The sequence below is a fragment of the Anopheles maculipalpis genome, chromosome 2RL, assembly GCF_943734695.1.
Source record: "Anopheles maculipalpis chromosome 2RL, idAnoMacuDA_375_x, whole genome shotgun sequence".
NCBI classification, from domain to species: Eukaryota; Metazoa; Arthropoda; class Insecta; order Diptera; family Culicidae; genus Anopheles; species Anopheles maculipalpis.
Genome location: NC_064871.1, coordinates 30058783 through 30202961, shown reverse-complemented (window position 1 = coordinate 30202961; position 144179 = coordinate 30058783). Strand labels below are relative to the sequence as shown.

The 144179-nt window shown below is 42.4% G+C and overlaps 3 protein-coding genes across 3 annotated transcripts; all 3 read right to left on the bottom strand.

The window, feature by feature from the left end:
• Nucleotides 1–15401: 15401 nt before the first annotated feature.
• Nucleotides 15402–18959, bottom strand: LOC126566311 (uncharacterized). Its single transcript, XM_050223248.1, has 3 exons — nucleotides 18921–18959; nucleotides 17861–18599; nucleotides 15402–16509 (listed from the first exon to the last, which is right to left on the bottom strand). The coding sequence occupies exons 1-3, from the start codon at nucleotides 18957–18959 to the stop codon at nucleotides 15446–15448; spliced, it is 1842 nt and encodes a 613-aa protein (XP_050079205.1). The 3' UTR covers nucleotides 15402–15445.
• Nucleotides 18960–85835: 66876 nt separating this feature from the next.
• On the bottom strand, nucleotides 85836–124446 carry LOC126557823 (uncharacterized). The gene is made up of 6 exons (XM_050213719.1): nucleotides 123670–124446; nucleotides 109518–109599; nucleotides 101207–101386; nucleotides 88421–88683; nucleotides 88218–88310; nucleotides 85836–85946 (listed from the first exon to the last, which is right to left on the bottom strand). Exons 1-6 carry the CDS (start codon nucleotides 124444–124446, stop codon nucleotides 85836–85838), a joined length of 1506 nt encoding a protein of 501 aa, XP_050069676.1.
• Nucleotides 124447–134894: 10448 nt separating this feature from the next.
• On the bottom strand, nucleotides 134895–136726 carry LOC126557825 (uncharacterized). The gene is made up of 3 exons (XM_050213722.1): nucleotides 135407–136726; nucleotides 135237–135353; nucleotides 134895–135010 (listed from the first exon to the last, which is right to left on the bottom strand). The coding sequence occupies exons 1-3, from the start codon at nucleotides 136721–136723 to the stop codon at nucleotides 134939–134941; spliced, it is 1506 nt and encodes a 501-aa protein (XP_050069679.1). The 5' UTR covers nucleotides 136724–136726; the 3' UTR covers nucleotides 134895–134938.
• Between the last annotated feature and the right edge of the window lie 7453 nt (nucleotides 136727–144179).

Here is a 144179-nt window from a genome sequence, read left to right as displayed (position 1 = left end):
ACTTCACGTAATATCCATTAGCAAGTTCCTGGGAATGCTGCTTACCAGAGAATGTGTCCCCATTATGCAAAGCAAGAAAGATGACCTGGTAGCTCGCCAAAACCCGCACAACACAACAGCACGGCCCTGCTCAAGAACTTCAAACACAGGACAAACACGACGGCTCCCAGTCGTTTGTTTTAATGGCGCTCAAGGATTAAAGACACCCCGTCGTGCCCCGGTTCAGTGTGTCGGTCATTTGTATCGAATCTTGGAAGGAGACACTACGGTGGCAAACGATAGTCCTTAAAGGAGACAAATGGTGGTAAGCCTCTCGATAAGCTGGCCCCGTAGTAGCAGGATACCGACACATGCCGTTCCGAATGGCCGGTACCGCAGATAATCGTTGTTGATTGTTGCATTTAGCTGGGCTATTAGTTTGGGAGCAAATTTGACACCATCAGGGAAGGATTTCACGTCGTGGAATTGATATATTCGATAGGGAAGCCGGCTAAGAAGGGTCGGGCTGATGGATAAACGTGAATGGGGAGTTTCTTAATTGATCGTATTGTGATATCTTCGTTTTAATTGGATGATTTGATATGTTCTCGTGTGGCGCTCCTTCCAGCTTCAAATATAAATCTGTTTATGGGAAGATTGAGTTAATCGATAAAGTTATAATGAAATAACTTCACACAAACTCGTAACGATACTCCTAATAAGCTTTTGAAGGAGCAAAGATGGTATTTATTTCTAGGGATATGTATAAAGTGATGTTGCTGCTGTGCTATGTCCTTTGAACTTAATTAAAAAAACACTATCCGTGGGCCCTCTGTGGCATCTCAAATAAAAGTTGCTCTTGTGGACTCAAATAACGGCAAAATAATAATAGAAGAGGATTTTTCATGTTTATTCTTTACATATGGAGTAGAGAAAAGTATAATGAGTGGGTTTTCGCTTACTTAAAAGAGAGTTAAAATTACCTTTTAGATTTTTGGATTGTGGAGAGTTGGCTGAGAATATCCTAACATTGTTTTTGTAGTAACTTTTATTACTATTTTGATTATTCCCCAACAATGGTTTAACATAAAGTTTACTGATGAACTTGCTGGGTCACGCCAGCTCTCGAATGGTTTACTAGACTGCCGATACCACGTAGATGGGTAGTCAGTCTTCACTACGGGTGGACGATCCGGATGGGATTTGAATCGGGGTCTTACCTTGTGAAGATCGTTTGCAGTTGTCGCCTCCCTTCTGCGCCAACGACAAACATTTTTCCATTTGGTCACCTCCCCTACCATGCTCGTTGTTGCTTGGTATGGATATCAGAAAGGAAAGAAGACTGAGGACAAGTTTGAAAGTTAGAGGCAGTAAAAACACCGGTCTTCACACGGCAGGACCTTACAACTAATTCCGTCGAGACAGTCTCTACGTATGCAGAACCGGCTATCAAAAAACAGTCATTGAAGCCAGAAATGACATGCCTAGACCTGTCGAAATTGAAGTGCCGAGGAAGAAATCGGACAGTCCGAAAAAAAACTTAAGTTCTGAAGGATCTCTCACATTTCTTTTGGGTTAAAGCAAGACCGGTCTCCTAGTCCGTTTCTTCATTATGTTTGAAAGAGCAGGAAATACAAGACATCTTTAAATTGTTCACTTCATCTTGAACAGATGTTTCGTCTGCTCGTTCACATGAGAAACCTTGTTATATGAGGCATATTAGAAATATTATTTCTGTTTAAAAATTGTCTTACTTTTTTTTTTTTTTATATGTAAAACGCTATTTATTCAAAATACATTATTTCTTATATCTATCTTATTTCTAGTGCTTCCTTTCAGTTTATCATGTGTTCTAGTAGATTCTTATCAATGCTATCAGTTGTATCTTCTTCAGTGACTGTGATTATATAATTTATAAACATGGACATTATTTTATATCTGTGATTTTTTTTCAAAGTGCTTAGTTCCGGTTTGCTGAGTTCATTAAACGTTGGTACTTTAAGTCGTTTTTCGTAAGCTATTTCCGTAAACATATTCCATAAAGAATTAACCGTGTGACATTCTTTAAATTTGTGTTCCAAATTTTCTTTTTCTCCACATTTTTCGCAATTTGGGTTCGTTTTCATTCCGAATTTGTGTTTCAGCTCTTCTGTAAATATTTTTTCATTGACTATAAGGTAATAATAACTTCGTTGTTTTGAGTTCAAACTATTTTTGTTAATGTTTCTCCAAATTCTATTCCATTTTAGTGTTGGGATTTTTGTCTGTATATGAGGTGTTGGCAATGAATTTACTATTTGTTTGTATATTCCCTTTGCTGTGGGTTCATCTTTATTTTTGTTATCTAGATACGCTAATTCTGTTCTTATTGGTATTAAGCAAGGATAGTATGTTGGTAGGTCAGAAATGTTTGGAGGATTATCTTTTTGATTCAAGAAGTTGCTGGTAAATGGCATTGAATCTTTTTCACGAATGTGTCTATTCAGTAATAATGTTTTGAGCTTTAGTTGTGGTATTAATAAATTTAGCCCTCCTTTGGCTTTACTCAACGCTAATTGAAACATTTTGACACGAGGGCCACCGTTTGTCCACATGAAACTACCAAGTAGGAAAGTTATTTTTGCCAGATGAAACTTACTAATAGTCATAACTGAGCCTAGATACCACAGTTTTGATGTTAAAAACGTATTAGCTAGTATGACTTTCTGGTGGATGTTTAGTTCCCTCATTCTGTGTTGCCTCACTAATTGGGCAAATTTGTGGGTCGTGGCTTCCCAATTCAATTTCATGGTTAATCGGAAGGAATTTGTGAATAATATGCCCAATATTCTTATTTTGTTGTCGTCTTTTATCCAATCGGTTACAATCCTATTCCTGTTGTTTATTAAGCCAATATCCATTGCTACCGACTTGGACGTGTTCAGTTTGGATCCAGATGCTTTTTCAAATTCCTCAAATGCTTGTTTAATGATTCCTAATTTCTGAGCATCAGTTATTATGATTGAAATGTCGTCTGCGTAGCCATTTACTAAGTCATCAGGGCTGTTGCATATAGATTCTAGTTTGCACAATAATGGATGTAAGTAAATTGTAAACAAGTGCATGGCTAGTGGATCCCCTTGCCTAACAGATTTTTTAATTAGTATCGGGCCGTTCTGCAATGATCCATTCAAATATACTGTCGATGAAGAGCAGTTGTGTATTTTTTTAATTAGATCTATGAAATTTTCTTGAAATCCCATGGCTTCCATGGTTTTATATAGGTATTTGTGATTAACTCTATCAAATGCCTTTTCCAAATCAAAGGAGATGAGTTTACCTAATTTTTTTTTGTCCTTGAAGCTCATTATTCTATCTTTAATTGATAGTAAGGCCTGAAAAATATTTTTCTTCTTATTGCAACATTTCTGAGACGATGTAATTAACTTATGCTTTTCAATTATATTTTCAAGTCTGAATTTCAGAATTCTGCCAAAAATCTTATAATCTGCATTTAGCAGAGTTATAGGTCGCCAATTGCCGAGTTCATATGTATTATCGTTATTGCTGTGATTTTTCGGTACTAATACGATTATTCCTTCCACAAATTCGGGTGTAATACGATGGCTAAGTGCATCGTTTAGAATAAGGTTTAATTCTTTATGGATGATGTCAAAGAAAATTTCATAAAACTCGTATGGCAAACCATCTCTTCCTGGACTGCGGTTTTTTGTACTTGTGCGTAAAGCGTTGAAAATTTCCTCAGTTTCGATATCTTTTGTCAAATTTCTGTTAAGAACACATTGATTTGGTATTTTTGTGGATACTGAAGGCTTTGTGTTGTCGCAATTTTCATTCTCTGAGAAAAGTTGTTTGAAGTATTCATTTACTCTAGTGTGTATCTCGTTTTCATTGTCTATTACTTGATTGTCAACACGCAGCTTTTTAATGAACATACGATTTTTCCTTCGTTGGCATAAATGAAAAGTTGATATTGGCTCGCCTGCTATGTAATGGTTGCTTTCCTTAATATAATTTTGCGTATGTATTCTTTGTAAATTCAACATTTCCGCTTTTGTTCGATTAATAATGATTTTTTCGTTTGGATGAGTTATGAACTTTACATATGAATTGTTTAGTCTGTTCTGAAGCATTTCATATTTTTGATTATAATCTTGGTAATGAAGCTTGTTTTTCCAAAGGAAGAAGCTCTTGATTTTGTTTTTTGCTAATTGTGTCCACCATGTGATCCAATTGTTGTAATTCCTTTTCTGTTTAGTCCATTTTATCCAATTTTCTTTAAATTCGGTTTTAATTTCATGTGTTATAATGTGTTTTCTAAACGACCACAGTTTGTGTCTTGGTATGAAGAAATCATCCTCATTTGGTATCGCTATTCGCATTATATAAGCCCTATGGTCGCTAAAAGAAATACTTTGGATGTCAACTGATCGAAGATACTTTTTTAAGTTACGAGATACATATATCCTGTCAATTCGTGACGCGGAATTAGCAGTAACGTACGTAAATTCTTGGTGTCTTTTTATTAGATTCCATGTATCCACTATTTGCAAATGTCTAACTGCGTTACACAGAGCTGAACTGTAGTTTGAGTTCCCTGTCGCATCTTTTTTATCTATCACGCAATTAAAGTCGCCTGCTATGATTAAAGAATTAACAGGATGCCTTAGGTGGTGCGCTACATCATGTTGGAAAAATCTTTCTCTTCTAGTTCGATTTTGAGTGCCCGATGGTGCGTAAATATTTAAAAGTTTGGTTTGATCAAAACACAAGGATATGATTCTACCGTCCAAACTTTTTTCTACGTGTGAATACCTTATTTCCTGCCTCAAGGCAATTGCAGTTCCTCTTTGCCTTTCGTCTATATTTGTGATTATTTCATAACCGTGAATATGTTTGAGAGACGAATCGTTAACCTCTTGCATGCATATTATATCTAAATCTAGCTTCTGTATCGCAGATGCTAGTGCGTAGGTTGTAGTGTCATTTGAGATGTTGCAAATATTTATACTTCCTATGCGATACGTTTTATGCATGCCTTTTCTCTCTTCTTGAATAGTTCTTTTCCCTCTAGAAATCTAGTTTTCTTGTTTTTTCCCTTTTCGGTTATATATATAGGTAAAGTTATACAGATTTTTTCCTACCTTTTCCGTTTTCAGGCGTTGTAGTTTTTGTTGCATATCTTGTTCGACCGCGTTTCGATTCGACCGTGATAAAGTCTGTTAGTTTTTTATCCGCTTGTCTCTTGACGGATGATGATCGCGATCTTTGTTTGTTATTGATATTCTCTACCTGGTTTGGAGTGTGAGTGTCAACGAGGTTAACAGTAATTACATCTGTGTCTGCAATCACTTTGGTTTTGTTTGCAGGTTTGCATTGTAGTCCCGAAGTGCCTGGTTGAGGTTCTAGCTTCTCTTTCGATGTTGCAGTGTTGATCGTTTTGGGCACATTATCTACTGTGCTAAGATCAAGTCCATTTGTCGTAACGTCCGCATACGATTTTAGCCGATCATTCAGGTTGGATTTCTGTGTAGTTAGTTTTCTGCTGCTTACACAGGTCATCCCGTGATGTACGGGAAGATCACACTTTCTGCATGTGTGTTGCTGGCCTCTATGGGTAGCGAGTGTGGATTCACCGTTTATACGCATGTATGATGGTATTTGTTTGTGGATAATCATCCTGACGTAACGATATCCCATCGGAAGACCAGCACACGCATATGCGTCGCTCCAAACACCTTCGGTTACAGAGATAACCTCTCCGTATTTTTGCATGTGACATTTTATGACTGTGTTGGTAACACGCTCCGAAACGTCATGTATCTTCACTATCGTTGACCCGTCATCCATTGTTACTGGTATTGGATAGTTGGTTCCTTTACAGAGGATGCTGTGTTTCCCATCGTTTTTTTCGACGAGGTCCAAAGCGTAGCTTTGGTCTTTGAGGTCTACGTGACAGCATACTGACGAAGTCCGTAAGTGAATTCTTTTCACCTGGTCCATTACCAGGCCTAGCTTATTAACGGCGAATTCAATCACTTCATTCGTCGATGGCCTAACAGGAACGTTAGAAAAATCCAACTTGATGCTGGAACGTCCCGTTGCCGACATAGTGCCGGTCTTTTAGATGTGTTAGTATTCTTATCACTTGTTGATGGAGCAAACGGTCAACGCGTCCGTACTGCTCGAGATCTAGAACCGAACTAAAGGTGAAGATGCCAACGACACATGGTTTTCCCAAGTGGTCACCCACCTAAGTACTAGCCATGCCCGATGTTGCTTAACTTCGGTGATCGGAGGTCTTCACACGGCAGGACCTTACAACTAATTCCGTCGAGACAGTCTCTACGTATGCAGAACCGGCTATCAAAAAACAGTCATTGAAGCCAGAAATGACATGCCTAGACCTGTCGAAATTGAAGTGCCGAGGAAGAAATCGGACAGTCCGAAAAAAAAACTTAAGTTCTGAAGGATCTCTCACATTTCTTTTGGGTTAAAGCAAGACCGGTCTCCTAGTCCGTTTCTTCATTATGTTTGAAAGAGCAGGAAATACAAGACATCTTTAAATTGTTCACTTCATCTTGAACAGATGTTTCGTCTGCTCGTTCACATGAGAAACCTTGTTATATGAGGCATATTAGAAATATTATTTCTGTTTAAAAAATTGTCTTACTGGAAAGAGTATGGCTCGAAATATGTCATTTTATAATTGCACCGTATTATGATGATACAAAGCGCTCTCCAATAAGCACGTTAAAGATGTGTCTTATAAAAAAAAACCAGCAGTTCAAAGCATAAAACATTCTCATTATAATATGCAGTCACGGTATTCAAAACAAGCTTCACCAGCTGCAGAAGTCAACCAGATACACCACTGACTGCGAAATGAAAAGCTCTTTAGAATAGTATCTATTTCCATGCATTCCCACGGTACCCGAGTTGCAATTGCAAACACTTTCGACACCGATACGGGCTTCGTTTGAAGTCATAACGAACCGAACGAACACACCATTGCTCCTCAGCTACTCTAAAAACAACGAAAAAAAAAAAAAAAGAAACCATTGCACTTGCAGCCAGCTGGTAAAGTTTCAAAGCTTTTAATCTTTGCGTCGCAAACTCCCTCTTCTAGTGGACTCGACTTCCACCGACCGTCCACTTCATGCCGGAAAGTTGAAAGTTTTCTCGCTTCATTCGCGCGCGCAAACGTAACCGAACAAAACTTCTCGAGCGTTTTCTGCGGTCTGCGAACAGGAACTGGAGTGTGAAGGTACCGAGCGAGTGTCTCGGTAGGAAAGTGATAAAATCCCTTTCAGCGGAAGCCATTGCCCCGGGGGAAGCTTTTTGCCCGGGCTGCGGTTATGGAGTTGCTCGAGTGGTAGAATTTTAATTTTTATTAATCTTTCGTTCGCCTCTGGGCAGCGAGGGCTCTGCTTCAGGACGGTCGGTGTTGGTGAAGCATTTGGTGGAATGGGATATGATTGTTTTTTCTTTTTTTTTCTACCTCCACAAGACACTTGCCGATTTCAGCGCTTAACCAAAACCGAACGAAGCCAATGGGGCTGTTGGGACCGGAGACTGCAGGGAAATTAAAAACGATCCTAATGTATTCCCGTTTCCGTACGCTTAACAGCCACACGCTCGAGACTGAGGAAGAATGGAGGAGGCAGGGAGAAAGGAAGTAGAAGTTAAGGTTTGCTGTCGCCGGGCAAGTGTCTCATTATGGCCTCAGGTTTTCCTTCGTTAGGGTACAGCTTCGTGCATAGATGAGGACACGTTTCTTGTTAGTTGCCTTCAAAGAAGCATAGCCTCGCCGTAGTGAGTAAACAACTCTTGACCGTTCGGTCAGCCGGGTAAATGGGTGTGCTAGTTCTAGGAAACTACTCCTACACGAGCCTAGAGAAAATGAAATCCCGACCGTTGCTCCCATGTTTATGTCAGACGGCTAGCTTAAGTGTTGAGCGTGTGTCCTCTGTTTCCAAAGCATGTGAAATGGCCGAGCTTACGGATGATTAAAATTCAAGAAGGCACACCATACTTTTGGTCTCGTTCCTGAATGCTCCGTCAACGTCCTATGATCTACACGCTTCATAAATCAAGGGGCCTACTAATGCCATGAATAAATGCATTAGCACACTGTTCTGGCACATTCGCCCCAAGAAAACAGTTTCCAAAATGCGCTAAAAACCTTCAAGGAACATTCATTTATCATCTTTGAACCCTTTTTGATTTATTCTCAGTTAGTGTTTTTAGTTTTGATGGTGGTTTTAGGTTGATTTTGTGTAAAGCTATTGTAGTAACAAAACCACAATATTCGATGGGGTAGCATTTCAACACAATTTCGCCAGACAAAAACAAAGACTTGTTCACAATGGACAGTAGGTAGTACACAGATATAAGAATGTATATCAGATCAGATATGACTTGATAACAGAATTTTAGTGTTTTGTCGTTTTTGTGTAAATTTTTTTAAACATTTTGAAAAAAATTGTTTAATAATTGCATTTGAAGTATTTGACAATATATAATGAATAGATGCAGGATCTGAAAGATGAAATAGTAATGTCCCAAGAATTTTCTTAACTCTGCTGGTTGCTCTTTGCTTTGTATACTTTTTGATATCAGCATTTAAGAGTGTGGATGTTGACAAGAAATTTTGTAAAATTATTGTATTTACTCGAAGAATATTTTCGACTTACAAAAATTCCATTTCCAGGTCTTTCTCAGCTTCAACTCTTTTTAGTTTCTAAAATTATACTCATCCTACCGAATACCCGACGTGCAATGAAATGAATCATAACGCCCTACTAAGCAGTTTTCTGACTTATGGCAACGTAGGGCTTCAAGTCTTAAGCTCTCGAACGGTGAATAAACGTACAACTCCACACAGGGAACGTCAAATAATTCTAGGAATTAAATAAAACTTCCCAGCCGACGGGTTTTGTGTGTAACATCCAGTTCTAAAACTAAACTGACCACTCGAAGCAAGCAAAACCTAATCTGGCCCCACACTCCACCCCAGGATGCATCGTTCTTCTGCGTTGTGGTTTTCTAATCGCTCACAATGCGTAACGCTGGAATAGTTTTAAAGGATGAGACCGTTTCCATCGCTGTTCCTCGTTCGAGGAAGTTTCATTTCCTTCCCTTCGATTCATTTGTTGCCATCGTTTGGCTCTCATCGACACGGCACGGTGGTGTTGTCCATCCGCGGGGCCTGGAAACATGCGATACGAAATAAAACTGTTATAGCTACAGCAACTGTCGCCATCGGTTATGGGCAACGGTAGTCTGTATATAGTGTGGCGACCGCTCGAACACATGACACAATCTCCAGCGTCCAAAGCAAGCGACCACTGCTGCTCTGCAATATCCGCAGTGAAGCGTTTATATATTTTTTTTCCTTCAAGATGAGACCGACAAGATGGCTGCCATCGTTCGTTGGTGGGAGTTTGGGAGTGCGAATGGTGTCAGGGCTAAGAATACGCCCCAGTGAGTGAGATTAAACTTTTCACCAACTTTCTTTCTATTCCTCTTTTCGCCTTGTCGGTAAGGAAGACTGCGTGTATCATATCTTCCACATGGTGGTGCGTTCTTGTGCGTTCTTTGTGCAATCTCGCTGCCCAATCCCAAACCCGTAACATCCGTAGGTGGCTGTTGGTGTGAATCTCTGTTGCTGGTGTTAGTGATGAGGACTTTTTCCCACGACCCAAAGTTCGAACGATGTTCCCAGTTTTGTTGAAGGTTTATTTCATTTCTGGGGTTTTTTTTAAAGTTGTATCCTTTTCCGTTTTTCCCATTATTTCATGTCCGATTTGAACCCTCGTAGCACCGATATGCGTGTGTGCTTTCACAACTCAGGCTCAGAATAAAATCACAAGATAAGCCTACAGGTAGATAACGGCTACTGTCAGCATCATGGGCCAAATGGCAAGAACGAACGGGGTTTAAGGTAAATTGTACAGCTTGCCAAGTAGAGGAGTCACCTGCAAAGTGTGTGTGTGTGTGTGAGGGAATGTGTGGCGGGAGAGTAAAAGCGTTGATTGAAAATCGCATCGAAGCGAAACGTTTTGGGGAAGACAAAGATGGCGACCTTCAGCATATCTAGATTCAGTGCCAGTGTTCCCCGTGGATGTGATTGCTTGACGAAGCGCACTGCACCGGTTTGCTGAGAGGTTGGTCCCAAACAAAATATGTCTGCGGTTGATGGGTTGACGGTTCGGTTCACTGCCACCAAGTGCCAAAAGCTTCCAACTAGGATCGAAGTAGAACCCCCGTTTTGTGTAAAAGGATAGCTTAAACACACTTGCCGCGATAAGGATATGTCATAGGGTTGGGTCGTGGGAACAGCTGCTAGCACACATGAAACCCACAGGCATAGCTCAAAATTCCGGCACCATTTCTACTGGGGCGGATGGGAGACAGTTAACTTCAAACGTGAATGGAAACAGCTGGTTGGAAAATAAGCTTATCGGCACCCGTATGGCAATTAGAAGCAGTTGATAACAATACGCGCCACAAATCAGCATTCGTGCCACATAATTCAGGCTTAATTGCCGTGTAATTAGATGACTAATTGATGCGTTGAAAATATTCCAAACCTGCATGTGATATGACTGCGCGATCCACAGAAAAGTGGTTGAAGAAGCTGTGGAAACGTGAAACGTGGTATAATATGGTGAAACAGCTATCTGTGGACACGTTTATTTGCAGGTTAAGGCTATTAAATCACAACACTCTTCTCACTTATTTTGGCTTACCTTGGGCCTTTTAAATACTTGCCTCTTCTGCTCTTTGTTGAAGTTAAATATCTTCTGATAGCTTTGAAATAATATTTTTATCGTTCACCTGTGAAGATTTTGATCCTGAAGTAGCCGATGAGGTAATCGACAGTGCATAAAATTGATTGCATATATTTAGGCGTTCATCTTCGGTTTACTCTTAACAAGTTCTATGCTGAGGATAATAAATGCAAAAAAAAAATGAAATTGACGAGGTTAACAGTTGAAAACAAGTTGCTGAGAGCTTAAACTAACATATAGTAGGAAATATGAGGTAACTAAATCGATTCCGCAGACCTCAAGCTGTCCATCATACTCGTTCCGCTATGTCGACATTGGAGTCGACATAGATTATCTTCGTAGTTCCATTCACCTGCTTCTACAACACCTAAAATGCTTGAAGCGTGTCTTGTTGCCACTAGAAAAGCGGACCAGTTCAGTGCTGCAATAATGTATTAGAAATAATAAATACTTCACATCATCAACAAATTTCAGAGTTTTCTCACAAACAAACGAACACCGGCTAAACACTTGAAAGCAAGTTTTTCCATACTCCTTTATTTCTATCTTATTGTTCCTTTGCCATTTGTTGTTCTCTTAGATGTTTTGTTTTATTCTGTGTTTGTTTGTATGTATGTCTGTGTGTGTGTGTCCTTATCGGGGAATCGTTTTTTTATGTCTTTTGCATTTTCACCATGATTGGTTGTGAAAAGTATTTACTGTTCTCCCGTCAGATGACCTTTCTTGCAGGATTTTATTTTGTGCGCGGAAAGAGCTGTCTATGCTGCTGCTTAAATAAATGAAGCAATTGTGTTTGCAGAGTTTTTTTTAACAAAGAAATTCAAAATATCAAGCTGTTTTCGGTTCGGACTTTGTTTATTATTTCATTCGATATATTGTGCTAGGGAATGTGATCTGTAAGATATACGCAAAATTATATTTCCTTATGATATTTGCTTCAAAAACTTTTGTCAAAAAAGAAATTGAAGCCAATGTGTTCTTTGCAAAACTTAAAAGTAAAATTATTGAACCGTTTTTATATAGCGAGTGCCAGCACAGCATCGCACTATCGTGATCACTGCTTTTTATAGCAGAGACCTATTTTTCAGATATCATTCTTTCTTGGACACGTTTGTAGCGGCTTTACTCTGCTTGAGTATGTATGTATTTGTGTGTACGTGTACGTGTGTCCATGTAGATCCATCTTTCCATACTACTCGAAAGATCTATTTAAACTTCATCTTTTAAAGCATAGATTTAAGGGGGCTTTCCTTTTTTTCCTTAATTTGCGGAGCATAAACAATACAACAAGTCTACAGGATAGTATCGGATAGAACGCGTGCAAACCGTGCGGGGACGCTAGCCTGTCTGACCCGGTCCGGTCACCGGAGCGTTCTATCTAGCTGCCGATTGAGTGGTCGGAGAGAAACCATATCTGGTTGAAGGAAAACGAAACGCGTCGGCATGAATCATTTATCCTTTGCTTTGCGAGCTGCGACGACGCTGTAGCTTTTAGTTTGATAAGGACTTCCATTGCATCGCATTCTAGTATGCGAGTCGTTGAGGGCGTTGTACGAACCTACCCGGAGAAAGGTAAGAGTAAAAGTGTAAAAAATGTCTTACCTTTCTCCCAGGGTCTCAACAAGGTACGTACGCGCGGTACTTAAGAACCAACGTCAGACTCAACGTTTGTGTGTATGTATGTGTGTGTGTGTGTGCAATATTCTGATCGTGTATAAGATGTATGTGCATAAACCTAGCCTAATACTGTAAGCCGACAAGTGAACAAGTCTGCTAAACTATACAGTAAATGCATGCCAGCGACTCTTAAACGCAAAGGTGGAATAAAACGAAAATCTTACTTTCCCTAATTAACTCACATTTCGCCCTATCTCAGCTGTCACAGAGTTACAGATAGGACTTTGATTTATTCTGTACGTTAATAGCTTATTTTCTTATACACACACACACACACGCACACATACCTTATGGTTGGAAATGTTTGTCTTAAAATCTAGTTACTTTTGCTGGCCAACAGATGGCGTTTTTTTCCTTTCTTTAGCAGCAATAGTCTTTCCACTACTATTGTTAGTGTTTTTTGTTTTTCATCGGTCGGATTGTTCTGTCACTGTACACAGTCCCGACCTGTTCTTGGTAGTGGTTTTTCACAGCTTGTTTTCTGTCTTCTGTTTTGCTTGTAACTCACCACGATCTTCGATCCTTCTTCGTTACCGTTAGAAAATTGACTATAACTTGTTTCATGTTTATTTCTTCCCTCCTAACCTCCTTTTGGGTGGATGTTCTTCTCGGCCGCCATTTTTTGTTTTGCTCTCCTTTTGTTTTGTAGTTAGGTCTAAAGCCTACCGTTTTTTCATTGTTTACTTGTTGTATCTTTATGTGTAGTTTTGTGTGCGCCATGTGTGGTTTGAAGTGTGTTTTAAACAGTTGCTTATTTTTGTTTCATTGTTTCTTCCCTTCCCTTGTAGCTGTGGGGATTTAGCTCAACAAGTGCTCTTGCTCGTAGTGATTTTAGATTATGCTCATATACTTCTTTCATCTTATACGTTTAGCAACACTAGCAGCGCGCAGCAGACCAGTTGGCGATCGATGTATCCGTTCGGGTTTCCGACATCGAACAATGTTGACGGTTGTCGGCTTGAATTTTACCCAACCCCATGTCCGAAAAAACATTCCCCATTTTTAGTAAGACCGTGCTACTACTTGCTCTTTTTATCGCAATTTCTATAAAGCAAAAAAAATAAAATAAAAAGACCTACCATGAATCACAAATAATAATACACATCGGGTTCTACTTCGACGACGAAGACGCTACATCAAGCAGAAACTGGTAAAAAATGGTACAAAACAATAATGCTGGGAACAACTCCGGTGCGCCGTGTTTTTCTCTTCCGTACGTCGATGGCAGCATACGCCCTTCCCGTCCCTTTTGGCCTTCCGCCATATAAGATATTGTCATTTTCTATTGCTTATGTGTTTTCATAGAAAACTTACGTTAACATTTCACTGTGTTTGCGCATCGGAATTCCGTGTCCCCGGGGTTGATGGACCGGTCGACAATTTCTTACGATCGTTACAGAAAGCAAAGCAGGAAAAGAATAGGAATTGACTTTGCCTCGAAAAAAAAATGAGCTAATTAAGCAAACCCGTGTGTCAAGGATACAATACATAGCACAGCATTCAAATCTTTCACAGGACGTACGGTCTTCGCTACAAGGTGTCTTTTTTCGCTATTAAAAAACGTGTTTTAAAATGTTTATTATTGTCATGATTTTGTTTGTTTTTGTTTGTGCATTAAAGTTTTCTAAGACTACCGTGTTTGGGTGTTTGGTGCAAGTCGAACGTGCGTTCGGTGGGAGGGTTAAAATTCAAGCTTTCCAAGTTGCGTGAGGCCTCTCGGTCGACAACCGCGCCGATGGGTGAGTGAGTAGGTTTATATGTGCAAGATCGTAGTCTTTTGACGGCAAAATGGTTGATGAAGAATAATGAAACTTCCTCTCTGAACAGACGCCAGTCCATCAACGACTGCCATACAGCACGATCAAGTGAAACAGATTTATGACGACGTTCACCATCAGTTTGATATGTTGTTAGCATGTTTGTAGTGGTTGGTTGGGATGGGATTAAGCGGGTGATACTTTCTAAATGCTATGTAATACAGCCAATAATACTTTTAGCCCCTTACAGTCCTCAGGAAACATAGCCAACGTCGCCGGAACGGATAAGCCTAACGGTGCGCTGCTAAACGGTTGTGTTTTGTAATTATTTTGTCATTTGTCTTATCTGGTAACGAGTTGTCTCCTTTAGCAGTTTCCTTTTCGCTTCATTGTCCCAAAAATTTGTAGATTAGTTTTGGGAGTTGGTAATTGCATAGATGCGTATTTAACATTTTGTATTTATTTTTTGTTTCTTTTTTTTTTTGAATTTGTGTTATTTTGTTGTTGTTTTATTCTTTTTTGTTTTTTTTTTGCTCCTATCGTATTACAGTATCATTTTGCTCTTTGTTTTCTTTTCATCCCCAACATTCCCTACATGAGCATGTTCACAATCATCGCCTACATCTCTTCGGTAAATATATATATTGTCTTCGTCTTCTGCTTGTGTTCACAATACTTTGCTTTCTCTGCTTTTTTTGTTTTGTTTTTGGTTTTACATAAGTGTCTGCCACCACACACCACACACACACACACACCCACGATGACACGAGTGTGCGATGCCTAACTCGAACCCAGCGCGATCGCACTCGATCGATAGCAACTCATCGTCAGCCCTAGTCTTTGGCGAAAACGGAAACGGAGTTTGCCCAAAAACTGAACAGTAAAACTCCTGGTTGTGATCAAGCGTGAGGACGTGTTCTGAGCGTCCTGTCAGCGAAGTTGCTGCCAGTTAGAACCAAGTCTCGAAGGGCATTACCATTCGAATGCAAAGAGAGAGCGAGAGAGAGAGAGAGAGAGAGAGAGAGAAATAGCAGTGGAGCAAAAGGAAAAGAAAGTTTAAACTAATAAAAGATATCGGGATTCGAGACGGTTTCGATATGTCAAATATGTCGACGACGTCGACTTTATAAAGTTTAAGACGAAACACTAACGCAAGAAACCCATCCATCAAAGAAGGGTCATGTATAGAGTAAGCAGACTAGGTGAAGGGTAGACAGAGTTTGTAGTTCTCGATTCTTAAGGCATCGGCTGGTGATTCAGTAGATTGTTGTTGACGTGGTTGGGGCCACCGTTACTCGCGGGGCGACGTTTCGGTGGTGCACTGAGTCGCCGATCCGTAATCGCTACAAACGGTAAACGCTGCCGCTTCAAGCGTCCATACCCACCGACCGGTTGGGGTGACGCGACACGGTGATACACGAACTGGCCGGCCCGGGACGACAGCTTGTAGTTCGGATGGTGCCCGTCGGCCGGATGACCTCCGCTGGAAATGGTTGGCCGACCGTACAGTAGATGAGGGCCTGCACCACCACCACCACCACCACCGCCGTCGTCGAAATCGTCGTGGTCCGCCGCGTGCTTCTTGTCGTAAATGATGTGAATACCCTCGCCGGGCAGTGCGTTCGAGTGTATCGTCGAGGATTGGATCGTTTCCTGGATGTAGTTCCGCTGCAGGCCCTGGGCCTTCGCCTGGTTCGGTCGCTGCTCCTCGAACAGGTCCTCCTCCATCCAGTGGGGATTTTTCCTGCGATGGTACTTCCGCTCCCGGTGCTTGTGTGCAGTGTAGTCGGACAGGGGTGCGATCGTACCTTCGAGCAGATCGATCAGCTGCTTGTTGCGCCGGTTATACTTCTTGATGTACGGTGGGATGTTGTCCGGTTTGGTTTCCGTCTTGAGCGAAGTCATCACCTTGTCAAAGTTGGGCCATTTCTCTTGGCTGCTGTGCCCGTTCAGATGCGCCATTATGTCGTCGTTCGTTTCGAGCTTGTTCGAGTTTTCGTAGTAGTTGATCTGGCCCTGATAGTCGGGCTTTAGGTCCTGCATCTTTTTCCAGCGTTCACGCTCACGTTCCAGCATCTTGCGGCGATAGTAATCGTGGTGAAAGTTATGATACGGCTGGTGATACAAGCCTCCCCGGTGGTGGTGCGTGTGCTTGAAGTTCTTGTGCTTCTTGTACAGCTTCAAGCGGTACGATTTGGCCTTCTTTTCCATCTGCTCGAACAGTTCATTTTCACCTTCACCCTGGCCGGTGGCAACCGCTAAGCTTGACTGCGTTGGTTTTCGTGTTGAGATATTATTGTCTATAGAAGGGAAAGGAATTATAGAGGATGGTATAGTAAGGTGTATAAGCACTTGGAACTTTGATAGAAGACACTATAGATGTATGTTTTGCTGTACGATTTTACAATGAACTCAATGCCAAAACTATTCCTATTCTAAGCTAATAAGGCAGCTCTATCTGGGATAGGTGGCTCGGAAGAGAACAGTAGATGGGAACGATTATATGATAGAGATTATCATTAAAGAGCTGGGATGTGCGGTCAAATGTACGCATAGCACAAAGCAAAAGGCCATTACATCGTTGCGTACCAAGTACCAAGAGAACGAGAAAGATTAGGAAGGAACTAATGAGAGCAGCGATAATGCATCTTTACAAGGGAAAAGAAAAGAATGAAGGAGGTCTGGTTACTGGATTGTCGTGAACAAAGGAACTGCAGGCCGAGCTATCGACACCTGTCAACTTAACAGAGTAGTATAGGATTTGCCAGGCAGCATCTATCGATAGCCGAAGGCGTTCAAATCACTGAACAGCAGTCCCACGGCGACCTGACTAGGGAGTAGAATAGTATCTCAATAGTTGGTGAAGGTGAGACTAGCGTTCAGTCAAACACCAACCAACACCTTGACTCGGTTAACAGAGGTCTGAAGAATAAAGAGGCTCTAGAATCGCGGAGAGAAACCCGCCATTCGAGATTAAAGGATCGAAGGATCGAGATCCATTATATCGAATTTTACAATACTATTCTAATGAAAAACCAAAGGCTACCATTTTAACGAAGTAATTATGTTGACTTTATTTCATGAATTGCTGGGTTATGCCTATCATATGATGTCATACGGTTTCCCCGTTTATTTGATGAGGTCCATGTCCCTACCATTCTCGGCTTCTCTTTGATTCAGAGGTTTCTGTACAACAACTCGTTGACATCTCGGGACGGATAACTGTCTTACATCTTTACTCCTACGGATACTGTACTTGGATGTTTGAATGTATCTTTTAACCTAAAACTTTATGTTACTGGAGCAGTTGAACAGAATTGCTTTATTGCAGTAGAAATAATCAAAAGCAGTTTTAATGTTAACGATCGCTTTTTCGAGTAAACTAAAGATCATGTTAAAGAATGTCGAAAAATTAATACTTGTCACTCTCCTAACAGGAGCATCCAATAAAGCTTGTGAATGAGAAATTCGTTTTCCGAGAATGATTAATTTATTGCTCTGGAAAAGCAAGCCAATTTCTCTCGTAAACTCAGCACCAACCACAATCATGCTAAGAACATTAACTTTGGCATGTACCTTGCTGCAGAGCGTAACCTTTTTTTTCCAAGGAATCATAAATTACAATGATTAGTTTGATTTATCTTCACTCACCATTATCGTCCAGTATTTTCCTTGCAAGATCACCCCTTTTCTCGCCATCGTCCTGTCCGCCGTTCGCAGCGTTAGCCAGCAGGTACGCTCCATCGATCGAGTTCAAAAAGTCGATACTGTTGCTGAGCAGCGCTGCATCGGAATCGGTACGAGACGTACGGCCATCTTGCCCATCGTCGGTGGGCATATCCTTCGCCAGATAACGACTCCTCTCGATCGCATTATCATCCTCCGATTCTGTATCGACCTCACCACCGTTGCCACCGTCCTCTTCCTCCCCTGTCGGTTCCGCATCAAAGCGTCCTCGTAGCGTACCGATACGTCCTCCCACCGGATCACCGCCGTACCCATTCGCGTCACCGTCGTCGTCTAGCGTCAGCTCGGGCAGCTCCTTTTCACCCTTTGCCACTGACGCCAGCTGCTCAATGTCACCGGGCGTCTCCTGTCCCGGGGAACGGTCGCGTTGGCGTGGCGAATTGCGAAATTCATTAAATGGATTTGCCTCATTTACATTGGCGCTGCGCGTACCGCCAGCCCTGCCGGGCCCGTTCGCCATTGTCATGCTCATGATGTTGGAGAAGTTATAAATATCCGCTTCATCTGGTGCTAGTGCGATGAAATTTTCTTCACCCCCATCGTCAGCGGGCGCGGGACCGATGGGGCCGCCCAAGGACGATTCTTCACCGTATCCATCCTCCACACCGTTCTGTCGCCTGTGTCGATGTTTGGCCTGTTGATCCTGTTGTGTGTGTGCGTTGGACAGAGCAGAAAAAAGAGAGCGAAAGAAAACATTATGCACAAAAGTCATTGGGAAAGTGTTGGTACATGCGGCAATTAATTCCGGGTTGAGCCTCAACATACCCTCCCACCCCACCATCCCTCCATCCGGTGCAACTTGTTTGAATGAACGCTTGTTTGGCAAAAGTTTGAAATAAATTAAAAAGATTCCAAAAGGGCAGTGGAGCGCAGCAGAGCGACGGGATGGTACAGGCCGAAATCAATCACAGCATTGTTTTAAAACGCACTTCGCTTTACTGCTGGCTTCCGTTTCCCGATTTACCGACTGTTGTTCGTCGGTGAGGCTCGATCCGGGACCCATTATTCAAATATATCTAGAAGCTTGCTTGTGCCTCCCAAAAACTGCTTCTTCCCGAGGCTTGGTGGCTATTAATTTAGCTGTGGAGGCAAACGGTATCGCTAAAGTTAGTTTTAATTAATTGAATTTTTAGCCACGCTGCTGGCACTGAACGTTAGGGTTTGGGAGGTAGGGTATACTGGTGATGACGGATTTGCGCCCAATGTGCCCGGTAGTGTCGGTCGGAACCGCGAGTCAGCAAATTTAACCACAATTCGATTGATTAAGTTGATGTGCGTAGGTTTGGTTTTGACGTGAATGGTGGGTTTTTGCAGTCTGGCGTGCAAAACGGGGACGCTTGTCATTGACAATAGTGGGCTGAAGGTTTTGCAGGAGAGCAAAAATAAAAAATAAATTTAAGCGGTAGCTTTAGCGAATGTTACACAACGATGTCCGTTCACCTAATATTGTTTTTCTGAACAATTTTGGTTTGTAATGTAGGTCGAAAAGGTGATGAATATAGTTACAAAAACTGCTAACTGAACAAGCAATGGTTGAGTCAAAAATAAATATTAGTAATTACTTTAGCTTTTACCGTGCCTAGCAGATCAGCTTTCTACAGAATGATTGGATGAGGTCATTCCAAATAAGAATGTTCAAAATATTGGAGGTGTTTTATTAGTTTGCGATTCACCAGTTTTTTGCTCCGTAATTCTCCAAATTCTAGTTTAGAGAGTAAGTAATCATATTCTGAATAATCTCATATATGAATCTTTTCTCCAATTTCTATACTGAAACATTCAAAAGATTTTGCTTTGAATCAATCTTTTATTTCACTAATTAGTATGACGGTACGTCACTGTATTGTTTTTTTTTTCATTGTTGATTTCATCTATAATTGCTTTGAAATATTCCTTTCTAAATACCACTAAATATTTGTTTGTTATTAGGTTGCCGTAAAAATATTTTTCTTCATTTTGTTTTAAAAATATTACAGGGTGGCATCGTAGAAGTGATACACTTATTCGAGTGCCCCTTTATTGTGTTTTCTTTCACTGTATGTCAACCACATGGGTAAATTTTAACAGATTAACTTGTTTATGATTACATACACTTTGCGATTAATCCAGGTTTTTATTAATCTACAATGGATTCAAGCCGCAAACAAACACATTTTTGCATTTTGCAGCAATATTTGTCAAACTCTTATAGATTAAGCAGAAACTGTCGCATCTCAATTCGAGTCGATTATTCGTCTACCGGACCTTCAAGCACTACGAAGAGATAGGCGCGGTTGTTCCAATAAAAAAACGGGCAAAAAAACGTACTCCAGAGCTAATAAAAAGGTAAAGGAACTTATCCGGCTCGCTGGTTGAGATAGATGGCGCAATGGAAGTAGAAAATTCATGGCTTAACCAGCAACAGAGTTGTCGACAGGTTGACCAGACCCTCGCTTGCTGCTGAAGGCACACGCAGATCACAACATCATCTTTTTGGACGAAAAACAGTTCACTCTGGAGGTATCCTTAAATAAGCAGAATGATCGATAAAAGAGCAGTCGAGCGGTACTAAAATGCGTCTACGGTGATGGTATGAGGAGCTATCTCGACCAAAGGGAAGTTGCCGCTATTATTTATCGACAAAGGCGTGAAAATTAACAAGAAGTACTATTTAGAACACGTTCTGCAAATCCACTTGAAATCATGCGCTATAAAGCTTTTTTAGAAACGATAGCTTTTGCTTCCATTAGGATTCAGCTCCAGCCCATCCAGGCTTCGAACGTTCGGGAGTGGTACAAGAAGCATTTGCCATGTTTCATCAGCGCATCGGAATGGCTTGCTTCGTCTTCAGATTTGAATCCGTTGGACTTGACAATATGAGGATACATGCTCGGAATCTTGGGCGTCGTCAAATTTGGACGTCCTTAAGAGACGGTTGTTTAAGATATGGACCGAAATGGATGAAGTTGTGCGTGTGGCCTGCAACAATTTCGAAAGCGCCTATGGGTCGTTATTAAGAGTAATGGTTTAAAGAATTTAAATAAGTTAGGTGAAATGAAAGCTCATTACTAATTTATGGTATTTAATTCGATTCAGAAGAGATATCAAACCTGGTTTCGTTTTTATTACATAAACAAAATGTATTTCTCCCACGATGCAACCCTGTAGAGATAATTGGGACGGTAGGACCGGGATTCAAATCCCTTTCCCTCTTTAAAAGAGGATGGAGGACCCAACTTCGTGGTATCTAAAAGTCAACTGAGCCATTCGCCAGCCAGTGTGGCTTAGTAGATCGTTAAGCTTGGAAGAAGAGAAAAAGCAAAAGTCTCCATTTCTACCTGCAAATGTTCCACATCGTGCTGAACAGAGTTTAGAAATGGTTGACACATTCATTGCAATTCATCCCAAAACTACTGTAACAACAAGATATTATCGCAAAAGAGTTTGGATCAAGTATTCTAACCTTTTTTTCAACTAACTGCAACCAACTAATCTGAGCTTAATCATATCAACCATTATGACTAATTGCAGATAATAAAACGCAACAGAAATACTACAGCTGTCCGTAAGCGCTGATTGTGGCGCCTCTGGGTACAACAATAATGCTGCGTACTTTATGAAGCGAGTAAAAATCACGGCACCATTATGTGAAACACAATCCAGTAAATTCCTTCACCATCTCATCGCTAGCCATCGCATATTGATGCTCATGCCGAAGGAAGGTCGGCAGGGAACGTTATTTTCATTTCATTCCCACCTACAACATTCTCCCACACATTGACCACACAGTGTGGGCTCTCGAGACGCGCGCGCGAAGAAAACGAAAAAAAAAACTCACCTTGAGCGCTGGAGCGGTCCCAGCGTGGGAATACACATGAAATTCTTGCAACTCTCACCGACTACACACTTCGCAGCCCTAACGATCATCGATTTTTATTCGGCGCTCTTATCGAGATGGAAAATCTGCTTTCAATTTCCTTTATCATGCTGTGCGTTCCATCCGCTCGCTTTGGTTTGCCGATGAAAATTCTTCCAATGAGTATGTCCACCGCAGTATCATGATGCCAGCATCGTCCTCATCATCGCTACAGCTATCCTACTATTAAGTGTGCAAGTTATGTGCGTACAAATTCTGCTCATCCACACTTTCCGGCGCTTATTCTTTGAGCGGAGTTTCCAGTAGCGAATGGCAACTTAGCGCAAGCGGAAGACGGGCGCTGGTGGTGGTGGTTCGTATTGTCATCCATTGTTGGTGAAATACAATGGAACGGCTTCATAAAGTCTGTTTTACTTCTCAATTCCCACCACATAAAACGTAACCGCTTGTCAGGGGGTGTGTTTTATTTTTTCGTTTGCTTGTGAGAGCTTGTACTGAGTGGTGAGAAAATATAAGCCCTCACGAATTGAGTGATTCGCATTGCCAAAACAAACTTTACACTCGGGTTGGCAGTGATGGCACGTTTGTAAGTCCTAAAGGATGTCCATTTGTCTTTTGGTGGGTTTTTATTTTGTCGTGCAATCAATGATGAACTTGATTGTCTGGTTTAACTGTCTTTCTAATAAGCAAACAAAAAAGGAAAAAGTCAGTTTGAGGCTTGGTTGGTTGTTGTAGGGGATGGCAAGTCATTTTAGTTTCGGTATGCCGTACTTGAAAGATGGAAAATCTCAAAACGGTTGTAGATTTTCTTTTAATCACATTTAGACAATTGTTACGTACGTAACGGTCGGTTTGAAGATGATCAGAATTATTGTAACTTATCGCAGGAAATCGTCGTCATTGGTCAAAATAAACATATGATTTTGGAAACGACCCTACGTACGAAACTGTCGGTAAGATTATTTGGACAAGAAAAAACATGGAACGCGCTAAGAAATAGGACCAAAATAAACATTAACGCTAGCCCAAGAGCGATTTTACAACCTGCAGCGCATTAAAAGGGACAAAAGTAAATAGGATAAACTGCATGCGGACCAACGCAAAGTGAGTGCAATTAAACAAAAAAGATGTTGCACGGAACTAAAATAGGACCTACCACGAAATAGGAAAACACGTACAGTATGGGAACATAAACAAAACAACGTCAATGAAGCCCATGCAGAGATTAGATAAAAAAGGTTCTATCTCTCTCGTATATTTTGTTCCATTCTAGCATTAACGAAAATTGAAAGTCTGTTAGTGTATAAGAAACGTAACTTTGTGAATAAAGTTAGTATTAATCTGAAACTCAAACGAGAAACGTTACGCTTTTCATTGACACAGATTTCTACTCGGATTTCTTCCGAACCCATCCCCATCCGAACGTTGCTAGAAAAAAAGAAATTCCACTTCTGCTGCATAACTCCCGATGTACGGAGGAGAACTAGCGGGAAGTTCTGAAAATCTTAATTCGATAATACTTTTGGTAGGAAGTCTATTCTGGCTAGCGGTTGAACTTAGGAACAAGCAGGCCAAACCTTCGCGTGGCCTGGCCTGGTTCCGTCGCTAACAACAATAATAAAGTTGCATTAATCAAAAGCTTTAAATTTTTAATTTTTAAATGTGAATATTACCAAAGAAAAACCGAAAATGGGAAAATAAAATTCGTAGTACATAAAATAGCAGAATAAACTTTGCCGTTTGCCTCTTCGATAAAAACGGTTGACTGGAAGCGTATTGAATAATTTAACTTTCTCTCGCTCTTTTATTAATGCAAAACTGCAAAAGCTAACAGAGCATAAAGCAAACAATTTGTCAGAAATCAATAGCATATTTGGACCAATAACGCCAACACGCTCAGTAGCAGGGTAATACACATATTGGGGATTGCGAAAATATGATGGAGACGCCTGGTGTTTGGTGTAGTAGCACGTGAACCATCGCAACGCAGCGGTACAAAAATGGATGGATAGATAGCTGTTGTAGCGTAAAGTATAGCTTATACGTACTGAAATTCGTATTCAAGTGGGGAAAGATAAAGCGTTTTGCTTTTTTTTTCCTGTGTCCGCTGTCAGTCTTTGTTTGCTTGTTGCATTTACACACACACACATACACATTTTTAGCGATGCGTGTTTTTTGGGGGAAAAATGGTAAATCGTCGACCATCACTCATCCCCATTCACGAATTGTTGAATGCTGTTTTTTGAGGTTGTTTGGATGGAATAACAGCAGCATAAAACACACATACATATAAACACAAACACACAGCTAAATCCAGAAGCTCAACGTGAGGGGGAAAAAAAAACCGTTCCTATTTGTTGGTCTCTTGAGTGTGTGGTTCGGTAGGCAACAAGCGGAAAAGATGAACAGACGCACATTTATCTGTTCTCTGTCAACTGGCAGTTTCGAGAGACAATAGCTACACTAGCATTTCGATGCCACGAATTTTTTTTTCCTTCCCTTGTCGTCGCTCCGTTGGTGACGACCAACTGTGTGCAATTGAGTGTTCGATCGATTGAAATGAAGTGGAGAGATCGTAGACAGCAACAACGGCGACAAGGACATCGATGACATAGAAGGTCATAAATTTACAATCCACCCCTGCTAGCCCCGAGCATGCTGCTCCAATGCTGTCCAATTCCAACACACGCATGCTTGCGTCCGTAGCTTCGGGGAAACCCACCGAAACCCACCGAACGTGCCAGATTACTTCAGTGCAAGCAAATGGCACACACACACACACTAGGCATAGCACGTCACAGAAGTAAAAAGAAGCCAAGATAAACAAGATAGATGGGACCGGTTACGGTTCTCTTTTTGTCACTCGTTCCAGTCGACGGTTCCAGTTTCCAGCTCGATCGATTGATTTTGGAACCCGCGTCCGCGGTGCACGGGTACGGGATGGCAATTTATCAGACAACGGGTGGCCAAAAACCCGGCAGCAACATGATGGCTGTCACAGCACCCGTCAAACGGGACAGCCGCCCCAACGTACGATTTTGCTCCCGAGCCGGAATCTGGGGCGTGGGACGTGCGTGAGATAAATGGCAGAAGCCGAAGTGAATTAATTCGTGCCGCGTGTCGATGATGAGTACCGCAGCAAGCGAGTGCCTTAACATAATTTGTAATCATTGTACGCTGGCGTAAGGTGCTGTAGGCTGGGATGGTTTGAGTGTGTGTGTGATACGATCGATAGGATCACTCGACGAGATCCTTGCGGTACGGTTTCCGTTCTAATTAGTTTACATACACACACACATACATACTGGCACACGTTTGCGTTTAGTCAACATCCGCTTGTGCCAATGATTTGAACTCAATTGCTCCCATTTAGGCAAACTATTTAGGTTGGCTGACATTAGTCGACATGACGAGGTTTACTGACAAACATTAGCGATCATGCGTGCGATGTTGTCCGATGGGTTACGTTTGCAAACGATGGTGGGTAATCGATTTCGATTAAGGAATTGGGCGTGAGAAATCAAGCTCGTCTAGTTTGTGGTTCAATTTTCTGTGTTTCAACGATGTGCTTATTCTATTCGTGTGGGTTAGCATTGTTTTGTATTACTATCTTTTGTATCACAGACAATAAAAAGAATCATTTGAAACATTGCATGCTGCCTGTTGAAAACTGCTAGAAATATAATTATCTACCTGAGGATCGATGTCGTAAGATTATTCTTTCAATTCAGATCTAAATGCTCTGTACAATTATGTACGTTCGCAAAATAGATTTACGAGATTTTGAGAATTTTCAAATAATTGGGGCATCACCCCATAACAACATTAATTCTTCTTAGATGAGGAGCATATCGCTGTACTCCGAGTCAAATGTTAGTCGATCCTTGAAGCTTCAAGCTTCATGAGACTTGGACTAGTCCTCATAGTAACAGGAACCTAATCTGCCAAGAGACGTTTTGACCAAGTAGGCTTCGTTCTCCAAAGGAACTTATCGATCAAGATACCTTAAAGTCCATAAAGGTCATATCGTCCAAAGTTTCTTGTTGTATAATGAATCCTTATCATAAGGATAATTTTTAATTTTAATCCTTAAATTCTTATCCTTATCATAAGGATAAGGATCATAAGTTCTATGTAAGGTCCAATAAAGTCAGTCAAAGTGGTCGAATGCTAACTTATTTATTTTAAATTTCAGACAGGAAATATGAGAAATTCTTTGACGCACTAACAAGGTAGATGAAAAGGTAATTTTATGCAACAAAAAAAACTACTATTAACTAAACATAGCTTCTACCATGTAGTACGTGGCGAAAATTTTACTTTCTATAAAAATGTGGGTAGCAGTTTCGTAAAAGTTGTACATGTTCCTAGCGAATCATGCTTTAAAGGAAAGCATACCTTTTCAAAGACACAATGGACGTCGTTATGCAACACGACAAGAAGGCAAACGCAAGACCCAGACTATACCACCTTTCCGCAAAGGCAAACCTGTGCTTTCCATGCCCGTTTTTTGTATGCGAAAGTGAAACATGCGCTGCGTAGTACCAATGATATGCCAGGCTCGCCGTACCTGTGGAATGCACGTATCGAGCAGAAATGTTTCGAATTTTCGCTTCTCCGTCCATCACCGCACCGCTTACCACGCCGACCATCGTTGGACGGGGCAGTCTGACATTCGCTTCACTGTTGGATGGAAACTTGCAAGAAGCACGATTTCATTTTTTTCCACCACTAGTTTTCTATTCAGCCAAAATTTTACCCTTTCCCATCCGGAGGAATGTTGCCCATACATCAATCTAACAACGAAACGGATATGCTTTTACTTCAGCGCGTCAGCTAACAGCGTAACAATTCGTGCCATTTGTGCCAGGCAAACCGACCAACATGCCACAGCGGTAATGGTTGTACAGTGAAAGAGGTTAAGCTAGAGTGCCATACGCCATTGAACCTAACATTGGAAAGGAAAAGAATAAAAAATGAAACATGGTAAAAGCAAAACAAAAACGATTCTCAAACCTCAAAGAATTAGACCCATTAGGTAAACCAAAAACCTTTGCCCGGAAGCTGTGCTATCGATGGCATATTTGAAGTTGAATTTCCTTTTTGGGGCGTTGCTAGGCAACCGGAGGAAACCTGCTAACGTCCTACCTGGTTGCTTTGATTGCCTGGGTTTTGTTGTTGTTCTTTCTCTTCCGGCGAACTCTCTCCCACCCAGCAGAGATGTCCTTGCCCGATTTTTCGTTCCGAGTCGTCGAGCCTTGTTACGGTTATTTTCTTTAGTCATTGTGCGTGTGCCAAGACGCGTCACCCAACTTTCGCTACCCGTGTAGACCGGCAGGACAATCAATCCTAGCTCGGTGCGGGGTGGGGCATTTGTTGCATGCCACTTCACCCCGGCGTCTTCCTTCCCGGTGACCAGCCCTCTTTGATTGCGCTCGGAAGTGGAGAAAAAGGGTTTCCGAGAAAGATTTATCACCAAACGGTTAAGGTTGTCAGCGAACGGCGAACGGGATCGGGTTGGGAAACCGCATTGAGCGCTTTCCACATCACCTGCTAGCACGCGCGTGCAGAGGATAAAAAGTCGACATAAAAATAAAACTTTCTTTCTTGGTGGGACGTAAACTGATCCGTGTTTCCAGGGAGGACCACTGGGTAAGTACGCTGAAAAAGGAAGAGAGAAGCAACAAAAAAAAAACATACACATAAAAGGGATGAACTGAATTTGGGACCGAGGGAAAACGTAAATCAATTACGCTGCCAGCAGTCGTTCAATGAAAATTCAATTAGGTTCGATGTTGTTTCACCCCTCCCGGGCGAACGGTTTTCAAGCGTCCCCAGCTCGGACGGTGGATTGTTAGAGAGAGTGGTGGGCAGTACGCTACCTTGGCAACCGTTCTCGGGGGAATGATTACTCTCGCTCGATCGCGAACAGTCCCTGCCTTGGCCCAGCGCATCGGACGCCTCCCGAAACGATAAGTCGTCATTATGGTAATTTTATTGACTCCCGCTATAATCAGATTAACGGGGAAAATTAAGTCCATACATGGAACCTGCCGGCTAGATGGGTGGCACGTGGATAGTGATGGAATTTGCACTCACCGATGCAAACCTGGTACCTGGTGGGTGGTAGCCATTGGCGATGGCTGTTGAGAGTCGATTGCTTGGTCGATTGTCGATTGAGGTGCTTGAGTTAAATGTCCTCCGGTGGCGTTGATTGATACAGATGAGTTTAGCTTTGCTTACGCGATTAGCCACCGGTCCGGTGATGTTTATGAAAATTTCTCCCTGGGGTGAAATTTATAACGTGACCCGATTGTAAAGTAAAAAATCTGTTCGAGCTTTCGTTGCCTTTGCACGATGTTATGTCAGAGGACACACCATTTCCATTATTTAATAGAAAAGGTTGAAGTTGAAAAATTGTTTGAGGAATTAAATAGAAATGGAAAATACGGCCAAGAGCCGTCATACTGAAATGTAAAATAATTAAATAGAAAATCTTTAAGACATTCTCATGCGAGCTATGTCTCCTTTTTTTTTTTTTTTGTTCAACGACCATTAAATCGGTCGGCAACGACCTTTACATAAATAGCTCACGAGATTTATTGCTACCAAGTAGTTGAAAAATCAAATCCTCGGTACGGTGGACCGGTGAGGATGTCGCCTTAACCACTGGATCGCTCCACATCCGACTGAATTATATGAAGGACTTATCTCATTGTGATACTTTGGAAATGACACTTTGGAAGGCAATGCTAGTTAAATGTTCATACAAGTATTCCTCCAAAATCATAAAAATTGTTGTAAGCTTTTTATTTACTTATTTTTGGTTAGAAGACCAATTTTTGGATTAATTTATTGCTGGAAAAAGCTACCAATATGGCCAGGCCATTCTATTGGCTTGAATAAAAATTGAAAAAGCATGAATAAAGAAAATAACATACAAAAAGAACGCCAAAAGAAGGATCGATCGAGTAAATAAAAATTATTGTTAAAAAAAACAGTGTAGAAATGAGAAATAATCTATATTTCAGCGATGTATTTTAAGACTCAATTTCCAGACCCTAGAGTTACCTGAATAAAATTGGTGCTTTTGCTTAATGTTTTTTTTTTCTGCAGGGATGATTCATGACTTATTGGTTAGTAAACACACTAGGCCCATTAAAGTAAAGCAAGATCCCACACAAGAGCAAAGCCGATTTCATTAGGTCAGCTTGGATCATAAAAGTTTTACGGTCATTCCTTTCTCATGAAAGGGTAAGTTAAACCAAGCTATTAAGTCAAGAGATTATTCAAATTTTTATATTTGTTTCGTTAGTAAGTAGGGAGATTGTCACTTGAACTTGACTAAGCCTTTTAAATTACTCCATATAAATTATGGAGTAATCAAGAGGTACATTAAGAGGTACAAAATTCGAGATTTTAACTATCGCAAGGTGTTCTAGGACCGCAAGACAACTTTGAACTATTTTTGTTAGAGTTTTGCAATATGAAGAGTTGTAAATATTACTTTCGATGCCCCATGATAACATCTTTCCCATTGTGTTATGCCTGTTTTCACTCTCTACAATATGTTCAACCGATCAATGGATGAATTATTATTGCAGCGGATAGTTCCGAATGACAGCCTACCGCTTTCAGACGCATCACACAAGCTGACGGCATCACAAACGAGTGAAATCGTAGCAACAGAAACACGGAATAACGCTAGCACTACTACTTACGAGACCACAGAAAAACTTGACCAATAAACAAGCGGCAAGTACAATCCACTTGGTAGCATAAATCGTCGTTCCGCCGTAGGATAATATCAAACGTGACCAGCCAGTGAAACCCTTCTGTCAATCAGAGACACTTGATTGAGTGACATTTGTGAACGATAATTAGTGCAGCAAAAGTGCATACTGCGCTGATGTGAGGGGGAAGATGATTGATGACTGAAATTGATTGCGAGTCTGAAATTGAGGTTAATTATTTTCCTATTTAATGCACGGGTAGCACGGCAAAGTGCTTTTAATTGGATTTTTCTTTGAAATGTTGTTGTTTTCTTATTACTGTGAAGTTTTTGAATTTCTTGCAGGTTTTTGCAGTTAAATTTTTTTTTCAATAAGATTTTTTTATTTTTTATAAAATATTACAAATTCTTGATAAGCCAAAATGATATTTTACCACAGGCACATTTTATTCGTTATTTCAATTAATCTTACGGTTTTTAATGTTTAATAAGGAAAAGCAAAATCTTTCAATTTGTCCTGAAATCGCAACAGAATTCCTGTTGCATACCTTCCCCCGATCCTTTCTCTCATTTCACATAAAAAACGGCGGACACCCACAGAATGGTTGATAGAAAGCTTCACAAGAACACAGTCCACCTAATGAAAGCCTAATCGTACAAATTGGATCGATTGCCGTTAGCCGATAAGAATACGCCCGGGAATGGGCAAAGGTATCCTTTTCTGAGGGTTTTTTTTATTTGTTTCCCACCCTCACTGCATTCGTGTGTGACCCTTTTCCCCTCTTCTTGAAATCAAAACGCTTCGGTGTAATCATTGATTACAGCACTTTTATAACGTTTTCCAATTTTCGGACGTTTGCCTTTACCGTTTCCAGCAACCAAGAACATGAACCCAAACATTTTCCCACCGCTTTGCTAGTGTGAGAGAGAGAGAGAGAGAGAGAGAGAGAGAGAAAGAGAGAGTCTTTTTGAAAGTTGCTTTTTCGTCTAAATTCAATCAACTGGACAGTTGGGTGGTCGATCGCTTACGGTAAGATCAAAAATCTTTATCGGTTTCTCTTCCGCTTGACCGGGTTGGTTAACTTTTTTATTGTGTTGCAGTATTTGGGCGCTGAAGGGAAGGTTGATGGGAGAGGTTGTCTGCATTTTATATGTTTGTAACACAAGCAGCTCTAAGATTGGAAAGAATAGATTAGGATGTAGAAAATGATTTTTTGTAGTTAAACATTTTGTAAAGTATTAATCTTAAATTTGTTTTACTTCATCGTCTATTTCGATACATTCAGCTCTGCTATTAAATTATTGTATCATTCTTACTAGGTCGTATTTTTGAATATAATGAATGATACACTTTATTCTTTGTATACAACTCCTGTCTGTCTAAATAAGTTATTGTGTGTCTTTTTCTGCCTGAGGTCATGAACTTCTAGCCTGCATGCTGAAGCCTCAATAATTACACTAGTAGTGGTAAAATTAAATTTCACAAGAACAGTAGTAAGAACTATTCTCCCCAATAAATAACCGAGACTAAATGGGTCAACCTTTTTGGGGCTCGTACGATACAAAACATCTTACAAGCTCTTTATGTCAGGTGCACAAGACCTCTTCGATAACGCTGAGAAGCCTAGTAGGTAAGACCTATGATACTTCTTCGATCTTTGGGACTATGAGGCCTTCCGGAGACGAGATCTTTTGGTCAATAGGATCTCTTAGGCAACGAGAACTCCTCTGTTACGCAATAACGTGGTAAAAAAGGTTTGAATGACGAAGTCTCTACGTTTGCGATTTTTCTTTTGGATCCCAAGACCCTTTGGTCCTTTAACTGCCGTTTCCGCTTTCAGATGAGATTCCTTCATGTACGACATATCTTTATAACTGACGTCCGGTAATATACAAGATCCTGCTGAAATGAAAGCCACTTGCAAGGCAAGTTCCCATCGATGTGAATGTCTTTTCAGAGGTACAACGTACGTAGGTAAACTAGACCAAAACCCACCTGGCCACTTGATACTGCGATCGAGTTAATTTCTAGATCCATTGGATGACCATTTAGGAAAATGTTCTGAGCGAAGACATTATCTCTGCTGTGTTTAAGAATAACCAAATACTGAAGAATTAGCCAAAGTGAAGTAGCCGCTTATCCAAGCTCCATTGAAGGCATATTTCCATTGAACAGATAAATAAATGATAAAGCTAGCTTTGAAGAATGTCCAAACAAAAAGGAGAGTCAAAGTCATCTAAGCCTCATCTAAAGACATGCTGTAAAAGTCGTCGAAAGTCGACCAAACGTGAGATATCACCAGTAACACAAATGCTTGTTCGTTAAAGAAAATTAATGCTTTGGCCCTTTTTTACCGGTTATACCGTAGATTTCCAAAACCTTAAACCGTACCCTCAGAACCAGAAGAAATCAAACGTGTGTTTTTAGATCGTGCGGCAAACCGGTGATGGTTTTCCATCGAATTCCAACCAGTCTCCGGACTGGAAAAGATGCCTCTCTTAATGATGAAGTTCTTCGCGCCAAACAAACGAACACACTCACATACACCAAAGGACGTCGAAACCGGTTTGGAGGATGATGATGTAATCGGATTTGCGAACTCACAAACACACACACGGAGACGGTACATTACAGCCACCAGACCACACAATGCGCAGTAACCCCAGGTTACTCTAAGGCTCCCACTGTCGGCTGCATCCGAAGAATGCTTCCCGATTTTGCAACGGGCAGAATATGTGTGTTATGTCCGTTTATTTTTACCTATTTTCTGTGTCATAAAACCGTCGCTGGAATGGATGGAAACGACTTACCTTGGAATTGGGTTTTGCTTCCGTTGTGCTCGCTACGGAGGGTACAGAACCGGCTGCAAAATAAAAGAGAAGAACCAAAAATAACGATCAGATTAGATAGTCAGGGTTGTGGGTTGTGGGGGGGTACAAAAAAAAACATTGAAGGTTTAGCGAAAACGCAGAAGCCATAAGCCATACATGTGTGTATGTGTGTTGGCGCATCCGGCTGTGGTGCATTACCGTTGTAGGTTAATAGATAATCGATGGATGGAAATTTCGTCCTTCATAACGAACTTGTGTGCTACTCTCGGCGTACAGCTTACGGAAGGACGAGTCCCGCACGCAGGTGATGATTGATGTATGATTGCCAATCATGCCGCACCGGTTGGGGCCATCATTTTCCCTGTGTCTGTGGGCTGTGTTGTTTTATATGATTGGATCGAATGCAGTGAGCGCAATGTAGGTCAACCAGCAGTCGGCTGGCCGATTTCGATTTTCGCCCAAAATTTCGAACCCACAATAAGCCAGAAATGTTTTACTGGGTCATCGTCCAGATACGTTCCACAACGGGGGTTTGGGTTTACCGAGAACGATGATGAGTTTTTCAATTTCCATATCCCAATCTGCCGAAAGGATGTGTTTTCAGCCCACTAGCAACGGCCTGGACGAGGTTGAGCCGAAACTGGAAGCCCCGTAATCTGGACAGTGAAACGACAAGCACAGCACGTTGATAGCAGCATCCGATGGTTGCTGTTAATTAAGAAACTAATTTCAAATTTTCTTGTCCCACTTTATACGTGTGTGGGTGTGTGTTTTTCATTTCCGGAACATTCGCGTTCCGGAAAGGGTTGAAATTGGATGGGAAAAGTCAGGTACAACAAACAATCTGGACTGAACCTTGTGCCACAAAAAGGCATCCGTGTGGACTAGGGCAGGTTTGAAGAGGTTCTCCACTGTTGAAGGCGGGGAATCCCAAGTTGAGGTTTCCCTTACTAGCGAAAAACCCTTCAACAAAATTTTGTTGCTCCACCAGCGAAGCTGCACTTTGACAGGGATAAATTTCTCAACTAATGATCGACATACACACAGCCGCACATGCTGTGAATCTTGGTCAAAAAGGATCGAAAAATGCATCCTTCCACCAACCCCCCCCCCCCCCCCATAAAGGATCATTTTGTGCGATAATTTTACGGTCCACAATTCCATTTTTATTTGCAATCATCTGCTGATTATGGGGATTGCTTCATTGGTCTCCTCGCTGGAAACAGGGATGGAAATGGAAAAGAAAAATCGAAACAGAAGAAGAAGAAGAAAACCCCATTTTCCACCATGAGGTTTTCTTCCTGTTTTGTGAAATAAAATTCAGCTTCCAACGTTTCTTCAAGCCAGTCACCATACAAGCAAAAGATTCGTTTCTCACGTTTTTCTCCATCCAGACGGAAGGTAGTTTAGGTTTTACATGCCCTCCAGCATGGTTCCATTACACGCCTCAGTCTCCTTCACCCTCTTCCTTCTTGTCTTTTCTCTTGGCAGCTGAAGAAGCTCCATTCAAATGGCAGCGACTGCGCAAGAAAAAAAAACCTTTCAATTCACGTTCTCCAAGCATTACGTGGCGAGATACAGCACCGTTGGCTCGATGGATAGTGGTAACAATTTCAAATCACGTTCCACCGTCGTCTTGATATGGAGCCACTTTTCTTTTCGTGCCAAAGACAACGTGAAAAGTAGCAGCAGTGTTCTTCTTCTCTCTCTAAACTGAAACTGAACTGAATTGAGCGGCAGTTTTCTTGAGAGATTTTTTCTTCTATTCGTGCAGCGAAACGTGCGCTTTGGTTGATTTTTCCCTTTTTGCAACGAGGTAGAAAATGGGATTTTCCTCTTTTTACCCATTTTTTCAACACTTTTGCCAATCGTAAAGTCTGCTAAACCTGCATGTTGCATCCACGTCGGTTGATCATATTTTTACCTACCGATTGTGGATGAAGAAGCAGAAAGAGAAAGTGTGGTAAATGGTGGAAGGAACAAGGTAAACCGTGCCAGCCGTAGTAAACGCGTGCCAAGATGATGAATAGTTCCGGGTGCGGAATTATGTGCCATCGGCTGTGCGAAGGTGCAAACTTTTCCCTTTTTACAAAATTCGTTGACTTATTTTTTTTTGCGTAAGGATCCAAAACACCCAGGGATGTGGCCGGAAGTGACTTGCTGGCTAGGTACATCGCACAGATACCACGTGGTGTTTCTGCTTCATCGAGCGTGACTTGAAGCTACTGGCCCCCGAGGAACGATGACGATGACGGTTTTGATTTAATGATGCCGATGAGAAGGTTGAAAAGCTGCTGGACTCTTCTCGCCAAGATAATCGGTACTGGTGGCTGGTGGTGATGGGACGTTCCACTATTCCACGATTTTTGGCCACCTTTTACGACTAAGAGCCATCAGTCAACCGTTGTACTTGATGGGCGAGAAAAGGGTTTTGTGTGATGCGATGATGCAACTTTTCAATGGATTAACTTTGTGATAGCGTAGGGTACTAAAGGGTTCCTCGGATCGTGCCAGCTGAGTGTAAGGCAGGCTAGCAAGAGTACAAAATATGAGCTTAAGTTTGATGGTTCGTTGGGATTGTTTTGAGGCAGCTGACGGACGGCTACAGTGAGGAATGCTATAAAATGTAGCAAAGAACTTGTGCATGTTTGGCCATTGAGGATGCAATGTTAAGTTTAGAAATCAGTATTAGTTTCTACTGGAATCTCTTTTATAAAATAACTTTTATGAGCATTACATTTTGTGGCGAACTGTATGCAACGGGGAATGCCTTCATGGAAGAAACTATGCATTTCAATGAAATGTAACAATATAAATTCAATACTAACGGCTTAAAATATTAAATCGGTCACTCTACAACAAATAATTGGTTTTGATTGTTCGAAATTTGTTACACATGGCTTCATTGTTCAAGAGAATTGTCTATTAAAAAGTTGTAACCAAATTTCAACTTCATTGTTACTAGTAAAGTTCTGATTTGCCAAGAACCATAGTACGGACTTCCCAGCGAGCAGGGAATAACTTCTCTATTAAACCGCATATGGTGAAGGAAATGTCTCCCTGCTAAGTTGAAAGGTAAATCTTACTTATAAATTAATTGTAAGCAATACGGCCTCGCCGCCCTACATGACTCAAACAAAAGAACTTTGTATCCAGACTAGTGATTGCTGGTTTGGATTCTCTTTTGGAGCTAGATTATTTCCAGAATCAAATTTTGTTTCGGAAAAACGGCTCCATCTTCTTCCGTCTTCAAATAGAAGATACCTCGCATATATGAAATCTGTATAGTTCGCATTTACATTATTTACCACGCATATTTAATGTTCGCACCACAATCTCGGGACGGCACGTAGGAATAAAGGACAGGGGCGTCGCTCTTCACACTGAAAAAAAAACCGAGGTTCAATTCCCTTTAGGATCTTTCCTCCGTAGTGAGGACTGACTATCCAACGACGATAGTTGGCCGGCGTGTTCTGGTAGATCGATAAGCCAAATTTAAGAAAAAGCACAATCGAACTCAATCCTCTCAAAGTTACATTCGAACGTTAGTAATTACTCTGAAAAAAAAGGGCCAGAAATTGAAACGGTTCAGTAATCTGAATAAAAATATGATCAAAATTGGTATCAGAAACGGTTCTGGAATTGTTTCCGGAGTCGGTTCATGGTAGCTCCAGTTCCGATTGCCTACTCATCCATACGGAGCTAAATATTTCGAGCCACAAACAATTCAATTTCCAAGAACTTTTTCTTGAATGTTCAGAGCGATTGTTCGATGTACAATAAAATATGCCTAAGGATGAAACTTTGTAATGACAACGCCATTACAATCTTCACTTATATCAAATGTAAATACGTACTTTTGACACATGCACTGTTGATTTTAGAAAAAACAAACTGCCAGGCTCCTAATAGGATATTAAGACTTGGGGCAAACATCCAAATTACTAGCTTTGCCTCTAATGACTCTCTTTTGATAATGGTAAAAGCTTTAAGGCCTTCTTGTTACTAAAAATATCCGTTTTGAGATCAGAAAGCTGTCATATCCACTAGATGGGGATGTGATATTAAGCTTATTAACCTGAATGTGCTCACAATTCTTGCAATGTTAAGTGATATGTTTGAGTAGTCACGAGTTCAGCTTCCTACATATTGCCGGCAGCAGGCGTATCATTGTTTGAATTAAACATACATGTATTTTTAGTAATACTCAAGTAACATTTATTTATATATTGTATTAGTTATTTTGCTCTTTTTGTCTTAGTAAAAAGCCTACCTTTAAAAGTCTTGTTGCTTTTTATAATTAAATAATTAAAGCTCTTTGTAATTGTCGTTACATACTGCAGGTTGATGAATTTCATAACGAATGAAATATCGAAGACGTGCTGATTTGGGTGGAAATACATCCTCAAAACACACACACACACAGCATGTAGCCACAGAAAATTACTTTCGCTAAAGACGCCGAGCCGCTGCAAGACGACCTTTCGCTAATGAGGCAAAAGTAACTTTTAATGAGATCAAGATAGCGCATCCAGAACTGTGCGGATGATTGATTTTGCTCCCGTCCGTTCGGTTCGGCCAGTAAAGCACATTCGCTACTGTTGCTGGAAGGTGATCTATTAAAGCTAAGCAAGCACGAATGTCCATTATCAGCGCAATAAAGGACAGAAGACGGCGATGAAGACAAAGAGCACCACTAAGTAGAGGGATGCTTTTCGCGAAGTGAGCATTTCCAGCACAATTGCAGCAATAAATCGCGATTTTATGTTGTTATTTAACTTGGTCCAAAGTTTCGCACATTCTCCCCTTGATTGCGCCGGTCTTTCGAACATTGTTTTATCTGTTCCGTCCCGAAACACTGCCCGAAGAAGTGGGAAGATTGCTGTAAACATTGCTTCGATCTGCCTGGGGCGTAACTGCGTTGGAAGTGGGAAAGTTCTCGGTTCCTGCTTTGACAACCAATTCCGTATAACTGTCGTGGCCCCAAGCGAGAGGTATGATGATATCGATGGTCTAGGTTGTTTGGCAGAATCGAGACAACCCCCTTGCGAGGAGATTGTGTTTGGCTGGTATAATTTACCTCTTTCATGCGCAAACTTTGCGGCAGATGGAACGGCCAAACTTTTGCTGTCCGTTAATTGAGTTTTGTGCCGGTGTATGCGACCCGACAGGGAAGGGCAGGATGGTAAGGACAAAATTCAGCTTGTCTTTTAACTCAGTGTTCGCGTGAGAGATTAGCGGTGGTTAGTGCGAGCAGAACGCAACAGGGCGGCAGTATCAGCTCTCTAATAGCGATCTTCTTTACTGATGGATTTATGCAGCAATCTCAATTTGAAGCTAATGAAGCGCATCGCTTTGGGGCTTCGGAAGGTACGAGTACGGTACCGTTGTGAGGCGCAAATGAATTGAAAATTTGTTTGGTGAATACGACGGAATCGACGTAATAAGCATTGATTGAGAATGTGGCGATGAGACTGGAGGGAAGATGTTATTTGATTGAACTGACATCAAAGTTAAATTGTGTTTGGGTATATAAACAGATAAGATCTTAAATAGGAATGGTGGGAATCACCGTTCAGTTGTGAAAAATTCAATTTGAACCGATCAACTTAAGGTTGTGCAGGATTCTCCAATTCCATACTAGGTTACGGTGCCGATTTTCACACGTCAGGATTATGTATCGAATCCCATTCAGGACTAAATGTCCAGCTACAATAATCCGACCAAAAATGGAAGGGAAATAACATTTTTTCAATTCACATTGATTTGTAGACATTTTCTTATGTCATGTGGACATATCAACGCCGTCACTGCGTATCTACTTGGACTTCAACTGAAGCTTTGTGACTGTAATTTGTTGAAAATTTCTCATACGGGATCAAAAAGCCTATTTTTTTTTCAAATCTACCGCAAAGGGATTCGCAAGCTTTGGATGCAGTCCATGTCTGTGTCATCAGTGTACGGTGATTCGTGCATGAAATTTCGCGTGATGGTCCTCAAAGATTCCAACTTTGAGTTCCTGATTCTTGTGTCAACTTGCTGAAAGGACAGACCAACCTATAGCTAGACTATGTCTATGGTTTTCAATACAAATTTGCATAACAGTTCCTTTTTATTCAGATCTTGTCAATAGGGTACTCTGGTGTGTGAAAAATAACTCTTCTCAATCTGGATTGTTCTATTTTTAATTCATGTTCATAATACTCTGCTTTCCAAATAATTAATTTCTGTCTTATTTCCTTATAAAACCAAGCCCTCAGATGAAGGTAATTTCTCCAAATAATTCATGGGAGTTTTTTATAAAAAGTTCTTCGATTATAGCTTTACAGCTATAGCTTTCTACGGTTCTTTCTTGATATTTTACAAAAAGGGATTCTTCCAATGCATTCACCCACAGCTGCTTGATTGTTTGAAGGCAGAACAAAACTTTTTTGAACTGTAGGAATTACATATCATAATTGGCTAACTAACAACACCAAAGTCAGAAGTAAGCAACAACAACAAACTGTAGATGAATTAAAGAGTTATCAAAGATATTAATTGCTACAAGCTTCAACCAGAAAAAAAAACTTTTAGAGAAAATAGGAACATATTTGCCGTAACAAATACGCCGGTTGCTTGTTCATAGGGAAAATTCTTTAGCAAACAATTCTATTACACATTTAATCTACTCTTCTGCTTTTGTAGAACGCTGTAGAATCAAACAAAATGAAATACATTTCATTCGAGATTCGCGTGAAAACAATACCGACTGGGAACAATACGATCCGGTAGCCTAGGACACTAAATTAAATAGGACAATGAATCATAGCCAACGTACCGGAGCATTACGCCGGAGCCTGACGAGGGATGGGAAAATTAATTTTACGTCTGTAGGCGTTGCACGAAAATAGACGCACGTTAATATGCGGTCCTCGGTAGTGCTGCAATCTCGCCATTTGCCCACGGATTCCCATCCACCTGAAGCGGTACGGTACGGCGTACCATGTTTTATAATTGATTCTTATCCCTCCCAATTGTTTCGCAAAGTCTTTATCAACAAATTCTAGCCGAGAAATGTTGTGTAAGCACGCGGCCAGTTGCGTCGTTAGCGTCCAGGTCCAGGCAACGGTTTTCCTTCACATTTCTTCACCCATTGCAACGCTCCTCTAGCCGCCGGTCGGGTTCACGCAGTGGAAATAATGAAGCAATATTTTGACAGCTGCAAGGACCTTCTTAGCATCTTCGGGGTACTCGGTCGCCGTCACGGTTTTTGCGCGGCCAGCTGTGGCTGTGGAAAACTTTCCTCCTCTCCCAGCCCCGACCCCGGCAGTAGCCGGGTTGATGGTTTAGTATAATTAATTTTAATCGCTGCGCCAACGGTTTCGCCTTCGCGGTAGCCTCCCTGCGGTCGGCGACCGACCGACTGGGAGGGCTAGCGAATGCCCACGGTGGACCCGGTTGACTAATGGGTGGCGCAGGCAAAACCGTTGAAACTAGCAGAATGCTGACTTGGCGTGCGGTAATTGAATAAAATTCTAATGAGCGTTTTAATTTACTTTAATTAGCGGTAAAATTGCCACCCTGGTGCCAGCCCGTAGCGCCGTGAGTACCGTCGGTTAATGCCGGTTGCTATGCGTGAGCCTGAGCACGGCTCACCTGGCGAAAAAGGTAGGCTACGTGATAATATGCCGGAGCAAGTTCGTTTCGCTCTGGCAGCTGGACGAACCACAACTGTGCTTTAATGATGTAAATGAGTTACGGTTTGCTTATTTTCAGCAACCTATTGCAGTCCGTATCAAAGTAGTATGCAAATGTGGAAGGCGATCTGGAGCGAGCTTTCATCGTGCACTCCGGTCGCCTACCCTGCTGATAGACCGATAGGTTGTGTGGGTCCGAAAAGGTGTGCAACCTGATTGAACTGTAACATGATTACGTGGTGTTACAGAGCCGATGGAGACACAGCTGCGGTGAAAGCTTTGCACGTACACTTGTATTGATTCTCGACTGGTGACTCGACGGTGTCAATCATCGATATACGCGCGCCGGTGGGAAGATTGGGAAGACCAGTGAAGAAATGTTCTTCAGAAATTTGTCAAGAGAGACGTATCGGGTTGCTGCTAATAGGACGGAACACGGAGCCGTGTCGGATAATTGGAATTATAATTATGAAATATTTCTTGGAAATGTGTCTGAGAGTAAATGGATGCTACCGAAAGCTTGATAATATTTTGCACTGATGAGCAGTGGTTTGGATCCCTTCCAGGTAGTAGGACTATAATTAAAATGCTTAAATGAACTTAGCCAGCAAAGGCAAGCTTTGGTAGATTGCAATTAGATTTGAAGTTGGTACATTGTGCCTAGCATTGTTGCACGATTTCCACCCGTTTCTATGCGTTTCTATGCTTCCTCAACCCCTTCGAATCCACAAGCTTGAATGTCGTTGCTATCGTCGTTGGTTGTTTCACAGCCCATCCCTTTCTAACATTCTACTGCCTTTCTTCGCTCTCGCTCTTCTGGGACTTAGTCGTTTTCAGTTTGTGTATTTGGTGAATTTGATCAAAGGCAGCTAGCTGCATTGCAAAATGAAAAAGTGTGAAGGTAAGTCGTACCGATGTTGGTGTCCGTATTTTTCATCCATAATTACGGTAAATTTCATCTTTTTAGATAAAAAAAAAATCCATCAGAAGTCATCCGAGGACACTCAGCGAACGATTGGGATAAAGATTGCTGGCAAATTTGCAGGTAAATGAAGCGAAAACAGTCTGTTTGGTGACGAGTGATTAACAGTGGTTCGTGTGTCTATCACTTTTAGGAATTTATCTAGTTCAGCACTGAAATCCTTGTGTCTACTACCGAATATTGTATTGAATGCAGAATAAGAACTTCAGCGGAAAGAACCACGCGAGAACGGCAATGGATTTTCAGCCCGAAACGAAATCGAAACGATGGGGTAAGTGCAAAGTGCCAGTGTAAAAAGTGCAGTGTTTAGAGCAGTGCAATAAACACAGAACAAACGTTTTCCTGTACAAATCAAGTGTGCGTAACCATTTTGATCCGAACCGCTGATATGGAGATTTGGGCTTCCATAGCAGCAAAGGTAGGGTGATGCATGAAACCTCACAGTGTGACATCCGCCATTGAGCACAACCTGCTCCTTAAAATGCGAGTGTTTCATTCATATTAAGATGTTGCAACAATGCTAGTTGGGTTGCGGAGTAATCGTAAGAAAATGTTCTTAATGTGCTGTACTTATCGTTCCAATTCGTTCGTTGCAGTCATCCGACGGTTTGTCGAACCAAAATTATGACTGCGTGTAGCCTAACCACTAGGCACCAATAATAGCTGTAACAACTTTCATTTAATTTATTATTAACATTTATTACAGGTCCTAACATAAATGAAAGTAAATCAATGAACCGTTTTTCTTAATATATAATAAACATTTCAAAGACAAGGTCAAAAATGTGCTGTATAGAGTTATAAAGAATCCAACATTACATTGTTTTATCATTGATGCACAGGCTTTACTATACCATTTTTTCATATCAAAACATTCTCCTAGTAACGTCTCAGTACTAAAATTACACAAGGTTTCCGATAATATGTAAAACGAATAACGTCGCATATTGGATTTTACAATACGCTTCCCTTAATATTTTAATTTTTATGTTATGGAAAAACATATTATAACTTTATGTTATAACTTTTATCTTTATGCTGATATAAAAGAGTTCAAAATACTACTTTCAATAAATTCAAACACTCCTCAGAATTTCATATATTATATTTATTAATTTAAATGTTATCGTGCCTGACAAAATATGCAATTGAAAAAACGTGACTTTTTATACAAGAATAAAATACCAGTGTGTAAAATAAAATTTCAAATTCAAACATTTGTTATTTTAGTTGAATTAAAGTTTGAAGATTGCATAACTATACAACCTTTAAAGAATTCAAAAGTAAAAATACTTTAAAAAGTATATTTTCTGGTCACAAAACAATCTCAACAGAAAAAAATCCGTTGCTTAATATGCAAAGTTTTTCTTTAATGAAAGATAACGCTTGATTCATCATCCACACGTAACGCGCATTGGAAATAAGTGCTTTTTTCAGCCACCGGCACCGACAGCAGGAAGCCAGCGCACCGGCAAGATTAATGATACAAGAATGGAGTGAAAATTGCATGGCAATATACGTATTTCACCCTGCACTCGTTTCTCAAGTGGTGCGAATTCTTTCACTGACACTAACAAAGCAAAGCAATAGTGCCAGGCGCTACAAAGCTGACGATGCTTCCCGGAGCCGTACCGTTCTGCAGCATTTTTTTTTCGTCTCATTTCATTTCATTTCTTTTTGCTTGTGCCATTTCCTCTTGTAAAGTAGTTGAACATTTCCACTCGTATTCGAGCTGGAGCGTGGGAGAATGTTGAAAAAGAAATTAACAGAATGTGTAGTGAATAGTTTATGAAGCGGTTCAACTGTACCAAACCGTCGCCTTCCTACACATTGGCTGACTTTGAAAGCCAGGATTCTGAGTTCAATATGTGGATTTAAGAGAGGGAGAAAGAGAGAGAGAGAGGGAGCGCGCGAGACTGAAAGCTTTTTTTTCGACTTGTAGTTTTTCAACCAGCCAACAAGAAATTAAAACAAGCATAACCGAGGAACGCTCAAAGCAGTTTGAATAGGTGAAGTTTTTTTTTCTCTCCCTTCCCTCTTCTCGTTTAATGTTTAGTTAAAAGAATTGCAAACGGAAACTACCACATACTGGAGTACTTCAACCAGCACGCTTTGAATCGGCATGCATCGAACGGACGAGGGAAGCCGTACAGTCATGAAGCATATAGAAATGCAAAGCAACGACAAATATCGATCCATTTATTTTTGCATGAATTCCGTGGGTAGACCACTTCAGACGAGATTTATCGTCGGTTCGGTCGCGCTTTCTCCTCTTTTTTTTGCTTTCTTGCAGTCTAACTATGTCTGTGCAGGGTGAAAGCTTTATATCTACTTAAGAATCCTGGCTACCAGTAAGAACCGTTCGTACGAAATGCGGTGGCTTTTCATCAAATCATATTTTTCATCTTTCATTCACCGTGCTTCAAACAACGATTTCCAGCGAATAGTGCGAAACCCACCGACATTCTGTGTTTGATGCATGTTTTGCGGTGTTGCAAGAACCTCCGTGGGCTGGTAGGTGGCGCTTGCTATTTATTTCATTCTTTTGCATGTATACGAAGACACACACACACCCTTACTCATAAAATCATACACTTTCATGCATAGCTTCATCACATCTGGCAGGGACAACACAGATTCCGAAGTTGCTTCGCGTGTAATACATTTTTGTGGCATTATTCATACACCAAGGAAGGGTTAGCTGTTGAGCTTTTCGACCCGGAGCTTGTAGCGAAGACCTGGCACGCGTTGTCATATCCCAAGCATGCAAAATACTTATACAATCCCAACTCAACAGTAACGCTGGTCACGGCGTTCATCCACGGCGAACGAGTTGTTGCAACGGCGCCTGCCGGTTATGCAATATTGTGTCAATGGTCGCTCTTTGATGTGACGGCAACGCAGGTGATTCTTGTGCGAAAGGGAATCCTTGCGCGTACGTGATCAAGCGTGATTTGTTTGATGCTTATTGAAAGACACGTTCACGCAAATGGAGTAAAACTATTACTGTAGCTTTCGGTATAATGGCACACGGTACAAAAAGCGTCACAAAGACGGTCTGATTGGGAAGGGATGAAAGAGTCATGTGTTGAGTGAATTTTATTCATGCAGATAATAATTTTCACACTATGATTCCGGGGATGATGGTTCAAAGCTAATCCCATTTGATGTTGCACCAGCGACGACTAGACGACGTTTCTGGGGAGGTAAAAAGCAACAGACAGTTGGTTTGAGGTATCACACTCGGTCGACATCTGACGCAAAGCATTACAAAGCGGAAGCAAACGGTTGATTTCATTTCAGCAAATTGTTGTTTGACTTTGCTTACGGTCCGTCGGTCCAGCCCGCACAGTACAGTGCCCTCCGGTAAGTTATGCATTGTGTTTTGTGGAATGCATTGGAAAATAAATGTGCCGCCTGGTCTTTTGTCACGTTTGATGGTCAGGGCAGCACAGTGGATGGTTCTAGACACATTTTTCGGTCAGACATTTCTGACGGTCTTGGAACAGTGCCAATGTAAATGGATCATATCGAGCAACGGCTTCTAAGGAACTCTCGTCAAATACATTGCCTAGCTCGTACAAAAGTGTATCTAGTGTCGAAGGTTCAATATTTGAGCAGACGTTTCAGTTGCAGCGAACCAACGGAGCGCTCGAGTGCTTTGGATCTCCGTATCCATATTTGTCCTTTTCGGGGTAAATGTAAATTCAACACGCTTCACCACAAAAGCTTCCACTTCAACCGGCAACACGCTTCGGACTTTAACGCTTCCATGTGTGAGGATGTTCTATGCTTCTCATTTAAATATGCTGGTATGGGCTAAGGGGACGGTAAGCTCTTTTCAAGGACACTTTGCCGTAGAGGTTTGGGTTTTGGGTTTCCGACTCCATTAAAATCAATTCCGGTTGGTTCGAGAAGAGTGGGTTGTTTGCGGGATCCGATTGAGGCACAGATTGAACGCCCACGTGCGTAAAATCAGGTTGTTACAATGTCATAAAACAAGTACGCACACACACACACATTGCAACTCGAGTGGAAGACATTCACATACACTGCATCTGCACACACTGTTGCGTGTGTTCGTCCCAAAGTCCGAACATAGAGAAGAAGAAAAAAACGACTCAGCTCCCCAACAGCTTAAGGAGTAATATAAAAATAATCGTAAAATGTTACAACTTTCTCTCCCATTATGCAATCAATTTTACAGCCTCCCCGTACTCACCACTTCATACTCGTTCTGCTCTTCAGTTGGTGACTTTTTCCGCGTCAAGTGCTGCATAAAGCAGTATTTGCACCGTACACCATAGTCTTACGACCGGAACAATCATACGACATTACACGGAAGGGCAGAACAGAAACAGAAGGAGGGGTCGGAGTTATTTTATTTCTTTGCCAGCACGCCCCTCTTCCATTTCCCCTTTTTTCTGCCTTCCTCTTGCTCTGCACACGCGTTTTGTGTCATCGCCATAATTTCGGGCCATCCTTACAGGGTCTGCCGTTCGCTCGGAGTGTTATGAGTAATTTCATTAACTCCCATTTATCCGCCCACCAACGCCTGCCGAAGGAGTGTCATTCGCGCGGAACTTCATGCCCTTGTCTTCTTGTGTAGGCTGACCGTGGACCGTTCTTTTTTTTTTATTTGTCTTCCCCTTTTACGCTGGTGGCTATAGTTCACGAAATATCTCACTCACTGCGGCTTGCAGTACCGAGGGCTTGTGGGTTGATTTTGAGGTACCGAAAATATAAACGAACCAACATCAAAAACTCGTTGCTATTTGCCACGAAATTCAGTTCGCGAACACCGCAGGCAAGAACGGTAAATTATCGTAATCATTTCATTTGCCCTTTAGGAAGGCTATTAAATGGTACTTCAGGTTATGGTTATAATACAGCGTCCACTTCTTCCCAATTTTTTTTTGTCGTCACTTGACGATCAGGGCCTGTCATCGAATTTTTTTTTCTTACGGTGGAAGATTTCGTTGGTAATAGAACAAGCGTGTGTCTTCGTTGTATTGAGTTGCGTCACGTTACCGTACAACTTCATCTGCTGGTGTTTTCAACGTGCACCTCATTGTTTTGCAATAAAACAGAAGAAAAATCACATTACGAGCTGCTCTCCTAATCCTAACTGCTGTTAAAGGGCAAACTGGGAATGGCAGAAGAAATGAAAAGAAAAATACCTGCTGCCCTTTAAAAAGAAGGGGTGGAATCACCTAAAGAAAGTTTTCTTAAAACTTTAACGTGTAGGGAAATGGCATCTTTCGCCGTATCTTCACACCGTTCACAAATTACGATTTTGTTTTGTTTCGATCCTTCCGTCACATTGGGGTCCCTTTTGCGTTTTCTTGTCCTCATCTTTCTCTTTCGGTTTGGGACCGTCGGTTGTTTTCGCATTCAAAAAGCTTCAGCTTGAACGTGCCGCTACGATGACACGATGGCATTTCTAGCACCGCTGGAGTGTGGCGCCATTTTACATCACCCAGCAACAAAAAGTTCCATGTGAGGGGGCGGAACGAAAGTGGTCGTCAACATTGACAAAGATGAGCCCTTCCAGAAAGTGGTCATAAATTATCCCACCCATCATATTCGGGGCCGTTTGAGAGCGCGGGGCAAATGAATTTATATTAAATTTGTTTTCTTTTCCAAGTAGCTTCCCGTTGGCCAACAAAAAAGCATAATTTTTTGTTTTATGTGTCGTTTCTTGGTGCCTTGCTTTTCTTCTAAAGTAAAGGTTGCGATGTTTCACGGAGCGGAAGCGGCCACCTCGCGCGTAATGAAAGTTTGTTTCGTAAGGGAACCTAAATTTGCATAAAGAAAAGTCATCCAGCATTGCTGTCGGCCCTTCCGCATCGTTGTAGTTGACCTGATGGTGGTTGTTGAATGGTGCGAGGGCGTAGACGTGTCGATCGTGTCTACACGTCCCACGCATCAACACTTTCAAGATACGCCTCCGGAGCGTCTCCCATCCTAAACACGTTGGATGCACAATATTTTGACGGATTTTTTGTTGTTGTTGTTGTGTAGCGCCTTACTTTGGGACAAACGGAAACAAATGCTTCTTTTTGCCTGTACCAGACCAACCCTTTAGGCTTTTGTTAACAAGGGTAAAACAACACGGCACATCCTATGGTTATGGGAGGGGATGAACGAACAGTTCGGGTTTTTGCTTTTTAACTAATCTTGCTCCTATGATGAAGGTATGACGAAGGTCGGAGATAAACTTGGCACTGTTGTTTGAGGCCTTAGATTTTGTAGCACACAATTTGGTACTGTAGAGATAATGCTTTTTGAGTATGTTATTTTTATTTAAAAAAATATTCTTAGAACACATTAGAATTTTGGTTCGTTCGTCGAAAAGCCGATTAAGATTATTAGAATTTCATTTTTAGCATGCAGTTACGTTGTTGAGGTTGCTTTCAAGCTTTCACATATGAATGGAGGCGCCTGGTGTTTCATAGAACGATGCACCAGGCGTCTTCACTACATGAGAATAAATCATATTCTCGACATTCTTCCAACATCTGCAGCAAAATTATCGCACACAAACATACGAGTTTCACACCATGAGACGTCATCTTAGGCATGTACCGTCTTTTGATACCAAAAACCTTCGAACAGATGAATTATCGTACAGCTAGTCAAGACGTGAGTAACTCATTTAGTAATATTCTGTACTAAGTAATGGAGCCCTCGATTGTTGGCAGCTCATAACACACTAGCGATACTACACGCCTTAACCACAAATACACTGGACCGATGGCTTAGGCTTAGTTCCGGTCAGCCTTTGCGTCTGTGTCATCTAATGAATCATACGTGACAACCATGGCAAATTAATGAAATCTTAAAGGACCCATCAGCTTCATCCCAACCGGCAACCAGAGGCTGCCACCGCAGTCAGGATGAATTTAGTCACAATTGTTCGGCATGAGCACGTTCTTGGTTCTCCGCACTGTCATCGCAGAAGTGTTAAGGATGGGGCCGTGGGACCGAAAGATGGCCCGTGACCAAGAAGCTTGTTTGTGCTGTCGCATAACATGAAGTGACTCCAGGAAGAACGGGATGATTTAGGGCCCTTAACCCCCACCTCTTCGGTACGTGCCGGTGCACCCGTTTGTATGCTCCCGAGTGAGAACACAAGAAGCAAAAAAGTCACCAGCTCGGCCGTGGTACTCCCGATTCGTGCCAGCGAACAAACACAAAGGATAATAATTAAAAGATAATCCAATTTAAGTTCTTTTTAAATTTAATTAACTGTCCAACCGAGACCACTCCACGTCTACCGCGATACCTTGAGGAGAATGTTTGATGTGGTCCGTTGTGAATGAACTGGAAACGGTTGGCGGGAGATAAAAGACAAAAACTCATCATCGAAATTAAGTCATTTTATCCCGCCCGAGACAAACATATCGCTCAACTAACATAAAATACCCGAAAGCTACTGCCAAAAGCTTTGCCATGATTCCAGCCAATGAGGAACAATACGGTTTACGGTGCGTTAAGCCCGTACTTACTATGATTACACAATGTGAATGCATAATATTATAGTAAGCAAGGGTGTGTGGTAACAATGGGGCGAAAGGAAACCATGTTTTTTTATGGTTTTGTTATATTCTCTATTTTAAAACTTCGCATTACGTCAATAGCTGCGGCTTTTTTCAGTTGCTTTCATCTGCATCAGTTACCCTCATGGCGTAATTGCACCATTGGAAAAAAGGAACAAAGCAAGAGCTATAATAAGCGAATGAATTTCAGTTTTCGAATAGATGCATTTTTTGCAGGAACAAAAAAATGGTAAATAAAGTTGCCAGACAAACAAATGAAATAATTAAAACGGATATTGTCTAGTGAATCAACATTATATGTATATGCAGTACCACGAATATTGTGCCCATAAACAGTACAAATTGCAATGATATTTAATGTGAGATTTGCCTCGTGCTCAAACATAGAACTAAACCGGATTGAGTAATGTGTAATCAGTGCTCAATATTTTAATTGTAAATTCTAGGTATTTCGAGCTAGCCATCCGGTGCCAATGGACTTAACAACAACTCGAGAATTTAACATTTTGAGCATTGAACATATCTCTTAGTGTAAAAATTTCTCACAGTGAGCTTTCGATAAGGTAATTTTTTTTTTCGGTAAATAAATTGTCCATTGCTAGACACCGAGTAGAATAAGAAAAGTTAATAAAAACAACAATTTTTATTAGTAACTTGCCCTGTAAAATGTTCGGTGTTTTGTTAAGAGTATCGATCATCGATACTCCGAACAAAGCTTGCTATTAATCAGTTTCTACGGTTAAGGGTAACATATCGACCATGTTTAACAAACGTAGATTGACCGAGAATGATTAGTAGCATCCTGTCTTTAAAATTAATATCCCTTAGGCGGAAAACAAGGCCTGCATTCTAATTTAGACCATATTTTCATTCAATTAAATTCAGTTCAAATATTTGCAGCGTTTTGCATACTGTTGTATTGTATGATGTTTCAGATGATGAACATTGATCAATATCTGTGCTCAACCATGGTCATTACGGGATTTTTGGGAAAAGATTTGACCAAACAAGATGTTCTGTGAGTTCAAACACAAGTTGTCATCATTGAGCAGGTGCACCTCATGTTGATTCTATACATTGTTACTGGTATCAGATGTAGCATCATATACAAACTATCTGACGCGCATTGTAACGACTTACCGGTATTTGATGTTGAATTACCCTGCACGATCAAAAAGTACTCTCACGTTGTAGGACAGTTGCTTTGCAAGAGGTGAGCTACCGAACGGATTTCCACTGTACCGGAGTGAATCGGAGTGAGGTAATTATTTCGATCCGTACCGACGAAATCATTATGAAAATGAACTAAGTATAGATGGCTCTAAATAAAATCTAGGGATAACGGAGTAACTCAGACTACAACAAACTGACGATAAACTTTTTGAGCTTCAATTTTTGGATACATTACGAAGTTGTTTTCTTACATTTCCACTACCTAGTAGTATCAGTCTATTGAGAAGAGTAGATTTTTCCAAGAATATGCTTCCTAAGGCCCCGACAGCACGTCAATTTTTTTTCCTACGAGCTAGAGCTTTCGGCCCGCTCTTCAAACGGCAGGACCGGGACTCAAATCCCATCCGTAGTGAGGACTGACTATCCAACTACGTGATATTGGCATTCTAGTAAACCATTCGATGACGGTGCGTGATCTTAGCAGGTCGTTAAACCAAGACGAAGCAGAAGAGCTTTCATATCGAGCTTTAACACAAACCCATGAATTGTGCGTTTTCTGTGGTTGTTGGAGAAATATTTGAAATATTGCCTGATAAGCTGTAAGTTAAGCGCTATTGTAGTACAAACGACGGCCTCAATGACTCACGGCCCGTTGAATTCCAAATGAAATATGAAATAGCTGTGGTGAAAAATATTCGAATATATTTTCAAAATGTTTGGGTTTGAGGTGTCAATATCGTTGAGGATCAGTTTTGATGTCTAAAAGTGTCATAAAATACCACACGTTTGTTTAACATTTACCTGTACAAAAAAAGACTTCATTTAATTTTAAACTTAAAAGACTTAACAATAATTCATAATAGCGATAGGATGGACATCATTTTAAAATTACAAGATTAAGATATTAAGCATAAGTGTGAAACGCTGTTCGATTACGACCAGGTATGAAACGAAAAGCGCAAAAGAGTTCTTTTCATTTAAATATAAGTTTGGCACAAGTGAAATATCACAATTCAACGGGTGTTGAAATCGCCAAATACGCTCACAATAAGCTCTCATGTGGACAAGACTCGGGTGGCAGTCAGAATCCCGGGGCTTATCTCAATGCCCATGTAGATGTCAGTGCTGACTTATCCCGCGAGCAATGGGTGAAATTTTAGAATGTTCCTTTAGTGCGAATGTTGTGTAAAATAGAAAATAAATGAGGAAGGAAAACACTTATAAAGCTTAAAAAATCTTTTTTGCAACAGCTCAAATAATATCATCAATTCTGGCATAATCTTTCCAAATGCTGTATTTTTACGTACACCTTATCAAATTTCCATTCCGTCCCGGATGTGCCCCAACCGCTAGCAAGCCTGATGTGCATGCTCCGTTAAGTGAGTTTGCAAAACCTTCAACAAGCGTCCGTTGTCTAACGGTTAGGAACCAATTTGGCTTGTTTACGTACGCCATCAAACGACCAGACAAGTGGGCAAGGGCAAATGTTTTGTTTTGTTTGACGCGCGTGTTATTGTTAGCTGACTGCTCCTTCCGACAGTTAGCGACACACCTAATCGCTGCAGTTGTTTGCTTTGTGAAAACCGATACCATCGTGTGATACAATCAGTTTCCCGCGAGAGTTGTTTTTCCTTCTTCCTCTATATCCAACACTAACTGAATCGGGGAACAAACGGATGTCGTTACCATGGCACCTCTAAGCGTTAGATGCGTATCTTGGCAGCGCGCTACATGATTAATGGTCTGAGCTTTGATTCACCTTCTGGCCACAGTGTGGAGTAGGGATTGTGTTTTTGAGGGAAACCTGGTTGCTTTTGTGTGTCCAATACCGATAGCGACACACACAACCAAATGTTGCTTAAGCAGATTAAGGACCAAATACGCAACGAGATGAAATATTGCAATAACGCGCGCAAGAGAGAGCTTTGTGTTTGACGACTCTATCGTTTGGATGAAAAGTTTTGTGGTTGAAGCGGGTAAAGAAAAGCGACCAAACCATGTTCTGAAAATTCTACCATTGTCGGTGTGCCTTTTGGGCAGAAAAATTAAAGCAAAGGAAAATTACTTCTACCCAGTTCTCGCAGACGATAGATAAGCGAAGGATTCATCAAAAATGTATCAAAGCGTCTGTTACACACAGCTCGGAAGCCGTAAGTTCGTCCGTCGTGTCCTGCCTTTCGTACGTTCGGTACACGAAACAACCGCTGGCGCTGACAGCTCCATTTCGAGCGTCGGTCGCCATGATGATCTCTTTGACATTTCGGACAAACATCAAAGCGTCCGAGATCGCCCACCCGTGGCAAGGCAAGGCCACCTCCGGAACGGAAGTTTGCCGGGCGGTATTTCAGAACCAAATCGACAGATTGCGTGACCACGAACTCAATTTCTTTATGTGCCGGTTTGCGTTTTTTTTTGCCCGTCCTTCTCTTTCATTCCAAGCTGCTCGTAAATGTCACTCAAGACTCTTATGCAAATGCTCGTGCCAGCAGTGTCCGGAAATGGGCTCTTCTTGCTTTCGCTGCACTGTTTGCCCCGACGCTGCCTGTACGATCGATTGACGGTTAGGGTGATTTTGTTTGTGAAACAGCTAGATAGATAGAGCGAATGATGGGGAAAATCAAGTCACGTGACTACGGTCAGCAACGGCTTGCGGAAATTAAGCAGGCAGCTTTTGATTCGAGAACGGGCCGTCTGTGCGAACCATCCTGACGATAAGTAGCGAGCGAAGATCGCTAGGTGTTTGTCGAGAAGTGAGACACCAGGGGGAAAATACCTTTCCGGGGAGTTCGCTTTTTTGTGTGTGCTTTGTGACATTCGTTCACCATCGTTCGGGTGGATTCACTGTGGGAGAGTTTTGTCGTGGAATATGGAACGGAACATCTGCTAGGAAGCAGTCAGATTATTCATATCGAAGGTTTTGTCTTACTACTTGCAGTTTCGTTAAGTAATGTTTCGTTGGAGAAAATTAAGCATTTTTTGCTCATTTTTTGGATGTGAATGATTCTTAATGGTGAACAATTTGACAAAGCTTATGACGCAAACTGAAACAAGCAACAGCGATGAGCAAGTGTCTGAAAAAGACGGTAAAAACGAAGCGCTTCGAGGAGATGGATCATGCTTCGAGATTTGTTATCTGGTTTGGAGAGATTCTACCATTAATTGGAGACAGCCTCGCAAGATTGATGAATGTGTAGAATGACAGGGAAAATGGTTGAAGCAAATATCAGGAAACAACATCTATCCTAAGCTATATTTAGCTAGCATTTTGACGTTTAGCGTCAGCTTGTATTAAATTCAAAGAATTAGAAAATTATTCGTTACACTTTCGCACCCAAAGAAGCATTCGCGTTGGGAACGAGTGTAATTTAAAAAGCATGTTAAAAACGTGCAGTGATGTTATTTGAGTTTGATTTTGTTCAGAAATCAGCCGAAGCAATAGTGCTTACTTGTAATTTCTATATGGCTTGAGAGCCATTGCAGAGACGTATAATGTGGTCGTAGCTGAAAAATCGATCGAATTGTTGAAATAGTCAGATACTGGATTTAAAAAATCGATTCTCGTTCAAAAATGGTCCTGCAAATTCTGTTATAAATGGGAAAACTGTTTCATCGTTACTGCGTCTTGACAATGTTATCGTTAAATGTCGGCGACGTGATAGATAATGAATGGTGTTTGCTATTTTTTCTAAATTTAAACAAAACCTTTTCCTCTCTTTCATTAGTCTAATCTTACTTGATTTGATTTAATTAATTTAATTAGTTTTTTTTTCAACCGTATAAAACCTTTTCGCTGAATGGTTTTCCATTGTTTCGATTCCACAAAGTCTTACGCTGACGATAAATAACAATTTCTTGTTTCCATGAAATGAATCCTCTTTGGATTTTTTTGTTATATTACTACACATTCCCTGTAGAATGTACCAAGCTTATATTTCACAACTGCGCTGCGTAGCGCAACCTTGCACAAGAAGGAGTAATTAATCAGCGTATTTGTTTATTTAATTAACACGCCGCAAAATGTTGGAGTATGGTGCAAGGTTAGCAAAAGCGTACGAAGCCAATTGCAAGAAGCTAAACACACAAACACACACATCAGCAGCAATGTATAAAAGCAAACAATTTTCTTTCTGAGAAAAGTAGCGACATAAGCTCTGTGCTCATTACGGTTCAATTCCTCGTGCTGTACTGTTTGCGTTTGGGATGAGTTTCGTAACAAGAAGCTGGAAAAGCAAAGGTCCTACCAAGTTTGCTAACAATAATGTAAAGCATGTCAACATGATTTGCAACTGTCTCAAGCATTGAAATGGAAATGAGCTTTAAACTGCATTCCGAAATAATATTGCCTAAATTACAAGAACTGAAAGGTGAAGACGGTGTTTTTACTACCTTAAACACTGATGAAATCATAAAACTGTACCCATAGATTAGAAAATTAACTTACAGAACTTTGCCAACTTTGGAAGCAACTGTACAGGTGTCTGTAGAGTTGTGCTAAAACTTCCAGCTTCTAGCAGCTAGACGCCAAGTCCAATAGTCCCACGCAGCGCGGAAAAAAAGTCAAGCAAAACAAGCAACCTATTTCCCGAGCTCGACTTTCTCGACTAATGAATGGTCGTCTCCCCCTTGAGGAGGAAATGAAGAGCACACAAAACTTTTTGCCCATACAGTGCTGGCATACAAAAAAACATAACGTGCCAACGATGCTGGGCTGCTACGTCATCACGGAGTCTTATCACGTTTCTGTTTTGCTTCGACCGACGCTTGTTTGTGCGCTTCCAACGTCTCGCACAGTTTATGGGACCAGGGTTGGGCAAAAAACATTCCCAGTATCTGTGGGACTAGTGTCGGCGTGATGGGGAGCGAAGAAAAAATAATTAATCTTTAGCAAATGTCGACAAGTTTCTAGTGTGGCTTAAGTGCTTGCTCTTGTTGCTTTCCGCTGAAAGAATTGAGTTACGGGTCGGTCGGATGTGGCTGACCGGGGTTGAGGGGTGGAAGCTTAAGAAAACTCCACCAGCAGCACATCAAAGCATCAGCAGTAGCAGCAGCAGTCCCTGTACAGCTTCTTCTCCACATCGAATCGAAACTGGAAGCGCGAGACGGGAAATTGATGCCCAGAAAATCTGGACACAATTTCGTTCGCTTAGCATGCCTCTGCAAACCTGTTTCAAGTTCGATTGTTTTTATTGATTGGCCCCAAAAAAGTCCGCCCGTTTGTCCGGACTTACATAGTTTCAAGCGTTTTGGGGTGTCGAAAATTCGCGCAAACTTTTCCCCCAATTGTTCCTTTCACTGTCCTTTCACTTTTACTTTTACGCCCCACAAAACGGATGCCGCGCCCGCAAGCTTTACGAATGCCGAACAAATCCAACAGAATCCTATTAGAGGATTATGCATTGCAATTATGTTTTGTTTGCCTTCGTTTGTACACGATTCGTTCATTTTCTAGCGCGACGGGCGATTACCAACGACGGTTACCGGTTGTCGATTGTCACAGCCACCCCACAAACTCGGGCGGGATGGCTCTATCCGCCGGTCGGCCATTACGACACGAAACCGAATTTTCCGTGGCGTGTCGGTAATCCGTTTGTCAGACCGATTGTTGCTGTCTGCTTTTCGGGCGATTCCATCAGCCACGACAACTTGCCATTATGTGTGCCGTATGGTTTGGTTGGTAGAAGAAAATCTGCTTAGGATTAGCACACGGCTTAACGTATGAAAAGGCGCAGAACAAAGGAATGGGAATTGGTAATATTTTGCCATCCAAATGCATGCTAGTTGTAGATTGTTTATTTAAATGATTTCAATATTATTTTCATAACGCTACGAGCGTGACTCAAACAAAAATTTTGACTAATTTATTGTTAACCATTTTTCGTCCATCTCTCTCTAGCCTTCTTTAGAACGAAAAACCTTTTCAAAATTCGCCAGTGCCAAATGGCCAATACAACAACGCAGAGACTGCCTATTTAGGCAATCAAACTAATGGGTTTTGTGTCAATATATTAAGGAGTAGACATATATTATACATATTTCATATTTAAGTTTGAGTATGAAGGCTGGGTGACATATTCTCCTTGTTTTTTTTTTGTCTTGCCTCAGGCATGCTTGTTTAACATTTATTATATATTTTAATATTATTAAATTCTACTAAATGTGTTTACAAGATTTTTAAGTCAATATGTTATTTATGTTAGAGTTACTGTCTTCACTATGAACTGTTGGAGAAAACTAGGAAAGGCTAAGTCATGAAATAAAAGGATTTTTGGCTTTTGGGTTTTTGGGGTATGAATCGGCTAGAACAGGCTCGTTTCAAGGATTAAGAGCCTTTTTTGAGACCATGTGGCTGGATAGTAAGTCCTCACAACATTTATGAGCTGGTAACGAGAGACCAACTCGCCATGCTTTGTTAACGTTGATAGAGTCCTCAAACTGTGCATTAATGGAGGTCTGTTGCATCTTTCAACTTTCAAGAGTAAAGTTTTGATGTTTAAACGAGGAGAAAAAGGAGGAATGTGTGGAGTGGAAGAGAACGCCTTCGACTATTTTTACGCTAGACAAATTAACGAATCAACTAAAATAGTTCCAGGATCATTGACATGATTAAATGTTGTTTCAATACATCAGAAAATTTTTCAGCAAAATGTTAGCCTTGCATAAAAGTCGATCATTTGTACAGGATTCAAGGCGTCCAGATTTCGGTCTGAAGCACTGTATGTCTGTAATAGGCTGAATTGAGCTCTGTTGTAAAAATATTATTAACCTAAAACAGATTTTTTTGCAAAACAAAAGCCCATCCAGCTAAATGGAGTGATGAATAAAGAAACACAGCTTCAGACCACGCTAATGGAGACGCCTGGTGTTTCATGCCACAATCAGCCAATCTCTTACCTCCTTTGCTCGGTAAAGCTTAATGACGTGAGCATTTGATTTATCGATGCTCATAAATAATCATTCCCATGTAAATTACAACTGAAAATTAGATTTTTACCACCCGATTCGCATGTAGAAAATTTCCATTGAAGTGAAAATTACAAAATGATACACATTGCTCGTCTTTCATCTCAACCCACTGCTCCCGAATAAGAACCTGCTGTAAGAAACAAAACCAAAACGACGGAAATAAATGATTGATGCATCAAGCTCGTTCCCGGCACTGTGTGATTGTGGAAAACGGTGGCAAACGATGGTTCCCTGTGGCTCCCAGCTGGCACCACCAACTATACACCTAATTGAATCCCGCAGCAACCCATTATTTACCACCACTTTTGTGTTTTTTCCCCCCTTTCCAACTGACCCCCAGCATGTGTCCTGCCCGGAAATTTCTGAACCGAGCTGCACACAAATAAAGAAAAACTCAAACATCCGCGACCATCTAATCCTTTTTTTCGCCAATTGTTCCTAATTGCTGACACGCAAGCTGCTATTTTCCCAGCAGTTTCCATCCGATGGAGTGGACGATAAAAAAAACAAACAAAGAAAGACCGTATTCCCACAGAAGCTTTATTAGTGTGTGTGTGTGTGTGTGTGTATATGCGGTGATTCACCACAATTTCCGGTCGTCAATCTTCCGCACTTTTCGCCCGTCGTTCATCATTTCGCGCTCTGTGTGCCGCGTGTGGTTGCGGCCGCGCCAAAGCAATATTCGCATTGCGATGATTGAAATTAATTTATTTTTAATTTGCTTTCTCACCGCTGCGTGTTTACGTTTACGACCGTGTGTCTGTGCGGTGGAGCAGATGTTCTACACCGTTCTGACACTCGGAAGAAGCGGACAGCGCGCTGCTATTCGTTGGGTAATATTTATCATTTTATAGTACCTACACAGGGTTGGCGCGCCGTGGCACCGAAAAGGCTGGGTTGGGGGAAACAAGAAACTCATCCATCTTCCATAGGAAAAATGGCTTTCAAGGATGCAGGGGCATGGGCATGGCACAAGGGTGGAACAAAAGGAGGTAAACGGTAAACGAGGAACAATTCAAGTCCTTCCAGCAATCCGTAAAATCCGTTCCTCTGCTGCAAGCACCACCGAAAACAAGTGCTGAGAGTGAAGGTAGAGATGCCAGCGAGTAGTGAAAAGGTACCATTTTCCTGCTCCTGTTAAAAACCCCGGTTTGGAGTCCAAAACACCATCACATAAGCTACGGTTCAAGAGCACAAGTTTATGAATTTATGAGCTTATCCTTTCGCAATGCATTAGAAGCTACGAGCGGCTGAGCTGTTGTTGCCAGGTTCGTGGGACAGAATGCCTCCCGCTCGAACCCCTAGGAATATCATAATTTTCATGTTTTATGAAAAGTTATTCAGTTTCAAAATTGTTGGCGAGAGGAGGGAGGAGGGTTGCATTTTTCGAGAACGAAACGAAATCCTCCCATAAACAGGCACGTGATCAAGCTGGCAAATGCAAAACCGCGTGCGTGCGAACGCATCGTTTAGAGGGCAATGAATTGGTTGGCGAAATTTAATGTCTGCTTTTTCGTTCGACAGTGATTTATGCGGACAGGCGACAAGCGTAACGGAATTCTTCACTACCACCCATGACTCCGGGCGGACTGCGGGAACGGCGTTCGTCAAACGTTCGCCTAGGAATGCCGACGTTGGACATCGTACCGTACAGATAAAAATGAACAAAAATGTCGAATCAAACCCCAAATGTACCATTTTAGACGAAACGTGTTTGAAGGGAGAAGGCTGGTGCTATAATGTGAACACTATAGTCCATACACCATAACTATAGATTAGCCATTTCGGACATTTACCCGTGCGTGAAGGCCACTCGGTTTTTCGATTTATGAAGGGTATTCGCTTGCGGGTCAAGAATAGACAAGCACTGCGATGGACGACGGTATTGCGGTACTCTTCCACCTATTACCCATCGTCATCTTCATCGATCTCCGGCGGGAGTGACCCAAATCGCGGTCAAAACCATAACCTGGTGAACGCCTGGGTCTCGGGAATTGGCTTTCGGGCCCACCAGGAGGTTTCTGCATAATTGAACTTTCTCAGACCGCGCCACAAGTCGGGTTCGGTTCAGCATAAATCGAAATGTTCTGTTCCTTTTTCTGCTTAGGCAGTACGTGACTGACTGGCGGGTTGCCTAACTTACAGGCGTCGGTTAGACGCGGCATTCAAAGTCGTTTGGCGACCCGTTTTCGAACGATGTATGTTTATGTGTGTGTTTGTGGTGCTCCCAATCGATAATAAAGCAATAAATGTTGTGTTTTCTTTCGCTTTCTACGTTTTTTTTCTCACCCCTACCAACCAAGGTTACGCCTTTCGATCGCTTTGCCGGGCGTTTACCACTTTGAGGTGAACTACCGGATATAGGGAAAAAAGGGATAGAGGCCAGCAAATAAGCGGCAATCATACAGCAATCACTTTTCCATAAAAGTGGAAGAAAACACTATTACCGTTTGATTTGATGAAAGGAAGTTGGAGGAGTCCAAGAATAAAGCTCGTTTCACAACGCGTTTGGTGAAACGGTTCAACACGAGCAGAAAACGGTACAAGGAACGCGCAGTGACTGTGCTTGTGGTTTGCAGCGAAACAACCTCACTTGCTAGCGTTGAATTATTTATGACAAGAAGCAAACTCGTCACACAGACAAAAACGGAGGTTGTTCCGAGGTCGAACGATGTCATTCGCGCTTGCCGCTTCTTCTACCGGCAAGTTGAAGTTGAAGTGCTAGAATGTTACCTCTAAACGCAAGACCTGCGTTCGTCCTCGCTCGTTGAACAGGGAGACAGCGTCAATACAGTAAGGGACACGTTGAGATTTCATTTTATTTATTTTGCTTCACCAATTTTGCCGGCTCAATCTCAACGGCCGGCTCCGAGTACGGAGACTTTGCTACAGCATTCCGAGAAAGCAAGCTCACCTGTTAAACGTGCACGGGGTACGAGAATATGGAAAGGATTACGGATGTGCTACTTGAATGATTTGAATAATTCCAAACCCTTCAATGTGTGACCCTTACCGAGGTAACCGTGGTAGCCCTTGGGGAAGGTAAATTTCGAGTGTGTGTGTTTGTGTGTAGATACATACATACTGCTTTGTACACGAACCCGCCCTGCCCGAGGTTTGTTGTTCTGGGAATTGAGCAATCAAACATCCCTTCCTGGTAGCATTTATTTAGGCCGGGTGCAAAAGCAATGATAAATGTGAGTAATTTCTTTCGTAAGAACTGCTGTGCGGTTAGAAACAGGACACAGCCCCTGACGAAAGCGATTGGCAAACGGTGGCATTTGATAACATGAACATGTTTCCAGATGATTAGTTGCTGATTGTTACCCTGTCTATGTGTCTTCTAATTGATATGCGTATCTTGATTGAAAGCATTCCTCTCTTTTGTGTGTGGTTGATGAAATATGTTACAGTCACATGGTGTTTACTAGCGACACAAATGTGGAATGGTACGTGTAATGGTTATCTACACTGAACTGTGCTTATGAGAGAAATTGTCAAATGGCTTTGAAGTGCGTAGTTTAAATAAATCAATTTACGATTGTTTGTATAAAAAAAAAGAATTTTTAGTGGCAGAGTAAGGGGCGATTGATAAGTATGCTGCATTTTTCAGTTCATTCTATAAAAGTAAAAAAAACCTTTTGTCATTTTTGTAAATAACTACTACAACTATCATATGACATTAACTACTACTACTACTGGCAAGTCGTCAACCTTTATATGGAGCAAGTCGTAACACTTAAACTAGAAAAATACTTCAACATGCCAATAGAGCATGCCCGGGATGAGGCAAAAACTCATGGCGTTGACAATAAAACGACGTGCCGAGATACTTAATAATAAATAAAAATAATGTATTTATGTCTACATTAACATTAAATAGATCGTATCTGGTGTGACCCGGTGGTATAGGCGACAGCGGCGCCGGTCTTTAAACGGCTGGCCCGGGGTTCAAATCCCATCCGGACCGTCCCACCGTAGTGAGGACTGAGTATCCAACTACGTGGTACATAGTTCAGTAAACCATTCGATGGCCGGCGTGTCCTGAAGGTCATTAAGTCAGAAAGAAGAAGATCGTGGATATGATTTTCGTTTTCGATTGAAGAAGAATTAAAGCAGAAGAAGGCAGAGGTCATGATGAGTCGTGGAACATTCTTAGAATACTTTTTCCAAGGTACGTACAAGTTGATGATTGGTTTGTGAATGTACAATTAAGTGTTCATTAAATTTATTCGTAAAACATCGTTTATTCGTAATTTACATGATTCAAGACTTCAAATCGGGAGTATGTGTGCGGATTGCTTAACACTTAGGCACGATGAGGAAATTTCACCAGCCTTGTCAAACGAAACTTTTTTGCTTACACACTCCAGCGTTTTTTTAGCCACACAAATGTTTTTTTTTTCTGTGGGTTTGAATTTTCATTTTAAATGAACGGAAACGGAACGGAAGTTGACGGATTGGTTGCAAAATATGGCAAAAACTAGAACGATTTGGTCCGAACAAATGTGGTAAAAAGAAACATTTGAATGCTTACTTTTTGCTTAGTTCATTGACGACCCCATGGTAATTTTTCTTAATGCAATATACACATGCTTCTTAATATCCACAACTTGACATGGATTCTGGTTGTTGACTATTTATTTACAAAAATGAAAATCCGTAAAGTGCAGATCCGAACAACTCATCCCTTTTATCGCGTCCCATCAAATCAATGATTCTCGTGTGCTATGAACTCGATACCAAGCATAAGAAACAAGACTGACTGGCTACTGGAATACTTCGTGCTTTCATTTCGACCTCAGCACGTGGTCTTGTCTCATCATTTTCTATGCACAACCCAATCCCAATCCGTGCTGCTTGAAAGCATCTTTCATCACGCACAACCCATCTTAGGGCTAGGACGAATAAAAAACAAAACACAAAAGAAACACCCCTGAATGTAGGCAGCATCGGGACGAACACCCAAAAAGTTGGCATTAGGTCCTTGTCTTTGCCGCCGGGTAAAGCTACTTATCGCATTAGCAAGGATTTTGGAACACATCTAATTTACTTCGTATCACTCGTCGTCAGCACTGCTGGCAAAGCAAATCCTTCATCCTTCCGAACGGCACACCAGCCTTGCCGAGTTCAATCGCTTGCAGCATACAACCTTCTTTCTAACGCCAGCCAGAGTGCCAGAATGTTCAGCAGGAAGGTAGGTAGCAGTCAGGAAGCAGTGGTTGACAGGTTGAAGCTTTTGTTGTGTGAGTGTAACGGCACGGGAAAGCACCAAATGTGTGGATTCCGGTAGAGTTATTAGCTTCACAATATGTGTATGTGTTGTGCAGGAGGACGCACGTGTTAACCTGGGGATCTGCTTTTGGGATTGAAGTCACACACGCTACCGGGCCGACGGGGACGAACTGTATCGAATATTCGGACGGTATATGGTAGGTGAAATTTAGCGTAACGTTTTACACGGACCGTGATGCGTGTGAGAGCCGCCGGGGCTTTCGTTAAAGACACGCCATCACGACGCTAAACGAAAAAAGGGACGGACTCATGGTAATATGTGCGTGTGTGTGGTGGGAAAATAAAACTAAACAAACGCTTTTGTGTGTGGGTGTGGACAAGAAACATGCTCATGCCACTTCCTCTAAGCAAACGGTGGAGTGTAATTAAGCTCAATTAAGCATTTCTTGTGGTGTAGATTCATATAAATGGCAACTACACACCATCCATTATAGCATAACCACCAGGCACACCGCGAAGGGAAATTCACGAGCGTACTGTAAAGCCCAGGTGCCCTTGCCCGAAGTGGCGCTACGGTAAAGCAAAAGAATCCAGCGCCAGCACCAAACACTGGAAAAAGCGTTACACAATTTTGCCTTACTGGTAGCTTGTAGGATGGTAATCATCTCGCGGAAAAATAGGTTTCCCAGCGACCCGAGCTACAACACCGTGTTCACCACCGGGGTTTGGTTTTGCATCTCTCGAATGGGTTTTGGAAAAAAAATAGAGCCAACCCCATATCTAATGGATCGTGAAAAATAATACAAAAGTTCAAGGCACAAAGTGACCTGCCTGGTTAGGTGGCGGGATAGAGAGGAAGAGGCCTGAGGTCACCATGGCGAGGAAATCTCGTTTTCTCCATAATGCCCCGTCGTGAATAAAAAATAGGCTTGGAGATTAATTAGTTATTTATGATGGCACGGGAAACTCGGGTTTTGGTTTCGCGCAACCGTAGGTGGAAAAGCACTTAACCTTTTTCTCCCTTCCTCTCTCGCTTTCATGCGTTTTTCCTCCGCTCTATGTACCCGGTTTCTGTAGCAGGTCAGTCGCACAGAGATCGAGAGATGGGTGATAAATTTAACCAAAAAGCAACTTATTTTCATCCAGCTGCAGTGCCACCAGTCACTGGTACGGCACAAAATAAATAAGCGAATGGGCAAAACAAAAAAAAAAAAAAACGAACATAAAATCACGAACGAATCTCATTTATTTCCACCTGTGCAGTGCCTAGCCTAGATAGATGGTGGCACCAGGTTTAATTGCATACAGCCGAACGAGCAACGCAGGCCGCAGAATTATTTTCTCCCAGGTTGAAGAACACGACAGCGGACATGTGTGCGATGAACAGGAGCCAATGTTCGGTACATAATTTATCCACCTCAATCCACCTCGGAAGTAGTTAACTTTCGTGTTCGTGTGATCATGTTGGATGTCCATTTACCGGACCGGGGTATTATTGGATCGATGCAATTGCTCACATCGCATTGGATCAAGCTACGGACGGGAAACGCCTAACAGTATGCAATGTTGTAAAGAATTTTTCTTTGCTGCTGTTTGAGTACAATTTGGGCAAAAAATCATGGAAAAATCTATTTTAACAGTTGGAATAACCTTGCCATAGCTCTTAGCACAAGCTTTTTAATATTTAATCGATGTAAAACATATTGATTCGATTGTTGGAATGATTATCGAGCAGAGACACAGAACGGAAAAGCAATTAATTTGTCATGCATCTGTTGCATCTGTTCATCCACTGCACTGATTGGCCAATGATTCATTTGTTAACTTTAAGTATTACTCAAGCATATTTCTATCACGTAATCCAGGCTGCAGTGTGGCCAATGAATGATGGAATGAATGTTAATTAGTATGGCTATTTTTTTGCAACGATACTCGATGTGCTTTCGTTTGATGGAGAAGGACGAGCAAAACATGTGCTGTTTTTTAAGTTGAAGAAAAAAAAGTTTAGAAATCACCAAATGATAATCATAAAACGAGTGCCATGTGATGCGTAATGAATCGTAATTAATTTTCTTCCAAACTTACCGAACCGTACCGTGTATACGTTGAACTTTTTATTCCCATCCAACATGGCACAAGAGTTTTGAGCGGGAAAAAAATTAGCTAAAAACATACTTTTTCACACGCTCGTACTGTTTGGCTAAAGCCGCTGCGCTGAGCTGAAGCTGACAGGATGACAACTTTCCACGTGAACCCGGCAAGCTTTCTTGACGTGGAAAAGGCGTTAAACTTTTGCTTCTAATTTTTATCTTCCTCATCATCATCGTCACCGTCACCATCGTCATCGTGACGACAGCGTTGCAAACGGTCCAGACTATGCTGTAGATTAGATGGCGTTTGAAAAGCGGCTCATGTTTAAAATTTACTAACACACAAAAAATTTTTTTTCCGTTTGCTTTTTAATTTTCTTCATCACACACTTTTTGATGGGGAAGCTTTTTTTTTCTTTTTTCCGAACTTTCCAGCCACTCCCTCAAAACCTGCGGCAAACAACTGTTGGAATGTGGAATGTTTGGCTACTTGTTTTCTAGCAGCGCACCAGCGTGAAAAGTAATGGGCGCCCGCGCGATGCGAAACATAAATTTAATTTGAGCGTGTTTTTGTTTCTTTCCTACTTGCTTGTTTTGTGAAACACTTTAAGCGCCCATACATACATACATACACGTACACGTGCTGAACAACTTTTCGAGTAGCTTTATTGCTTTAGCGAGCGCAACATAAACTTACTTATGTAGTGTTAATTCTGTTTTGGTGTGTTTGGTCTGTCTGTCTGTCTGCCGGATGTGTGCTAAACGCGTAGCCTTAAGCTTGAGCCACAGCAACGCAGAAAAACAAGTCATATGAAAACCAGAATTGAACCTGATGAAAACGTTTTCCTGGTATCTCGTATTTAATATAATTATTGCTTTCGGTGTTAAAAAAATTTACTAAATTATGCTGTTCACCGCCTACGCCAATGGGTAGGCAATCCGCATACCGCTGGCGGTAAATATGAAAATAGTAAATTAAAGAACAGTAAAACTGTACTACGATAAGTAAGGGTCACCATGGATGTAATGGCAGAACAACTGTTACACTCTTACTATTTTTTCATTGATTCTGCATATTAAAGCTAAATAGGAATCCAGGCTAATTTTAACAGGTTTGTAAGAACAACATAGCCACAAAAACATTTGTCAGGTGAGTGCGGGCGAAAAAATCTCTGGCGAGTTCTTTGTTACTAGTAAGGCACTGCGGCAATCTAGAGGCACAGCTCTAGAGTCGGTCATCTGCAACTTTGGAATAATGTTCTATTATATTCTATAAATTGGTTTAAGGATCCTTTAAGTAACAAAAGCCTACCGGAGGATCGAGCAGATGGCACACAATTTCGAGTCGAAACATTAATGAGACAATAACCATAATCATGATGCCATCATCATGATGACACCATATAATGACAGCTTTGAAATCATCCGAAACTCTTTCTATCTTGGATTAAATAATAACTTTAAATACAACACAGATGTCAAGATACACACCAGGGTGTTGACTGGAACCATTTTCTATAAAATATTCCTGATTCTGGAATAAGCTGGCCAACCTGACCAGTTAAAATACCTGTCGAGACGAACGAAGCTATCGAGGCGCATCTTAATACGCCTCTGAGATAAAGACTCATTTCAAATCTGACAAAAATCTCTTACTAGGTGGAATTGTAAGCAGAATGATGTTTAGCGTCGTATTTGTGGCGCTGAAAAAATGCAAATATAGACTTTATGCCATCTTTAAGAAAAGGAGAGGCGATGTTGAGACTCAAGTTGAGACATAGTGAAGGTTGGGTTGTCAGACATTGCTCAGCAGTTTAGAGGACTTTCAACGAGGCGCTTGAACGTTGGAAATTCAGATAAATTCTTCAGCAGGAAAGCCCCTGCTTGCAATGAAACACATGATGAGAATGATTTTTGTTTTATTTCTGATAGAACGGCCGTTTTGTTGATAAGAAAGCTTTGTGAAGCGAACAAAAAATCCTCTCGCCCCTGCCCTCTTGCAAACAAGGATTCTTCGTTGAGCTTTTCATTTCAGAGACTTATTCACTAGGAATTTTATTAAAAAAACGTTTCTACATTTTCATTCGTTTGGCAATCGGCAATCGAATAAATAAATCTGGTAAATAAAATGTGCTTGTTTGCCCGATTTTACACAGGATTTTAACGCCTCCATCAAACTGTATCACATTTCAGCGAAACAATTAATATGGCTCGCACCAAATGCTATTTTCAGCACCAGCACCAAAACAAACCAACCAGTAGGCAATTGTTCCCGGGCGAAAGACAAAAGAGCACCATTCTAATGAAACTTGTGCTGCCATTCAATTTGCGATTCCATTTAAACGTCCCAAAACGGAACCAAAAAAAAAAAACTCCCGCGAGCATTCGTCCGAACGGTACGCAAATTAGCTCTTATGACTCAGGTGACGCAAAAGCATCGTGAAGTAGTGGGCAGGAATAGTACGCCTCCCGATGCCGTATTGTCGTTCGATGAAGAGAATGGTGTACAATGGAGATTGGTGTTTTTTTCTTTGTAGCGCAAACCCACTCCCCGTAAGATGTTGGAAGGTATTGTGGGGTTGGGATATCCTATTGATCGCAGGCTGCCCTAAATATAGCCTACAGCGAATGGAGGGCTGGAATATGTGTGGTACCATCATTACGCTTGACAATTACCTGCAGGAATGGTGACATCAGTGGTACTGCTACTGCTGCTACTGCTGCAGCAAACGGTCAGTATGTTGATCGCCAGCAGCAGATGACATGCCAATGCCCGGGGACGACTTAGACGTTTCATGTTTATTTTCCCGCTCTCATACGTCTAAGCACATGCACACACGCACACAAGCAAGGTAAACACTAGCTTAAACCCCCACAAACACACGCTGACACACACGAGCACAATTTACACACGGACCTGTAAAACCTGCCACAGTAGTATACAATATCTGGCACACGCACCAGGCCTTACGCCTGGAGAGCCTCTATTTACTGGCACTACTTATCACGCACGCACACAGACGATACACGTTTCACCATCCACTCGAACAGACACTCACAAACACCCGGATGACGTCCTCCGCCTGTACAAAAGGATACCTTTTTGAGGCCTTCGATTTCGAGTGTCGCACCGTAACTACGTGTAATCGCCACTTATCGTACAACAATGCAACCGTTCAGATTGGTGGCTGCTAGCGTCGGTCATGATATCAGGCACGCGGGACAACGTGCGTCTGTTGTTTTCGTGGTCCGTCAGGACGCTTAAGGACTCGACACTTGTTCTCACCGATCGAACGATCGAGGACGCGTCCCCCACTAAAAGCACTTTGTCACACTTGTTGGTGGCATCGTTTGTGTTCCCTTTTCCAACACCAGACCAAAAACCGTCACCAACGTACTCCTGGGCCGGATGTCCTACTTGATGTCCAGCAAGGAAAAAACGCAACAAAAAAAACTGTAGTTGACTCCAGAGATGTTGCTCAACTAGGGCCAAACCGTTTTTGTTCCCCGTTTGGTGGCCTCGGCCACTGCCGACGATTACCGGACTGCTGCGTGTGGAGTGAAGAGTTGCTGGCGGGCTGGCGTAAAATCGCTTTCGATTTGCTACGATGCAGCTGGTACGAGCAAAGCTTCCAGAGCCTTAAACATCCAGACTGGTCGCGTGCACTGCTGTAACTGATGTGTCGGCTGTTGGTGTTCCAACTAGTTTTGGGCCCACAACAATCTGTGTGTATATCCGCCCGAAACTCAAACCACCCCAGCACGAACCACGATCGTAGGGCACGATGCGAGCTTGCCCCTAATGTCGACACGAGCTGGTCGAGAGTTGAATGAATGAAATCCCTCCTTTCCCGCGTTCCACGCCTGGTCGTCTATGCCTGAATGGTATGCCAACTGGTGCTGCTGCTGCTGCTGCTGCTACATCGGTAAGCTTTGTGCGTAGGCGAATCAATGGCCTTTTTGGGGCGAAGGCTAGTACAAGAAGAGGGAGGTTGACAAAGGACGGTAGGTTGGTGACAGTTCGCATGCGCACCGGATCGTGCAAAACGGGGTGATATACTCCCCCTTTTTCTGATAGACGAAGCGACCAAAGTTTCGGCAATCTTCGAACAGTCTCTGTGTGAGTGTTGTAGGTGTGTTGTTGTTAGTGTTTGTGACAGGACCCAAAAGCAATGCATATGCACACAGACAGCATTTCAGATAGCACGATTTGTTTTGATTTCGAACGGGGACAAACTTTCCTAGCCTTTGCGTGTGTGTGTGTGTTAGTGTACGGTTCAAAGCATTCTCGTGTGGTTCGTGTACACGAGAAGCTAGAAAGCTTTCACTTGACCGGAAAATAGGGGAAATGCTACAGCTTTTTTGTGCTGAGCCTAGCAAAGTTGCAATGATGGCGTAGCCGTGCTAGCTATTACATTGTATTGTGTGAAAGCAAAATGAAACAACAGACTAAGCATGTCTGAGCGAAAGAAAGATAAGGGAAAGAGCGGGATGCTAGGATGCGAAGATGAGCGATAGCAGGGCAAACACGTTAGAACACTCGCGCGAAACGAGAGCAGAAGTCGTACGTGTGAGTAAGCATGCCGGAAGAGGAAAACTTGAATGAAATCGGACACTTTGCTTCCTTCCAATGTTCCGGTCTGGTCTGTTGCGCGCGTGTGTGTGTGTGTGTGAAAGATAGAGGGGGAGTGTTGGCATGGCAGGATAACAATGACGCTCTTGCGCCCAACGATGGATGCTCAGGCTGGGCGGGGATGCTGTGATTGTGGAATTTCATGTGATGCGCCTACAGACAGTTGATGCCACTCCACAGCGCGATGGGCACCGTGGGTGTACGAATTTCGCGTGCAACGATACCGAAACTCGGAACTCACGGACGGCCCAGAGGCAGGTCCTGTGCGGGTGCATGGAATTTGAATCAATCGAGAGCTCTCTCGTGAATGGTGTCGAGGGTTGCTGTGAAGAATGGATTCTGTCGTGGTGCCGGCGGGGTGGGTTGAAGTGCGAACTGGTGGGACAGATTGAATTTCGGTATAGTTTTCCCTGGAATATTTAGTATAAATACATTCAGCTGCCATGGAATCATTGGGCTGAGGAGTGTCCGAAATGTGTCGCGTTTGAATTTTCTTGCCCAAAATCTCCGTTCAAGGATTGATCAACATTCATAACAGTTCTGGCTTGGGAGAAGTTGGGTGAAAACTATTCCCCCGTGCTGTATGAATAAACTGTATGAATTATTAAAAGGTGTCTTAAGAGGATGACAGGGCATAGATCAAGAAATTCGAATTTAATTCGAAGCTTTTTTATAGAATCGCCTTAAAATGCCAAACTATTTTGCAAATTGCGTAAAGCTTCACAGCACTCACAGGTCAACCAAAAACAATAAACTTTCCTTAGTCATTTAATTTAAAAAAAACTCTGAAACGTTCTGAATTCCTGTAAGCCTTATTTTAATCTCGAACATTGTAGCGAATCTTGTTTCCTGGAAGAGGAAACACGGCCCAATGATCGTTGTTTCGTCTATTCATACTGCATTACACTACACCCTCCAACTTACCTGGAGGGCTTTCGGACATCCGGGCGCACAGTGGATACAGTCAAAAGCCAGTTGTTCGAACGTGACACAAAATGAACTTACTTTTTATTGACTATTTAGAAGGTGAATTTCGATGGTATTATTTATCGAATACACCTATCTGAAGCTATTGGTGCTGTCACTTGCACTCCGTTTTATTTTTCAAAGTTGTTATCATATTTTTCAAACTTATGGATCTTGCATGTTGGAAATGCATCATATTTTTCAATTCTGTGCAATTACTCAATGAAAATTTAAAAAAATATTATAAAAAGAACCTGTGATAAGTGAAAACAGTGTTGGCCGTGGAGACGCCTGGTGCCCAGTGCGCACAAAGTACATCAAAATGTTTTCACATTAGAATAAAATATAAATTTAATTCCAAAACAACGAATTCTTTCAACACCACACAGACTGTTAAAAATGATGAAATAAATATATATAAAAATAATTTAATACATAAACACACCGCAAAAAATGCGTTAGCAAATGCAGTGTGAACTTTATAAAAAGTTTCGCGGTATTCCAAGTGGAATAAAAAATGCAAATATTTATATTTCTTACTTTTATTTTATAAATAAAAATTTAATACTAATTTGCTATGAATTTTCAAATCAACCAATGCTCATTGTGCGAAGGGGCATACCTTTCATTCTCATCGCATGATTCCTCTTCATCTTGATTGCCGGGATGGATCATGTGCAACAGCTTTCTTCAACCCGGGGTATAGTCGGCACAGCTCCCAGTGAGGTGGAAAACTATTCTGTCAGCGCAAGCGGAAAGTTTTCCGCCCGGTTGAAGGCGGATGATTGAAATCGGGCTTTATCGATCGGCAACCCCATCGAGCGGAAAGATGGATAAATAAATCGGTCACCATCGTCCTGGTCTAACCGCCGGGTTGGGCTGGGATGTACGTCCAAAAGGTCTCACTAGCCATCTGCTCCTGTTTAACATTTGTTTAAAAGGAGTATGAAAGAGAGAGAGGGCGAGAGAGAGAGAGAGAACAATGGGAACTGAAAGGTTGTACACCGCAGTCCATTGGTGACAAACGGCCTACGCATCAACCGGGACGGATGGGATGGGTTGTGTTGAGGTTTCCTCTTCATCCCTTGAATGAGTGATCCTGGTATGGTCAGTCTGATAGCCTGAAGGTTTGCTTTCGACCCGATAAGAAAGGCGTTCTATGGGCGGGTTAGTGAGGAGAAGTAAAAGCAATAAACCTCCCATGAACGGAATGAACGGAATAAACATGTAATCCTGCTCTCAGCATTGGATCGGATGGGTAAAAAGACCAAACCCCGGGCCGGACAGGATTTTGATACCTTCCAATTCGACAGATCTCCGAACCAGAAGGTCTGGCAATATTCCATAGGGTATGCAGTTGATGTGGAAAGACCACATCTCTCACACAGAATTCTAGGGCGAGTGCACAATAATTGCTTAAATTATCCAACAATTTTGCATCGTGAACTTTAGGTCGGGCGTTGGGCATTCGAACAGATGTTACAGTATGCCGTAAGCATCAATGACATTCCAGTCGTTCGATTGTTCAATCAAAACCGTGCGGCATCGCTAATTCTTATGCCTGTTATCTTCTCCAACATTTGTGTCGAATCTTTGTTTCCAAGAAACGCACTGTTGGGCAGCTACAACATGATCTCGCTGTGGAAATTTTCGAGTCCTGCTTATGTGGGAGCCGATGAGTTCCGTCTGTTGAGCAGGGTAAAGAGCAGCTCTTTCCAACGAATGGCATCCAATCATCGTGATTGTTGATGTAATCCTACATGATGGCTGGAAGATTGCTTGACGAGATATCATTACTAGAACGATCCGACCAGTTCCGAGAAATCGTTCTACAAACCAAGGAACGAAATCAAAAAACACAACATCAAATATTTGACCGTAAGGCAAACCGTCCAGCAAAATTTTCGAAACGTCCAATAACACACACCACCCAAAAAAAAAAAAAAAAAAGCATCTCTGCTTCCCACCAGAAATCAGGTCGCTTCGGCGAAAACTAGCACCTAAGAATTGCTTGCCCTTCCACTGCCGGAAGTCACATCGATACCACCGATGATGTGTGTTGTTCCGTTGCTGTTATGGCAGAAACAACAGGAACGGAATTCCATTCATCGAATTTTACTGCACTATCATCCACCCCTTCACGCTTCACCCGAATAACCCAACGGTCAACGACCAAAGGATGTACGGCGAGACGCAGTGGACGGCAAACGCTAGCGGGCAGAATGTGAACGGCGCGTGATGCGATTGCAGCCCACCCATTTGGCATCAGATTAAAATTAAATTATCCGGAAGAATGGATCTACGTGAGCGGGATTAGCAAAACGCTAGCCCTTGCGGGAAGCGCACAGCGCGCGGTGTGTCTCTCCCACGCGAAAAATGATTGTCCTATCTGGACCAAGTACCACGATAGCGTCGGCTAGGCATGGGGATGGGTATGGAAAATGGCACGGGTCTAAATCTTCAACGATAGACCGCGATTTTGTTAAGTAATTGTAGAAATGAAAACAACGGCTACAAGGATGAAGCTACTTTGTTGTAGCGCAGGGAGATTTTGAGCTAGAAGAAATGTGCTCGGTGTCTGTGGAGGAGCAACATAAGCTTCGTTTAATAAATTTGCTGGAATTGATCTGGAACTTTTCTTTTATTGTTTAAGCGTCAGTATATTTAGGCCTAATGTGTTTTGTTTGGACAAGACACAATCATCAAAACTAAGCTGGCAATAGGCAAAAAGGTTTCTTGCATGAATTTTGCACACTTGAGATCCTACTGTATCCTATTCTGTGTACTTTAATGCTGAAATTAGGGCCTTTTTTAATCACACCTTTACCTTTTATTGATGTGATATTCTTCTCTTTTCTCTTGATTTGTGTGATATATCTACTTCGCTGACTTTAAAAATGCAGATCTTATAGTTCTGCCTTGAACGAACAATAAACTTGCGATCAGGAAAATGCATAATACAGGGATATGGAAGCCCGAAAGTTACCCTAAAACCAGTTATTGCTATCATTGTCCGAATGTGAAGCATCCTGACAACTTCGTTGGAATTGACGGACGACAGCAATCGTGGACAGTTAATTTTGCCATTGAGAAGCCATTTAAAGTTTTAAATGCCTTTGAGACATTTGTAAAAAATTAGCTCAAGAAGAGCTGAGAATACGGCACCGACCGGCCGTAATACTCAAAGTTAAATATCTAAATGAAATTACTGCATAAATGAGCAACCACTTCCCAAGGTGATGTAGATATCATTTAAATTCAACACAATATTAATATAAGATTAGACGAAATAAACACATGAGCCCATACAAAACTCATCTAGATGAAAGATCAACTCACACACTCATAATGAATTTTGTTAAAATTAGAGCTACAATAACAGAGCTCGCTCTCTGATCGACGAAAACCATTATTGAGTCCGGACGACTTCACGTTCATGGCCGTCCAAGAAAGGCAATTCTCAAGCAGGCAAACTAAAAATTTTTCATTTAACCAGCTTCTTAACATTTTAATGAGTTCTGCCAGAAATGTGACTATCATTTTATTATCAATATTATTTCGAATAAACGATGATAAACATGTTGTGCGTTATTGTACATTTTTGTGTAATTTTTATTTCAGTTTGATAGATGTTTTCTATGTTCTATGTTGCTGGGGCGTTTGGGATAATTTTGACAGTCACCTACGGAGATTTTTCATTCGGAGATTTATGGCAAAATTAATCACGGGGAAATTTTTTTTGTTTTAGAAATAGTAGCTTACCATGTATTTGATTCATTTTATCCAAAATATCCGCCCTCGGCTTCTATTACGGCCTCCACCCGTCTCCGGAACCGGGAACAAGCCCTGGCGACAATTTCGCGGGGTAGGGCCGCGAAAACGGACCTGAGCTTCGCCTTGGTGTTTCTGGAGGTTCTGTTGGTGTCCCGTTCCACCGCGCCCACATGAAATAATCCATTGGATTAAGATCCGGGGAGCTGGGAGGCCACACATTCGGCGCGATGGCACGGAGCGGAATCCAACTGGAACACGTACGGTCTGCCGTTGGCCACTCTCGTGATCCAAGGCTTTACGACAGTGTCCAGCATGGAAATGTACCCGTCCGCGTTCAGCCTCAGCCCCTGCTCGAAAAAATGGGGCGGCATCACGTCCCCTTCCGATGACATGCAGGAAAACACCATCACCGTCCGGGGGAACTTGGTTTGCGGCACCCGTGGCACGTCCGCCGGGCAGTAAGCCAGCCACCGGTTGTTCTGGGTGTTAACCGTGTCGGCGGTTGTCGCGCCCGGCGCGGATCATCATGATGCATGTGATCCGCTTCCACAATGTACTCTTTTTTGGCATTTTTTATCACGGAATGTTTTTGCTGCTTGTTCTGTAAACTTTTGGCTGTCGAATGACGTATTGCTTGTTTTCCTATGCCAACTTCATCACGAGTTATAAACAAAAATGTAACTGTCAAAATTATCCCGAACGCCCTGGCGATCGAGGATCCTACTCAATAGGCGGCGATCAACTTATACGAGAAATTATAATAAAAAATGTTTATTACTTGAAAAGCATGAATAAAAATTTTACAGTCTTGTAGATTGCATTCTTTTTTGTCTCAATAGAAATAGTGTCTAAAAATTTGCAATTTAAAATCAAATTCTGACAATACGGCACTGGACCGTAGTAATCAAATGTAAATAAATAAATAAATAAAATCAAATTCTTTCGTAATTTTATTAAACAATCGGGTAATTATATTCAAGATAATACAATTTCAACCATCGCAATCATTCGATTTATCAAATTCACAAACATATTTTCACTAAATACAATACAAATAAACAGCAAAACCCGAAACATAAAAAGTTTGGAACATTATTCAAGCCGTATAAAACCAACCGGCAAATGGGTGTCTTTCCCAGTTTACAATCCATTCGCAGCACTCGTGATGGATGGACTGATCCTACGCTTCCTTTACGGAGGCGTTACCAGTACCATCCTTTTTCGCCTTTCACTAGAAGCTAATCAATGTCCATCCACTCATTCCCCACCCACTACGATCAGTGTGACGGAAACTACAGCGAACTGCAGCGTACCAGGTACCTTCCTCCAGTGCACCGTTAAGGTTAAGGTGGCGTACAAATAGAAACGCCACCCTGTTTCAAATCCTGAACAGCAAAGGACATGAAATCGTCCATTTCCGTGTTTTTATTTGCTTCTCAACCCCGTTGTCCTGCAAAAAAGTGCGACTGCCGATGGTTCGAACGGTTGTCCATTCGGTGCCATCGTCGCAGCCATCTTTCTTCTCTCGTGGACTGTTTGTATGTGTGTGTGTGTGCGCGCAAAACAAATGGCACTGCGAGGGCGAACCGTAAACTTACTTCCCTCGTGAAGCACCACTACTGGCACTCTAGCCTGGTATCATGATCGATTTCGCGCGTGAAACGTGCAAAACTTCATGCGACCACACAACAGTTTTCGCAGCAGCAGTCTGGCCGAATCGGAAATCGATGCTGCTCGGCAATCGAATGTACCGACGACGAGTGAGATGGTTGTGCCGGTGGGAACGAAAGAGGGGATCGGTGTGGTCCTCCTGTTGATTTACGAGCAACCGTTGCCAAGTGCCGGCATTCGTGCCATTCGTGCCCCGAAAAGCAGCCTGCCACAAAGTGTCTCTACTGGAAACCAGGAGAAACACAACATCGTCCGTGTTCCGATGCTCCCGAGCGAACGCAAAACGCACCAACGAACGAACGCACACGTACAAAACAGACCGCAGCGTTGCGCTGAAAGGGAACATCGAAACGGCAAAGTGAATAGATCACCCGGCGCACACTGCAACTGGAAAACCAGGGGCGAAACCCTTACCGTACGGGCGCTAGCAGCACTTTCGGTACGGAGGAAGGTCAATAACGTGGCAATAAATAATATTTGCTCTGGGTGCGCCATCTGCCTCGACCCAGATAGCGGCAATTTCCGGTTTTCGCCAGAATCGAATTCGTTTCGCATGGGGCTTCCGTGTACCTTTTTCGGTGTGAACCGGAAAACGAAGAAACCGGAAGGGACCGGAATGGCAAAACGGTTGTCAGTCGGGCCAACTGAGTGGGTGACCGGGAAATGGGGCAAAGAACAGCTCAGGAATGCCTCACTCCACACACCGGAGGAGTGAGAGGAAACAACAACAAAAAAAAACTCCCAAGGACGGCCATTTCGGTTGAAATGTTTCATTTCATTCATTTTACCGATGATTGGTTTGATTATTGTGAATAATGTTTTGCACGAACCACGTACCGCCGGAGTGCACGAAGATTCGTGGAAAGTCCGACGATGCTGCCCGCTCTGGAGCAGCCAGTTTGGAGCTACCAAACGGGCAGAATGGTGACAGTCGTGGAGGTTGTGATAATAACGATTCATGCTCGATTTACAGATTTGTGAAAGTTAAAAGCCGCCCAGCGCACAATATGAAAAATGATTTGTGTCTGTTTGGCGTGCTGGTGTGCTGGGTCACGCAAAAGAGAACTATAACGAAAAATACATTTAGATCAAGGATTTCATTTTCAATGATATTTTGTTCTAAAAAAACTTTCATTTTAAATTTAAAAAGATAATCATTGAAACTTCACAAGCCTGTTTTAGCTCTAGAAAAACTAGAAATTGCGGATATGCATGGAGTCTAAGATTTAAAGAGCTTAACAATTGATTACCTTTTCACTTTTAATAACTACAACTCAACATGAAATGGCAGACGGAAAATGCGACCAGTGAAGTGCTTTCGTAATTTTTTTTACTGTTCCCAAACTAAACTGCGCCGTACCGAATTGACCGATGACCTATTTCGTTAATTAACTTCAACAAGCAAAAATGAAAAAAACCTCGCTCATTGACATGCGAGATGCGTCTCGGGGCCAAAATTAATCGACTGCCTGTTACATACGTACACGGACACCACTTTTCGGTCTTGCCTGCATTGCATTGCCACTTTCGGGCTCGTCAGCCGGGTGATAAATAATCCCACATCACTCTTTGGCAGGGAAAATCTCCGATAGATGGCATTGATGGAATGGAATTGTGGAAGCAACAGGAACCGTGAATGAGACGTAGAGTATGTAGAGTGTTGGTAGAGCTTTCGTTTTAGTGAGCAACAGGACCTGGACGAAATACCAACCAGTGGGACGGGGAAAACAACGTTCTTGTAGAGAGTTTCGCGAACATGTTTTCCGATTTTGTGCTGCCGAAGCCTTGAGCTACATGGCGTTTTATAAAAGATAGACGTAGTAGTGTAGTTAAAATAACTTTATTTTATAAGTAAGCAAGCATGTCAGCTGTGAGCTTTCTATTTTTAGTTGCCACGAAGATCTGGCATTTATAGCGACATGACATTTAATTCTTTCGTAACTGTAGGCGGCCAGCCGGTCATTCTACAGCCTGAGGAAACATCTCACCTTTAAAAAAACCTGGTCGAAGCTGGGAATGTATCGTACCTTTATAGTTCCAGTACGCACATACGCCTCTGAGACATGGACCCTGTCCAATACAGACGAAGCCCTCTTAACCGCGTTCGAGAGGAAGATGCTCAGAAGGATCGTTGGCTTCCCGTATGTGTGGAAGTACAATGTATGACGACCTCATCGTCCTGCACCGAATTAGGCTCAATAGGCTCCGATGGGTTGGCCATGTTATACACATTGCACCGGACGACCCAGCTCAGAAAGTCCTTTCAGGTCTTCCACACGGGCAGATTGAGGAGGAAGGATGGCGTGGAATCATCCGCCATCAAGCGCGGGATAATGGAATGGCAGACGACTTCGTGGGACCGTGAGCGGTTCCGGATTCTGCTGCGGCAGGCCAAGACCGCAAATCGGTTGTAGCGCCTGATAAGTACGTAAGCTGAATAAAAATTAAAAACCTCATGTTAGGAAACTACTACTGATAGGGTGGAACTTTTAACAAGTTGCTAATCTGACTTGCGAATTCAACATTTCGCATGTTACTCTGCTAGCAGCAAGGACTCAAATTTTTAACGAGTCAGTAGGGATTTTTTTTCCCCCGATTTAACGACCTTCTATTCCATCAATGATGAAAAATGAGTTACAAAACAGATTAATACCACGTAGTTGTCCTCATTGGGTGGCCCAGTGGTGTAGGCGACAACCGTGCCGGTTGAAGATCCCATCCTGACCGTTCCCCCGTAGTGAGGACTGTTTAACCAACTACGTGTCATCAGCAAGTTTAGTAAGCCATTCAAGAAGACGTCCCCATGCGGGTGCTGTCCGGACGGGATATCGACCTCGGGGTCTCCTATCGTATGACGTCCGTTACCGCCTCTACAACCTATTAGTTTGATTGTCGCTTTATTTATTAAAATATTCTTGCTAAATATTGATTGTCGGGTAGCTATCAGTCAGCATCAAGGTTGGCTCTACCAAAGGTATGATTGTGATGTCGGAAACGTTCCTTACAGATTTTCTTCCAGAATATTGAATGCCTGGTAACCTAGACCTCGTAGATAGTAAGGACCATATTGAATTGCCAAAATACAGACCTATCGCCTTCGCCTTTCGCTGTAGTTCCGAATTTGTTGTCAAAGCAGTGTGAATTTAAAGTTACATCATGTGAATGTCAGTGGGATATAAGAAAATCCTGATAGAGATTCCTGATTACTATTTTCATGCTTGAGTAAATCTTAATGTCTTTAAGAAATTACTTCATTTTGAAATTAACTTCTCTAGTTGTGAAACATGTTCTGTTTGATGCTTTGATAAGCATTGAAATGCTGTCAACCAGTGAAGCGCATCCCATCGCAGGATTGGAGTTGATTTATAGGAGATCTTCTTCTTGGCTTAACGACCTCTAAGGTCATGCCGACCATCGAAATGGCTTACTAGACTGCCGATACCACGTAGTTGGTTAGTCAGTCACCACTACGGGGGGACGGTCCGAATGGGATTTAAACCCCGGTCCTGCCAATTAAAGACCGGCGGCGCTGTCGCCTATACCACCGGACCGCCCCTTATAGGAGATATGAACATTGAATTACAGATAGGTGCCATACCCTAGTAAGACGTTGAAGAGAATCTAAGCTAGAATGGCAGCAGGGATTGATAATCAGAATATTGTTCTTAAATTACAGTAAATGGCTCAATGCCTGTGGGAGTGAAAGTACTATCATTCGTCCAATATTAACCGATTCCCTCGTTGTTTTCTCGCATTCAAGTTGTAAAATGGCATGGTAAAAAGGGTGAACGTCCAAAAATGATTTGGTCATATCTATGCCACATAAAACACCTCAAGAAACTGACTTTGTGCCCTGTAAGGCAACTCATATTAAAGCGTAATAAGCTTATTGATACCACGTAGCAGAACGATCAGTCCTTTCAGCAGGGAAATTGATAATGGACCTCAAAATTAAGTAAAAATTTTGTAAAAGTTGTAGAGATGACGTTTAAAAATTGTCATCTAGTGATACTCAAGGAAAACCCTTTTGCAAACTATGTAAACTACACCGTATCTTCTCAGTAAACCAAAACTATCATTCCTTCAAGCGTTGGTAAAATGCTTTCCAAACGCAGTCACTCTATGCGATTATGTGTGACGGCCTGCTATAAGAAGCGTCCACCACACCCGTACCCCAGTTGGTTTACAAAAGCAATTCTTCCATTCCGACACAAACGCACCCAAAGAAATACGGTGGAAGAAGATTTGTAAAATTGCATTTGTATTCGATTATTCGATTTCCACTGAAATCGAAATGATCGTCCCCATGTTCGCTTTGCCAGTAGAGATTCCGTACCATAATCACACAACGCAACGCTGTACACCGGAGGCGTCATTGTCGGTTGGATCATTGTTTCGAATCACGCCTGCCAGGGAGTTGCAACAACAGTAGCACAAGCAACAAAAAAAAAGAACAAAGAAAAGCACCAAAATCCATCGCAAAACGAACGTTACGATGGGTGCCGGAATTCAATTTAGTGGATTTGATTGTTTGCCAGCTCAAAGAAAACGAGAAAATTACCAGCAAACCGAGGTTTTCTTCCCGTCCAGAAACATATCCCCACACGGTGCTTTGTTGGAGTGGAGCAAATTTACACTCTCATCCTCACATTCACACACTCAGACACCTGAGCGGTGGAAACTCACATAGGATCGGAAGCTTATAGCAGCGCATCGGAACCGGAAGCACCGGATCTATGTTGACTACCGATGTTTGGCTTCCGGTGTTGGGATAGTGTGCAAACAGTAGTAAGCAAAGGGGAAAAAATCGGCCCTTCCGAATCGGCCGTTGGGAAAACTCACCTTACAGTGAAGCTGTACGCATTGATGTACGCGAGTACCTGTGGAGGATTATCCAAAAAAACGGAAAAAAGGCATGAATGCCTATTGGAAATGGTAATACTATAGACAGAACTATTGGGTGAGCTTGAATTTGCGTAGCTTGAACAAGCTCTCTTCGGCGCAACCAAAAGCTTTCAATCCGCACTGTCCAGGAATGCAAAATTTCAATCTCACCTGCCACCCGTACGTACGAGCGTAATCCGCTTGTAAAGCGATGTAATTCACGCGGGTGGCATTGTGCGTGTTGGGCAGAATTTCTCTACTCTATAGGATTTTCCGGACTTTGCGTTCTTCGGTCTATGGACTGGTGGTGCGTGCATAGATTAAGTAACGTTTGTAAAAACTGTAAATGTTAACAAAAGGCGCAAAAACTGAAGCTCAGAACATGTGCACAGTTTGGGCTTGAGCTAGCAAAAGGCATAGCCCACTGGATGAAGTCATTTTTGCAGTGATAATTTCTCGAGGATATGCATTTTATTGCATAGCATTGCGTTCTGTGCCGCCAGATAAGAAAAAATGTTTCCGTAAAGTTGGTGAACGGTAAGACACCTTTGATTAAAATGAAATCATTCCAGCACTTTATCATTTATTATCTTTAAAACGATATATTCCAACGTTTGAATACAATAGGGCTGAATGATGGTTTAATCTATAAATTAGCTTTAATAACTTTAAAATGCCTATGCAAGCACTGTTCTTATGATTCTTTTGAGGGAAAATAAACAATTGAAAAATGTTAATGTACTTATGTGAATTCCAAACATAAGAATAGAATGTTTATTTACTAACGAAGATATGTTTAAAGAGAAAAAAAATAAATCAACCGATAATTAGACACTATTAGTATATGTAATTCCAGAGATTCCGAATGGTATTAGAAGCTAAAAAAAATATTATAGAAAAATATTGCAGTTCCACAAGCGTAGTTCCACAATAGCCGGAATTTGGATGCAACCAACCACCATCAATACAATAGCCACAGCAATAGTACCGGACAATCAGAACGCACATCATCCACCAATACATCATCATCATCATCATCATCATCATCATCAAAATCACAACAACCATAACCGAGTATGCCCGGGATAAGGCAAAGAATAAGGAGGAAATGCCTTATAAATCTGTGAAAATCTATTCAACATAAGCGGTGTTTACAATACGGCATTGGACCGTAATAATCAATTATAAATAAATAAATAAATATGCTCGTAAAATTATTTTACGGACTGTATCAGATGTGTAAGGAGAGTAAACATCATATAACGCCATAGTAATGTAATTGTTGCTTCAAGGATACCCTTTTCAAATACAGTTTAGTTGAAACATTTGAATTTAAATAAGGCCTCTAAATTAATTGTGTTGTCGAATTGTTATAAAACATTTTTACCTTGGCAATAAATCAACTATGAAAACCGTATATTGAATTACTATCTCAAAATTGTTATTTATTAATCTTCTTATTGACTTAACGCCGTAGTCACGCCGGGCATCAAATAGCTCACTAGAATTGCTGATCCCACGTACCTTAGAAGGGAAATGAAACTACTTGGAATGATAAATACATTTGCAGGGAAAAATAATTTACTTTAACAGCAATAACAATTATAGAACATAATATATCCACAAAAAACATAAATCTCTTATATGTTAAATTTATATCCTTTCTGTGCTATAAAACACATACCATGAACAATGGTTGTAGGCTTGAACTGGATTTATAAAATCTTCTCGTTATCCTTTATGCTTTATCCCGTTATGCTTTCAACTTCAACGCTAAAGGTGACCCAATCACACCGCACACACACACATAAGCTTATCCCTTCCGCCAACCATGGAAAAAGTGTATTGTTTCATCACATTTTCTCTCTTTCTCTTTGTCGACTCAATTTTCCCATTGTTTCCCATGGACTCTTTATGCCTTTTGGTGTCTTTGTCATCTTTTCTGTGCGATGAAAATTCACGCAAACTAACCGCAGGCTATCAGGTTTTATTCGTTGAAAAAAGATTCACTCATTCAACGGAATAAAAGGAAAATAATGAAAGTTTCCAAAGTTTACCGTCGGCACAACTTTCGCCTCTTGGTGTTGAAAGGATAATACAAGATCTTTGACAGCACTTCAATACTTTTGGAGAGGAAGCAAAAAAAAAAACAATTGACCACACAAAAAAGTGGTTCCAGCGAACAGAAGATAAGAACAATTGAACGTTAAACTCTTACCCTCAGTTAAACCACAGAGATGGTTTCATTCCATCTATTCACTGATTGACGAAAAGGACTGATTTTTTCATTCGCTTTTCTTTTGGCTGCTGACAGGTTGGGGTCGATCGTTCGCGCGAAAGCACCATCACCGTCGATGGACTGCTGCTGAGACATTCCTGAAAAGCTGTCAAAGTTGACGTCGCTGCGTCAACGCTTGCTCCCTTTGTCTGCAAAATGTGACTGTGATCAATCGGTTTCTGCCGTTACGTTCATTGCAATCGCTATTCACGTGCATCTGCCTTAAGAAAAGGACTCACTTCAAGTCGACAAACGACCATGCTCAAAGCGTGGAGCAACGTATGAATAAGCGAATCCTTGCTTCAGAAAAAAAGCAATAAAAGCTTCAAATCCAGGGAAGAAAAATGTGGTCGCTCGTGTTTGCTAAAAATAAAACTAACTTTGGAAAGAGATGAAAATTCAACAACAGCAGATAACTCACCGAATTCCGGATTAATAATTTTACTCGAATCTTACCAAGGTCATGAGCAGCTTTACCCAGTGGAGGATATGGGCGGCCACCAGGGAGGCCTCGTCGACCTGGAGGGAGCTCGCCGGAGACAGGAGCTTCACCGATCATGGGGCCTCACGGGTTAGGGAACCTCCTGTGGAAGGGAATCAACTACATCTACGCCATCTTTTTCCTCAATTTCTGCTACATTAGAAGGATCTTAGGATTAGAGTCGGCTCGGTGGTAGAGGTGACATCGGTGCCGGTCTTCAAAAGGCAAGACCGGGGTTCGAGGTACCGTCCCCCCGTAGTGAGGACTGGCTATCCTCACTACGTGGTATTAATAAGTCTAACAATACGGTCAGGCCATTCCTCAAGGAAAATAAGAACGCTCCTACAATGGTGTTGAGTGACCAGAATCTTTCCCCTAACCGATTTTCGCCTTTTTCTAGGATCAGGCTATCAAGTATTAGCATCAAAATCAAATGCTCATAAACTTCAACATTTTTGCGGAGTTTTTGGGGGTACCAAAAACTCCGCAAAAATTGCTCAACCCTGGTAGGAACGGGCTGCCAAGGATGAAAAGAAGGGCAAGCTCTGCCCTCTGCTGGCTAGGTAGCTACTGTATTGTAACAATTGCAATAGCTTTCACTTGTCACCTTCCGTTGTTAGTTAGCCGACAAAGCTACAATTATCCCTTCCCAGTTTCTTCGTACCACCGGGCCCAATCCTGCCCCCGCTGCAAGCATAACAAGTGGATATGCTTCCGTTCCTGGCTTGCCATGCTAGCGACCGTTCTTGGATGCGAGAAGGACACTTTCAAGGACGGCGAACGGTTCCGCGAATTGTCCTTCCGCTGACACAAAGTTTTAATCCGTGCCTGTGTGGGAGGTTCTACTTTTGGCGCTTGCCTTCAGACCCATTCAGTCTATTTCTACAAATCCTGGGACATTGCGAGTTTTGATGGTGGCTTTATTTTGCTGCTCAATCGGATTTCTCTCGGCAACGTTGTGAAGCGCTGCGAAAGAAGAAAAAAAAACTGCGTCTAGGATTTTGGAATCACTTTCTTTTTTGCTCGTCGTTAGAGAGATAGTTAGTTGCTCGTTCCCGTTCGAATGTGTCCTTCATTTTCCGTAGTGTTGGGGTGCTCTTTTAACTGCTGCATCCTTGAAACCGAATCCTGGAAAATCCCTTATCCCGAGGTGTTATTCGTGTACTATTTTCACTTCATTTTTCCCCGTGTTTGCATCCGTGTCGCACCAACCTTATACGAGTGTCTTATTTAAGGATTTCGGAAGAGGTTTTTTTTTTGTTGAGGTATGCCCTGCCTTATCCTGTCGATCCCACGTGCAGCACCCTTGAGTGTGTTCAAACTCAATTTTCAGCTTTCTAGTTTATTGACTTTCCGTCGAATTCACTCGCATTCCTTCTAAGCTGCTGTGCCGAGAAGCTGGTTTTGGAATCTAGCAGAAGAAGCAGAGCAGGACGGAGACCGTTGGAGAACGCTCCCACGGCGACCACCCCGGAAAGTGACAGCTGTCGTAGCGGTGAATTGTTCCCAAGTTCCGTCTCGTTTGGTTCCAATGTTCGCTTGTTTAATCGTGTCTCTTTTCTCTTGTGTGTGTGTGCAGTAGCATCGTTGGGATTTGCTTGTTCGGGGCGGCCACAAAGGGACGGCAGTTGAAATGCAAATGCAAATGAGATCGATCCCCTCCGGGGCCGTATTCCGGTTTGTGATGTTCCAAGTGTGTCCCTGGCGCGCTCCATTAGGCATCGATGTGGCTTGTGTGTATGTGTGTGTGTGTGTGTCTCGATGGTGAGCTGAGTTGCCACCCGGTACTCGATTGTGGTTCAAAAGGTCCTTATCCGGTAGTTTTGATGGTGTCACCGAGGTGGTGGCGAAGGTGGCGGTAGTTCGAAGCAATGCGAACATAATGACAGTTTCGGAGGACCACCAAGTTGGCATCCAAACCCGGCCACTCTCTGCATACAATAGTATCGCATTGCCACGCTGTTTACCACATTGTTTGGAAGTGTGCTGAAGCGCATTGGCACTGTGCAAATGGTGCGCTTTCGTTTGCGCTCGGGCTGTTGTTTCACCTACTGGTAATCGATATCTGTGTGTACGACAGTGCGATGATACCGAAAGCACGGTTCGCGGTCGCATCACTTCAAACAGGCCTGCTGTTCCCGGAGCGCCCGGAAGGTATGCAGTGCGCATCACAAGCAGACGAGAAACAACCACAGCCTAAGGAGAAGCATGACGATAAGAACGCTTTTGAGCAGACACGCGAGATGAAATGCCTGGGCATCGACTTTCGGAGATACAAAGCACAGTGAAAGCAAACACGCACATATGCGCAAGGTCATTATTGTTCATGTTCATTAATCGGTTGTTCAGTTCGATCGGTGCTGACAGTATTATTCGGTACGACTTTCTGTTTCTGGTTGCAGGTGACACACTTCATCGCAGCATAATACTGCTCCGCTTATCTCTGCATGCTAATAATACCTTTGCCAAACCGAGCAGCAACATCTGTTGGTGTTTTCCGCACCATGTGGACAGTTCGTTCTGCCTGCCAATAAGCATCAACGCGCTAGTCGCGCTAGTATCGTTTGAATAACGCTTTTTAATCGCTCCATTAACCTTTTGCTTGGGTGGACCATGGAAATATCGTCGTCGTTTCGATTGAACAACAACAGTTTGATTAAATATCTTGCATTCTCTCTATCTTCAACAAAATCTGCACCCACCCTGACATACCTCATATACATACATTCGTGATGTAAATCTTAATACTTCGATATCTTCCCTTTTGTTAAACTCTATCTCACTATTCATGTCTTTCTCAATTCTAATGCACTACTATACAATGCACGGTAATAGATTAACTTAACCGCTAAGGCAAAGCTATTGATTGTTGTGATTTCAGGCAGGTTTTTTAGGATGCGAAGTTGCAATGTCCTAACTGCTATACATACATGCTACCTAATATACAATAGTGCTCCTAACTCTCACTGCTTGTGTTTCTTTGGAGCGTAAGCTCGCAAACCACTACGCACAGGAATTGACAGTCTTGATTTGTATTGATTTGTGTTGTGCTTTAATCACGCATTTGAACGCAACCTCAAGGTAGCAGTCAACAGGTTAAGCAGCATAATCGCTTCCAGAGTGGTCGTTTCCGTTTGCTGTACTCCTGTGATTGCAGTGCGTCCCAGATGGCTGTATCGAATACCTCCTTGATGTGTTCCTGTTAAAAAAAGAAAAAGAATGGCATTAGTGATTTTTTTTTATGATGCTTCTAACTACAATTTCATTCAAAAAGGTGGTGAGGTATGTATTGAAAAATAGACTGAGTTTCACTATTTTTACATCCAATGCGTCACAGCGTTATCAGTCCATTTGGAGCAAATGAGGTCAAAAATCAACGGAGAAATTGCAAATGAATTTGTTCTTACTTTCTCACACTCAAACTTCAACCCATTTAGATTTCTGTAACTATTTTATTTTCGCCGCCCATTCTTAGTTAATTGTGCTTCTAAAAAAGTTCCAAATAATCAAAACAATTAAGACATCCTTTATAAAATCCCCCCCATAGCTAGGGTGATTTAGAAAGTCCTTGTCATGCCATGTTTGTCCAACGTGGATAGTTTCATCGACTACCACGCTTGTTGAAAGAATAACTAAATAAACGATAAGTTAACTGACAACAGCTACAAACCAACACCCAGATTCGCCCGGTCCACCTGCAACAACTCTCACAGCTTTCCCCATTCGGGCAGATCCAGCTCATGCCAAAGCATTAAGCACACAAAATCATCAACCGGCCCATATAATCCCCAAACGCTCTCCATCCTCCTTCTGCTCGCAACAGCAGCCTAACTGTTTTCGAATGTCAGCAGGTCGTTGCTTCAGCACTCCACTGCACGCATCAACACGTTTCAGCTTCTCCTTCCAGGGAGGAACAGGGCTACGAGAACCAACCCGTCTGCATGCGTTGTAATCGTGTCCGTTTCGGACCTATGGTTTGCTGTTCGTTGACAACTTGTTTTATTACCGCTCTGGCCTCGGTTACACGGTACACGGGTCAATCTGGTCGAAGACGGCACGAACCTTAGGTGAAACCTTGAACAGGTGGTGTTGGAGCAACATGAAAGCAACATGGAAAGCAACATGAAAAAAAAAAAACAAAGCACCAACAAACCGTTTACAATTATTCGTCCGCAAAGGATGACCTTATCGAACAAAAACAAGCAAAGCAACAACAACAACGCCAAATAGCTCCGCTACAGTGAAGAGTTCATTACACGCCCCAAAGCGGCTACAAAACGGACGCGGAAGTCGAACACGTACCAAAAACGGTACCCCGAAACAGGATGGGAGACAGCAGTAAACAAAATGAAACGGTTCCAACCGGTTTAGTTGAGCTAAGATGGCGTGGTGATGGTGGTGGTGCTGGTAATAGTTGAGGCACGTGTCGCAAACATATCGCGCAAACTTTGCTGACGGTGTATGTAGAAGGACACGTCCTGTAATTCTTCACCAAGCGTGATTTATACCTTTGCCGTTCGTTTTTTGAAACATGGGAATGAGGTTGGACCTTATTTTCTATTACTATTCGGTCGAAAGTCTCTTTCAAGGCGGTTGAGCGAATTCTAGAGTCAATTCTAGTTTGTAGACGAGATTAGCAAGAACCATTGTAATTGGAAGGGACTTTAGGGAATGCTGTTTAGTCGCACTTTGAGCTATTAAGTATTGAAGCACTTTTCTTTCTAAAAGCAACACTTAAATGGGGATTAGTTTAAGGTTTAAAATTTAATGGAGCAGTATCTCTGTCAATTATCTTCCTCCCTTGCCCCTGCACTAAGCAGTCCGGGAGATGCTAGGTTCTCTTCAACTTTTCGATAGAGAGGATCATCTGTGAGATGTTTGGAGACTTCTTTTACAAATTTTACAATCCATACAGTTCTGGCGTACGATGATGACATAGATATGTTACGCCTTGGGACTCTTCTATGCAGTAAAAGCTTAATAAAACTTCTGAGATTATCAAGGCAAAACCTTAATATTGCAATGATTAATGATTGCACTATTGGCGGTCCCACTAAGCATAGAAGCTATGGACATAAAGGTATTCACACTTTCGAAGAAGTCAAAAACAGTATCTTGAATCAAAGATCAACTAACGAATGAACCTAGAGACGGCGAAATCTTCGTCACCAAGAAAGTTAGAACTCTATCCAGAGCTGATTTTGGCGGATGAGCGGCAAGTACTGATCAAGGTGTTTTAAGTCGTTCACATGAACGAAGCTGTGCGTGGTAAACCCAAATTGCATAGGAGTGGTGGACCAGAAGGGATAGGGATATCTGATTAACATTGGAAGCCTCTCGACCTTGAACGTTATTGAAGACTTTTCATGCAGGCCAAGACCGCAAGGTAGCCTTAGCGGCAGATTATTAATGAATTATCTGAGATGTTCTTTTACAGCTGTTTATTTGTAATAATCCATTCGATATGTACCTTCTTATGTGACGATGTTTCAATGTATTTAGCACCTATCTTCCGGGCAAAGTCCCAGGCAGATGAGAACAGGATTGGCTTTTCTCCCTGCGCCTAAAACGAGAATGAAATGAAAGCATAATTGAGAATCACCCCTATTACAAAACTGCAGCCAACTGTTTCCCATTGCTTAGAGAATCAGCCTTCCACCCTCTATAACATACCTGCAGCTTGCTGATCGTACACTGATCGTTCCGTAGATCCGATTGCGTACCGACAAGCACCACCGATACACCCTTCAGCTTGCTGATTTCCGGCTGCCATTTGGTGGCCAGCGATCGAAAGCTTTCCGGCTGGACGACGGAAAAGCAGAGCAGGATAACGTCGGACCCGGGATAGCAAAGCTGCCGCAGTGTATCGAGCGCATCCTGTCCGGCTGTATCGCAGAGCGTCACACCGATCGGTCGTCCGTCTACGCTGACGTCCACTGTAAGAGGAAGAAAAAGGGAAAAAAGCAGGTAAATACAAGTTCCATACACTTTGTGTAATGCTGTTAAAGCACAGGCTCATCAATTCAAGAACTTATGTCCGCCGGATAGCAGTACAAGAGCTATGGTAAAGGTAGGTTGAATGTTACACGAGAATGCTATTGCGGACCGAATTTTAGGTATGCTCGAGTTCTTAGGTACAGACTGCTTTACCGCAAAAAAGAGCTTTCTAGGCTTCTAGGGGAGGCTTTGCTCAAGTAGCGAAAATGTTGGTCTGGCTTCAAGTGGAAACTGCTCTCAGTCAAAGGAGCTACAATGTCTGTTAAGTGTTTTTTCACCTTTCTTATTTTCTGTGTGATGGAAAAAAGTACATGACTTTTAATTCATGGTACAAAACCCACCTCAGTCGAGGAGAAAGGGGGAGCTAAATTCGTTCTGAACTTTTCCTCAACCTAACTTAAAAATGGATCGAGTTTCATACGAAAAACTTTTCCCTTTTTACATTTTTGATTCCGTTGTCCCGTCGGTCTATCAAGTTTAAAATTGATTTCCAATTACCAAAATGGTCGTAAAATGATCGACACATTGCACCACACTGGTTTTGTCCTCCCACGCAGAAGAACACGGGTTAAAATGTGGCCAATGGTGAGAAAAAACTAATAAAGAAAAAAGAAACATTCTCCGCATCATCCAACCCTTTACAGCGCAGGCCGTGGAACCCAGAAAACATGTCGTTGCTTTCTCCCCGTTCGAAAAAAAAAACGATTTCGAAACGACGGTGGAGTTAAAAAATAAACTTAAAATCCATATTTTAATCTAAATAATGACCCGTAATCGAACGAGGACGACAGCCGGAAAGTCATTCCCGAATCTCTCATCATCCCTTAGCCCTTTGTATGGGGGTGCCGAACGGAACGGGAATGGCCGATAGCCTTTGCCACAATGATGAGTTCCCGGAAGGAGCGAGAAAAAGGTCCCTCTCTCACACATTTGACACAGGTGGCATGCATCGTTTGGGATTTTTTGGGACGTTCGGACGTTCGATTATGCTTGTGTTTTGCTTTTCCTTTTTTTTCCCCCCCATCTGCTCATTTCAACCCACTATCGCCAGGTCTCTTTTGCTGCTTTACGTACTCATTTAATGAAACCGCTGTCAGATGGGAATCGATTACCAGAGAAAGTTAGAATCAAGTCGTGACAATGAAGATGGGATCTTGATTTCTGAAGGGCGTCTTTTTATGTGTCGATCGCTGATAATTTTTACGATATGAATGAAATGGGTTGCGGAGGGAACTGAGCAGAGTGTGACGAAAAAGAATCAAAATTGAGATTGATTAGGAAAAAAAAGTTTTTCGGCAAACAGATTTGACAGTGGCCAAACTTTATGTGCTTTTTCTGAGTGAGAATTTTCTAGGCTGTTGCAACATTTTTTATTTTCATTATTAATTCACTGTCTCGCTTTTTATTTGCCTAGCCATCTGTAAGATGTCTTCCACAGCTAATTTTGCTTTAAAATAGTCAAAAAAAGCAAAAATAAAATCAAGGAATCCATCATTAATGTGAAAAAGACATCTGTTGATCTGTTGATCGATAACGATTCTAAAACAGTTGATCAGAGCATGAACTTTGCAGGGTTTTTTTATTATTTCAACTAAACCACTAAATTTATAATCCCTTTCGCCTCGAGTGTCCAACATGATAAGTGACAACAATTCTTCCTGTGAGCAAAAGGCACCCTTCGATACAACAGGCAGAATATTTTGCTCAAAGCTTAAAATATTTATTTATTTATAATTAATTATTACGGTTCGAGATAATGAACATAATTATCAAGGCAATTCTTCATAATCCTTTGCCTTTTCTCGGGCATACTGGGTTGTAATTTATATAACTTCAACATCTAAAATTTCTATATTTAAAAACAAATCATTCTCTTTCATGAATGCTAATAAGTATCAACGGTTTGCACATAATTTTATGTTGAAGTTATTGAGCTTTGATAAGGTCTGGGACACTGTAACTTAACTGACAACTGAGAGTCGCTGCAATCGATTACCAAGGAATACAAGCCGTGCTGTAGCCGAGTGTCCCACTATATTTAGTTAGCATACTGATGCTTCATTCTATTTTCAATAGTTGGGGCTTTGCTAAAGGTTTTTTTTCATACGTTTTTGGGATTTATCTATTTAAAACGTCATGTTTTAGCTTGAGGAAAACTATCCGTTGAATATTTGAGAATTTTAATAAAGAAGAACTATAATAAATCCATAGTTTGATAAAGCAATCGATCTTTTGCGTGCTAAACCAATAATATTGCTTTTCGACTCAAAATTTCCTTCCTCCATCAGAAGTCAGGAAGACTGAACATGAAAAATACAACAACAAAAAACGGTCAAAACAACAAGATAAGCTCAGCTTCTACACTGTGTCACGGCCAAACGATTTAAACCACAGCTGTGCGCACCGAAGGACGCGTAGGTGGTCGATTAAGCAAACACCCGAACACTGTGTGCGGTGAGTCAGGGCAGCCCGCGAATGCTATGCAATCATGAATTCTTGATAGCAACAAGAAGGAGAGAGCGAGAAAAGCTTTAAGCCGAAACCGGTCCAAAATATGGCAGCTGGATATTTTATACACCTGGAATATCCCAACAAAACGAAACCTCAACGCCGACAACGAGGACGATATCTTAATTAGGAACATTTTCTGGTTTATCGAATCGGGCAGACCCCGTTGACAGATTTCTTCACCTTCGTTTGGGGCCGTTTTGCATGGCAACTGAAACAGTGTGAACTACGATGACCCCGGACAGCTCGTCGTCAGACGACGAGCTACTACTGCTACACGCCACACAAAACCATCCTCATGGGACCTGTTCAGAACCGTCCAGCCAGGCACTTCGAAATCGATTTTGCATCGTTCGGGAGGTTGCATCACCCGAACCTGCGAGCTGCAGCAACATGGTCAGCGGTTGTGGATGATACCAATGCAATTACCGCTCTTCCCTCGTCGCTTCTGGGTGCCGGAGGTTCTGCAGCACTGCACAAAGCAGCCTGTGTCTTGTGTGAATCTGCACCGCACGCTGCGCACTCGAACGCTCTCGTCGAGCGACGTTTCGAGTGGCCCGCATTTCGCATTTGCGTTCGGGGTCAGCTAGAGCGGTGCGAGCGATTGCATTGAAATAGATATTGAATTATTTCGCTCGAGTATCGGTTCGCTCGTGCTGAGGGTTGTGCGTTTACGGGGGAGTTGTGATGCACCAGCACCACAGTTCGTTGCTCGAAACGATGCGAATGAAAATTCAAACACTACCCTCCAACGCTGCACTGTGTGTGTGTGTGTGTGTGTGTGTGTGTGTGTGTGTGTGTATAATAGTGAATGAAAAATGGAAAGAAATAACCTCCCGTTCCGTCGGGACCGACCCACCGTGAGACACAATTTCGATCGACACTCATTTGCATAAACGGGTGCAACCAGGCGGCAGGTTGATTGACGGAAGAATATTATCGTTCAATGTGGCGGAAGTTGGATTGCAACGCTGGCAAAACAGGGCCGCAGCCCGGACGAGCACGTGGAGTAGTGCAGTACGGTTTATGTAAGCAAATCTGTTCAAGGACCGCGTAGGATCCGCGCAAACCGATATTTTAAGCGCGATCTCTTGAGTGTTGCAATGCTGGAATGGAAACTTGATATTCATAACCGTTCATATTGAGCTTTTTGTCTCGCGTAATTGTGATGAAGTACCGGTAGTTGATATTTACGATATAATTGACTTTGTTGAAGTGTTGAAATGTGAAGCATTGGAGAGAGTTATAGTCGCAAATAGTCCAGTGGTTTATGAGAATGGTAATGAATTTGTAATGCCAATTTTTATAAGTTTTGAAGCTTTTTATAAGGTAAGGTAATTGACGGAAGACAGCAAGGTTTCGCGCATACAAATACAAAAGGAAAAAGAGAAATTGATATCAAATCACAGAATCGTGGCATTTGATATTTATTTCAATCGTGACATTTGATTCTACGAATCAATAGAATAGTTCAACATTAGTTCTCGTCTTCAGAGATGTCCAGTAGCATTGTTCGTTCATGTTGGAGTTTATTTGAGTATCAGAATCGCATTTGGCTTCTGTAACCTACATAAAATCCTCACCAAATTTGTCTTAACTCGATTTGCTCTAACACCAACATGAAACTACCTTAAAATTATTCTCTACAACAAATTCTGGGAATGATCGATAACACTGAAACGGTTTTTTTTAAACGCTAAAATAAGGTCGCAAACACACTATCACACACTGCTAGTACTCTGTAGTCTCTGATCTCAAAATTCAACTAGAATTAGACTCGTTAAAGAGAACGGTCGAACTAAAATGCTAAGTGCTTCAAATGGCTAAATGTAGTTCCTCCATTTTTTCTCCAGTGTTAGGTTTACTCTATGCCTAGCAATAGACAACCCGTCCTCTAAGATGTGAGAAAAAAAAATTCCACACAAACTACTGTCAACCAACATGTACTAGTTCTCTTTTTTAGGCTGATGATCAGATAGTTTTAAGGTGGTAGAGAATTTCACTATTCGACTGCTAAGCTTGGCTATCATGCACCGTGTTACTAGTAGGTAAGATTATCATGGGTAGCATCAACATAACTTCCCCCTAACTTCAAGCACAAATCTATCACAACGTCTACATTTCACAACTTCAGAGCGAGGGACATCTGGTTTAGTAATAATATGATAATTTACGATGGTATCGATAGCACATCCCAACCGTGCCTTCATACGTTTCATACGTCAGAAATAACACCCAAAAATAAATCGCAACTATAAGGACGAAAGAAGGGGCAGAAGAGAATTACGTCTTAAACAGAGCCAACCATTTCTAGAACTATTCAAGAAAAATAGAGCAATACAGCCAGGCCGAACTTTATGAATACAAGGATTGAAACCACTTGTACCTTTAGACTCGTTTCAATTCTAAAACTGAATGGTAAATAAATGAAAAATTCAGCATTTTGTGAGCGCATTTAATTTCAAAAATCTATTTGTCTACTGACGCTTAAAAAAACTGCCTTAATGACGATTTAAATTCAATATTTTGAATTTGTTATACCGTTTAAAATAGATGTAAATATTCACTTGAAATAGAGTTGTTCATTAAAATGTAAATTAAAATTCCAGGGAAACCACGTTTCGGCAGTATTTTTACACCATCGTCAATAAAATATCAACAAACATTTTCTTTCTAACACCAGCTTTAACGCATTAAACCAATTTTCAATAAAATCCCTTAATAACCCCTTCACCTACGTTTCAAGCCTGTGTACCCTACCTTGCTTGTGATCGTATCATTCATTTTTACCCCGAATACTCCTCTGATAGCCGACAACAACCTACCGAGAATTGTTGACAGTTCTGCCCGACGGGGTTTCCCACCGTGCTGGAGAGTGACCCGACCCAGCGGGACATGTTTGTTTTCCACCGCACATCACACAGCAGTGAACAGCTGGTTCCATTCTCACATCGGTCGGTGTTGCGTGTCCGTGTCCGATGAAAAGCAGCCCATTTCATCAACACTCAGCTAAACACTTAGCTCCACAGGGAAGTGCGAAGCTTTTTCGACCAACGTTGAGCGTTGAAATCAGCTCATTGACAGCAAAAACGCACCCACCAACAAGTCAAGTCCAGTTCTTTTTAATCTTCCACAACGTAAGCATCCATCGAGCCTTGTAGCACAAACAATCAGAAAACGACGAGCTGGCGAATCTACCGAAAACCGCTGACTGACTGATCGGCTGTTACAAAATGGTGACAACCAGTCAGGCGCAACATAAAAGAACGTTTCAATTACTGGCGGTCGCAACATTGCGACAAACAAACAAACACAGCGGGTGGTGGGAGGTGGTTCCGATACGCGGCACAATCTGGCCACTGACCAAACCTTCCCGTTTGTATGATTCACCTGAAGTTCTCGGAAGGTTCGCGAGGACTTCCAACTGACGGTGATCCATCTGTCTTAATCTTCTGCATCGCTTATCGATGTATATATACATCTCGGGCAAGGTTTCGGTTCAGTTGTTTGGCAGCAGGATTTTCATGCTGCCAGTGTTTGTGATTTTTTTTTTGTTTGCCACCGGCACATTCTGCACGTTATTTGCAGACACTTTTTCACCCGGGAAGCATGGTATGGCATCTTATCGATAACCGGTGAGCCCGCAGTAACGTGACGTGGGTAGAAAATGAGCACGCTGTGCACACCGGTTGTTGCCAGATAATATCGACGATAAGCGCGTAGTCAAAAGAGAGATGATACCCGGACCCGAACAACAACGGCAACAAAAAATACTCATTCTGAAGAGTTTATCCGTCACACGAATGGCTGCAAGCGCTTGTATCGATTTGTTTTTTTTTCGTTTTGTTTTTCACCTTCTGCAGAAGATTTTCTTTTTTTCATTTCCGGTATCATTTCGGCTTCATTTTATTTTGCCATTTAGTTCTCACTCAAGCGTCTTACCGTGTTCAAAAAGTGTTTACCCGATCGTTTTAAAAGCACTGGCGCACTCGAGTGATTCGATAGAGCTTAATAAATGTAGATAATTGTTTTTAAAAATCATCCACATAAACTTCACGAAACATGTAACGCATAAAAAACGCCGATTCGAACCGTCCGTGTGTATCCAAAGCGTCGGCAAAAGGTAATACGTTCTCGATAAACATCTCCAACCCCAGGCAAAGTGAGACGCCATCACAGTGCAGAAGATGATGTAACCACGCCAGCCTGATTTATTTACCATTTTGGCAAATTTTGATGATTTTTGTTTTCAATTTATTCCACACTGTTTGCATTTCATTTGATCGGGACATGCCATATTTCCACCGTATCGGACGCCAAGCGTGGCGGTGAATTAAATTTACATTTACGTGTAGGAGCGTGGCTTTCGTGTTCTGCTCGTTTCCGCCTGTGTTTTTCAATATGGTTCGCACACCGGATACGATACGGTGTGCCACGCCAAGGTATGGGAAGTAAATCTGTCAAAAAGCGTTCCATATCGATGCTATGATGTCTTTGGCATATGTTAACTGAGGATGGGGTGGGTTTATACAATCTTTATGTGAAGTGTGTGTCACTCTGTGTGTCGTTATGGAAGGTGACATAAATGATCGCTGTTCGGTGATAACGTATTATACTTTACCGCCCATTAATATTACAACGTTTTGCGGTGTTTTATAGAGTGTTCGTGTTTTGGTTAATTTTTATGCATCTTTGGATACTGTTCAGGAGCAGCAGAAACATTTGCCAATAGGACTGTATACAATCTGTTGCACTTGATGTATACTTTTTTGAAATCGCTAGAAGCGTTTCAGATAATCCTAGACAGAAAGGTGGGAATAGATCCATCCTGACAGCAGTCAGCCAATTCCTACAGATTTTACTTTTACAGGAAGAAATGATTACACTTCGAACTATTTAGAACCAAAGTATGATCATCATATCTTTGAACTGGGTACGTTACGGTGGCAAGATAAGAAACGCCGGTCTTCACACAGCAGAACTGGCGCTCAAATCTCATCCGGACCTTTCCAAAGTAGAGAGAATTAATTATCCAACTACGTGGTATCAGCAAGTTTAGTAAGCCATAGTTGGCCGGCGTGTTCTAGTAGGTCCTTAAGACAAGAAGAACTCGGTTCAAAGTGCAGATATCTCTCAGGTTTTTGAAATTAATTCATGAAGGCACTGATGTCCTTACACTTTTTTCGCTTTTATAGTAATCTTAGTTGAATAATCACATGGTAGAGTCATTAGCGTGAGACCTTCTGCACAGCGTGAGCACCAGAAAAGTACTGATAATTTCTTCCGTTTTTTTTCATTCTTATAATTTTTCTTTGGTTCTATAACTTCTGGAGAAGGTGGACAAGACATTTTATCAGCTTAGGCTTCCTTGATTTGATTATTGTTGATTTTTTGGAATCTTTATTTACTAATATTTTTAATCTCGAAGTATTTTATAATATCTAGCTTATTCTATGTCACCTACTGTGTCCATTCGTGTGCTCCCATTCAACAGAACGTTGTACTTTGCTAGCGAAGGTCACCAGGCAGCTGTGTTACGTTTCCAATTCACCGCAACTGCCCAAGGTTTCCTCATCGCCACAAACCACGACAGCACGGTTCAGGACCATCCATCCAACACAGTCTCACCATCGGAATCACGTTTCGGTGCGGTATCGGAAATTGTTTGAAGAAGAATTTTCCGCCAGCATATATCACGTTTCGGTTATGGCCTTATCGCTCGGCAAACCGAAACCCGGTCCGCGGAAGTGTCAAGAAGCAACAAAGGCTAAGGACACGTGTATGTGGTACCCCGGACAAGGACCAAATCAACCCTCCAGTCCAGACTGTGCGCCGGGCCGGGCTCTTCCTTCTGATTGGTCGATTCAGGCATCAGGAACCCATCGCAGCTTATCATATATAGTACACGCAGCATTTGTGCAAACAGCGTCAGAATCCTTGGATACACTATATTCTGATCAAATATTTGCCGCTACCTTACACGGCTCGAGCCGGTCGGCCTGTGCCCGTGAAACCACCAGGCGAAAGTTTTGCTTCGGCTATGTACGATATCGAAGCCACCGTTTCTCGAACGTCCACTTCTTCCAGCGAAGCGTGCCAACGGTGTAATATCGAAGGATGAACAGCATCGCCGGCTGGTAGCACAATTATCCTTAATTCTGTCGGTAATACGAAGTCACATCCTTTTGCCGGTTGCCAGCCGCTTCGCCATCCGTTTATTGGTTCGAATTGCGAAGAAACATTCCCGACATACCCGGGCACAATCTGCCAAGGGCAGCCGGTAGATTCGCGGCGCATACCGACGTTCGCGTTGGGCAATCAAAATCGAAAACACTCGGTGCTGTGTGCCGTCGGTGAGTAGTTGTTAGCAACTATTTGTGCCTTTCATCTCAGCATTCTTTGGCAAAGTATTAAATGAATGGAAGAGCGTAAAGTCTTCGCGTGAGCAACTTCCGGTTCGATAGTCGCCTGAGGGTGTTTCGGGGACCGAAAAATCCATCACAGAAATGTTTTATATTAATTGTTTTTCAGATTCGAGGTAGTTTAAGCTCGCTCGAGGATTGAGCGGAATGGAACTGCGAGGCGTTTTGCAGTTGTGTTTGTTCATAAAGTTTAGCCATTAGTCTTTTAGGTATTTCAACGCATTTGAAGTTTGAATTTACAAGTTATGAATGTAGGATTGATAAATTGCGCCTAGAGGGCAGGCAATACGCATAACTAGTTTGATTTGATTTTTTTGTTCTTCAAATATTTACTTCAAACGAAGCAAGTATTAAATCAACCTGTTCAATTCAAATAATTTTGAGCGGTCATGAAAAATTGTGATATGGTTTAGTAGCTTCTGTTAATTAACTCACAACACCTTGAGGAATGTCTCAGTGCAAAATAATGACTACAACATAATTAGACCATCACAAATATCATTTTTAAAAACTAGTGCATAAAAATCATTTAAAAAATATTTCCCTACTAGCATGGAAAAAATAATAGAAGATGTTGGGTGAAGACAACACCATACTTTTCTTGTTTCTGAGTATATTTTTAGCTTTAATAAGAAATAAAATTGCCCCGCAAAGTAGCTTATAATGAAACAAATGAATACAACGCTTCATGCTTGAGAATTTAGCATTAATCAATGTGCCTTCCAAGTAGAAAAAAAAAAAACACATACACACAGTACCAACGAAGAACATGGTCCATGAGCTAAAAACAAATAACCAACAGGCAATCGCAAAAAAGCATCCACCAACCGGCTCAACGGGGGATGCTTAGCAAGGATGCGTTAATTAAACTAACATCGCCGTGAAACAGCAAGCATGCGACCGTAAAAAAAGCGACCAACACGCGGAAACATGGAATTTACATAGCAGAAGTGGCGGTTCGTTACACAACAGCCAGAACGCCAGATACTCCGTGTGGCTGGTGGTGATGGTAAAGATTATTGTAACGCCCGTAACAACCGCGTGCCAATGCTGCTGACGATGATGATGGGGTGGGCTTTCATCGGTGCGAAGGATGCCTCCGGCCATCGGCTTCTACGGCATGTGAATGTAATAAAGTAAACGGTGCCGAACCATGCTTGACTCGCAAAAGAAACCAAAAGGCTTGTGTTGGCGCACACACACACACACATACACACCCACATGAAGGTGATTTCCATGTTCGAAAGCGGCCACCGTGGCACACCTACGGCAAAAAGGTGCAATGGATGCACTATGAATATTTATGTCGCTGAGCCTAGTACGCCACACACATACACACCTGTCCCAAACACCGAATGAGACCCAACGGGTCTACATAATGAAACGTCAAAACACACACACGGCGCGGTCCTTACCGGTCCTTAGACATTGTGGCGCTCATGTCAATCGAAGTGCCCGGAGTTGAAGCAAAACGGGTGTGACAAATATGAGGCCGGTATGCAACACGATAAAACCGGATCCACCAGTTCGGGGTGGTTGGAAGTATGAAACAAAAAGCATTCAGCTGCAGAGGCGGACAATAAAAGCAAGCGTAATAACGCTGTGGGTAAACTGCGGGCGGAACAAAAAGGAAAATCGAGAAAACTCATTTTCGAAATTAAAAATTTACGCGTACGTGGAACGTGTGCTCATGCTTGGGCGACACCCGTGGCACCGATTGATCTCAATAGCATTCAATAAATTGCACTTTTTAATCCCGTTTTTCACTTTCCCGGTTCAATCTCTTTCGCTTGTCATGTAACGACCGATTTGTTCGTTCTTTTTTTAAAGTCAAAATGAAATAACAGAGAATCAAAAGGGAATCACAAAGGGAAAACCATACAAGTACAGTGCGGGAATGGGGGTGAGAAGTGATCGACATTTATTATTATAATTGCAATCAGGAAAAAAAACATTTACGAAAGGGCACCAGTAGTAAATCTCTTGTACTCAGTAGGCCAACGACCATGTAAAGTGACAGATGTCAAAAGCTTATGCAATTTCATGTTTTACATCATCCGGCCATTGTTGGTCGGCACAAGGAAAAGAAATACTTCACTGTGAGTTTCGTTTTTCTATTTAAAAAGTTTATGGAAAAAGATTGAGTTCAACAAACTGGTGGACAACAAATCGACTTTTTTATACTGTTTATATACTGTGTCACCAACAGCAGTTCGTGAGGATATCATTTGCAAAAAAAAAAAAAAATTACGAACTTGCACTTTTGTTGGGCCTAACAAGTTTTGGCAAAGAGAAGAAAAAAATATACGAAATTTATTTTATTTCCCTTATCTACGCTGCCGACTCGCACAGAATCAGACACCCGTGCTTTCAGCTGTACCGAGCCAACAGTCAAGGATTTTGATTTTAGGGATTTACTTTTTGCTTTCACCAGTGACTAACTTGTGACCCGTCCTATTGCATGGAGGCACGATAAAATGCAATGAATTCCTTCCGTCCCCAGCCCAGCCTTAGCTTATCATCCCGTTCTCGTCCCGTTTCCGGTACCGGGTCGTGCCGGAAGTTCGATCCTCCCCATCCAGAGGCGACAGAACAAGATGTCCTGTTTTGGCTTCCGCTGGCGCTGGGCACATCGGATCGGGTCAAACAAAACAAAATGAAGAGATAGAAAAGTTGAACCTCACACTCTGAGCTCTAGTAGAACTCGGATAGTAGAGAGAGAGAGAGAGAGAGAGAGAGAGAGAGAGAGAGAGTTGGGGGAGCTTGTGATTTAAGGACCGACACCGGCTTTTGTTATATTACCCTATCCTAGCTTTCCCGGTAACTACCTCCCCGAGTCAAGTACAGAGAATGAGTAATTTCCATTCATGATGCTGCTGCTGGTTTCTGCTGGGTCCTCTTCCGGCGTAATACCGACAGAAGGATAGCGATGACCATTATGTTCGCTTCTTCTGCATCAGCTTCCCTCCCAGCTTCAGCTATCCGTCCAGCGTGTAAATAGTTTCCGGAACTGCCAGAATAATCACCCTTAGTTCTGGGGGGTTGGTAGGGCAGTAAATTTACACCCGGCTGAACCGGACAATCAACGTAAGTTTGGTTTATCCGTTAAAAAGCTAAGCAGCTATGCAGGTTGCAAAAGTGCTTCTGCATTACCATCAAGAGTTGGTAAGGATCGAAAATTGGGCGTGGGGGCGTGATGAGAAACTTCGAAACGTGTGCAACCTACACGGCTCAAAACGTGTTTCAATAAATCAATCAGAAAATACCGTCACATTCTGTCTGTCAGACTCACGGACTGGAAGTCACATGTGTCACGGACACATGTGACTTCCAGCCGGAAAGATGTCAATTGAAAAACGGGATTAATCATTATCGATGCATGACAGCAAAAGTTCCTGAGCAGAGCTGGGAGGAAAAGTTGCCGCAATCTGTACCAGACAGTAGGACACCGTACCGATATTAGATTGACACAAACTGCACATTGATCGGTAATTAGTTTTTTTTTCCTTAGTTAAAATTCTGTTCAACTTACCATTGTATTTGTCGAATGCCGTTGGTACGTATTCGTGCGTGAACCGGTCCTGGATGTACGAGAGTATGAGGTTGGTTTTACCGACAGCACCGTCTCCCACGAGGACACACTTCACGTTCGGCGCCGCGTTCACGTCGGACGTTCGTTTTTCTAGCTTTTGTTTCGTTTTGTCCTTTTTATCTGCAAGAGCAAGAGAAAGTACATGCAAATCAGGTTGAAGTTGAGCTTATGTTGAGATTTAATACAATGCTAAGAGTTTTTAACGCATACAGAAAACAAAATAAATGCTAATAGAGTTCCCTATTATTTAATATTTGGACTCTTTTATTCTGAAAATAAAATAAGTTGATTTGAAACTGACTGCAGCGAGGGAGTTCTGTGCCCAGTTGATCAGCAGATTTGAAGTGAGTTCGGAATAGTCGATGAACTGAAAATGATGAGACACTCTCTGACGACATGTTTCAAGTTTATAACATCACTTCTAAAAAAATAATACAAATGTCTGGTGGGGAACGAAGGATCGATTCCGACTACTTGGCAATGAGTGGCGGTGACTATGAAATTTAACAAAATATTGTTGAGAATTGAGGAACTAAGCACGAAGTATAAGACTCCATTTTCATGTCTGACTGAATGAAGACTTTTTTCATTGTGACAATGTCTCAGAATTGGCAGCTGTTGCTGTTTTTGAAGAATACATTTCGAACGGTAAGAGGTTCGTAGTGCCAGAACATTTTTTTCAACAAAGATCCGATTAAACAAAGACGATCCAATTCAACTATTTCTATCCAAAACGCAGCAGCAGCTGACCACGAAAGCTTTGAGAGCCCAGCTTAAAAATCAGATTTTTTTATTTAAGACAACTGACATTGGTTGTCTTAATTGCCGTAAGGATGCTCAGGATCGCTTGGCTTTTATTTTGTAGAACGTTTTTAAAAATAGTTCTACAAATGTTTCAACAATTAAGCTTACAATTAGGCACAAAATACTAAAATAAAACACAAATGAGCATTTCAGAAATCAGGTCTTTGCTGTAAACGAGCGGAAATAGTTGGAATCATGCATGGATTTCCTCCAGGATGAAGGGAAACATATTCGAATAAAATTGGTATATTGAAACAGCTTGGTGCTGTTTCAAACTGCAACATTTTGATTCAAGTGCTACCTATATTAGTTCTATTTACCTACATTTAAACATAACCCATTAAGAAAGGTTTCTATTGAATCATATAGAAAATCCTAGCAAATAAGTAAAGCAAAATTGCCCTGTTGATTCACCAGAATTGCGCCAATGAATTGATTTAAGATTACTGACAATTGTTTTCAGTTCAACACCCTTAAACGCTGGTATGAATTCTGACGATGCAATCTATCTCTTCAAGCGTCTTCGCGGTTAAAAGCCTTCAAAGAAAACTTCAACAAATTAGCAATAATTTGTATCATATTACACATAATGCCTGGAAATCTTTTGTAAGTCTTTCCCGATTCATATTTCATACATTGTTTCTGAATTTGTGACCAATTTAAAAAAAAAACTTCGCTCCCTCGTTGAGCTTACCAGACGTCAAACGACAAAATGCAACACGCTACAGTACTTCCGTTTCCGCGGTTGCATGTTACAAGCGTTTGAAATGAATTTGCATTTTTCCTATGTTTTTCCCCGAGGCACAACTTTGTTGCGAATCCATCAGCCCGTCCGTCGGCAAATAGTCTATGTCCAGCGTCCGAGAAGACGGAAGATATGAGAAATGACAGACTGTATAACGATTCCGTAACTCATTTTTCATCGACTCGGACCAAACCGTTTCCTTTACGCACCCAGCTAGCTGCCCACGCGAAGAAAAACAACGCAAAGAAATGTTAAGAAATACTATGAAACAGACGCAAAATATTTCTCTTTGGCAATTGGAAAACTTTTACTCGCACACAATGCACCCGGTGGCGGCACCGGCAAAAGTCCAACGTGGGTACATGTACAAAGGGACACGGAAAAAAGGCGGTGGCAAAAGGGTTGGCCTTCTCGTGCTGCATTCTTCGGCGTGGTCGGGCCGTGGTGGTGCCATTTGCGACAAAAGAAGGTCAAACTTTGGTGTGGCTTTGTAATGGGTGAGCGAAGAAGAAACAAATTAATTTTTAAACTCTTTTTAATTTGTTCCAGACGCGGAACCGACGCTGACCGCTGACCTCCGGCTGCCACTGGATTGTTCCGAGTCAGTTAGTGTGTGGAAGTATGTGTGTGTGTGTCTGAGGCAGTCATTTAGCACAAAATCCCCGACACGTTCCGTGCCCTTGCCCCCGAGGTTGCTCCGAATTTAATTTTCCACCTGACCCATGGCGCTGGTCTTTCTGGTCGGTTTTATCAAAACCATTTGAGAGTTGGAGTTGCATTCCGGGAGTCTTCGTTTGGCTAATTAGTCAAACAGTGCCTCCTCCTGCTCCTCCTTTTCTGTCCGGCCTCTTTTTCCTTCATATTCCGGAAGCGTAATGAAATAAGCTTCCCGAATCGGTTCTGGCATTTGGCACATTGTCACCACAAAAGGGTAAGCTTTTGCTTTGTTTTTTTTTCCTCACACTCACTCTACTCGTCGCTCGCCTTTCCGGATTCTTCTGCGGTTCAGGGACGCGTACATACTGCACATCGATTTTGCACACTTTTGAAGTTGTCGTGCAATTGACCACGACCCCACGTCCCGGTTATGTCATTATTTTTCTGGCCATCTTCCAGCAGCAGAACGGAAAAATGGTTTGCCAAAGCTTGACATGGACACGCGAGACTGGATCGATGACGACGAACACGATAAACTGTTTGTGCTTTGACGGTTCATACCATGGTTCCAATGCTGAGGGAATGGAGCCGGAACAACAGCAAAAAAAAACACACACACAAACAACCACACCGAACCGCGTACACCGGGAGGACTCAATCAATCGAAAAATTGCGCTCGAAGAATCGAGCAGGTTGGTCGCAGGGTTGAGAAGGGAAAAACAAGTAGACCGTCCAACTGCCAATCACTCTCTATCCAGTCCAGTGTTTTTCGGCGCCGTGGTGAACCATTTTGAGCAAAAAATCAACTATACACCGAAATGGCAACTCTTTCTCTATACCAATGTCGATTGTTTTTTTTGTTTGTTTTTTCCTTATTTCCGTACGATTCACAGTGAGCATAATGTGGGATAAAAGTTGCGAAATTAAATTACAAAAATTTCTTGGAAGCTCTAAACCCAAAGATATTCAAGCAAAGAATGAAAACAGTTGAATTTTATGTGTTGAACGCCTTCGAAGAAAAAAATAAGCCAAAAAGATTGATAGCAAAACTGCAGTATTTAATTCACCTTAGAAATGCTTTTTGGAGTTTTTAGGTTGGTGTTTTAAGTCAGAGATGCGCCCTGGCGGACCAGGGTTCAAATCCCATCCGTACTGACTATCCAAGAAAGAAAGTCTAGTAAGCCATTCGTTTGCCGGCGTGACCTAGAAGGTCGTTAAGGCAAGGAAAAGAAGGGTTTTTTCAGAATTAATACCATTGCTTTTGAAGTATGCAAACGCAAAAAAGAACTGAAATGCATTTTAATTCAAAAGAAAATTAGAAAAAGAGCCCAACGAGTCCTGCAGATTCAAAAAAAAACTAATACGCTGAAAACATCGTTAGCCGTAGCCGAACAATTTTATTTTCGATTTTCTACCCGAACTCCAACTAATGTTAAGATTGTTTGTCGAGAAAGCTGTAGCATCACCTGTAACTATTTCTATATCGAATGCGGTTTATCCACTTGCAAAGGTATGTATGGTTTCAATCTGGTTTATATCTCCCATCTCTTAAAAAGCTTCTTTATAGCAGTGATTTAAAGGACTCAAAAGAGCGATTTTACTTGTTTGTTTGCTTGCTTCTACTTCGGAACAAATAAATTAAATTAGTTTACTCCAAACATATGACTAGGCTCACCCGTAACAGCCCGCAACGTAACACAATTTCATCACATTCTACTGATTCTTCAGGATTATTCCGAAGTAGCATCGGCTCTACCATTTTCCACGACGAACCATCCAAAGAATTAATTGTTGTAATAAAAAAAAATAAAAAAAAAAACATTTTATCCCGTCATTTGTCCCTCACCTTCCGCACTGTGCAATGGCGTCGCTCGAGCAGTGGGATGGAAAATTGAAACAATCGTACAAGCAACCAGCACTTCAGCGTCGTATTTGCTGCTGCCCCGGCACGGAGACGATGATCGATTGCCCAAACGAATGGGCTAAATTTGCATAATAATGTATTCGACCCGCTTGCTCCATGTGTTTTCTTTCCAGCAGTTTGAATCCTTGCGTTCTGGCCGTTTGATTTTTCGATCCAAGTTCTAGGACGAGAAGCTTTTTTTCTCGTGCTTTAGCAGAGTACACCACCTGTCCACATCTTGCTGCTTTCAGAGGTCAATTTATGGTCCACGGTCCATTTTGTCGTCGTCGTCGTCGTCGTCGTCGTCGTCGTTGGGTTTCCGTAAGTCATAGAGTCATACGATAGTGGTGGAAAGGTCGTCGGAGGTTAGGAGACGTTTGATCGAAAAATATATAGTTCGTCCCTTTCAGCGCAAGGGACAATAAATATTATTCTGTAATTTGTGACCGTACAGCAGGGTAAAGAAAATATTTTCCCCGCGATACACCCCATCGGCGGCCGTTCCAGGAACCCAACATTCGGTCTGATGACGAAAGAAGCGGGCAAAATATAATAATAAACCCGTATACACTTCTTCCCAGCGCAACCGAACTGATCTTCAGTCTTGGGACATTCTTTCTTCTATGATATTTTTTCTCCTTTCTAGCAAACATATCACAATAGAGCCCTTGGGCGATAAAGTAATTCATAAAATCAAAGGCCAACACACTCCCAGCGGGTGAGCGAACAACTTATAGCTAAATTCTGTGCTGTAGCTACAGCTGGGTTTCGCTCTTTTATGCCTTACTTTTCTTCCTTTTTTTTATCATCGATACACAGACACACATCCTACAGGATCAGAATTTCACTTCTCAGAAACGTATCTGCAAATAAATGCCCTTAACACGCAGAAAAAAAAGAAACAGAAAACAAAATGGTTCATAGCATCAGGAGTTTCCGGATATCATCACCGAAACCATGGTCTGAAGGAATATCCCACAAGGAAAGAAAAACAGTCGACCCAGCTACGACATTATTGTCCAGTGACCTTTGGTTTGGTTATTAAAAATTGTATTTCTTGCCACCTAGCCCTCCTATTCCACGCTGTTTTTCCTGGGCACGGTTTTGATTTTTCGGTCGGTTAGTTTTTCACGCGCAAGGACCCTTTTTTGCTTGCTTTAGGATCCGGACGCCTGTAGGGTCCGGTTTCCTTGTTGCTTGAGCGCTCAGTACTGGGTGTACACACAATAAACTGCGAAAGAATATGGAGACAGGCTATAAAAATGATCCCTTTTTTTGCTTGCTTTTGCTCCCATCCAATAACCAACATCATTAGTCCGATACTTCCGGTCGGGTGAAACTTCCTGATTTTTCTCAACAATGTTTTTTTCCCCCAGCCAGCCAGTACCCCATCCCGGGAATCAGAAAAGCCCGAGAATCCTTGTTGTTTTCCGTTCATCGTAGCAAAAGCCGCGATTTAATTAACAATGAGACTACGCCCTAGCGCCGGAAGTATTACAATCCCAACTACAACGTCCTTCTTGGAGATCCTTTTTCTTGGATTATTTTTTGCTGTGCCGATTGGTGCGGTTTGTTTTGTTTGCATATTTTTCTCTCCCGCTCTGGTTCGTTGCCCTGTTGTGCAGCATCATCCCGACTTCCGGTGCTAATTCTTGACGCTTGCCTTTTGTTCGGATCATTTCATTTGCTGGGAAAGGTAAGCTACGAATGCCATGAGAAAATCTTTACCCAACCGTGCCTAACACCGTGGAAGGTGAAACCGAAAACGATGCTTACGGTAAGCAGCTGGAAAGGTTTGGCTGTTTCCCTTTTCCAACACCATACGGCTGGACTCAATCGTTCAATCATTTGCAGTATGAAACGCTTCGAAAACGATCAGGATGGACACGATACGATGCAACAGTTTGCATTCGGTGTACGTGCGAAAGATAAACAGTGCAGGCTTGCTCGGTCGCAGATCCGCTTCGCTTCCGGGGCTTCCCATTCCATATTTGCCGTTGCCACAAATCGGTCGATGTCGGGGCTGATTTATGCGCTCCGTTTGAAGCATGCCGGCATGTGCCTGTAGAGCTAAAGCAAAACGGCCCATTTCTTCAACACGAATCATTTCGATCCGTCGATTCGTCGGCGTACGTTTGCAGTAGGGAAATAAATTGCAACAACAGTGCAAACAACCCACTTAACTGGCCAGCGAACAGTCCGGCGTTCCCCGCAATTCGATCGCCATCGAGCTTTGACACCATAAAACAGGAATATCTGTTTACTTTCTCTCGTGTGTGCGGTGCAGCGGAAAGTCCAGCGATACACGCTAAACCACGGTACGTAATATGCGTCCCATTAGCGAAACAGTCAATACATCGATTTGAATGTTCTTATTCGCTTTGACGCACCGTTATGTGTTTGAGGGGAAATTTGGGTGATAATAATGAAACAGAAAGAAAACAATTTCCTAAGATCAGTTCACTCACAGCTATTTACTTTCAATGTTGGCTTCTGACGGGGGCTGAATCCTATTTACATGTTTTCTTTTCTTGATTGAAAAAACAAAATAAAAAAAACAAAATTGAAAACAGAGTTTAATAACTTCAAATTGCACAAACGTAGATTTAAAAATCAGTTATTCTTTAAAGCTGTATCAGACGCATAATCTAGGTATAACCTACTGAGCTCTGACCCTTGTATCTATCATTAAGAAATTGAGCCATAATTTAATCTTTTTCCCTTTTTTTTATAAACCAATAGCTAGGTAGATGAGCTTTTGTCGTTATTCGAAAAAAATTCTTTTCTAGAAGTATCATATTTTGTCACCTTAACAGAGTATGCCCGGGATAATGCAAAGAATAAGGAGGAAATGCCTTATCAATATGTGAAAATCTATTCAACACAAGCGGTGTTGACAATACGGCACTGGACCGTAATAATCAATTATAAATAAATAAATAAAATATTTTGTCATACACATAGGGAAAACGCATTAGTGATGACAGCGTGTCTGCTTTTCAAGACTTGTCTATAGCCTCTTTAAAAAGCTGTAATTCCTTTCCAGATTTGTGATCATTCCAAAATTATCTTGAACACAGGAAAGTCCGGAATTGAGGATCGTTTATCAAGCTGTTGTTTGAGTTGATAAAGTTTTTCCACCATAAAGGAATAATGAATCCTTTGTCAGTCATGCTTTAGACTAAAGAAAAATACTTTACTCAAGCATCGAATGGTCAAATTCATTCACAAAGTCTTTGCTAATAGGAGCTAGCTGCTAACTAATGGAACTACTTACTCCATCTATTTGTAATGATAAAGACTTATCTGCCCATCTGTCACAATAAGAACTCTTTTGAAGAATTTGTCACAATCTTGGATATCACCTAGTATTTTTGTCTTCCTGTATAGTATATTCGCTCAACATTCAGCAGTAAAATGTTTATCAAAGTTGATTAAATGAATAATTTGTATATACTTAACAAAGCCACTGAAAAGATCCTCTTAGTTCATCAAGGAATAGGTGATAAGACCTCGAAGAAAAAATAATAAAATAAAGTCAAATCTGGTTTAGTGGTCAATATGAAGTTGCTCCGGCCTTTCACACGCCTTTCATTCATTGGATAACAAATTTCATCTGCATCGTCTCCTCACACGCTGAACCGACTATTCATTGAAGTGTAAAATCAAGTCAACGAAATCAGAAATTGTTTGCGGAGATTTTATTTCCTAAGTACAAGAAAAATTGATGAAATATCATAACCAAGTCGAACATTTCTAGTTAAAAAAAAAAACAAGCTAAAAATATATTCACACTGTTCAACAACAAATAAGAAGACTGTATGAAGTACATAACCATCAAAAGTGTATAATTGTTGAAAATGAGAAACATGTTTAGATTTACAATTAATGGTCTTTAAGGAACTCTCCCTAAATTCCCCCAAACAACGGCGGTGTTCTGTTTCGTTCGAATAACCAAACCGACGGACAAAAGTATGACCACAAATTCCAATTTGTCCCACGCAATCGTTATCAGCTTTAACCGCACTACACTGACATCCAGCAAAACTGGTGAAAAGTTTTCGAACTCTTTCCCGCAGCCCGCCCACCCGTACATAAAGGAAAACACCCCTTCCTCGATGCTCCAACCCATCGCTACTTACCGATTTTCGATCGTTTCGAGTTTTTCTTCTCCTTCACCAAAGCGCGTCGTGATTTCTCGCTCGTGCTGATATCGCTGCTGTGCTGCAAAAGGGAGAAAAGAACGAATACATCATTAGTTTTTCGGTTGCAGCAAATTACAGCGCCCACAAAAACTCTCGCTCAAAATAAAACTTCTACCAAACGAACCCTGCGGTGGACGGTACTAATGCAGCAGCAGCTACGAACTGCAACACGATCCATTCTGATGTTTGCACACCGAACTCATTCAAAGTCAGTGGCCGCAGAAGTTGGGAGTTTGCTGTTACTGACACATGCCGCTGCGAAATGAGTCGGACCGCAATGCCCGTTGGCGACAGACAGGGCGACAGGGATTAAATGATAACTGGGCGAATTTTTTTTTTTTTTTTTGGCGCTGTGAAGACTCAAACATTCCAGACTGATAAACTCAAGGTTAAGACGTGAGTGCTGCCGACCGACCGTGTGAACGTGACAGGATTCCAGTTGCATCAAGTTGCATACTTCGACTGCGGGAGTGAGTGAGTTAGTTGCGCAAGTTCTCAAAACATTGTATGGCAGGTATCGCTTGAAATCCTTTTAAATTCTATTTTCCAAAATGGCAGACATTACCAGTGACTGTTGCCACGTCTAGAAGAGAAAGTTAAACAAAAACTTTGAATGAATTTATGCCACGGTAAATATTCTCGTAACATCAAACAAGTTCTACGGCGTCGATTTTCATTCCAAATCATAACTCCAACCGAACTACACATCTCCCTAGCATGAAGACTACAATTTCAAACGGCCAGTGCTTCTCGGATGCTGCTCGGATATGCATGAAAGCCATTCTTACTGCGGAAGTGCTTAACCGGGACGCAAATCTTCAAAACAAATTCTCTTTCTCGTCAGGTCGAAAGAGGGGGTGGTACCAGGCCAATGGTGTAGGTAGTGTGCAAAGTCTCGCAAATGAAGTTTATCTAGAGTTCCGGAGAGTTTTCTTCGCCCGGGTACGAGTACGGCGGATGCAATGGTGCATAAGATGCATGGGCTCCGATGCAAAACTAATCCACGTCAACGCAAACAAGCACACCGTAATCCATTTAACGAGCTTGTTTGTCGAGTCCCATCAAACCTTGCCCTTTAACGTTCGCATCTGTTGCAAGTCTTCATGTTGATTCATTGTCGATTCACGAGCAACATTCGAAAGGAGTAGTAGCGGTGTTAAGCCGCAAAGCATCCGTCCTTAAACTAGCAAATCATTTCGGAATTACTCCGGGGTCTAATTAGTTCGTAGGAGATGCCCTCGGGCATATAAAAAAGTGTTTTCACCATCCGCACCTGAGCTAATTAGAATCAGTAGGATGCTGTACTGGATAAACAGAAACATCGAAGTTCTTTGCAAATACGTTGATTATTAATTGCTCTGTATTGGTGCTGCACAGAGAACTCTTGTGTATTTGAGCTTAAATTGAGATAAAATTGGTACATATGAAATGTTACTTAAATACAATTGAAGCTCTTGCGTTAATAAAAAGCACTCAACACATCCTAATAAGGTGGTAAAAGTGGTAGTCGCTTGTAACGACTGTATTCCTGCAAAGACCACTCTGCCCAAAGTAATCCCAAAGTCTTATGGCGAACGTTCTAACGAAACACAAACAAACATCTGCTAGTTCTTTACCATATTACTAGTTTATTCCCTTCTCGAGTGTGCGTGCTTCATAACACCAATTAGATCCGGCCAGGACTACGGCTCCGGGTGGCGCGCACACTTGCTCACAGCAGTGCAAACGTACTCATAAATACTCGACGAGTAATAAATAAGAACGGAGTCTCAGAACCGGCTTCCGGAACTTACTTCCATGTAAATCGGTGAAGCATATTCCATGCGAGCGTAGAGTGGCGCGCTCTAGCCAACACAGCTTACCAGTGCAACCTTTGAGCTTAACAAGCGGTGGCAAACATTTTCCATGTAAAGCTACTTTCCGTTCCGATTCAACGTACGGTCAGAGAGCCCTTACAAGCGAGCTTTACGGTTCACGTAGTTAAGTACATTTGGTTACGCTTCACTCTGCGCTAGTGATGTGATTTTAGAAAAGTACGTGCTAGATTAAACTCTTACTTTACTGGATAATAAATTTTTGCAGTAATGTCGGACATCTTTAAAGTGTCTTAGCTTTAAATATTCAAAATTGAGCTCAGAATAATAAATTAATCATACTAAACCTTATGCTCCTGGTAATTCTGTCTGTATGTTTGATATTTACAATTCTTATTATTGTCTTACTCTGTTTTATACAGCTGTCCACCGTTAAATGGTGAATAGGTCCACAAGAAAATAATATCGCTAAATCATTGCATTCAGAGCAAAGTATAATTTGCTTACTTGTGAGAAACAAAAATAAGTTTGTCCCTATTATTTTACCAAGAAAACACACTTTGGCGTGACCTTCTACTACGTAATTCATCCACAAACACCAGAAAAGCATATCACAGGGTCATGGATGATTCATAGGCCACTTCATCATTATTGAAGAGAACGTCAAATGAGCTCCATTATCAGCTCCGGAAGGAGCTCTTGACCAAGCGTGGCTATTTACACCCACAGCCAAGTACATGAAAGGTTATGATTATGCACTTCCCGATATGCACACCCATTTGAGCTGATGTCCCATTTCGTATGACGTCATACATCTGATGTGCTAGAAGATCCAGCCATTTGCTTCAAAACAAATTCTCAAATTTACTCACCACAACACACAAATGAAATTCTTTCTCAAAACGGGCTATTGTGTTGTTAAAAAATAGTTTTAGTATTGTTGATTGTTTTTCTACAATGTGTGGACACCTTAAAAATTTCCAATCGTTCCACTAGTAACTAGAAACACCTTAAAAAATACCACCTTTCGAAGGAATTTTTTTATTGTTTTGCTGGGGTTTTCTTCCTCCCCACTTAGTCCTGCTCGAGAACTTGCTTCGCACGACAAATCATTTCACCCTTGAGCAGGCTCCACGAGAGCGTAAAGACACCGCATGGGGGAAGAAATATCATCAACACCATAAGTAAAACCATCTCCAAACCGCATAATGGTTGTTAGCCGAATGAAAGGGGAGCAAGGCAATTATTTAGAAAGGTTCCGGTGTTGCGCACAAGATGAAAAATCCCACCACAAAAGCATAAGACAAAATGTGCATTAGAAGAATTGCTGGAGAATCCGAATCGGGGATACCCATTGGAATGAATTTCTGACAGTCTTCAACTCGAGGCTGAACCTCTCTTATCCACACAAAAACGGTGCTAACACCACACAAGAGACAGCAAACCGTACTGTGCCGGGGTTCGCTCCACACTTCGAGTGTGAATGTCCTCCTTTAATTCTCCCCTTTTTTTTGCATTTTCCTGCATGCATACAGACAACCACTCAAAACATGGCGTATTTAAGCAAAAGAAAAGCCCTCTTTGAAATGTTTGCAACTGTCGGACGGAGGGAACGGAAGAAAGGTAAGAAAAAGCACTGCTGCTTTCATAAATTGATGGAAAAAGACAGTTTGCAAGAATTTGCCTGCAGATTTGTATTTTTTTTTTTTATTTCCCTGCGTCAAGTGTTAATACCACCAGGAAGTGTGAACTTTCAGCTTCCTGGAAACCATTTTCTCATTGATTCGACCCAAAATATCGAAGAAAGGGTCATCAAATAACGGCGCATAGCAACGCTTCTTCCGAGATTCTCATTCCCGAGCTGGAGGTGAACAACAATAGGTGAAAAAAACAGGATTTTTCGAAACACTAATAAAGCTAGAAAGCCCGTGTCGAAGCTGAAGAGTACCCTGTTTTTTTTTTTTTTTTGTGGGGCATTTTATCTCCCCAATACCGACACATTTCTGTTGCGCAATAAAAGCTACACCCATAATCAAATTCGTAGAATGCAACGGCAGTAGTACTCGTTGAAGAAATAGTATTCATCTAGAAGATTTCCCAATAAAACGAGTATTGAATACGTGTTGCGATACGGTCGGACGGTTTTTTGACATATAACATACGTATGTGTTTCGAGAGCGGGCGTACGAATTGGCACGTGTTTTGGCAACAATAGGCACAACTGGCGCCTATTGAACATTCGACGGAGGAAAAGTGATACACTTTCAGGCCTTTTCATTTATGATTCACAAGCGCTTCGACTCCCTCACATCTTATTCGTGAAATTGACACACGAGCCCATGGAGCCCTGCTACGATACACGCAGTCATCAAAAAGGATGCCGGAGCCGTGATGAAGATTCCCTTTTGGATATCGTTTGACATTTCAAAGAGAAAGAGAGCCTGGGAGTGAGAAGATTCTTGCTGGATGTGACAACAGAGGTACGAGATTTCAAAGATGGAGCTGAAAGCTTCACAAAAGGATCGGTATCTATCAACATCTTAACTCGAATAGATAAATATCAATTTACGTCACTACAACACTTGGTTTGTATCAGAAAATTTTTAAGAGAAGTATTAATACATTTCAAGCTGCATTAGCCCAAGAATCCTATTGAAAATATGGTTAAGATAAAAACTGTTCAGTCCGAAACCAAACCAAACTGTCTAAACTTATAGCTTTTGGTTAAAGCCCATCACAAATATTAAATAGACAATTTCCTCCTCAATTCACATCAGCCCGAAGCCTACCGGAGCACAAGTTGCCTTGAAATGGCGTCGCAACGACTACCGCTATTCGCAACAAACGAACCAACTCATCGAGCCACCTGCAAGATGGCCGTTCGAGTGGGGTTCAGTCGGCTTCCGAAACCGGTTCCAAACCACCGATCCGATGTGGTACGGTTACGTGTATTGTCCCCCACCATTTCACCCCTGTTCCAACTCCACTTCAAAACTAAACTCTGCTGTAGCCTGCGAATGTACGAGATTTAACAAACATGAATGAGCGTTCATACCCCAGTGCCACTACGATCATACACAACGCATACACACACATACAACTATCAGCGAAAGCTCAGCAAAGAATTACCAAGAATTATCAAGAAGCGAACAAAAAAAAAGAAGAAAAATACGGGCAACAACTCCAAAGTCACTCTCTCACTGTTGTGCGATTAACATTTGACCTTTATTTTATTTTCCCCGTTTTGCGTCTTCACCAGGTAGTACCGAAGGGGGATGGGAGTTGAATAATGGAGTCGAATAAGTAAGCTGGATTGTTTGCCCGTCGTTCGCTGCGGTAGAAGAATAATCTTCTTAAAAGCGCAGAACACTCCATATATCCGGATGAACATCCTCGGGCTTCCATCCAAAATCGCCCACCCAAAATCGTTCCCGGTCCCAACCAAAGACATTAAGGTGACCACATCCAATGACGTTCCCTGTTTCAGTTTTTATATATTCTTTTGTAAAACATAACCCAAAACACAATGCCGCACAAAATAAGTTAAAGCTTTCGACACAAATCACGCCCTGCATCCGGTGGGGCCCGGTACGGTTCTTGATTTTGTACGAAACCAGACAAAACACTTGTACCCTAATCCACTTAGCGTCTAAACAACTTAAACTGCGATAACTATTATCACTCCGGTTCGCCCATTTTACGATTACTTCACCCCCGCCGAAGCCTCACCAAAGCGACCCCAAGCGATGCGTTTTGGTTGAAATAGAAATTGAATGGCTGCTCCATAAACACAGTGCGCGCCCACCATTTGCCAAACCAAAACACGGCAAACGGCGATGGTGTGTAATATGTAACCAGCGAAACTGTAGAAGCATGAAAGTGTGCACCAGCAGCAAGAATAAGAACCTTCGGGGAGAGATAAAGAGACAAATGGAGAGCCGTTTCCCCACAGTAAGGTATGCGGCCTACACATGGGCAAAAACGGGGAGTCTTGGGCTCACAAGCCCAAGACGCCCCGGCCACGTAGCACGAAGAAGGTGGTGTTTTATCATCGGGATAAGAAGTAAGAAGTTTCTTCAGCCGTTCTGCCGCTTACTGCATCATAAGCGCCAAAGAACAGACTCGCAGGGCTCGCAAAGCTGCTCAGGGACGGTGGCAGGCAGGTACACGAAGACGTTGGTAGCGGGAAGACTTTAATCAGATTATAAAAATTACTTTCGCAACAACGAGTTTCACCAGGCACCGCTGGTGACCGCTTTCTTCCTGCTCGAACAGTATCAGCAGGCATGTTCATACCTTCCACCACGAACAGCCCTGATGCCGTTCAATCTTCTGGCGTCTTGCGAACTTCTGCTGACACAGCGACTGGCTTCGGATCGCCTCAGGAGACGAACGTTCGCACATAAATATGAACTCATTTGCCAGACGCTGAGCTTGCGCATGCCGTAAACTACCCTCCGGGCATCACTGCTGAGAACTGCAGACCGTTGGAGGAGTGCGGGCAAACGTGAAGGTAGGTGATCATCCGTAACGAATTTTTCGTGGCTGGATGAAATAATAAAAGCTCGTTGCTTTAAATAGTAAAAGCATCACACCGCAGCATCGTCGTTCGACAGATCGTATCGAACACCACCGGCACAGGATATACGTACAACGCGCCGAAAGATGTACACATTTGCCCGGTCCTATCAGAAGAACCGGATATGCCCGGAAACCGGGCAGAAACTTTGTTCATTCTGGTTGAAAAATTGAAAAATGGAACGTATCTAAGTGTCCCAAGCGCCTGCGGGTGCGTCCGGTACGGAGCAGCAGCAGCAGCAGCAGCAGACGAACACAGCATGAAAGTTTAACCTACAAAAGCCGCTGTCTTACTCTACTCTAACTATACATAGCAACAACCAGCACTGCTCGGCTGCTGGTTCAATTGAAACCATAAAACAGAACGATCCAAATCTTTCGCATTCTTCCTTCCATCGTTCGACGCACGCACAACGGTGTGGTCGCTACTTCCAACGGCCTTCAAATGAACGCGTCTCTCATTATGATAGAATTAAATTCTAAGCAAATGAGATTATCATCATTAACGCCACAATTGAATTGATCCTCACCGCACAAGAAAGTCAGCACTCTTACAACGCAAACCCGGTGGTGCCTGGTTCGACCTCTTCGTTAGCGCAATTTTGCTCGATGTTTCACATTGTGTTCGTTTCATTGCCTGTAGCGGTTGGAGAGTTTTCATAAGTACAGCATAATTTTTATGTCCCTTTTAGCGTTATTCCAAAAAAATCTACTTTAAATAAATAAACTCAACAAAACCTGAGATAAATGATGGCGATTCATCAAGAGCGGTGTGCAATTTTAGCTCTAGATACACAGTGATGGAAAAGAAAATAATACCATCTTAGTATTTGATATCCTAACTTTGACTTTTACTAAACTTTTTCTAAACCTATTTTTGCTTAAACTTTAACACGTTCAAGTACTAGTTACGATTCACATTGCTTTTGGAGACATCTCCTACTCGAAGCTGTGCAAGGGCACCTTACCCCGGGTTCTTTCGATAAAACGATCAAACCTAGTAGTTCAAACGTGCTCTGTAATTCCGTTTTTAATGCTTTAAAGCTCCATTATATTACAACGGCTTTGGAAAAATCCTGTGAATAAATACGTGTTGGGGACCTTGCAATACTTCTTGAGGAAGAAAAGTCCTTTGATCCGTGATATTTTTGAGCAGTTGAAAGGGCTTGCCAGATAACTGCTGTCCGACAGACACCGGACGCTTTTCATTTTTTTAAAGTAAATTTAAATAAACTCTGGGCTCTGGGTTTTAGTTGTTCTCTGGGGGGAATTTGACCATCACTAATATTCAGAGGCAATTATTCTATTGTAAAACTTGGTTGAATATTTTAACTAAACGTTCCTATCATTGGATCAATCGAGAAAACGTTTCTAAGACTCTTATTGTTTTTCTGAGGAAACTATGATCAATACACTATAACTGCATTATCAAATAAAATCATTCATCAATTTTGGAGGGGAGTGTAGCCTCAGAGACTCTACAAATAAACAAAAAAAAACATCAAATCTAACATTCAGACACTTTATTTGCTCAAGTTCAAATCTAAGCCTCTTTACTCTTTTCGACCTGATCATGGATCATCTCATATAATAAATAAAGTTGGTTTACAATTCGCATATGACTAATAGGACTGGTGACCTCTGGTCTGGTCGTTAAGCCAAGAAATAGAGCAATGCTCACGAAATGATTTGGTAATTTTTAAACAATAACAAAAATCTGAAAGTTAAGGTACTGATGCTTCTGAAAGTAAGTAAAGTCCATCACTGAAAGTAATTGATCGACGTTGTTTGACAAGAATGAAATATAAGTCTTGAAACTAGAAGAATTCAGGTCCGGTCCAGTGCCGTATTTTCTAATAAACATAAATTTTTTTAGGTAGTGTTTCCTCTTATCAAGCTTCCATAGTTGGTACCGACCATACCGTGTGTGAAAACGCTGTGTTTTCTCTTTTTTGGTTACGTTTTGCAATAATTAATTTCGAGGAAACTATTCGCGGAAAATCAACAGAGTTCGACACACTAAAGTTCGATGTGTGGACAGACGTCCGTACAATAAATCGTTGATAATCCTAACAACTAATTTGTTCGCCTGGACGTCATCAAAAATTTACACCATCAATGCTTTAACACAGAAGCTCTCTCGGTACCAGCATGAAAAAGATAATCCTATTCCGATCTGTGGTTTAATTAAGTCCAATGCTGCTCCCTAAGTGCGATTTTAATTTACTAATATTTGCAATGGTTTAACCTTTAGCAAGTTTCAATTAATGTCAAAATCGATAACATCAAGAAATTTTTTTGCCCATATCCCGTTCGTTACTTTTAACCTTTGTTTATTTACCGCTCGATACATTGGACGTAATTGGCTTTTTATTCAATTTACAACATTCCAAAGCAACCACCACTGTTGTCAACAATTTCGCTATTTCCCTCGTAAATGGAAACCGCCGGATTGTGGTTTCTCCCGCTAGTAAGCTAATTGTAAACCATGTGTTTTCCCTCAGGTGCAGTCAAAACATTTTATGGCCTTCGGTATATTTTTTTTTTCAATGCATATTGGATATCAACGCGCTGCGCTAAAAGTTAATTTATTGTCGGAAAAGGTAAAAATACACACACATACAAGCTCGTCCAGCAAGTAGTACCAGCAGCCAATACTGCAAATGTGCGACTCAATGTGCGACTGCTTGCGGTTGTACGGTGTCGAAAACCATTACCACGAATTGGACCGTGTCTGGCACACGTGTCGGTGTGGCGAAAGCCTCAACAACACCCCAGTGGCACACTTACCACTACATGTTGAAGTATATCTACGGCACGGAAAAAAAAACACGTACACATATACGCGTGCAAGCTTTAATTGAAACGCTCGAAAGCTCAACCGGTATCGTCGGTTTTCGGTAGCGTCAATCATCCATCTCGCTGCTTCGTTTCATCTGTCGAACAACGAAACCATCTAATTACCGCAGGTTGTCAGTCCCGAAGCCTCAATTCCGACCCGAAACAGAATTATGCCACCGAAAGTCGCAATGATTTTGCGAACAGCCATCGGATAAACGCGTACGCAAGATACGCACAGTTCCACTAAACATCACGCCATCATCCGGACATTTTTGAGGCTTCGTGCTGCAACTCTTTCCCTGATGGCTTTGAACGATTCTGCAGATTCCACCACCACTCACTATTTGACTTCTTCGATGGTGCAATGCTGTATCCGTGCAGTGTACGCTTTTTGAGGGTGAGCTTTTTTTCATTCGCGTCATTCGTCTGTCGACGTCAGAAACGCTTAATTTCTTATGCAAATCAAAAGTGGTTCCGTTCCCGGTTGCTCATCAGCCCACTCCGAGAAAAGGGGAAACACTCCCGTGACCACGGGACGTTTCACAAAGTCACCAAGCACGGGAGCGAGTAAAAATGTACCACACAACAATCGCTGGCAGGACACAACAAGCCATCAGCAGCTTTGTCAAAGCCGCTGTGACAGAAGTCTCGTGTACGTGCCCACTGCTCATGCAGGATCGGCCATTCTTCTTGAGCGTTGGTCCTGGTGCTCTAGCATCAAAGCTCTTCTTTCACCCGGCGGTACGTGCTCAACAACGTCCAAACGACATCCACTCGAGTGTTGCTTCCGTGCTTCCGTTTAATGCGGTCATGTGTTTGTGGTTTGATTCGTGGGAGTGATGCGGTGTGCCAGCGCCTGGAAGGTATGCAACCGGTGCGCGTCCTTGAGCAATTCAAAACAGCACAATCCTTCCCACTTGGGCGTGTCGGCGGAAATGAAACCTAATAGAAGACACATACACACACACACACACACACACTTAGGCAGAGCACCCGTTCCACCTAATGGGTTGCTCATTGTTACCTTCATTACGCACAAATTGTGCGAGCGAGATGTGCCAAACTTTTCCACTTCCGGACGAACACTGAGCGAGCATAATTACCGTCCTGGTACGGCAACACCAGGCCACTCTGGCACCAGGCATGCCACCAGAATGTCGACCGCGAAAGCACACGTTCAAACAAGCCAAGAAAGCACATGCATTGAATTTTGAATGATTTTAATTAAATTGTACTACAAACAGGCGGCATACAGGCGGTCCTGTCCTTTTCCGTGTCAAAGTCGTACAAGTGGCTCGTGCCCATATTATACGCGGAGAAGAAACCTTCGGTAAGGCGCGTACAGCCTCCTGGCCAAAACACACCGAGCGCTGGGGAATCTGGGCTGTGGTTTACCAGTTACTTGACAATACGTCAACATGCAAACACGCACCCACGGTGACAAATGATATTTTGTGTAATGGAGGCTCAGGAATGTGTACATAAAGATCCGTTTACTTCGTTTCTGCCGGTGATATGGTGATAAAGTTTGGTTAAGCGTCGAATTAGCATAGTCAACAAGCTGCTTAAGCACACCACTTGGTTGGTGGGGAATGTGCAATAATTTCGTGGTGGTGCTTTGTGTTTGCGGATACTCAAAATGTATTAAAATTTTCGTAAGAACCAACTTCTTTAGCTTGGGATAGGATTTTGAGTGGAGGAACGCATAATGGGAGATGGAAAATGCTCGTTTCGGAGTCATTTTGTGTCTAACATGTAAATAATACGGCTGTAATTGGACATCAGTCGTTAAATAAACTCCATCATTCGGGAGATCATGAAAACTGGATAAAGAATTTGAAACCTATGAGAATGCGTCGAATTTGTTCAATTCTTTTTGTCCTTATGCGATCAGTTACTACAATGTATTGGATAAAGAATGACCAGAGACAAGATTGCTAAAAAAAAATCGTGTTTAATGACGAGCTCATTTGGAAGTTGCTTCGATCGACGATTATGTTATTTCTTGTCAACTGCTCATCCCTAACATGGACGACTTTATGCCAGACATGGACGGTGAGCTTTGTAAAACAATTTATCTGGGATATAATTCATCGTCTAGATGGACGTCTGGGCACTTAAGTGTCACAATGGTCGAATCAGATCATAAAGCATTTGGTATTTTTGTCGCGTGCTTCACTAGAAAGGTTCTACACCACGTCTTGGTGACTATGATTTTACCATCCTCGAGAAATTTCCACCCCTGTCTAGTGTGCGAAACAGATAGGAGGACTTGCGTCAAGTTTTCCAATATCTTTGCTTAAAAGCATGAATAAATCTGCATTTGCTGTCCATCAACTGTTTAGATAATCCTTCTTCCGAATTGAACAGTTTATATGCATTCCGAAATAAATATTGTGTTTTAAAACATTCTCCAACAACCTTCTTTTCCCTCAGAGTTTGAGAAGACATCTAAATCGTTCATCAAATTCTACCATGCTGTTGAAATACCTAAAATCAGCTCAACGTGTTTGATTCACAATAACTATAACGCTCCAGTTGTTAAAAGCAAACGAAAAGTTCGCACCCTCACGCAACCCCATTTCGGCACACGGGTAAACACTCGATATCACAAACTACGATTGTTCGCGCTTATTTTGGCAATAGGCTTACAGATCTTGGCAGCAATAGGCCGCGGGCGACACCTTGCTATTCACGCACCATGTTTACCGAGCGCACTGGGCAAGCTACCGTACGCTTCCGAGGTGATAAACCGGTGATAAAATATTCGAACAAATATCCTCCAACCTGCCAACGTTCCTTTTCGGGCCGGGGCTACAGCGATTTCATTCACTTTATGCTAAAAACACGTTAAACGGACTTCGAGGTGCGCACCTGACGCGACACCAGCTAGGCAAACAAGGCGAATGCAAAGTGTTACCGTGCGTGTTGTTGTTGCCAATCGGAATGGTGTATTTGTGTGCACGGGAAAGAATTAGCCAGCCGGGGTTTTTGCTCATGTAAACATATGTTACCAGGTGCGAAACGGTACCAGGGATACGATGCGATATTTTGCAACCCGAAAGATTTGTTGAACTGAGCTGTTGCGATAGTGCCGAAATAGAAGTGTAACAGTGTTCTAATGCGATAAGAATATATTTTTACACTGATCTTTGCGTACTGTGCGATAAGAATTGCAATTGCGGATGAGTCATAGCTGCAACTAGCCCCTCGTCGCTAGCGAAGAAGCCAATCACACTACAATTTTGCTAACTGGAATCAATGGAGCTAGATGGCTATCGCTTTATTGGTGGCACTTGACGACATGGTCCGGTCCGATTGCTCCCAAAGGTCTGGATAATTCGACAATCAACGCACAGAAGCTAATCATTAAATTGCACTTTCTCGCGATACGAGGCGACCTGTATCAAAACTCGTCCGTACTGTCCCCCAGTACGCTGGTCTGACTATCCAGAAATGGCAAACCAAGACCGCCAGAGGTTGTTAGACAAACAAAGACGAAGAAGCTATGTTTGCAGCAATTTACAAAGCTAAGCGAACCTAAACCAAAACAGATACAATCTGTTCTCCGCCGAATCTGTCCGCAACACTGCTAAACACACCGTACAATAAAAGTTCATAATGAAGCTTCGTGCGGTAAACGCCGGTCAGATAAGACTTATAAAAACGTAGCGCAAATTGATATCTTTACCGTTTTGCACCATGCCGCAATGATATCGGACCCGTTGCTGTCCATGACTTTTGTGACTTAACTGATAACCGGACCAAAAATAACCAACCGGAAGATGCCGGCTTTGCCAAATATTTGTGCATCTTCTGCATGTACATTAACAGATTGATGCATTAGATGCTCCTAATATTACATCGACCCTCAAATACATTTATGTCACATGAAGGGTCACCTTTTGCTTTTTCTACGTTTTTTACCACTTTTACCCTTTTTCCCACGGCGAAAACAACCCTCCATCGTACGGGGAAACATGGACATGGATTATTAAACCCAGGGCGAGGACTTCCCGTCCCATAACAATGACTTTGCAAATGGTGGACTTAAAATTTCGACGCGCCAGTTGCTTCATACTGAAAGGTGAAGGTAAAAAGCAAACAATTCCACCATTGGAATCCCTTTCATGCTGGACATGCACGGGTTGTGCACAATTTTTCCGTTCACTCAGTCGTAACCGAATCGTTCCCAGTTCTATTCTGGAATCGAAAGGAAACGCTTCACATAATCATGGACCGTTGTGCTTGAGTTTCTTTAAGCGATGTTCTTCACATGCCAATAGTTTGAAAGCCACCAAGACCCTCATAAATTATTGTACACCGGTAGAACAGCAAAGAATGGGTTTGCTTGCTGCTTCTTCGGTAACCATCGCTGCGTGAAGACCCACATCCCCCAAAGATCCTACGATGGCTGTAAAGTCTTGACACACTGATGGCACCTAATTTCCATTTCGTACTGGTGTTCCGTCGCGAAACCATCGCACATACACAGCACGGTGGTACCTACTGCAATGTTTTATGCAAAACTTCGGCACAGTCAAACAAAGCTGGGTAGAAACTTCATTCGGTGTCCCTTTCGGAGTAGTTGCCGCACGGTACCAGATCCAGGTATCGATCCGCCTGTACCACGGGGACCTGGGTGATTACTTTGTTTGCAGAAGTTGTCTTTAACTGTGTCCACAATGAACCTTCGAACCCTAAACACTCTGCTCGGTAAGCAATCAGCACACGACGCTACCCATTATCCGAAGCATTCTCGTATAAAGTCTCGCCCATCATATTTGCTCAAAACCCTGAGCCGTCGTCAGCCGGAACAAACAACACTGTCTTCAGGTAGTTCGTCTTCGACTTACCTGGCTCGAGTCGGGGCTAGAATGAAGCGCATCCTTCACATCCTTGCCGCCGATGGTCGTCGCAGCCGCACCGTACAGTGTCGCCTTAGTGCCGTAGGCTGGCGTGAAGGTGTTGGGATGATGGACGCCAAACACGAACGGACCGTCCAGATCGGCCGGTCCACCAGCACTACCCGATGGGGGTGATTCGGTACGGCGGGGCGGTGGCGGCGGTGTTTTGTGCACCATTCTTTGCGGTGGTACTGGTGGAGTCGGCGAAGCAGCATCAAGTAGCCGCCGGCGGAGCTGCTGATTGGCCACCTTCAACCCAACGCCATTACCGGCCGCATTAAGCTGATTGTGATGGTACACCAACTCATCGTAGTCATCATCGTCATCGCTGTTGTTGCTGTTCACCGTGTACTGGTTGACGGTGCGCTGATGATGTTGCGCCCGTTGAGGTCCCTCAATGTCAGAGAACTGAAAGTCGCGTCCGACGTCGTGCGTCGGTGACGGTGGACTACCGTACGGATACCCCCGGTGTGAATGGTTCGAGATTTCGTACTGGCGGCTGATCAGGTTAAAGTCGTTATAGCCTCGTGTCGGTTGGTTCTTTGGCTGATGGCCTACCGTACCGGAACCAGCACCGTAGTGGAACTGCTTCTTGGCACTAACCACCTGAGGCTGTGCGCGACGCTCGAGCAGTGGCCTGGTCGACCGATTGAAGGGGTGATCGCGGGACTGCATTTTTGAGCTGGTACTACCAGTGCCCAGTATTGGCAGTATCTGTGGTGGCATTTAAATCGACCACCCTCACAACAGGGCCACCGACTTCGACGGGTTCCGGTTTTGCAGCAACCGGAGATTGTATCTATGACGCTCCGAGCAGAGAAATGACTGCTTAACCATAAGCGGTTAACCACCGTTGCCAAATATCCTTTCCCTTTTTTCTCCTCGGGTTTGCTTTTGCTTCTTCCGTCACTTCAATTCCCTTTACTTGAATTTCTCAAAACACAATCACTATAAAGCACGTAATGCACCCTGCACACCACGCTATTGTAGGTTGCATGCGCAAAAGCCACTTTTGCGTATATTCAAAAGCACAAATCACTCAGGAACGGAAGAACCGTTCGCTTTATTACCACCACCCTCAAGCCACTCACACACGCGTTCTTCACTTTCCGGCACACTGATTGCGTTTGCAACTTCCGACGTTCCGGTCACTGAATTTTCCACTTCCCGCTTTTCACTCCCGGACACGTGTACAGAGGCGGCGAGCAAAAGGTTTAATTTTCATCGAACGCCCATCACACAAATAACCGCACACACACACACAGGCAGACACAAATAACGCCAGCTTCACACCAACACAGATTAATGAACGGGAAAGCTTCTTTCTAGCTGCTTGACTTGCTGTGTGGATTTTACCCGAAAGGCCCCCGTATGCAACTGCTGGCCGTGCTTCTGCTTCCGCTTTTACACTCGGAATGATTGAGTGATTGGTGTCGATGGATATATTTTTTGCCACTTTTCCTACACTGCACTGCTCGTTATCGTGATTCTTCTTTTTTTTCTGCACTAACAGAATAATTGATTACTTGCGATATTCACTCACTAGTATACGTTCACACAGTGGGGTACACAGTATACAAACACACATACATGCAGACTTACGAACAGCCAAGCGCAAATCAATGCCCGGAACTGCATGTACTATCTACGATGCTTTTTTGCCCAAAGTTTCGCTGCAATCTGTTTTCTGAGGTGTGTTGCCCTCAAAAGCTTCTCACCTTGGCATCGATCACGAAGAATATAGTATGAGATTTTTGACTCAATTCGCTCTGTTAATACCTGCAACGGAAGCAACAAGAGAAAGAACACGATTAAGTAACGACACCGGTGTCACATGGCAGAGAGTTCATTTGACATTCACTTGACAACTGTCAGATGTCTTAGTAGACGCGCACCGTGACGGTGATTCATTAACGGAGCAAAACAAAACACTAAAGCCGCTGAGCTCACACCGTGTAAACAAAGTGTGATACATGCCAACCCTACCAGGCGTCTGTCAACGGGAAGCAATACATTGCTGCAATGTACTTCGCGTCATCTCCAACAGGCGGTGACTTGAAATGAGCGTCGTTGGAAGCGTTGATGGCATGTTTTGCTGCGTGTTGTTGCCTGTCTCACCAGGGCCTGACTGGACTGCCGTTGTACGTTGTGCAAAACTGATAACAGGTAAAACAGGGAGGGACGTCCGACTCGCTTATCAGACAACTCTTTACACCCTTCAGACAACGGCTGCCGTGTGTGCAATAATGACGTCTCCGCTTGGTGGTGTGCAGGGACTGGCCGTATCTTTGAACCAAAATAAAAGCCAAACAATCCTCTCCATTAGTGTGTCCGTGTGTGTGTGTGTCTGTGTGCCGATGCATTTGATGAGCGGACAAGACCAAAAAAAGGGTACCCTTAGCGAATAAAATTGTCCCACCATGTTGTTCCACCATCTTCCCATGGCATAACTTTACGCGGCACATTGAGCCGCATGAATTTCGGCTTCAATATTCCCACCCCGATGCAGTGCAGTGGGTAGTTTGGTGGAAAGATAAAACACGGTTAGACTTTTTCCCCTTTTTTCCCACCGAATCGAGTAAAGCTGAACCCTCCTGGCCGCGGAGGCAGCAGCAACACAGCTGACGGACGGAAGGTACGGTGCATCGAGTAAACGAGGATCAATGCCGTGAGACAAAATTAATATTCCTATACAGGGGAAAGGGATCTTTGCACAGAAAATGGATCAACTAGGGAGCGAAACCCTTCGCTTGGGTGAAACGAGGGTGGAAGCTCATTTCCTGTCTTATCTTTTTCTTGGAAACAACGAATGGGAAATGCTTTTTTTTTTTTGCTGCTAGATTGATGAATGAATCTGAATTATTTCCATGTTGGCAATCAATCACTTGTCCTTCAAAGATTTTCTTGTTTCCTTTCTGCACTGTTGCATATTTTGCAGGATCTTCATCACTCGCGCAAAACAACCGAAACAGATGCATATTTTGTGTCCGTTTTCCAAGAAAATTCTACATTCACTTTACACCTTCGGGCGAAACCTTCGAGAAGAAAAAAAAAAGATCAAACCAACAGCGAAGCCCGAAAGGAGATAAATTTTAAATGCACCATGGGCTCGAAAGATCTCGAAACGAAGCAATGGAAAGGAAGAAAAGCGCATTAAAGAAGAGGGCAGCTAACAGCAAAAAAAGGTGAAATCAAAGCGCAACGCGCACATGAATAGAAGGGAAAAATGAAAACAGAAAATCTGGCCCAAATAGCAGTAAACCGACGAGCCGGCAGATACAGGAAAATGGTCTCGAAAAGGTAAAACTAAGGGAACCTGAAAAGTGGAAGCATAGAAATGAAGAACAGGATGAAAAACAACATAAACACTAGGAACTTGTTAGTCTTCCTTTGAGCTTTTGATCGGTAACGAAGAAAGAGAGAGCGACAGAAAAACAAACCAAGAACATGTTAGAAAATGAGCAACGAAGAATTTAACATTAAAAGGTAGGAAGCGAAGAAAAAAATAAATGATCCTTTTGAAGGAAAAAGTGGAATAGAAACAAAAGAATAGCAAATGGACAGTAAGATAAAGGAAGACTTTAAGAAGCGAACGCTCAGTAACAGGCAGCATGATAACGAGAAAGGTGCAGAAGAGGGAAGAAAAGAAGCAGTTAAAGCTAAAACATAAACAGCAGGAGCAGCAGCATCATCATCATCATCAATGGCAGCAGCAGCAGCAGCAACGAGATGAGCTAAGCGATGAGGCAAGGTAACAAGATCACACACGTTCCGCCAGGGCTCGTCCAAACCGGAGGCCCGGAATGGAACGGAACGAACGAAAAAGCCCGATAAAATGGAACAAACACATACACACACACGCACAGGGCCATTGGCAGAGCTGAAGCTTTCCTGCCTGCTCCACGGTGGCCATTCATTCGCACAGTAATGCAGCTCCAAAGTCCCAAAGCCCGACCACAACACACAACCACAGCACCATGCACAACACATGCGCACTCATGAGGGAGGTTGAGTAAGCCCGATGCAAGCCACGGTCACCTCAATTGCCACCTCACAAAAGAACGACCAAATCACGATGCAACAATTGCATTTGGCACCCTGAATCATCCAGAAGGGGTGGATTTTTGGCGTGATCCACTTCGTAGTATTTCCACCAAATATTTTCACTAACCTTCAGAGCACATCAACACAGACCGTGTTCTCCGTCCTAAACACAGTTCAGGCAAATCGAATCGTACTTTGGAAACCGCGAAAACAAGCACCTTTTTTTGTTTGTCTGCTAGTGGCGTAAGGTGAAAACGCACGCACGAAACACGCACCGAGTACGCAACGAGACTTGCGCCGTCGAGCGATGGGGAGAGACTAAGAAGAAAGACCTGCGCTGCCAGCCCAACACGCACCGCTCGCGCTACTTGGTCTTGCGCTCTCCCTCACATACACACGCACGCTGACTCTCTGAGGTGACCTGTTGAGCACGTTAAAGACACACGCACACGAATGCACACTTACCGGGCCAGTGCGCGATCTAATGCCGCCCGGCGCTGCTTTCTTGCCCATGTACGACCAACCCGGCCGAACCAGCCAACCAACCAACCCCCAAGCATGAAAACAACCCCCCTATTGAAAACACACCTCGATCAGGCCAGTATACGGTCATTGCCTACTTTGCGGGAAGGTTTCCTCGCTTGAAGAGAAGCTCTTTTTTTTCACAAGCCTGCTCTCGCTGCTGTGCGAACATACAGGGCTGTGCTTGGGCTTTTTCAATTGTGTGCGTGTGGAAGCGGTAGGCCGAAAGGGTTTCTCTTGTTATGAATTTTATTTTTTGAATATTGCTACAAGTAACAGTAATTTTTAAGTAAACGAAAAGGCGATAATGCTAATAAAAGTAGACGTAAAGTTTAAACGAACTTGGAGTGGATAAGTGACTAATTTAAAAGACACCCTTGGAAGAATAGAAAACATAATCTACGAATTATTTTATCAATCTGAAGTATTCCTCGATGAAAAGTAATTAGCAATCAAAGTTAAAATTAAACTGAAAAAACCCAATTATATTTAGCAATAGTTGCGATTGCATCTGCTAAATTTACGATAATGCTTCAAATACAGTGCCGAAGCAAACAATATTATTTATAAAACTACTACTTTTGATACTTGCATTAGGTATAATCAATCCAAACAATATGGAAATCGTGATGGCAATATCTTATTTCAATCAATATTTAGTGAGCGTTCGGGAATCATCAAATCTTTGCGTTAAAACAAAAAAAGTTTACCAAAAGTGATCGTTCTAAAATCGATTTAATTTTTTCCCCAATCTTTCTTATCAGTCATCAAAATAGCAAAAAGATAATGAATCTACTGTTTGATGTATTTAATATCATTCATTTTTCCAGGAATTATAAGAAAAAAAATTGCAAAAAACTTGTACGATCCTCACTCACTTCTTTATGAAGTTTTTGATTTATTGATTATTTACTTTGTGCATGTAAAATAAATCTGAATTTGTGATTTTATCTTTGGTCATTAGAAATTTAAATGTTCGATCCAATATACATATGTCAGCTAAAGCTACAGATGAAAAGATTTAACGTCTCTTATATTACATAGTTTTTTATTTAGTAATTTAATTTAACTTGGAACCTTTTCTGTTATGTTTTCAATTCTGAATTTTTTTTTATATTTTTGAAAGCAGTTAAACACAAATCTAAATAAACGGATTTATTAAGTCATTTATTTAAGATAAAGTTCGTAGGTTTTACCGTAAATTTCATTCCATATAATATAAATAACAGCAATAATTTCGTACCAAACGTAATGTGGCAACCCTGTAGATACCGAAAAAAAAGCATGAAGCAAACCGTGCGAACTGATTCATACCACCTCACGCCACATACCTTCGATCTACATCACCCATTCGCCTCACCGGACACGTAGGGTTCCCACTGTGATGGTGCATGATTCAAGGTTTTCCACCTTCCCAGCTGCCTAATCTTCACAGGTAGACCTAGACGTGCTTAGGATGCTGCCGATTTGCGAAGCTGATTCAGGAAGAGTAAGACAGCAAGAAGGGAGCAATGGCAGAATCGTCGCTCCTTCCTACAATTCAAGCGCACGTTGTTTTTGAAGGCTGTTGGTTAAAGGCTTTCGGTCGGTTAGTTAATCTTGTTCGCTCTAAACTGTTTACAGCCTTCTTTAAGACTATTGAACCTTCGGTTGGTGGTACCTGCTGGCGGTGCACGGTTTGCGGAACTCGTAAAGCAACTGGTTTTCTGGTACGATGGTTTTTCGTGAGTCGATCTGTGTTTTTTTGGAAGTTTAAAGTTCTTCGATATTCGGAACGTGTTCGTTAAACGCAACCGCTTCCGGCGTGTTTTGGAGAATGGTTTGTAGATTGTTTCTTTTCGGAAGGTGTTAAGCAGCAACATAATTTGCTTCAATGCGGTTGATATCCCATTAAGACCCATTAATGAAGATTGACTTCAACGCAACAAGTTTTTGAATGTTCCTACAAGGAAGTAAAGATGAAAACATGCATTGGATTTTGAGTTTAAATTTTAAATAAACATTGAAGTCCATTTTCTGACCCAAATCGACTTGACAGTTGACCAAAATGATTCCGGAACGAAAGAAAACGCATTTATTAATCGCTTTTCCTTCAATGAAAGCTTTAGCGCTTTCGACTCACTACACGGTACACCTTATTGTACAGCTTCTAGATCTTCCCAATCGAATGGAAAGATTAGAGTTGAGCTACCCCTTAAGCCCTACAACAAAAGGCCCCCATTAACTCCCGACACAATCAACCGATTATTACCGTGTACCCCCAATTACCGTGGACCACCGTGGCAAAGGTGGACGCCATATCCTCCATATCAACCCGATGATCACGACCACAGCACAGCGGCTCGAGATGCATCCTATACCAAACTCAACCAAGCCAATCCTCCCCCCGAGATCGTTGAACCTTTGCTTTTGTGTTCGATATTCGTCGTTTTGCGGAACTTCTTCCCCCGAAGAAGAAAACGTCGCCCGGCCCATGAGCTGCGTTATTCTTGCCCTCTGGGTGGGGGAGGAACGTTATGCCCTAGCATTCTAATGCTTTGTTCTTCGATCGTCCACTGGCCACGCCACGCTGTTCGTGTGTGTGTGTGTGTGCTGTGAGCGCAAAGAAAAACTGATATACCAAAACGAACGCGATAATTGGTGAGTCATGGGCAGGGAGATAGTGATCTGGACCGAAGAATGGATGCGACTGAGAAAGCTTGGTGGATACACAAAAGCCTCTTAATACTTTCCCCCAAAGGCAACCAGCAATCCTCCCCACCCATTGGAAGCAATTGAGAAGACCTGTTTCTGTTTTTTTGTTGAAATATCGTTTTTCGATACCGTTGATCGACGAAATGGACGTCGCAAACGCAGCGCGTCACCTACTTGATATGCAGCTCTGCAGCAAGAACTCAACCTGTATCGACAGCCGGACGACGCTGACGATGCACTGTCCAGTTTCTGACGAATGAAAAAAGATCACGTTTTGGGGACCGCGATGTCTTTCGACACGAACCCAGCTCAAGATCGCGCTTCGTGTGAATCTGCTATAATGGCAAGATTAGCTCCAATTGAAAGCATCCCCTCGCTTGTTTTGGTTGGACTTGCTCAACTGCTCGATTCCGCACAGCAACACCGAGGGTCCGGTCCCTAATCGGTCAGCCATAAAAAGAATCAAAACTGTACCGTGGTTTACTCCACCACCAATATCTTTCAAGCTAGCACGTCACGTTGGAGTGGCCAGGCAAGCAAAGTTGCTACATCTCACAGCATCCCCCAGGCATCTCCCAATCCTTCCACAAGTGCAGCAGTGATGCTTGGTATGGTGGTTGAGTTTCTCATTTATTATTACTCGCTTTTACGGTTCGAGTTGTTTTTTTTATGATTCATCAAGCGATCGTTGTATAACGGCACCGTTTTGACCACCGCACTGCAACGGCGGTGGCGATTGCATTGGACAAAAAACAAAAAAAAGGCTTATGGCGGTATCTCAGCGGTGTAATTTACAAAATTATATTTCACCACTCTCAGTTTCCACAGTGTTCCAAAAGTGGTCAGCATCAGATCGGCGGTGATCGCGAAAGGTAACGATGGTTACTGGATCAAGCTGCTGGTGGTTACCGATGAAGATTACCACCTTCATTGGCATCTTCACGATCGTGGCGGCATCATATTAGAGACTTCACAGACCGTTGCCCAAATATTTGGACATCTAAGCTCCGTGCGCAAGGTTTTCCTCGGTTTGCCACGGTGCTTACTGATCTGTGTGACCTTTCGGGCTTGCGCTGGACATCTGATGGCCGCCAAGAGGCCATGAGAGTGCATCGTGCCAGTTACTTCCCAGGGCAGGTTCTCGGTCGTCTACCGAGAGGCACCGAAACTACACGGCACAGGTGGCATTTTTGGAGAACAGTACAGCAGCACCGACGCGAATGGAGCGATCATGTCAATCATGTGCGGTGCCATAAATTATAGCGAGCTGTTTCGGGAGGAAACTTGTACACTGGTGGTGGTGGAATTTAGGTCATTTGAAGATGTCGGGCATATGAAAGGTGTGTCTGCTGCTGCGAGCGTTGGAGCATAATGAATTCTACTGACATTCAAGTGCTTCAGCACCGTCTTTAGATCTCAAAACTACGCTCAGCTTCCCTTATCCGCGGTTGCTATAATTTATATAGCGCTCTCCAGCTATTTCACCACCGAGCGAATAAATTGCCGGGAAGTGGGTTTGGTTTCATAAATCTTACCCTCTCACGCGGTACAGCGATGGCATCGATGCCGAGGCTTCTTAATTGCTTCCCTCTCCTACACACACCTTGTCTTGTGCGATCTGTGTGCGAATATTTCATTTAAGCCCGTTTGATTTGCTTTCCCCCGGCGAGCGTTGGTCAAGTTCTGGCGGTTATTTTCTTCAAATTCTCGTCCTCCCCCACCCACTAGCGCACACAACTAGTTCAAGGCCACCCAATGGCGAGAGGAGCAGGCAGACACGCCAAAGGCAGGTAATCCCATCTGACAAAGGAAAACTTTGTGCAGAAATTTATTATGAGATTTTTCTTTGGCGCTTTTCCAACGCAAAACGGTGCTTGGATGGGGAGATTGAAGCATCGAGAATACACTAAACCTCCTGGCGGGACCTAACTGGGAAACAAATGTTGCCGTTCCGTACTTTGGAGCAAACTAGCTAGCGTCAGCAAGGTTTGGAATAGGGGGCACAAAGCACAAGGTTGTCCCCAAGCGGTACTGTGGTTGGGCTAGCAGCGAGGAAATCCTGCTGCTTCACGATAACACGACCAAAGAAGCAAGCGTCTCGGTGGGACGGCTCTAGGAAAACGTAAAATGCATCTGGGTGCAGCTGGGTTTTATTACTGTTTGCAGTCAGTTGCAATTCCTGTTTACTAACGTGGTTTAATGGCTCGATAAACGGAACCATATTGAACCGTTCGTGGCGCTCTTTGCCTCGTTGCAGGGCTGAGCAAATTCCAGAAAGGATCAAGTGTATTTAATTTTTGGGCTTAAATGGCTTACCATTTTATCAAGAGGTTTATATGTATGGTTTACGATCACAGCACTGGAGAGCTTCATATGGCAACTTAATACATACGATCTGGATCTGGTTGAACTTGTATCCGCTAGCGAACTCCTTTTATTTCCATTTAATTTTGTCTTGGAATTCCTGAGTGACTCGTTGTTACTTGAATAAAGCGTTCTACATCAAGGAACGTTCAAAGGCTAGGGACTAGAACAGATAGTCAGAACAGATATCAATGACACCAAACAGAAAATCCGTCTGTCATTGATACGCGGGACCGTTAAAAATGATATTTAATGTATCAATTCAAACGAAGAACCGTGAGACCATGAAGCATCAGATCCATCAAGGATCATTTGTCATATTTCCGTCTTCCCTTGATGATATTCGTAGCTGAACAGCTAGTCCAGTGTACGTTGAGAAATTGATATAACATCCAGGTCCTGCTGGAGGAGGATCAATGATGCTATCGCTACAACCACACAATCCTTTCATACAGATCTCTTTAGATCTCTAGGTATTCTTGCCGTTCAACTTTGAAAAGATTAGGTTAAGTTTGACCGTGATGCCTTAATGTAATAATATCTAAAGACAACAATATAGCCTATAAACGTATTAATAAAACGTAGCGTATCAAACGTACTGCGGTTGATGAACCCTGCAAGCTTCGACTTATCTCCAAGCTTTTGCCATTCGTCAACACAATCTTCCAGTTCTACCGGCCAAGAAAACGAAACGGTTTTTGTGCTGTATAGCCTGGGCCCTTTTTCCATCTTCGACTACTTCTTCACAGTACGTTTGCTTACCCTTGGCTGCTTCTCGAAAACAACGGCAGGTGTTCAACTTGTTGAAAGACTGGCCGTATGATCAGATTCAAGTTCGCATCGCATGTTTGCTTCATCATCTTCCCAAAGGCACGTTGCACAGCAGAATCCACCATGGAATCCTACCGAGAATCTTCCCTCTTCTCTGTCGCCTTCGGTTCGTTCTTGTTCAATGCGCTAAAGTGTTTGTCCTTCGTATGCACTTTGTTTTCTCAACGTATTCCCTTACCCAGCACGATTGTGCGAACAGGGAGCGACCTGATTATGCTCGTTCGATTGCGCGAAACAAAGCACCACTGCGAATCAATCAGCTGCCGGGATGAAGGAAGGAAGCACAAAAAGCAACGCAAACAAACCGCACCAGCGCAGTACAGTTGGGAGTCAGAAACGGGAAGCACATAATGAACGATAATTCGCAACAGCCCGACCAAACTGTCTCAGAAACCGGGCCGAATCAAACCGAAAGCAAAGAGGATGGATAAAAATTTTTAAACAAAAGGACACGTGTTTATTGTTTAAAATGGTAACTTTCTTTTCGTTTGTGTTGTGAGTGAGCGTTTTACCACCGCGATATAAAAGCTCAAAATTAAGTTTTCCAATCATTCGATTTCGATCACAACCGTTTTTTTTTTGCCAAGCTTTCATACCGAACTGTACCCCATCAAAGTGACTGTATCATCTGCAAAGGTGAGAAACAAAAGCAAACAAAAGCCATGAGAAACCCATAACTTAATCCGACTGATGAAACCAGGCCTAAAGATAAGGTTTTTGCATTCAGTACACATTGACGGATTTTTATTGCATGAGCTAGCGATCAGTCACGTCGCACTACGATCCTCGAAATGGCGTGCCTAGCTTTCCTTCGGGGCTGGTACAGATAGAGCACCTGTCAGGAGATGGAGAGGGGTAGTGTGGGACACGGATGAAAGGGAGCAGGGGACAAAATGGACAAACAACGAGGAACACAAAAAAGAATCAAACAGGGGTAACATGGTGTTAGCGTTGGTAAACGGTAAGTACACACGCAGATGAATAACTCCCATCCGGTCAGAGCGTCTGAGTTTCGTTTTTGGGAGAACCTATTAAGGAAATATACTTGCTGGTGATAGTACCAGTGAGGAGTTGCAGCTTTTCAGGATCCCACGGAGTAGCGTCACATCATCGGGTGTCAGTGCCCATCCGCTCAGCTGGCCAACGCTTTGCAGCTCCGGACAACGGTCCATCAGTATCTGGTGAATAAAGATGGTCATGAATGTCGTAATTGTAGTTACCCAAAACTTACCTCCACGGATGAGATCGACAGGTATGGTGCCGAGGTAAACCAAACGTCCTCTAGCTGATAAAAGTCATGCTCGATCACCATCGAGCTGATGTCCTCGTCGGAGAAGGTTACCGTATCGACGGCCAGCCGACGCAGCGTAGTCGTGTGACAGATAAAACGACGCAAGCTAGGTTTCTGTATAGGACTGCTCAAAATCTCCAGTCCCTGCAGGTTGGTGAAGCTAGTATCTCCCGCAAACGTTAACGAATCCATCATGTAAAAGTCGAGATCAATCAAGTTTGGACAAGAGCGCACGAGCCGATCGATCTCCAGCGGGCCATAGCCCTTGATCACGGTCACATGGTACAGCGATTTGCCAATGTGCTCCATCAAGTCAACCAATTCGTACGAGCTAAACTTGTACAGCTTCAACCGGCGCAACTTTACCGATCTTAGCTTCTCCAGTATACCTGCCTCCGGTGAGTCTAGGTAGATGTGCTCCAACCGTGGACAGGAACGTACGATCGCATCCAGCGTTGCTGCGTCAGTTTCCGTGTCGTGCACATACACCAAACGGCACTGGAAGTTCACATCCTTCTTTTCGATAATGTACTGCAAACTTCGGCCAACAAACGAGTATGACTGCAGCGTAGCGAGGTTGGGAAGATTCTGCAGCAACAGTGCCACGTCGGTGTGGCAAATGTTTTCTTCTCCCAGCGAACCAATATCCAGGTAGGTGATGTAGTTCCGAGACTCACCATAACACAGATACTCAATACCAATCTCCGTAATGTCGGTTTCACCGCTTATGTCCAGCTGTCTCATACATTTACTATAGTCGGCGATGTGCTTTAGCAGATTATCGTTCGCAATGTGAGGGATGGTCAGTTTGGTCAGGTGTGGCAAACGCTTCACAATCTCGAACATGTAGCACATGCATTCTTCCTTCACCCAAACACCCTTCATGTTTAGCTGGCGCAATCCACGACCCTGTGCAGCGATCACCTGCAGTATACGCTCGTAGTATGCCAGTGGAAAGATTTCCGTCACCAAACACTGGACGCCTTCGTTTAGCAGCATCTGCAGACAGCAGAAGCGCATCGAAGCTTCGAGCGAGTCCGAGCAGAGGATCACGCGCAGCAGATCCTCGTAGATGTTGCTCGTGGCGCCCAGATTGTCCATGTACGAGTTGATCTCTACCATCAGGAGCGTGTAGTCGGGCGGTATCCCAAACGCATGGCTCGTCTGCACCATGGTACCGATCGCGCCCACAATCGTACCCGCCAGCTCCGCTAGCGTCAGTTCGCTGAGCGTGCGAACGGGGAGCTTTTTGGACATCTTGCACCACAACACCTCTGCCCGATTTGGATCTTGAGTCACCTAAAAAAATACAATTTTTTTCAAGCCGACTGGGTAATAATGTTCACTTCATGTCCCAATTTGCGTCTTAACTGAGGTTTGCAAATTGGTCACCGACTAGCGTTAGGGTCCAAATGTTTCACAACAAAAATAATTGACACCTTGTAGGCATGCGCGGCAGGCCTGCCCTTCCTTGCTCGGTTAATTCTGTTTTTTTGCTTATATAAGGCCCGACCGATTAGGCTACCGGGTGCGCTTACTTTTCACCTTCGCAAATCGAATTTTGCCAGAGAGTTGTGCAAAATGTATCACTTAGTTTTTTTTTTCTCCAAAACTTGTTCGAGTAGCACATGGATCGTTTCTTATCGAAATGCCCGCAACTCGCTAGTTTCTATGCCTAGCAGAACGGGAAATGGGATTGACTAAATGCTCGCCCTGAGCTAAACTGACATTGCGAAGGATGGCATGCGTGTGTAGGACTATTATTTTTAAACTATGCGCAGCGTTTTGTTTGTACACAAACTGGCCGCAGTTTATGCGCTTGCGTAGTGTTAGGAAAAACAATTTTCGAGAGTGTTTCGGGCGGGATGACACAGTGTGCCCAGTGATGGTGTATTGCTTGATGTGATGCAAATTATTCTAGTAACCATTAAGATATGCACGATCGGATAGGATCGAATGGTGGTGTAGTAAATGTAAAACGGAAAATTATGGTGATATTGCGATATGACTTACATGGCGATACATAAAAATGCTCTTTTTAACCCATACATTCTTTGACAGCCGTTTTAAATTCAAATATAACGTTTTAACCGCATTGTTTTCAGGACAACATAGACGCATGGGTTCTAAACGTAGCAAACTCTATGAGCAACACTGTAATGCCATTCATAAAGAATGAAGATCTTCTTCGACTATAGAATGATAATATCTAGTCACCAACATCCTGTATGGTGGTTTAGAAAGCCCCTACTGTTCGTATATCTTTTTTGTAATATGTTAACAGTTAATAACGATTAATCGATGGTTATAAGATTATTTTGATTACGAAGACTATTATTATTTCAACTGTCCAGAATCGGAATGTTAAAAAGAGTTAGTTAGAAAACACAATTTGATATCCAAAAACATGAAGAATTCTGATTGATCAACCTCTACTGTCTAGTTTTTGATTAGAATCAATAATGAATACTTGTTACCAAAATAAAGACACAAGCTCACTTTCATGTAATCAAACGTTTTTTTGTCACTTTGTAAATCATTTAATACCAATTCTTTCTATTCTTTAATCTGTGTCACATTACCCGAGAAGTCACAGGCACCTTTTCGATACTTCACCATTTTCTGGATGTGTCTTGTTTTTTGCGTTACTCCGTGTGTTCACTGTCAAGTTAATGCTTCGGGTGTTCATACATTTTGCGATCTTCAAAAACTCTTCCACTGCCACCATAACCGGTTTGCGTGCAAAAACGTGCTCCAGCTGCTACCGGACGAAAGCAGCTGATTTGCACTGGTCCTCCAATCTAGCGCTCGCAGTCACATCCACCATAAAGCCCTTGCCATTTTTGTACCTTGCTGTGGTGACTTGATGCGTCATTAAGCCGCCCGTGGGTGAGGGTTTTTTGTTTGGATGGGACGCTCAGTCCCGCTTAAAATGCCCAAAAAATTTCTCTCGGGGTCACTGTTATTAAATTTTATTTCTTCTTCAAGATATTTGCCACAAAAACGCTGTTTAACTCTTTCAAATCAAGAGATTTGGATGGACCATTAAGTCGAGAGAAAGAGTGAGCCTTTTGCCCATTGTGATGCGTTTTTGGACATCTAATGAATACATTCAAACGATACTGGTACGCAATGGAACTGACAGCATCCGGTAATTATACCTTGCTTGGAGGATTTCAAAATCGTAATTTTTGGACTCATCCCTTGTAGGCCTAGTGCGCATTAGGAATGGGATGTTTCAATATTTGAATAGATAAAATATTTTCCTTACCCAAAACCGACCGCGCCACGACAATCAACATTAACAATGATATTGGACATGAGGGTAAACTAGCACCTTTTGCTTAGTTTACAGGGAGCGCATAAATATTTTATCTGTCCAATCTCGTAAAGTACAGTAGACACGAGCAGAATAGCCCAAACCCATGACGCCGCCACCAAACATTGATCCATTAACTATATTCCCTTATCCCTTGGTGATGGTTTAACTTTACAGCGCCGTCAAAATTGAACATCGGTAAACGACGTGCAAGGATAATGTACGCCGTGTCACCCTGAAGCTTCTTAAAAGCGTCCCTATTTCGAGGGTGTACGTAAAAACCCCACCCGAAAGCTCCGGGACGATGATGCGCAATCTGACCCGGGGATGGCCTAATAAGCGTCCCGGAACATGATACTTTTCACCGCAAGGACGCGTAGGAGGCGTATCAAGCGCGTATCTTGTGAGAGTTGACGTTTATCGTGTCCCGATGTCCCGATGAATGCGTGATGCGCCAGATTCCCTTTTTTACGAGCTACAAAACCACGGCAAACGTTAAACCCTCCACTCCAGGGCACTCCTTTCGTGTGGTGTGAGTTTTCCATCACGCTCGCCTCATCTGAGACGGTCCTGTTGGTCCGAAAAGTCTTCCACAGGGTGCTCGGGTGAGCTCGTTTAGTCGTCTCGCTTTTAGTGAAATCGAATCCATCCATCTTCGTAGCACGGCACAGTTAACGACGACACTGTTCGACAACCTTATGCGCAAGAGGAAGCCGGGAAACACCCGGGATCCCAAGATTCGTATTACAGCGTCGTCAGGTTGTCAACGGTGTTTATTTACGGCACTTTAACACAATCGAACCATCGCCATTCCCGAGAGCAGAAGAAATCAACTGTGCTATGGCAACGGAATTGGAGAAAACCGAAGGAAGAAACCCAAACTGGAACTTGGAAAACTGGAAAAGCTTGTTGAATGACGTTTGAGAGGATTGTACAGCGTTGCCTGTTCCTGCGCGTACGATATCAACCACACTACCACATACAGTATGTTCCACTCCCCGCGAAGGGCTTTCCGCGGTCTTACGCAGCGTATGTGTGAACACTTGTTCCTCGGTACGTTTCGGAAAGAAAGAAATTCGATAGGCCAAGGTGAGGACTCGGTTTCCGTCTCCATCCGGTTTTCTGCCTCCCCCGTATGCGGGTCATCCACCTAAAGGGAAGAACGTTTTATCAGCCCGCAAGCCTGACGCAAACGCCGTTTCGTTCAGCACCGATAGAACTGTCTTCGATCAAGACAGGCAAACACGATAGACATATTAATTATGATTTAGACGCACTATTACAGCCGTCAACGTGATGCTTGGCTGGAGAACAACTTCAAGTTACTGTTCGAAAACGCGCTGCTTTTGATGAATTATGACCACACGCGCTGGCTGATGGATCTGGCCGTACCAAGAATTTTCTGCCTTCGCGTCTGGCTAGCCCTGCTTGCCTTCTCAAGTTTTAGCGAGTCAGCATCTTTCTTTGCTCCCTTTTGGGGTGGCATCCCCCGTTCTGGGTGATGTGTTTATGATGAATGGAAATTAACTTTTCATCCTTATCACCTTCGACCCTAAACCCGGGCTAGACTTTATAGCCAAGGAGCAGCGGTCGGTGGGTGACTTGATTGATGCTAAGAAAATCGCCCGCACTAGGTACCAAAGGTCCAGGTCACCTCAATAACCTTACAAGCAAAAGTATGCCTTTTTTTGTCTCTCTGTCTCTTTCTCTCTATTTCTTTTTCGCCCTTTTTCCTTGGGTGTTCTTCACTCCACACACAAAAGCTCCTTCAAAAATCTCCAGCCATAGTCAACCGGTCAAGTTCTGAACATACGAGGCAAAATTCCTCGCTGCTAACCAACAAAACCGTTGTGCGTTGTTTGCTCTTGCCGAACTTTAAACGCTCGAACGAAATTCTGCGGTCAATGCTGGAATGTGATGCTTACACACACACACATACTGGCATATACTAAACCGAAAACTTTGGCCCGAAATGGTCTCGTTGGTCTTTTGCTCTGTTTGCAACGCAACAGCTGGATTGGAGTGGACCAGGATTGAGACGCGGAGAACTGATTGCCCGAATACTTTCGTCGAACGTAAAAGGAGTTCCGGACAAGGGCAGAATAGTTGGCGATGAGTTTGAAGTGAAATTGAGAGGATTTCGGACGGGCGGCCAAAGCGATGATAAGGATGCTGGCTGGTATGCACGCAATAACATGCACTTTTAGATTTGAGGAATTTTGAGCAGGGCTTAAGAGCTAACAAATACTTCCGAGCCAATGGAATGCGCTTTAAGCAAATTGGGACACAGGTATCGATCAATTCTTTTCATTATGTGACTGAATTGTTGATAAATATGACCTAAAGTTATCTCACTTTTAAGATTTCTACACGGAACTCAACGAGACAGATCTTGATTATTGTCCTTGAGCTACACCAAGATTCAGAAGAGAATTAAACCTCGTTAGGTATGATTTCAATGTCCCCTTATTGCGTTTCGTGCATGTTGAAATGGACTACGGTTTTGTAAATGTTGTAATACGTCCCCATTACCGGATAGCACTGCGGGATTGCATATCACAAAGCACACCACAAAAACCCAACCTCAAGTAAATGATTGGCTTTGGATCCATAGCATCCACAGCGCGCCAAGAGCGATTCATTTACCATCGCGTTTGCACCATTACCGACAGCGACCATTTCCGACCGTCTAAGGCTCTTGTAGCCGAAGAACAACCATCAAGGCTTTAGGGCGCCCCATCACGCAGTAGTCGAAACCGATCGCACCAAATTGGCAGCCGACAAGCGCCCTCGAGCACTGCAACCATCGATCAACAGAACCTTTTGCATGCCCGTACCGAACGTTCTACAAATGTGTAATGTGGTGCGGTCATTATCGTAGGCACGCAAAATTTCCAGAACTCGCGGAAAACGGGCATACCTGATTTTAAAAGCACGCTGGAAACGCTGGATTGGAAACGCTGAATGTTTGCCCTCGGGATGGATGAAAGCGGGTCCGTAATTACCACATACACACACACACACACACACACACACACACACACACACACACACACACACACACACACACACACACACACACACACACACACACACACACACACACACACACACACACACACATATATATATATATATATATATATATATATATATATATATATATATATATATATATATATATATATATATATATATATATATATATATATATATATATATATATATGTGTATATATATATATATATATATATATATATATACACTTTTGAAGTAAACTTTTTAGCGCCAGCGGTCGGTGCGATTTTCGGTTGCTCCAAGTGCGAGTTTTACGCTTGCATTTGCTGACGTTCCACTGGCTGGTGGTTGCTTTGTGTTGCTGTCGGTAAAAGGCGTTTCGAGTGCTGGAATGCACGTACACGTTGTATGATTATCATCCACATCACCTCGGATGCATTTTGTGTGCTGTTTTTTTGAAAGTTAAAAAAAAACCGGCGAACCTGAATGCTCTTCGTCGTGGAAAAGGAGGGCTCTGACGCGCCCTTTAAAATGAACGTTCTGGTTGGTTGTTTGGATAGTTGGTTGCTTAAAATTATTAATTATGTTTAATTTATATTCCCGCACACATAAAAAAAACCGGTTCAGCATTTAGTATACAACGATCGCGTGGTAATGCGCCGGTAAAACAATGCACAAATTGGTGCTTCCTTGCGTTCGTCGGCTGGAATATTCGGGGTCATTATCATTGATGGGTTGATTGAAGGGCAGAATGCAGGTGACATCTTTCGACAGGTTTTTTTTTTTGTTGTGCCGTGCGCTTTCTCCACGTTTTGCGGATAATTATACTCGTTGTACAGCTGCCATTGTTACCGACCAAGACGGCCAAGATGTCCCTTAAGAATAAATATGATGGCTTCGATTCTTAGTAATGATAACGCTTGTGTTGTTGCTTAAGTTTAATTAATTAAAATTTAATATTGTTTGTAGATCAAAAAACGATCTACCATCTTAATGTTGAATCCTTTTAAGCCTTTCGTACGAAGCGATGTTTGCTTGAAAAATATAGCCTAGTGGAGTCATCTGGCGATTTTTCATACAAATTTTCGATACAATTTATTCTATTCTATTGAACAATGCATAAACAATACGAAGTGAACCATTATTACCAGTTCTAGGGCTTACCTATGACACGGGTAGACAATCCAAATTCGATACCAATCCCATTCTGTTAGTAACTGGCGCTATGATTTACTGCTGAGAGGAAATAAACGTCAATTAAAAGGCACTAAATCTGAAAATAATTCTTAAATTATCATAAATCAATTAAAGTCCAGTCAGAAGGCAGCGGTGAGATGGAAATTATAGTAAATAAGACTTTTCCTAACACATTACCACTAGAAGAGTGCAACTAAGTCTGCAGACCAGGACCTAAAACTTTGAGGTCTATTTTAGTGTTTATGAAACTTTCATATTTTAAGTTAAACCTGGAGCTGCTTGACTGTTAGGACAAGGATAGATCTTACAAATGATCACTCTAATAGAGCCCTATTGAGAAGCTTTAAACAGTCCGTACTACAAAAAGTTGCAAGATCGCTGTAATCCCTGCATCAAACGCTTTGGTATCTGTTTTGAATAATCATATTGAATATTCTCTAAAAATAAGTAATATTTTTGGTGAGAAAAAAAAAAGTTATCCGTGCAAATGTAATCTAAATTTGCCTTTCAACGAATGATACATACTTTAATTCTGAAATTTGATTCAAAACGCTTGAATTTAAAAACTATTTTTAATCCATCCATCGTTTAAACATACCAACTATTCATAATTAATATTTCATCCAACTCTTGTTCATCGTACTTTAAACTATACTCAACTCGTATCACCATCACGAACGACATTAGGTTAACTGCTATCCCCAGCTATCGTATCGCAAGCAGTCTTCCAGCTTAATTCTTTGTTGCAGCTTCAAGCATAATTCGATTACGATAAAGTAATCTCTCAAACGATTAAAGTTTGCTGCACGTCATCCCAACTTTCCCCTTTACGAAGACCCAAAACCAGAACAAAATCCATCCTGTCCCGGAGTTCAGCAAATGCGTACGTGTGTGTGTGATCCAGTCAGCCTTGCCGCAGATTAATGATGAGCAGCAGCAGCAGCAGCATCATCATCATCACCATCATGGACAACATCAACCGCGTCCATAATGACCGGGCAGAAATGTGGTCTACCGCAAGACATAAGCCAGCGGAATAATCAGCAGCTGTGGGGCATACACCGGACCCAACCTGGACCCGGTCCGCGTACTCCAGGCTCCACCAGACTCGAGCACGCGGCATGTTACACGGTGAATTAAAAGGTAATTCATCTTAACGTTCTGACGTACGTGCGCGCA

Coding starts and splice junctions, on each gene's coding strand:
- LOC126566311 (XM_050223248.1), bottom strand. CDS start 18,959: ATGGGTCCCGGATCGAGCCTCACCGACGAACAACAGTCG. Junction 18,600..18,920: donor TCACCGACGAACAACAGTCG/GTAAATCGGGAA, acceptor CACACACAACAG/GATCAACAGGCCAAACATCG. Junction 16,510..17,860: donor GAAAATACTGGACGATAATG/GTGAGTGAAGAT, acceptor TCCCTTCTATAG/ACAATAATATCTCAACACGA.
- LOC126557823 (XM_050213719.1), bottom strand. CDS start 124,446: ATGCCACCACAGATACTGCCAATACTGGGCACTGGTAGTACCAGCTCA. Junction 109,600..123,669: donor CTAGCCCCGACTCGAGCCAG/GTAAGTCGAAGA, acceptor TCCCTTTTGCAG/CACAGCAGCGATATCAGCAC. Junction 101,387..109,517: donor CTCGAAACGATCGAAAATCG/GTAAGTAGCGAT, acceptor TTGCTCTTGCAG/ATAAAAAGGACAAAACGAAA.
- LOC126557825 (XM_050213722.1), bottom strand. CDS start 136,723: ATGTCCAAAAAGCTCCCCGTTCGCACGCTCAGCGAACTGACGCTAGCG. Junction 135,354..135,406: donor TGTCGATCTCATCCGTGGAG/GTAAGTTTTGGG, acceptor TTTATTCACCAG/ATACTGATGGACCGTTGTCC. Junction 135,011..135,236: donor AAAGCTGCAACTCCTCACTG/GTACTATCACCA, acceptor ATCTCCTGACAG/GTGCTCTATCTGTACCAGCC.